At 38.5% G+C, this 136,582-nt stretch overlaps 19 protein-coding genes across 26 annotated transcripts; 11 read left to right on the top strand and 8 right to left on the bottom strand.

The window, feature by feature from the left end:
* The first annotated feature begins 246 nt into the window (after nt 1–246).
* On the top strand, nt 247–4,560 carry LOC137949053 (BEL1-like homeodomain protein 11). Of its 3 annotated transcripts, XM_068795314.1 has the most exons (7): nt 247–867; nt 1,639–1,833; nt 1,926–2,824; nt 3,326–3,702; nt 3,794–3,854; nt 4,057–4,207; nt 4,334–4,560. In XM_068795314.1, exons 3-6 carry the CDS (start codon nt 2,087–2,089, stop codon nt 4,177–4,179), a joined length of 1,299 nt encoding a protein of 432 aa, XP_068651415.1. In that variant the 5' UTR covers nt 247–867; nt 1,639–1,833; nt 1,926–2,086; the 3' UTR covers nt 4,180–4,207; nt 4,334–4,560. The 3 variants fall into 3 exon arrangements, with proteins under 3 accessions (XP_068651415.1, XP_068651414.1, XP_068651416.1); XM_068795313.1 differs by having other exon boundaries at nt 1,639–2,824; XM_068795315.1 differs by lacking the exon at nt 1,639–1,833.
* Nucleotides 4,561–5,077: 517 nt separating this feature from the next.
* LOC137947810 (probable aldo-keto reductase 1) lies at nt 5,078–15,186 on the bottom strand. The gene is made up of 7 exons (XM_068793597.1): nt 14,726–15,186; nt 14,203–14,370; nt 13,561–13,764; nt 13,212–13,384; nt 6,751–6,847; nt 6,415–6,568; nt 5,078–5,405 (listed from the first exon to the last, which is right to left on the bottom strand). The coding sequence occupies exons 1-7, from the start codon at nt 14,777–14,779 to the stop codon at nt 5,227–5,229; spliced, it is 1,029 nt and encodes a 342-aa protein (XP_068649698.1). The 5' UTR covers nt 14,780–15,186; the 3' UTR covers nt 5,078–5,226.
* A 3,359-nt stretch (nt 15,187–18,545) lies between these two features.
* On the bottom strand, nt 18,546–23,753 carry LOC137948255 (tRNase Z TRZ1). 2 transcript variants are annotated; one of them, XM_068794267.1, is made up of 8 exons: nt 23,311–23,753; nt 22,156–22,318; nt 21,983–22,053; nt 21,229–21,324; nt 20,967–21,080; nt 19,338–19,406; nt 19,145–19,219; nt 18,546–19,031 (listed from the first exon to the last, which is right to left on the bottom strand). In XM_068794267.1, exons 1-8 carry the CDS (start codon nt 23,566–23,568, stop codon nt 18,957–18,959), a joined length of 921 nt encoding a protein of 306 aa, XP_068650368.1. In that variant the 5' UTR covers nt 23,569–23,753; the 3' UTR covers nt 18,546–18,956. The 2 variants fall into 2 exon arrangements, with proteins under 2 accessions (XP_068650368.1, XP_068650369.1); XM_068794268.1 differs by lacking the exon at nt 19,145–19,219.
* Nucleotides 23,754–26,398: 2,645 nt separating this feature from the next.
* On the top strand, nt 26,399–32,963 carry LOC137948256 (uncharacterized). Of its 2 annotated transcripts, XM_068794269.1 has the most exons (14): nt 26,418–26,491; nt 26,586–26,653; nt 26,768–26,829; nt 27,549–27,614; nt 28,125–28,206; nt 28,457–28,527; nt 28,625–28,726; nt 29,387–29,476; nt 29,628–29,702; nt 29,806–29,838; nt 31,134–31,214; nt 32,385–32,441; nt 32,588–32,694; nt 32,805–32,963. In XM_068794269.1, exons 2-14 carry the CDS (start codon nt 26,599–26,601, stop codon nt 32,824–32,826), a joined length of 903 nt encoding a protein of 300 aa, XP_068650370.1. In that variant the 5' UTR covers nt 26,418–26,491; nt 26,586–26,598; the 3' UTR covers nt 32,827–32,963. The 2 variants fall into 2 exon arrangements, with proteins under 2 accessions (XP_068650371.1, XP_068650370.1); XM_068794270.1 differs by having other exon boundaries at nt 26,399–26,653; nt 28,460–28,527.
* A 5,050-nt stretch (nt 32,964–38,013) lies between these two features.
* Nucleotides 38,014–40,035, top strand: LOC137948450 (AP2-like ethylene-responsive transcription factor CRL5). The gene is made up of 8 exons (XM_068794534.1): nt 38,014–38,249; nt 38,336–38,418; nt 38,588–38,596; nt 38,711–38,799; nt 38,891–38,964; nt 39,058–39,108; nt 39,219–39,295; nt 39,407–40,035. Exons 1-8 carry the CDS (start codon nt 38,014–38,016, stop codon nt 40,033–40,035), a joined length of 1,248 nt encoding a protein of 415 aa, XP_068650635.1.
* Nucleotides 40,036–41,984: 1,949 nt separating this feature from the next.
* Nucleotides 41,985–59,581, top strand: LOC137948865 (uncharacterized). The gene is made up of 13 exons (XM_068795050.1): nt 41,985–43,257; nt 44,081–44,249; nt 44,373–44,485; nt 44,671–44,775; nt 45,178–45,247; nt 45,694–45,749; nt 46,534–46,584; nt 47,924–48,028; nt 48,159–48,203; nt 52,953–53,064; nt 58,302–58,504; nt 58,872–58,958; nt 59,249–59,581. The coding sequence occupies exons 1-13, from the start codon at nt 42,025–42,027 to the stop codon at nt 59,423–59,425; spliced, it is 2,526 nt and encodes an 841-aa protein (XP_068651151.1). The 5' UTR covers nt 41,985–42,024; the 3' UTR covers nt 59,426–59,581.
* A 998-nt stretch (nt 59,582–60,579) lies between these two features.
* Nucleotides 60,580–63,946, top strand: LOC137948096 (protein QUIRKY). The gene has a single exon (XM_068794042.1). It carries the CDS (start codon nt 60,732–60,734, stop codon nt 63,810–63,812), a length of 3,081 nt encoding a protein of 1,026 aa, XP_068650143.1. The 5' UTR covers nt 60,580–60,731; the 3' UTR covers nt 63,813–63,946.
* Nucleotides 63,947–64,817: 871 nt separating this feature from the next.
* On the top strand, nt 64,818–69,011 carry LOC137948451 (5-methyltetrahydropteroyltriglutamate--homocysteine methyltransferase 1-like). The gene is made up of 10 exons (XM_068794535.1): nt 64,818–64,904; nt 65,015–65,094; nt 65,224–65,393; nt 65,947–66,052; nt 66,805–66,811; nt 66,992–67,300; nt 67,362–67,397; nt 67,509–67,544; nt 67,587–67,640; nt 68,754–69,011. Exons 1-10 carry the CDS (start codon nt 64,818–64,820, stop codon nt 69,009–69,011), a joined length of 1,143 nt encoding a protein of 380 aa, XP_068650636.1.
* A 1,050-nt stretch (nt 69,012–70,061) lies between these two features.
* On the top strand, nt 70,062–70,853 carry LOC137948452 (uncharacterized). The gene has a single exon (XM_068794536.1). It carries the CDS (start codon nt 70,062–70,064, stop codon nt 70,851–70,853), a length of 792 nt encoding a protein of 263 aa, XP_068650637.1.
* A 4,257-nt stretch (nt 70,854–75,110) lies between these two features.
* LOC137948356 (single-stranded DNA-binding protein WHY1, chloroplastic-like) lies at nt 75,111–79,517 on the top strand. The gene is made up of 7 exons (XM_068794424.1): nt 75,111–75,449; nt 75,527–75,621; nt 75,774–75,866; nt 76,142–76,236; nt 78,017–78,090; nt 78,879–78,967; nt 79,065–79,517. The coding sequence occupies exons 1-7, from the start codon at nt 75,233–75,235 to the stop codon at nt 79,182–79,184; spliced, it is 783 nt and encodes a 260-aa protein (XP_068650525.1). The 5' UTR covers nt 75,111–75,232; the 3' UTR covers nt 79,185–79,517.
* Nucleotides 79,518–81,056: 1,539 nt separating this feature from the next.
* Nucleotides 81,057–83,801, bottom strand: LOC137949012 (protein LONGIFOLIA 1-like). Its single transcript, XM_068795268.1, has 4 exons — nt 83,610–83,801; nt 82,215–83,519; nt 81,915–82,107; nt 81,057–81,775 (listed from the first exon to the last, which is right to left on the bottom strand). Exons 1-4 carry the CDS (start codon nt 83,754–83,756, stop codon nt 81,162–81,164), a joined length of 2,259 nt encoding a protein of 752 aa, XP_068651369.1. The 5' UTR covers nt 83,757–83,801; the 3' UTR covers nt 81,057–81,161.
* Nucleotides 83,802–87,920: 4,119 nt separating this feature from the next.
* LOC137948934 (uncharacterized) lies at nt 87,921–92,356 on the bottom strand. The gene is made up of 9 exons (XM_068795157.1): nt 92,032–92,356; nt 91,802–91,833; nt 91,129–91,185; nt 90,976–91,032; nt 90,822–90,878; nt 88,762–88,842; nt 88,485–88,573; nt 88,249–88,299; nt 87,921–88,150 (listed from the first exon to the last, which is right to left on the bottom strand). Exons 1-9 carry the CDS (start codon nt 92,103–92,105, stop codon nt 88,118–88,120), a joined length of 531 nt encoding a protein of 176 aa, XP_068651258.1. The 5' UTR covers nt 92,106–92,356; the 3' UTR covers nt 87,921–88,117.
* A 458-nt stretch (nt 92,357–92,814) lies between these two features.
* On the bottom strand, nt 92,815–99,808 carry LOC137948106 (uncharacterized). Of its 3 annotated transcripts, none has more exons than XM_068794055.1 (14): nt 99,494–99,808; nt 99,264–99,295; nt 98,592–98,648; nt 98,439–98,495; nt 97,372–97,461; nt 97,017–97,213; nt 96,290–96,398; nt 95,647–96,052; nt 95,454–95,523; nt 95,302–95,369; nt 94,235–94,350; nt 94,038–94,144; nt 93,544–93,680; nt 92,815–93,295 (listed from the first exon to the last, which is right to left on the bottom strand). In XM_068794055.1, the coding sequence occupies exons 5-14, from the start codon at nt 97,453–97,455 to the stop codon at nt 93,054–93,056; spliced, it is 1,536 nt and encodes a 511-aa protein (XP_068650156.1). In that variant the 5' UTR covers nt 97,456–97,461; nt 98,439–98,495; nt 98,592–98,648; nt 99,264–99,295; nt 99,494–99,808; the 3' UTR covers nt 92,815–93,053. The 3 variants fall into 3 exon arrangements, with proteins under 3 accessions (XP_068650156.1, XP_068650154.1, XP_068650155.1); XM_068794053.1 differs by having other exon boundaries at nt 92,815–93,298; XM_068794054.1 differs by having other exon boundaries at nt 92,815–93,298; nt 99,490–99,808.
* Nucleotides 99,809–100,404: 596 nt separating this feature from the next.
* LOC137948235 (uncharacterized) lies at nt 100,405–104,533 on the bottom strand. The gene is made up of 9 exons (XM_068794242.1): nt 104,282–104,533; nt 103,928–104,124; nt 103,199–103,307; nt 102,556–102,961; nt 102,352–102,432; nt 101,846–102,030; nt 101,649–101,755; nt 101,165–101,301; nt 100,405–100,948 (listed from the first exon to the last, which is right to left on the bottom strand). The coding sequence occupies exons 1-9, from the start codon at nt 104,363–104,365 to the stop codon at nt 100,704–100,706; spliced, it is 1,551 nt and encodes a 516-aa protein (XP_068650343.1). The 5' UTR covers nt 104,366–104,533; the 3' UTR covers nt 100,405–100,703.
* A 5,118-nt stretch (nt 104,534–109,651) lies between these two features.
* LOC137948924 (7-ethoxycoumarin O-deethylase-like) lies at nt 109,652–111,683 on the bottom strand. The gene is made up of 2 exons (XM_068795139.1): nt 110,757–111,683; nt 109,652–110,460 (listed from the first exon to the last, which is right to left on the bottom strand). The coding sequence occupies exons 1-2, from the start codon at nt 111,663–111,665 to the stop codon at nt 109,822–109,824; spliced, it is 1,548 nt and encodes a 515-aa protein (XP_068651240.1). The 5' UTR covers nt 111,666–111,683; the 3' UTR covers nt 109,652–109,821.
* Nucleotides 111,684–114,610: 2,927 nt separating this feature from the next.
* Nucleotides 114,611–116,455, top strand: LOC137948455 (putative pectinesterase/pectinesterase inhibitor 28). The gene is made up of 2 exons (XM_068794538.1): nt 114,611–115,652; nt 115,755–116,455. Exons 1-2 carry the CDS (start codon nt 114,611–114,613, stop codon nt 116,453–116,455), a joined length of 1,743 nt encoding a protein of 580 aa, XP_068650639.1.
* Nucleotides 116,456–119,016: 2,561 nt separating this feature from the next.
* Nucleotides 119,017–124,026, top strand: LOC137948596 (pyruvate kinase isozyme A, chloroplastic). Its single transcript, XM_068794692.1, has 6 exons — nt 119,017–119,681; nt 120,788–120,878; nt 120,965–121,158; nt 121,880–121,995; nt 122,726–123,204; nt 123,453–124,026. Exons 1-6 carry the CDS (start codon nt 119,160–119,162, stop codon nt 123,752–123,754), a joined length of 1,704 nt encoding a protein of 567 aa, XP_068650793.1. The 5' UTR covers nt 119,017–119,159; the 3' UTR covers nt 123,755–124,026.
* A 380-nt stretch (nt 124,027–124,406) lies between these two features.
* Nucleotides 124,407–128,783, bottom strand: LOC137947803 (probable histone H2A variant 3). 2 transcript variants are annotated; one of them, XM_068793586.1, is made up of 3 exons: nt 128,732–128,783; nt 125,608–125,724; nt 124,407–124,894 (listed from the first exon to the last, which is right to left on the bottom strand). In XM_068793586.1, the coding sequence occupies exons 2-3, from the start codon at nt 125,710–125,712 to the stop codon at nt 124,598–124,600; spliced, it is 402 nt and encodes a 133-aa protein (XP_068649687.1). In that variant the 5' UTR covers nt 125,713–125,724; nt 128,732–128,783; the 3' UTR covers nt 124,407–124,597. The 2 variants fall into 2 exon arrangements, with proteins under 2 accessions (XP_068649687.1, XP_068649686.1); XM_068793585.1 differs by lacking the exon at nt 128,732–128,783 and adding an exon at nt 126,089–126,163.
* A 3,869-nt stretch (nt 128,784–132,652) lies between these two features.
* On the top strand, nt 132,653–135,988 carry LOC137948586 (GDP-mannose 3,5-epimerase 2-like). Its single transcript, XM_068794677.1, has 7 exons — nt 132,653–132,738; nt 133,352–133,774; nt 134,293–134,386; nt 134,491–134,620; nt 134,697–134,829; nt 135,242–135,449; nt 135,549–135,988. Exons 2-7 carry the CDS (start codon nt 133,368–133,370, stop codon nt 135,702–135,704), a joined length of 1,128 nt encoding a protein of 375 aa, XP_068650778.1. The 5' UTR covers nt 132,653–132,738; nt 133,352–133,367; the 3' UTR covers nt 135,705–135,988.
* The last annotated feature ends 594 nt before the right edge of the window (nt 135,989–136,582 follow it).

The raw sequence follows: 136,582 nt of genomic DNA on the forward strand, positions 1-136,582 counted from the left end.
CAGTCGCGATCATGTTCCCTTGCAAGTGGCCAGAGACCCCGTGTCCGGCGAAGTGGACCCCCTCCAGTTCTTCTCACTGTAGTAGAAGGAAGACAGAAAAAGTGAAAAAGAAGACAATGATTAAGAAAGTATCCCACCAATCAGTTTAAAATGAATTTGGAAAGGAGTAGACTCAGAAGCATACTAGGGTCTCTCTTTCTCTCCACATCCTTCTCTCTGCTGTCTGCACCCATGTATCTACTTTTGGATCTCTTTCTCTGTGTCCTTGCTTCACTCGGCCGAGAAAAGATATTCTCATAAGCAATAGACAAACTGAAACCGGAAAAGATAACCTACTTTTTTTTTTTTTTCTGGGATCCAAACCAGCTGATTATTCAACTTCAGGCCAGAGAAGGCCAGAGACCAGAGACCTTTTGTTTACGCGCAAAGCCCGATGAGCAATGAAGCGAGTTAAAGAGACGGGGGAATGGGAATAATAGGCAAAGCTTTGAGAGACTGAGAGTGTCTTCCAAAGATGGCAGGAGCTAAAGCTGGGAGTTTGATTTCTGTGTTGTGCTGGGTCAGGAAAGTGGGGACCGCTTTGGCTGTGCTAACTTTTCTGCTTTCCCTTCGTCTCTCTATTAATTCTTTGCATGCTTATACGAACAACTGTTGGGCTTCTACATGTCGTGTCTCGTGTGGCTCTCTGGTCCTTCAGCTCATACACTCTGTCTAGGCTCGAGAAAGAATGCTCCTTTTATCACCGGAAAGAAGGAGACAGCAGCGAATAGCAGATTCTTTAAATGGCCTGGAGCAGTTTAAAGTTTTAGAGTTTAGACCAACCCACTAGAGAAAGGAAGGGTTGCTGTTCTGTCCGAGGTCAGGAAGGTGAGTGCTAATCTCTGTGCCTGTGTGCCATGTATTCGTTTTAAGTTTTGCTGGGCTTCCTTATTTTCTATTTTCCTTTTCGTTCTTGGTACTGGGTGTCTGGGTTTTCATTTAGCTTCCTGATAGGGTTTTTTTTTTTCTTTTTTTTCATGGGGCGTTTCTTGTTTTTTGGTAGATAGATTCTGCTTCGGTGCTTGTGTGTCATGTAGCCGTTTTAAGTTTTTTCTGGGTTTTCATTTAACTTCCTGATAGGGTTTTTGCAGTGGCATTAGTTAAACTTTGGATTTTGTTTTCTTGTTTTTTTTTATGGTTCGTTTCTCGCTTTTTGGCAGATGGGTTCTGCTACAGCTTTGTTCTGTATCGGCTGCTTTTACTTTTTCTCTTTTAAAAATTGTTACAGAAGGGTGATGTTTCAGTCTTTGCTCTTCTTATCGAATATTTGTTTTAGTTTTGTTTGTATTGGACTGCTTAGGTTTTGGAATTATTCATACCCCTTTAGCGTGACTGTTTTTTCCTTCTCCTCCGTTGCTTTCCCTCCCTCCTACTTTTTTTCTGCGAGTCCTCTATCAATACACTGGTGCAGTCCTCCGAGTTAAATAGCTCCGCAACTCTTTCTGATTTCTTGTCCTCTTGTTTTAAATCTATTGCTTCAGGCATCATATGTTGTCTTTGATATTCTGCATTCATGCCTCACTCCCTCAATTTTTCGTGCGAATTTGGCATCCTGTGAAGGAAGAGAGCTAACTTGTTTCTGTTCTTCAACATTGCCAGTGTGCTTAATCTGCCCTACTAGTGCTTACTCATGTCAAACTGAGATTAAAGTGTCTTCCTGGTAATTTCGGAGCCCTGAAAACTGTTAGTGGAACTGCACAGAGTCCAGTTGCTCTCAACTCTTACCTTCTGTGCAAGCGTTTGTTATGGAAGGCGGCTATCTTTATTCATCAATCCGGACGAACAAAATTTTGAGTAATTAGCCTGTTGTGCTGACGTACTGTATATGTCACCTGCTCTCTCGCTGTATCTAGTAGTGGACATCTTATCCAAATTTCACATTTCAGGTCAGGCGGCTTTTTGCTCCGTCGACCACTATTTCATTCAGAATTTAGGTAAAATGACGGGAAATCTCATGCGATGGTGACCTCGTAACTCCAACTTGGACTGCTATAGTTTTGCAAGTTCCATTCAAGGCAGCAGTGTGATTCTACGCTTTATCTCGGACATGGTCGCTGGTTCTTCTAGTTTTGATGGTCATGGTTATCCCTATCAATGGGATGCAAGAAGCAACAGCAATTTCGTCCAATTAAACAGTGTTCTACCTAGTCTACAGTCACTTCAGGAGCAGATGTGTAGGTCCATTGATCTTGTTCACTCTGAAACACCTGAGGACACTGGCATCTATAGGCAGAGACATTTACTAAATCTTGAAGCCCCAAAAGAAAGGACTCCTCAGCATAACTTTGGTTTCTCACAAGGGCTGTCTCTAACTCTCAGGTGTCATGTCCCATCAGAGGATCTTATCTCTTCATTTCACCACAAAGAAAACCTGCATCTGAATCCTTTTGGCTCTCACTACTCTGTTGACAGAGGAGAGGCGAGAGAAGTTCATCCTTCATTTTGTGGAGGCAGTGCCCTAAACAGTGGTTACTCTGCTATGTCACAAACCCACTATGGATCGACTTCTAATGAATTAGCAACTTTTACTACCATAATTCAAAATTCGAGATATCTAAAGCCAGCTCAGGATTTACTGGAGGAAGTCATTTGTGTCACGAAGGGGGTTGAATTCCATTCAGATCAGCAGCTGGAAAAGGATGGGAGGCTGTCAACAAGTGGCTCCAAAGAGGGGAAATCTATGAATTACCAGAACAGGGATATTCATTCTAGTAGTGAGGCTTCATCTGCTGAGAAACATGACTTATGGATCAAAATGACCAAACTTACTGATCTCTTAAATGAGGTACAAACACTACTTGTCCTGCATTTGTCAGTATGAATATTAGTCCTGCTGAGTAGCTGAGTTTATCCATTTAAGAATGTGTGATTCCTTGCTAATCCACCATGTTTTTCTCTTACTCACGTAAAATGATTTGTTGATTGAATGCTTGCATGTGTGAGTGATCTTTGTAACGCTGTATCCTCCTTAAGGTTAAATGAGGTTCACAATCCCAGTCAACTTACAACTGATCTAGGTGGTGGCAACACAAATATGTCTTTGAGGGTTTCAGTGACTCCCAAGTTTGAAGTTGGGAAAAACAACGATGCAGGGTGTATTGCAGGAACTCAGAAGATATTAATTCACTAATGCTAAAGTGGTTCCTGTTTTTATTCAATAACTACATCTGATGGACATTTGATTCTATACATGGAATAACCTGGCTATTCAAAAGAAAAAAAATTAGAAAAAGCTCTAATAAACCATCACAATGTTGCTCTAATAACTGATTTTCTTGATGTTCAGCTTGACAGCCGATATGAGCAGTATTGTCATCATTTGGAGGAAGTTATATCATCATTTGAAGTGGTGGCAGGCTCGGGCACAGCTGTTTCTTACACTGCTCTTGCACGCCAAGCTATGTCTAGGCATTTCTCAACACTGAGGAACACTATCAAAGCTCAAATACGTCTTGCCAAAAGGAGTCTCTCAGAAGATCTACCAAGAATTCGAGGTGGACTTTCTCAACTTAGCTTGCTTGATCAAAGTACCCGACAAAGGAATTCAACGCTTCAGCAATTGGGTTTGTCTCAAACCCCACAGACATGGAGACCATTAAGAGGTCTGCCTGAAAAGTCTGTCATTACCCTCCGTGCATGGCTTTTTGAACACTTTCTTCATCCGTACGTGCTTTTGTCTTCAATGGTAAATTTTAGCTTTATTTTTCTAACCATTATCTTGGCATCATAAATATTTGTTCTCATGTTATTGCAGTTATCCTAATGACTCTGAGAAGCTTATGCTAGCATCACAGACAGGTCTTACTCGAAACCAGGTAATTTAGGCACATTTAGTTCGGTGTATTATGGTTGTCCGCATATACTGCTCCTTACATTTTTTTCTAGATTGCCAAACACTAAGCTAGCCATCCTGGATATATCTTTGATTCTTCATGTAGAGAGGAAGTAAATACTGCTTCACTTGTGTTTATACTAAGCAAATTTGAGTTGTAGTGGGATTGGTCTTGACTGTTTTAGGTTTCAAATTGGTTCATTAATGCCCGGGTCCGGCTCTGGAAGCCTATGATAGAAGAGATGTATAGAGAGGAGTTTGCCGAGGCCTCCAGTGAACCAGATCTGTCACCTGAAACACAAACATGACATGGAAATGTGAAAGTTGATTGAAAGGGTAATTGTATATTTCCCCTGCTCCTTGTTTCCTGATGAGTAATTAAGAATGTCTTAGCTTCTTGTATGAATCAATTTATTCAGCTTATGGATAATCAGAATATTATTTCTTTCATTTGATATTTAGCTGTAGAGCTGAAGTTCTTAAAGAGAAGGGCATGGTAGCAGTGGCACAGGTGAACAGCCTGATTGTGATTCGTTCATTGTTAAAGGATCAAAAGCCATCACTTTATGAAATTCGGGACCTCTGATTTGCTGATTGTCTTTATGCATTTCAAAAGAACAAACAATTTGCGGTATTTCCGCATCTCGTATCACTTCTGTTCCTCCTGCTTATTGATGAAAATAATAGAATCTCCACTCTTATGCTCTTCCAGAATCAGATAAATTATCTACCTTTTTATACTTTTCTGTGAAAGACCTTAAAGAAAAATGCAATTCAAAGGTCATTAAGGGGAAAACAATCGGATGTTCTGCTCTCCCAAAAACTATCGTCATATTGTTACAAACTGGACGAAAAATATCATCCAGTTTAACTCATTAACAACTCATGGAACTCTTTGGCATTTGGGACTATATGGTAAGCTTGCAGTTTCAACTACCAAAAATCCAAAACCAAATCAGAACAAATGTGCCAAATTATCTCCTCTGTATCTGTATTGATCAAAGGGATCTAGATGAATGAGAAGTAAAAGGATGCCATCATTTTTTTTTTCCGTTACACCAATTGGAGATCGATGATGGTATACGAATGCCCAATTTTCAACTGGTTTCTGAAGTTTTTGCTTTCTAATAATTAACAGATATCCTCGGAATATGCAGAGGTGATGAATGGGCTGGTAGAACAAGATGTTATCTTGATAATGTCACTGTAATTTTCTCTTTATAGAATGACTCTGTGTCACATTGTTATTCAAACTCAGTTCAAGCATAATTTGGTTGCATGACAAACTAGAACTTCATAGTGTTAAAGTATTTATTCTCATCACTATCAGAAAAACCCCACTATATGGAATTTTCTCAATTTTTTGGTGGTGTATTTGCAAATCTCCATGAGTGTGACAATATATAGGAATGGGTTGAAGAACCTGCAACTTCATTGACGGGCACAGCATCAGAAATTTCTTTCATGTCGTCTTCTGTGAATTTCACGTTCAAGGAGCCAATGTTATCATCTAGGTTCTTGACCTTGGTTGTCCCTGTGGGATTCAAACGGTAAAAGCCATCAAGAAAAAGCAAATAGTCTTTAATCTGGACTATGAATAACTGGAAGAACAAAGCACATAATCAGTACTTGTTTGTTTTGTACAAAGTAGTGATCAAATGCTAGATCACAACAGGCCAAAAGGTACGGAGGCGTATCAAGGTTCCCCACACCAGCAGATCCAACTTTCAGGTTATTCTTGCCATGTTACCAAAGTTTGAACCATTGACCAATCCTCGGGTTCAAATCTTACCAGTTTTAGATGTAATTGCATGAATTAAAGCTAGTTATCAGAATGACAGTGTGATCAAAGGATGTTTTTCGAGAAGCAGAGGCTGGTCTAAGATAAAGTTTCTTAAGATTTATTTGAGCTGCCAAGCTCTGTTGTGGAACTACTAGAGTGTAAAGTCAAGTCTATCGACGATCCCTGCCACTCTCTTCAGAACATGACCATGAACTCGCATATACTTTAATCTTCTTTGCTACTTCATGGATATTTTCCCTGTTCCTGAGAGTGCCTAGGAAATTTCAACATTTGGGCTCATTAATGTCTTCATCATTCAAAAAGAATAATAGTAAGATTCAATCAGAAGATCCAAAAAAAAAAATACAAAAACCATAATATTACATAACCACAGATCAGTTTTGCAATAAATTAGTAAAAGCACTTTCACATGATCAGCAAGGAATTTCCCCAAGTTTGAAACAAAATAGTAAGATTCAATCAGAAGATCCAAAAAAAAAAAAAATCATAATATTTCATAACCACAGATCAGTTTTGCAAAAAATTAGTAAAAGTACTTTCACATGATCAGCAAGGAATTTCCCCAAGTTTGAAACTAAAAGCTTTTATTATTATAATCTTTGTTGAAGTGCTTGGAACGTTAGAAATTTGTTTTTGTTGAAGTGAAATTGTTGATGCAACGACATTAAACTGTTTACCAGAATCACTTACATATTAAATAAAGAAAATTTATGACAGCAGAGTGCAGAGTGCAGAGCACCTGGTATAGGAACTACATCATTCCCTTGCTGAAGAACCCATGCTAGAGCTAGTTGAGCAGAAGTGCATTGATACTTTTGGGCCAACTTCTGTATTCTGTCATAGAAGACCTTGTTTTTCTCGAAGTTCTCTCCTGTGAACCTGGGATGTGAAGACTGACAAACAGGATTATGCTAATAGTGAAGGATGTTGAATATAATCAATTCAATAATATTGCTTGTATGGATCCTCATGAAATACAACTGGAGAGATGATTTTTTTTTTTGTTTTGAATAAAGCGACCAAATGTAGAGATGATAAATATTTGAAAAGCTCAAATTTGAATCAAAGTCCATACCAAGAAAGTATTTGCAGGGATACTTTCCACCATTGCCTTTCCAGCAAAAAAACCTTGACCTAGAGGGCCGTATGTAACAACTCCAATACCAAGTTCCCTGAAAAGTAGAGGCAAAAGTATGGAATAAGAGGAATTGAGAGAAAGGAGAGAAGAGAGAAAAGGAGAGGAGAAGATAGCAGAGAGACTTCAATCTCTCGTGATTCGGGTTTTGGTCTACCCCTAATCTCCTTTTATAGCTTAAAACATGAATAAGGATAATAATGCCCCTACTCAATTAAACCCTTAGAACTCTTACATCCTCCTAATTACATGAAACTTAAACTAAATAAACTATCAAACATACTAAATAAGATAAAACTATTCCTAGGATGTACAACTTGTTAGAAATTACTAAACTACTCTTCTCCAGTATTTTTGAACACCCCCTCAAGTTGGAGCATAAATATCCATAAGCTTCAACTTGTTACAAAAAAATTCAAATTCCTTTTCCCTTGTGACTTGGTGAACATATCAACAATCTGATCATTGGACCAAATATAGGGAGTAGCTACTTCTTTCTTCATAATTGCATCTCCGACAAAGTAACAATCTACTTCTATTTGCTCGGTTCTTTCATGAAAAAATAAGTTTCCAGCAATAAAAATAGTTGTTTGATTTTCACAGTACATAGTCATAGGCCCATTACTTTGTAAATTCAATTCCCATACAATTGATCTCATCCACATCAGTTCACTGACTGTATGAGCTATAACTCTATACTCAACTTCGACACTGGAGTGGGCCACCATATTTTGTTTCTTACTTCTCTAACTTATTAGGTTTCCACTAAAAACACACAGTAGCAAGTAGTTGATTTTATGTCCAGTTTAGACCCAACATAGTCAGCATATGAGTATGCCTATATCTTAAGATGATAATTAGGCTTAAAGAATAACTCTTTTCCAGGAGAACCTTTTAGATATCTTAGTATTCTTTGAGCTGCTTCAAGATATATTTTCAGTGGCCGATCCATGAATCGGCTAACCATACTAACTGAGAATGATATGTCAAGACAGGTAACGCTGGCATAGATTAGTTTTCCAACTAACTAGTGACACATAATCTTGTCTTTAAGTTAACCATTGTCCTCACTATGAAGATCATGACCCACTTTCATAAAAGTCTCTAATGGTTTCGCTCCTAATAAACCATACTCTTGTACTATATTAGTGTTATAATTTCTTTGAGTGAGTATAAGTCATGCAGTGCTTCGGGCTATTTCCACTTTAGGGGACTCAAGTCTTTCGTTTGAAAATGTTGTGAGAGGCATAACTTTACGTCTTCAATCCCTTATCGGTCACTTCCAGACAAAATAATATCGTCCACATACACTAGTAGGACAACAATCCCAAATGATCTCTTCATTATAAACAGAGAATGGATACAATGACTGCGAGATAATCCATATGACATAACCACTTGGCTCAATTTCTCAAACCATACCCTCGAACTTTGTTTAAGTCCATAAATCGCTTTTTTGAGTCTGCACAATTTCCAAATCTCCCCCTGAGCAACTACAAAATATAAAATGAGCTGCAAATATAAAATATAAAAATCTAGGTCGAACTACAAATATCTATGTAAAAAAATGAAGGAAAAGAGTTGAGAGAGATAATAGGTAAAGAGAAGAAGAAAGATTGATTTTGGAGAAGAATGTATAGCTTTGGGTCAAGGCAAAAAGTCAAGGCCCATCTCCCTTTATTAACTTGAGTGAAAATATAATAAAAAGTCATAAATACCCTCTATACACTTATAAGCATGTATGTCCTTTCACACACTTCCAAATTACATACAAATTGTATTATAGATACACCTATATATATAGAGTAAGATAGTGTCTTCACTAGAAAATACAGACCATGTCAAATAACAAAATACCCCTCATACTGTTTTCAAACACTGCCCTCAAGCTAGAGCATAGATGTCCATAAGCTACAACTTGCTATAGAAACTCCCAAATTTATGTTTGCCCAAGGTTTTTGTAATCATATCACCAACTTGATCACCTGACTGAACATAGGGGGTCACTGCTTCTTTCTTCATGATTGCATCTCGAATGAAGTGACAGTCAACCTCTATATGTTTTGTTCTCTCGTGAAATACTGGATTTCTTGCAATGAATATATTGACCTAATTATCACAATATATAGTCATAGGTTCACCACTCTATAGATTCAATTTCTGGACAATTGATCTCGCCTACATCAACCCACTAATAGTATAAGACATAGCTCTATACTCAACTTCAACGTTAGATCAAGCCACAACATTTTGTTTCCTCCTATCAAGTTTAGTATTGGATTTCTTAATTAACTCACTAATAGTATATAAGTCATAGCTCTATACTAGATTTCTTACTCTTGAAACTTATCAAGTTTCCTCCTAAGAACATATAATAACCAACAATAAACATTTTGTCAAGTTTAGATCTGACATAATCTTCACCTGAGAAGACTTCTATCTTTAATGATCCATGAGGTTTAAAGAACAACCATTTTCCAGGTAAACCCTTCAAATATCTCAATATTCTCTAAGCAAGTTCAAGATGTACTTTGCATTGACGATCCATGAATTGATTAACCAAACTAACAGAAAAAGATATATCATGATGAGTAACTGTGGCATAAATCAATTTTCTACTAGTCTACGATATATTGTCTTGTCCTTAGTTCTTCACTCTACTCACCATGAAGGTCATGACTTACTTCCATAGGAGTCTCCACTAGTTTCACCCTTAATAACATATTTGTGACATATTCTCTCTATGTTAATACAAGTTCTACCTTGCTTCTAGTCACCTCAATTCCAAGAAAATACTTTAAAGAATCTAGATTTATGGTTTAGAAATGCCATATATCTGAGTGTATCATTTTGCTACCGACTGAGCCTTATAGTTGAACCATTTGCCCTATATTTTATAGTGTATTCCAAGCAACATCCATGAGGCAAATCACACAAGACCCATGTGCCTCTATCACATAAGATCTCTATCTCAACATCCATAACTTGCTTCCACTAAGGGGATAAGAGAGCATCTTGCATAAAAAAAGAACAACATACACCTTTCCGAAGGGCAATAGGAAGGTTCAAATCACTTACCTCAGGATCAACAAGCAAAAAAGATTCTCAAAATGGCGAGAGAGAGGGAATAGTGATTGGTGCTAACTAACACGCCCTCTATGGTATACCTATAATGATTTATATGCAATAACAGCTGGTGAGAAACAAGGAACATACTCCACAGGAGAGAGATCAACAATTTCTAGACCTGTAGAGGGTGGAGTAACATCCATGGTTGTCGAAGAAAAGAAGGATAATGTCTTCCTAGTGGAGGACTTTTACATTTGCACCTCTTTTGTGTAAAAAATACCCCCAAAAAGATACATTTTATTACATGAGGAGACAACTTGTCTATGAAAGAACCAAATATGTGAGCATAGCATACACACCAAAAAACACGAGGAGATAGAGGAAGTAAAGTGTCAGAAGGTATTAACACCTAAATAAGAGTTTTTTTCCCGAAGAACAATAGAAGGCATTATGTTGATAAGGAAGCATGCAATGAGAACTTCATCACCCTAATATGATTTAGTGACAGTCATATGAAGAAGCATTGTACGTGCAATTTCCAACAAGTGATAATTGTTAAGGAGTAAATACACGAGAACTAATGGATAATGCCATGACTTTGACAGAACTTAATAAAAATTTAATTTATAAACTCCAAACCATTATCAGTGCAAAGAACACGAAGTAAAGCATCAAATTGAGGCTTTATTTCATTATAAAAATGTTGAAATACAATGAATACTTCATATTTCTCCCATAGGAGATACACCCAAGTACATTGACTAAAGTCATCAAGAAAAGAAAGAAAATGCATGTATCGAAGGCACTAGACACAGGTCACGATCCCCAAACATATGAGAGAATAATTTAAAAAAAACTACTACTTCTTGTGGGGTTAAAAGAGGAACAAAGTCCAGTTATGTTTACCAAGTTGACACGAATCACTCTGAAAAGATAAACTAAAAAGAAAATCAGGAAAGAGTTGAACCAATTTTGTTGGAGACGGATGTCCTAACCATAGATACCACTGGAAGGGTGATATTACAACATGAAGAACATGAGAAGGAGGTTATGAGTGACCTTCCAGATTCTCTTACATGTGGAATCAATCGTCCTCCTCGTCGTGAAATCTTGAAAAACATAAAGAGATGGATAAAAAGTTACAGAATAATGCATAAATTTAGTAAATTGGTGTATTGATAATAGATTAAGTGAAAAATTGGGAAGAAATAACATTGGCTGAGGTGACATAGACAAAGAAGGGATTAGTGTACCCATTCCCTGAATTGATGACACTGACCCACTGGCTAGGGTAACATGCTTAATGCTAGATGACTCCTTTAAATCAGAAAATTGGGAAGGCATACTTGACATATGAGTAGTTGCAAGGTCTTAACCCAGGTAAAGGTAGAACACACATGTCGGATTGGTGTACCTGAATTAGTCAAAGTGGCAGTGGAAATGGAAGGTTGAGCTACAGATGTTGAGGTAGCGGTTATAGCTACCAATTGTGTCATGCATTGAGCAAGTTGCTACACCTCATCAGGTGCTCTTGGTACAATACTTGCCATGGACCCAATGGATGTCTTATTGTTTTCATGAACAAGAAATTTTGCCCTCACAGGCTCACCAATTTTACTCCAACATTTATCAGAGAAATGGTTGGAACAACCACAATGAATACATTTGCTTTCATGTCTACTATCACCTCGGCCTTTGCCCTTGCCTCTACTGTTTCCACCACAACCTCTGATTGATTTTGTGTTACCCAAAGTGTGAAGGATAGATGCATCAACATGCTTAGCTTCTTTTACTCCCCCTGGATGTATTGACAGTCTTTGCACACATCATTCTGTTAAATGTAGTGATAAGGACAAAATATCATTTGAGGCCAACAGTTGTGTCCTAACTGCATCAAACTCCGGTCCTAAGTTATCCAAAAATATAACTACATGAAGTTGCCCATGTTGTTTTCTCAATTCTCTCTCATCAGTGGTGAGGGGTGAAAAATATCTCCTGACGAACTCATACAACTTACTGTAGTAGTGTATAACTTATCTCTCACCCCACTTGAGGCTAAATAATTTTGTATACAATCATAAACACGAGACAAAATGCTCTCTTGAGCATATAGGGCTTTTAGAGACATCCACATCTTCGTTGCAGTCTCAGAGTTCATAATTTGATTCCTTAACTTGGAATCAATGTGTTGATTAGCCACGTTATAACCTGGCTATATTCTACCTCCCAATCATCATTTGAATGGACTGGTGGATCTTCCTTAATGAATTTAAATTTCCTTTTGCCTTTGAGGTATATACGAATTGATTTTGACTAGTTGAGATAATTTTGCCCATATAACTTCTCAAAAGTAATCAAGATTGAATCTTTTCCCTATGAGCTTCCAAAGTCCCTTGAGGAGGTGATCATTTCACTAGAATCAGCCTTGGACACCAGAAATTACAAAAAGAAAGTAACTATAACTTCTCACAAAGCAACTACCTACACAAACTCTGTGGGCCCCACTTCTAAAAAAAATAGGGTTATGCAATTGCATGTATCATCCAATAATTCAAAATATTCATAAAGAACAATAAATTCCATTTCAATACTTCCAAGAAATCAACCAATCAAGCTAGTCAGCCTATCCAATAAGTGACGAGCAATTAAGCCCAGTAATGGGCTGCACACCAAACAAGTGGAAAAATTCCAAGACAAATGACCCACTTAGGACACTAGACAAGCATTAAAGTGCTTTAAAGGTAGTAGAAGTCATAAAGTTTAGGGTTAACAAAGAGAAAAAACACAAAAAGTGAATTTTTGTCAACCAGTCAAACCAAACCTTGGAATTTCCCTTTTCTATGAAATCGTTGGCTTCAATGGAGGAGGAGGAGAGACTTTACACGCTTGTAACCAAAACCACCTCCTGCTGTGATACCATATAAAATAGTAAAGGAAAGAGAGTTGAGAGAGAGAAGAGGTAAAGAGAAGAAGAAAAAAAGATTTTGAAGAAGAGTGTCTAGCACTGGATCAGGTCAAAAAGTCGACTCCATCTCCCTGTATTAACTAAAGAGAAAATAGGTCAAAAGTCATAAATACCCTCAATACACTTATAAGCATATAACTCATCACACACATCTTCAAATTACATAAAAATAGAACTATAGATTATACATACCAAGTAAGACAACGTTCTCACTAGAAAATACAGACCATGTCAAATGATAAAATTACCCCTCATAACGTTCTGATAATATATGTATATATAGCGGCAAAACCATCTAGCTAGTGCCCCTACTTATATAAACAAAACTTGTATGAATCCAAAAGTTGCAAACTTCACTAAAACGAACCTGCATAATGGGATTATCGCTTCTTCGATATCACGAGACCAGACTGACCACTCCATTTGGACTGCTGTAATGGGGTGCACAGCATGTGCTCGCCTTATTGTCTCTGGACTGGCCTCAGACAGACCGATATACTTCACTTTACCTTCTTCAACTAATTTCTTGAGCTCCCCCATCTATTTTACATGTCATCTCCAAATAAGAGAACCATAAACATTTAAATATCTAAATCACATCATAAAACGAATAACTAGTGGAAGCCTTCTTATTTACATGAAAATTAGCAACAATCAATCTCAGAGCCCTTAACATAAACAAAAGGAAAACTGAGCAGTGAAGAAAATCACTTAACAGTATCCTCAATTGGTATTGATGTGTCTATCCGATGTGGATAGTAGAGATCAATATAGTCGACATCAAGGCGCCGAAGGCTGGCTTTACAACAAGCACGTACATAGTCAGGAGAGCCCTCGACGACCATTTCACCAGGTGCATACTTGAAAAGACCAAACTTGGTCGCCAGTTGGACCTTTTCTCTGGGTAACTGCTTCAATGCCTGTAATTATTAAATTTGATTGTACCAGAAAAAGCTTAGATTGGAATAAGAGCTTCTGAACGAGGCAAACATCCATAATTCCATGTACAAAAATTAAATTGATAGGCGTGGCTCTTTGATTAGGTGCTATCCCACCAATCTTTGAGCGTCACTTGGTACTCAAATTCGCTCAAAATGCCACAAAAAGGCACAAAGTGGTATTTTTCAGAGCCCTCAACAAAACGTAAGAATCTTCCGACCATCTTCAGTAAAAACATCGAAGAAAACATTTGAAAACCAGAAGATCACGAACTGAGACAATCTAATGGAGAAGCAAGGTGCTGCAGGTCCAGGAACTCTTGAAAGTGGATTTATGTTCTTATCAATCTCCGTCAATTCCATACAGCGACAGACAAGCAAACAAATATTTAGAATTAGCGAAATACGTGGAGGTCTTACCTTCCCAATCAAAGTTTCATTAGCACCCGCTCCATAGGAATCTACCGTATCGAAGAAAGTAATCCCTCTCTGAAAGACATCTTTTACAAGCGCTATCGCAGCATCGTCTGAGAGGGGAGCATTATAAGTCCCCGTGAGGCCAACACAACCGAAACCCAACCTGGAGACCTGGAGTGAAAAGAAATAACCGGCGAAAGAATAATTGAGAAACGAAAGCACCGATCTTTGCACTATTAAGAAATTAAATCTCTTTTCGGATAACATCTCGAATACATTCGTTGCGCTTTCTTTAATTAAATCAGCGATTGTCTTGAAGAAAATGTCATATAAAAATTCATGTCGGTACCAACAGAATTATGAATTGCAGTTTTTGTTAGATGAACAAGAAGAGCAACAGATGAGGTAAAGATCTCCACTATGAAATCATATTCTCTGTAAATTATATTCATAATTAACTTCATCCGATTGTTCTCAGATTCTATAAATCTGTATTGCTAATGAGAAAACCGTGAAGAGAGAAGACCTCTAATCCATCGTTTCCGAGTTTCACTCGCGGAATTTGAGAGTGCGCTTCCATTTTGCCGCTACTCGACTGCGACGATCTGAATATAATAGAAGAACAACACAGACGAAACTTGACACTCTGTGACACAAGACTGGATGGGATAAGCGAGCAATGATGAAAGGCGAAGCAGCAGAGAAAGAGAAGAAAGACGGATCGTGCAACAATGACGTAAATGAAAATCCATTTTTTTTGTAGCGTACGCGGAACATGCCAGAGCACGCAATGGAAATCGCCTACCTGTTGCCACAGAGGCCAACAAATCCGACGTGGCTACAATCCCGACGGGAAAGGAGAAGATTCTAGAGAGACGAGGAAGCTCGAGAAAAGATCGGCACGCGGCCGGGTTCTGTCTGATTCTGGAGGCCGTGTTTCGTTATTTGACTCATCGACGTGAAAGGTGACAAGTTACATGTGATATGAATAAGTACCTAATCTAATGAATATTATAAAAATATGTATTTACTTGAATAACCAATAAGAAGATGCCACGTAACTATTATATACTTTTTAAAGTTATATTTTAGTCAGTCTTAAACGGAAAAAAGGATGAAAAAATTAAAATTAGATTTACTTAAATAAACAAATATTTAAATTATAATTTTATTTATTAAATTAGTAAGTGTTCTATGTTTCAAAGGTCTCTTGGTTATAAAGGTAGTTTTTTATCCACTAACCAGCTACTAACAAACTCGAGATCAATGCAATAATATAAAAATGTTTACGAGTGCTAATTAGTTTGGTTGAATCTTAAATCAATTGACTTGAAAGCACTCTTGTTGTTATTTTGAGGTTTAAGGAAAAGGAGTTGAGGCGAAAACCAAATTTCTCTAGCCTCCCCTTTTTCTAGTGGCTAAGAGAGCTCTTCAATATGATATTGAGAGAGTTCGACTGGATACAAAGACTAATAATCAGGTCATATAAGTTTGCTTGCCAGTTTTGAATAGATAAACCGGCCAGATCAATTTGGTTTTGACCCATTCTTTGTTGTAAGAAGTTTTGATTTGGTTAGAGACTGGGTGTAATTAAAACCAATTTCAATTATAAACACACTTTTTTTTGGATGAGAAAACGTCATCCAGTTTAACCCTTTGTACATCAACTCAAGGTCATGCTCCATCTGACCAATATTCAGAGACCCATTTGCCATATGGGTCTAAATTGGAAGCCTTGCACCTCACCCACCATCACATGGTTATTCAAATTCTTTTTTCATACATAATTTGGTCATGAGTACAAAGATTTTGTAATATGGGTCTAAATTGGAAGCCTTGCACCTCACCCACCATCACATGGTTATTCAAATTCTTTTTTCATACATAATTTGGTCATGAGTACAAAGATTTTGTATTTATAAGATAGGAAAGAGGGTTGTTAATTATTTTGAAATGAGCATCGGACCCAACTTCAAACAAGGTACAACATCAGACATTTCCTTCAAGTTATTTTCGGTGAATATTAACATTTAAGGAAAAACTAATTAACAATCCTTAATCTAGAGTTATGAATAATAGGAAAAGAAAACAAAGCAAGAGTGTATTTCTGTTGCTTCTATCAAATACTTGAAGTGCAAACGATGATGGAACAACAATAAAACGTCAACTAATTAAAAACACTTAAAAATTAAAATAAATAAATTTATTGTAACGGGGTACCTGGTATAGGCACTATACATCGTTCCGTTGATGAAGAACCCATGTTGGTGTTTTTGGGCCAACTTCTCTATTCTCCTATAGGACTTATTTTTCCTTGAAGTTCTCTCCAGTGAACCTAGGATGTGATGACTGACAGAGACAAGATTATGGTACTAATGCAGGTTGAATATAACCAGTTCACTAACATTATTGCAGTCATTCATCTTCATGAAATGAAAAATGTTTTAACAAACGGAGAGATGATAAATATTTGAAAATCTCAAATCCAAATCAAAGTCTATAGTACCAAGAATGAATTTGCGGGCAGACTTTCCACCACTGCCTTTCCAACGAGAAAACCTCTACCTAGAGAGCAGTATGTAACCACTCCAATACCAGGTTCTCTGCAAATTAAGAGTTGCTAGTAAGTCATATTGTCCTATACCAGATAGAAAACCCTCAGGTTCCTTGAAGAGCTCAAGAAGAAAGGGAAAACAATGAAAATCCAGTGCCTTGATGTCATTGAAAAAAATATAAATAGCTATAAATGTGGAGCTTGCTTGACAATATTAATGTCTAACAAGAACAGCACCAGCACAGTCGTAAGCACACTTGTATGTTGCTTCATATATAGAAGTCACTCCAAAATGGAGATGACGAAAAGTTAAAACTATAAAAATATATATATATTCAGACAAAAACCATATCGTTAGAGTAATTCAGATTATGAAAAAGCCAGGTTGAACCGCACATTTATCCATATCAATAGTTGGAATATGGCTTTTATACAGTAGCCTGTCATCTACGGTAAAACAAAACGAGCATATATTTAAGAACCCAACTAAGAACAAACAAAATTACCCTGAGAGTATGCTATGTACACAAACTAATCCGTTAAAACAAAATCTATCAGTTATCTTCGAAGGGAAATCTTAGTTATCTTGGACAGAAATGCTAGAATAGAACGAGAAGAGGTTTGGCAAAAGGAAAAATAGAGAAAATAGAAAAGAATAAACATCAGGATAAAGAATCTTTACACACATACAATCCTGAAGTTGCAGACTTCAAATTAGCCAAACCTCCATAATGGAACTATCTGTTCTTCATTATCACGAGACCAGAGTGACCATTCCATTTGAAATGCTGTAATGGGGTGCACAGCATGGGCTTGCCTTATTGTGACTGAATTGGCCTCAGATAGGCCAATATACTTCACCTTCCCCTCTTCAACTAATTTATTCTGCTCTCCATCTATTTTACATGTCCCAACTCCAAATAATAGATCCGTAAGCATTTAACAACCAAATCACATGTTAAGACGAATAACAAGTAGAAGGCTTCTTATTGAAATCTGCAACAATTTATGGCAGAGATCCACTTCCACATAAATGAAAGGAAAATTGCACAATGGAACAAACGAAGGCAGTGATCTTCGCACTACTAACAAAAGCTCTCTTCTCAAATGTCAAAACCTACGCTGCGCTTTCTTTCAGAAAAGTACCACCGAATCGTTGAAGCATATATCATTGTAAAAACTCGTACCACTCTTTCGTATCGACGAATAAGAAGAGCGCTAAGAGATGAGCTAGAGATCTCCGCGAATTAAATGGAATTCTCTGTAAGCTGCTGGTTGACTTCGTTCAATCGTACGTTCTCAGATTTGTAAATTTTTATGGCTCGATTTATTAAGAAAACGAGAAAACCGATAAGAGAGAAAAGACCTGTAATCCCTGGCTTCCGAGTTTCACTGTTGGAATTTGAGACCTTGCCTCCATTTTTGTCGCTGCTCGACTCCGAAGATCCGAAGAAGAAAGACGCCGACGAGTCAGGAGTAGGACTGGATATTCGTCACTACGTTATTTGACTCGTCATCATAAAAAGTGTGCTTAGTTAGGGTTGTCTAAATATTAATACAAAGGTGACAAGTGTCAGTTTTGTCTCTTATGCAGGGATAAGGAGAGCAGAGAAAGTGACCGGATCGGCAATCGATCCCAGTCAGGTACTCGGATGAGTCTGATCGACCATTCCGACGTCTCGGGCAAAGGTAAGAAAGTTACCGGGTGGGTTCAATGAGAATAAACCGGGTTCAACTACTACTATTCAAAATATAGATTATTTTTAGAAAATTTTACAGTATTACCCAATTTTTTTAAAATAATATCATAAATATCCAAATTTGACGGTTAAGCTTTATGGAGTGCTACATGGGTCACCTGGAACAGATATTGGATTCGAAGTATGCCTGTTGCCATTAACGCAACATGGTAAATGTCCAGACATTTTACCAGATTACGATAGCAAGCAACAGAACATTACAAATGATTAATGGTTACAAGCTTTGAACCACTACCAAGAACTACATTCTCAGCAAGTTTCAACATGAGTATAAAGCAAGCTATGTGAAATCAAACGACTACTCGCTTCCCAGAATTTGGCACAGTTTAGAGACCCACATCCACTGACTATGAAATTTTTGGGAAAAAATTCCTATGCAGGCTTTCTGAGTGAACAAGAAATCTTTCTGGAAGTGCCAGTCTTCATTCCAATCTATTTCCTCATCAGAAACCCTCTGTAAGGGCATATGTCCTCCCAGAAAGAGGAGGAAGCAAAGCAGAAATAGCTGTTTGAATCTCCTGGTAGACCAAAGCAAATTACAAGCAAAATTATGACATGAAGATAAGTAAATAGACAATAGCCAACAAGTGATAGGCAGTAAATATTTTCAAAAGAAATGGTAAAAACTAACATCTTCCTGGTAACGTGCTGAAAAATGGATTAGAAGAATTGCTTTGTTTTCAAACCTATCCGCATAGTGAACTATCTGCTCATGTATGTCCACCCATAGCACAAAAAGCAATGATAAGTTTTCCTCGTAAACATTTCACTACAGATAAGAACAAATAAGAGCAAAAGAAATGTGTGCAAGCCGAAAGAACAACCTCAGACAAATGGGTATGACCGTAATCCCTGGCATGTTCTACTGAGACAGAATTGTCGACAAAAGTACTCTGCAAGAGGATGGCAAAACAAGAGATAAGAAAAAGTTTACTTGTAGCTTCCAGGTAGATCACATGCAGCTCCTAAAACCCCTTCTGATGCAGTGGCTCATCAATAATAAGGAAGAAAACAAACGCGAGAGAACTGTATGAAATTTAATGGCATCATCACATAAACCGTTTGTAATCTGCTCATAATTAATCTAGGAAAGACAAACTGGAGAAAAGATCATAAAAGCAAAACTTTTTTAGAAAAATCACTACTTGCTAGCACAAAACTTGTGTGTATCATTAATAAAGAATCATTTTGAAACATGAAGTGTGCGGGCATCTCTAGCAGGATGTGGCATTTCTTTCAAGAATGAGGCTTCCCTAACCCTTGGACACATCCAGATTTGTCTGATGAGTTTTTTTTTTTTATCAACTGATGTCCTCCCATCCAACAGATTTGTCTGACAATGTCTTCTAATGCAACTCTTACAATGTTTAATTGGTAGGGTCAAAACAGTGGAATTTTGTTTACTAAGCTTGCTTACTGGAAGCTCAAAAGAACAGAGACAAAGTATCCACTTGCAGCCGCAAGATATAAGTGAGCCAAGAAATATAATGGCCTTAATAACCAGGAGAGTAAGCATATTAGGCATGATGCATTTAAGATGAGAGTGCTGAGCAGAAGCAAATAATCAACTGCTTAAATAAAGATGGAACACAGATGCCCGGATTCGGCGAACCATATTGCAAGTATTGAAAAATAGAGTTAATGTTCTTTTCCTGCACAAAGTTCATTTCTATCCAAGAACCTCAACAGAAAACATACAAATTTCAGCCCAAGGCAACAGGTATAACACTTCTGCAGTACAAAGTTCTAAAAGAGTTCAGGTAGACAAGCAGTAATTTAGTCAGGTTTTGATAAAGCACCAGTTGCTAGCTCATCAAATCAGATCAGACAAGTGACAGCATCCTAGGAATTTTAATATTTTCCCAAGATTTTAGAGAGACCAAAAATAATAAACTCAAAAAACATCTCACAAGTTTATTACAAATGTCTTGCTACTCATCAACATCAATCACATGAACTTGTCAAATCTACAGATAGCAATGCAGTTTGTGAAATGAACTTGTCAGACGGAATGACAGCATGTTACCATTTTTTAGAAGAACTCGAGCAGTTTGACTGATAAGAGAACAAATAGAAATACAAGAGAATAAAGAACAAACACATCATGCTGGTGATAAGTACTGGACAAAGGAGAGAAACAAATCCTCGGTTACAATCCAATAAGTACACCATTTGCCAACTAAACTGCTATGATCTCATTTCTCAACTTCAATCAAGTTCTCGATAACCAGGTATGAATACAGAAAGGCATAAATACCACCAGCTCATACACGGTATGATCTTTCTGTAGGCAAACCCTGCCCCTAATAACAATCTAATGATATGTCTTCAGAACAAAGAATTAATCAATATTTACGTGAGTGTGTGTGTGAAAGAGAGAGAAAAGGAGAGAGAGAGAGAGAGAGAGAGAGAGAGAGAGAGAGAGAGAGAGGGAGAGGGAGGGAGCCGCCTACCTCCATTACAAGAACCCTTGCTTTTAAAATATCAGCATTTTCTGGGTCTACTATAAAATCAGACATGGTGTCTCCAGTGAAAGCAATCTCAGGTGAAGTAACTGTAGAAGTAATCTGTCATTCACAGATCAAGGAAAACACAGAGGTAGTCATAACAATGAATAACTAAAGAGAAAACAGGAGAGCAACAAAAATTATCAGTGGTACATATAAATTAAATATGCTTCTGATGTGCATAGTTGATGAGTCCAACAAGACAGACCTCTACACCTGATAATCTCAAGCTTTTGATCTCATTCCCAGGAAGACCAACGTACTCTTGCTTAAGTTTGTGTCTCACTGAATAAATAACATAACCCTGGAAAGAATTTGAAGGTAAACACAGAGAATAAGTCTGCAGCAACTGAAAGGGACTACCCGATGCAGTCTTCAATGTAAAGCTAGCTTTTATAGCTCAAAAAACATTCCTTTGAAGCCTATAGGTTTTTAGTCACTAGATATGGAACAGGTGTATTTGTGAAGTGGGACCATGTGCCCTCGTTAACCACCTCTTAGTCCCATATCAGTTGTGTTCATATGCAGGAAAAAAAAAAGGTCATCAGCATAAAAGTAGCTTTCACAAGTAGAAAGTAGTGCCTCAAGAAATATCAATAGAGATACTAGCTCCCTCAAAAAATATGTTCATAAGCAACGAAAGTGAGTGCAAACAACAGCAAAAAGGTCATTTCCAACATAAGCAAGGCTTCAGGTGGTCAGCATCCCTGCTAACTTCAGTTACCATCCACCATGAGGAGAAGTCAGTAAAGCGAGCACAAACATGGGCTGAAACTGAAAGTTAGGAAGAGATAAAACCACAAATAGCTTGGTATGAGTGTGCACGTCCACAAATAGTTTTGTTGTGGTAGCAGCACCTTGCTGATGTCCAAAAGTTGATGGTCTAAATATGGCACACATTCCCAAGTGGATGAACAGGGTTTCAAATGTATCACAGTATCAGAGTCTATTAGCAACAGTACCTGACTTGGTATGACATGATAGGTTCTAAAAGCTTTAACACGAAGATCCTTTCTCAGCTGAAACTCATCTCCTGCAGGAAGAATGCCAAAGAAACTATGGATTTCAAACAGCAGAAGTTCAAACCAAGAGGTTCTTCATATGAAGTGACAGTTTGAAGATGATAGAGCTTTACCCACATTCATTGCCACAAGGTTGTGCTTCAGTTCTGATTGGTCCATTGCTCTATGCACTTCAAACAGCTTCTCCACATTCTCTTTTATGATTGCTGGAACAAATATAGTTGGAGGTTTCATACTGTACAAGCCTCGAGTAGCTACATACATTGGAAGCCCACCCTGGTTTCAGAAAAGAATATTAGACTTTATATAACATGTAAAAATCCAATAACAAAGTCAGAAAGTAAACCTAGTTGGCAGATGCATATAAATGCAAGATTATCGCATCAAGGAAGTCACATAAATTAATGGCCAAAAGAATTAAGCATCAAATAAATCTAACAGTCCATGCTGCAAGAAACCAAAACCAAATAAAATTCTTGAAAAGGAAACAGTATCTTGGTCAGCCATATGGAAAGTCTATCCGAGGGACTAAATCTCTAAAGATTAAAGGTCTAGTCTATCTCATACAAAATTACTGTAATAAGGTCCTTAGGCAGCACTAGGCTAAATGTACAGCCAATTTCTACCATATTATTAAAAGAATTGGTTGCACTTTCTCCAAATCCATGTCGCACTGACATAATAGGAATTGTTTTTTTTAGAAGGACATAATAGGAATTGTTTCAACCCTAAGACTTCCAGAACCTCCTTAAGTTATCTTTATGACTTCTTCAAATATCCAACAAGTATCTTGACCCAAATTTTAGCAAACTCAAATAAATTCCAGATTGTGATTTTAAAAAATCATATATTTAGTAACTTTTTTTGAAGAATTAAATGAGGAGAAAATTTCAAACTAGCAATCAATTTATCAAGCTGGCCTCAATAAACCTCAAATTTCACTTAAAAGAGGTGAAAAAATCACCAAATCAAACTGAAACAAGTTGAACCAATCAACAGGAGCAAATCATACACTCACACTTAATAGAGGGGGGAAATTCACCAAAATCAAACTGAAACAAGTTGAACCAATCAACAGCAGCAAATCATAAACTCACTGATTGGTGTCCCAACCAATGTATTATACTCATTTAACACAATCAACTCAAACCACTGATTTTCCTTTAGTTCTCTACAACATGTAGTATCTGTCCCAGAAGCAATCAGCTAAAGAGACTGTCTAGATAAACGCTTGCATTTAAAGCATAAAAAAAAGTGAAGAAAATTACAATGTGGTCCATGTGGGCATGTGAGATAAATAGGAAATCCTGAGAGATAGCTCTTTGTGGGCAACGTCCAATGTCAAAAGCAATTTTCAAGGTTGGGAAAATAACACAAGTTTCCTGTCCTCCAATAGAAAGGCCCTCCACAGAGTACCCTTCTATCTCCATACCTCTCTTCTTTTTCTTCCGGCTGTCAGAGAGTGCTTGGTTGTTGTGTGAGCTCTCCATTATCTCAGGATTGCCTACCCGAACAACCTGTTCCATGTACACCGAAGCCGTCGTCGCCTCTTCGCCTCTGCCGTTGCCGCTGCGAATCAGACCCGCAGATCTTCCTCAACGCTGCCGGAATCGACGAACTTTTTTGTTTCCGAAAACCAGAGCCGATTTTTTCTCTTCCTGTTTCCGCCCCCGCGCCCCTCGCACTATTTCGTTTTTCTCCCTCCTGTCGTTCCATCTTTTTTGTGTCAGAAATAACCTTTGTCTTAGTTTTTCTCTTATTTACACTTCATTCTCTTTCAGTATCAGTCTCTCGGTATAAAGCGATCATATTTTTTTCTTAACCAGTATTTTTTATTATTATTATTATTATTTTTTTTTTCATGGTCCAAAAAAAAATTTGCAAACCATAGACACTCGTGGAAAAACGAATGCAAAATTCTGCAACGAGGTCAACAAAATCTTGGCATGACACAAGTCTCGATCAGGTGAACGCAACCTTACAAGCGGTGTTAACCGAACTCCAAGTTCTTACGCGTGATGAATCCTCATACCCACATACTTCACGTTCCCATACTATAAATGACCCATCCCATCAAAACCTCAAGTTGTCCTTTCCGAAATTTAACGGAGACGACCCAACTGGATGAATTTACAAGGCAGAACAATACTTTGAGTTCAAAAACATTACACCAGAACTACAAGTTCAGCTTACCTCCTTTCATTTATAAGGCATCGCCATGCAATGGCACATGTGGTTGACGAAATTTCGTGGACCCTTCACATGGGATAAGTTCACCAAGGCTGTACAACTTCGATTTGGTCCAACCGACTACGAGGACCACTCAGAAGCTCTGAATCGCCTTAAATAAACCACAATCGTAGCAGCTCATCAATAAGCTTTTGAAAGGCTTTCCCACCGAGTGGACGGCCTGCCCGAAAGATTCCTAATTGGTTGTTTTATTGCAGTACTCCGAGACGATATTCGCATAGACGTTAAAATTAAACAACTTAGAACCTAAGCAGATACAATAGGAGTAACTCAATTAATCGAGGAACGCAACCAGTTGCAACGGCGACCAAACCACCACTACTTTCCCAACCCACTTTTGCGACACCAAAGGTTTCATCCAACCCAATAACTGGTGTGCTAGGACCTCCACCACCCCAACGCATAAACCAAAGCTCCGATACTCAACCAGCAACCTTCCGCCAAATAACCAACTGAGAGGTATGAGAACGTCGACATAAGGGGTTATGTTATTATTGTGACGAGAAGTTCGTTCCAGGCCATCGTTGCAAACGACCACAATTATTTATTATCGAGGATGTTGAGGACGATCCACCAGAACCAAACCCTCCATGGAGTTCGCCCAACATTTCTTTGTTCCATACCAAGTCATTGAGAAAGTAGCTTATAAACTAGCTTAAGGACAAGGATTATATCCTAATTTCATCCTTGAGGACAAGGATCCTTAAGCGGTGGGGAATGATATGTGCCACATCACATGCACCAGATCACGAAGACCATTAGCAGTTGTTGTTTAGTTATATGTATGTGGGTAATCATGTTTGTTTAGTTGTATTTTCGTCAGTTGTATGGCTATATAAAGCCTGAATGATTTCAATAAAAGCATATGGATTTGATTATCAATTAGTCTCTTTTTATCTCTAATTCTCTTCTCCTCCTAATTCTTCGTCGTCTCTTCTTCCTCTATTCTCTTCTCTTATCCCAAATCCTTCTGATCAAAATCTTGAATAAACAGAACAGCCGCTTCTACTTCATCTAGAGTTAAGATAAAAATTACAGAGGAAAATTCAGCACCCACGTCATACATAATACAGGAAGTACAAGATGACAATCTCTTAATGATTCCCCTTGCATGACAAATGTCAGACTTCACCCATATGATCGACTGTTTGACATTTCTCGTCCATGCATAGTTGCATACAAGCTAGAAGCATGGAAATGCATGCAGACAAGATAAGCGAGTTGCTCTTTCATGTTCCTCCCTTTGTTCGGAACCACTCTAATGCTATATTTTTGCCAAGCGTGAAACATATCGAAGACAACCTACTCATAAATGGCGCAGTATTTCTAAAGAAAGTGCCACACCAGAGGCAGACAGACTGCCCATTAAAATAATTCATACTATGTTTATGGTGGCAAAATACTAACTCCACATTAAAAGGGAAAAACAATAATTAAAAAATAAAAAAAGGCACCCTGAAGTTTCCCCTATCTATCAGAGAACTTATCGATCTTCAGAATGACCACTCGCGTACACAGTAAACAGAGCTAGGAAACACAAACCGCATCACTTGAATGTATAAAATCCAGATCTCTTATGTAATCCGATAAGGGTTCATGTTCCGACTACGAGGTGCATGAAGGAGAGCCCATTCTGGTTTGCATCGGCATCTCATGTCTCAGCTTCTAACTGATTACAGAACTCCTTGAGATCCTGCAAAAGGAGCAGAGTAGCGTTTTGGCAACCTGGAGGAAGAGAGGCGGAGACGGCTTCAGTGAATAGTATGAACACGAGAGCGCAAGCAGCAGTGAATTTTCTTCGCATTCCATCGGCCAATAGTAGGGTGTAAACTGTATATAGTAGATGGAATTACCATCTCGTATATGGTTCCATTTATAATTATACATAAAATAAGTTGTTTTATATATCATTCATTTACCTATTTATCGAATGGAAGAATAAATAACAGTATAAATAAATAGAATAATAAAAATAGTTTTTTTATAATTTTATAAATTATTTAATATTAACATTGTCTTGAAGCCTAATATATAATAAAATACTTTAAAAATATTATAAAATCATTAGAAAAGGCACTTAATTAAGCTGCCTTTGTCTGACGACGAAAGCAGGGTCGCACTTTTACGGTGCGTTTCGAGTCCACTCTCTTCCTTGAGAACCGCCTCTACGCTCTCTCTTCCTCTTTTCGTACTCTTGCTGTAAGCCTGTAACCCTGGAATTGTGGCTTTCTTCTCCTTCATTCGTTAGATCTCGAGAAATTAAACTCTTTAAGTATCGGTGATTCCGTCACAGGCAGAGAGAAGAGATGGCGATGCAAAGCAGTTTGGGACTCTCTAAGATCCTCCTCATTGTTGGAGCAGGTATGCTCTTTTCTTTAGATTATGTAATTTACCTGGCTTGTTTTTAAATTTTGGTGGAACTTCATGTTTTGATCGTCGAGTGATGCGGTTTGTATTTCCTATTTCTGTGCCTAGGGTACACGGGAACGATCTTTATGAAGAACGGTAAATTGTCTGATATATTAGGTGAACTTCAGGTCAGTTTTTTTATTCTGTTATTTTTTTTGTTTTTTGTTTGGTTTTTTGAATATTCGAAAAATGCTGGAGCTTGGATCAATGTTCGCTAGACTATTTTGCAAAATTTTATGAAGATTCTGTGTCTGTTATTTTCTGGTGATAATGGTCTTTATATGCACGACAACTACATCGCTCGATTTGTTGGTCCATAATTTTGGCTTGATTATCTTCCTAGTTGAACTGTCATTTTGGAAGATGTCTTTACTGAAAAAATTCGTATGGGTAATCATAAACATGAAAGGCCACGCATGAAGCTCATGAGTAGAAACTGAAAGAAGAAAAAGTGAAACGCTGAAAACCACCAGGAGCTATGCTTTTCAGTCGATAGTAGAATTTGTTTCCTTATATTTTTTAATTGCTTGAAAGGAATGAGCTAATGGAACAGACGTGCATTATAATTGGGATGATTTTGGCCCTGACGTTTGGACTGATCTTTTTTCTACTTTTTTGTGTTTTGGATGCTGGGAACTGTCTTTTTGTTCCTCTTGTTTTGTGGCCATACTTATTGGCCCAAGCTCTATCGCATTTTTGCAAATGAACCTGAAATGGCTCCCTAAATGAGGGGGTTCATGTGGGTATGTGGGCTGTTGTTGTTGTTGCCAGTAGGATTTTTTAATACCATGTAGCCATATAATCTGCACATAAGTCACCATTTTCATTTTTCTTTAATTTTGTGTAGGCATCAATAAAAGGATTGGAGAAATCAGGAGATGCCCCACGCCTGGACTCCGATATTAGTTCTCAGGTTATTACCCTTCTTTCAATTGTTTTTACTAACCTAACACCAAATGTTTAGGTGTTAATAATTTATCTTTCTCTGTATATTTTCAACATTCAGATTATTCTTGTGAGAAGCTACTTTATGTGTCCATGAGTTTATTTCAGGCAGACTCAAATGCTTCTAAAGTGCCACTGTTTTTCTTCAGTTTTTTTATGTAACTTCTTTTGAATTGTAATCACTCTTCTGAGTAAGTGCTTGTTTGTGAAATTGTAGTTGCAATTTGAAAGACTAAATATTTTCAGCTTTCAAACCTTGTTCTTTTACATGAATCAGCTTTGTAGATTTATAATGTTAATGGGAAACTCGAACATATTTTATACTGATCTTGAATCAACTTTCTTTGGTGTTGTCATTCTAATAAGAGAAAGGAAGGGAATGTTTATATGACTTTTAGTTAGGGAAGGTAATAGTGTAACTTCTTATCATTTTCTGTGTTAGCTAAGATAATTTTCACCTTCTTTGTAATTGCTGCAGGTTCGTCGATTGGCAATGGAGGTTCGTCAGCTAGCTACAGCAAGGCCTATAACTGTTGTCAATGGAGATTCTAGCCAAATAGGTAGTATTATGTTCTAGACTTTAGTGTGAGATTTCTTCTTATCTCTGGTTTTCAGGAAAACTCCAAAATCAATTCAGGATATTCTGCATTGACATGTTGAAGTTTTCTTACCACCTGGTTCTTGCTTGAATTAGTTCTGTTCTAGCCACAACATATACTAATAACTAAGTCATGTGGGTTTTTTCTAAAGATATTAATGTTTTCTTGATCCATTTTTTCCTATTGTTGATTTATTATTTTGTTTTGCAAGGAGATATGACATCTCTTGTAGTTCCTGCTGCTATTTTGGGGGCACTTGGCTACGGATACATGTGGTGGAAGGTACACTATTTTTGTAGTCACACTATCTATTCATATCTCATAAACATGTTTGTTGCTTGCATGGTGTATAATATATGTCCGATTGTTTGATGTATAGGGGCTATCTTTTTCTGACCTAATGTATGTAACAAAGCACAGCATGCAGAATGCTGTTGCAAGCATGTCAAAACATTTGGAGCAAGTTTCAGCTGCCCTTGATGTGAGTTTCAGCTTCACAATCCCTAACTTGCTATCTTATTTCATATTCTGTTTTATTTTTTATTATATACCTGCAAATAAGTTTCTTGATATTTTCTAATGTCTATTTGATTCGCCTTTCAAAACTCCTCTTTTCACTTATTAATGTCATGTAGCTCTAGTTTTACTCTTTTTTATGTATATCTTTTCTGCACCCTTTCATCATCATCATGAAACATTGTCCTTTTATTTTATCAGATCTGTGTTTCTCTGATCTCTTTTTGTTCTTCTCTCTTCGATGCAATTTCTAGATCTGTTATTTCATCTGCCTAAGGGCTCCAATCAGATCTTGTGGAGAGTGATAGTAGCCAGCTCTCAGATGAAAACTTACTACAAAATAAAATCTAAAAACTCAAAAAGTAAATATTCCATTGTGAAAAATTTTGTTTGCTATGATATTCGGACTCTATTACTAGCTTATAAAAGAGGAAAAAAAAAACATTTTTCCCAAAGTGATCAAAAGGATTTTCTTGTATCTGTCCAGCAGAGATTAAAAAGCAAAAATGTTCTGATAAAGAAATTCCTCAGCATTTTTCATGGATTCATTTCTATGAAAATTTTGGTTTACAAACTCACGAGTTTCATAGTTACTCTTGTATGCTCACACTTATGTGTTGGTCAGTCTGCAAAGAGGCACTTGTCGCAGCGAATTGAGAACTTGGATGGGAAACTGGATGATCAAAGGGAGATGTCAAAGCTGATTAAGGATGAGGTGCATGTTCCGATACTTCTTCTTTTGTTCTTCCTTGTTATTGAGGCTGATAGGGAATCTGATGATGAGTTTATCATTTCTAACTATGTTTGCTTATTCAAATTAAGTGCCTTTTCTGAAGATCTTAACATTTTCATTTTGTCAAACTCAGGTAACATCAGTTCGTTCTAATCTTTCTCAAATAGGATGTGACTTGGAGTCTCTGCAGAAATTGGTTTTTGGGCTGGTATGTTTTCTTCCTTATGTTGGTGGAAGTAATGTTACTTGGAATTCACATTTTGGAGTTTGCATAGTTTGATTGACGTTATCTTAAAATTTTCATGTCACAGGATGACAGGATGGCGACCTTGGAAGACAAGCAGGTAGCTTTTGGAGTTAATTTTATGTTTGCGTATGGGATGAACTATTATTTAGATGAATTACTGGAATGATCATTTCACTAGAAACTTCTTGTGCAAGAAAAAGTTAAGGACCAAAATGGTTATGATAATCCAAAATGTTGTAAGCTCCAATAGGGGGTAAACAGTTGCTTTGGATGCTTAAGATGATGGTGTGGGTTTTTTATAAATTGAGTAAATTAACTGGTTGAATCAATTGAAATTCTGTTCTTGGGAGAGTTAGTGAGGCTAAATTCATGTCCGGAGTTCACGATGATGATGTGGCTAAGAAGTAGATAGTACCGTCTCAGACGTGTATTTCATGTGGTTCTATGCTTGTCACACCTTATAATCAAATGTAGGACCTGTTCATGTGAAGAGCAAGAGTTAGCATTTTGTGGTAGGATTGAATGTTGCTCTAAAGTAGATAGTGCCATGTCAGACATGTATTTTATGTGGTTCTATGCTTGCCACACCATGTTATCAAATGTCAGACCTGTTCATGTGAGGTAAGAGCAAGAGTTAGCATTTCTGGATAGGATTGAAGTTTTATGTTTTATATTTTTATCGTCTTCGCTACTTTCACAGAATCATTAAAGATGAAGGTAAAGTGACTGCTCCATGCATGGCAAAAACCAAACAAATAGAGCCTGACAGCTGAAATCAAAAGAGAAGAAGAAAAGAGAAAGAGATCATGGAATCCTTTTGTGATATTATTATTATTATTATTACTATTGTTGTTGTTGTTGTTGCTATTATTACCGTTATTGTTGCTGTTGTTGCTATTATTACTATTGTTATTAGTATTATTGTTATGGTTATCGTTATTATTATTTGTATCACTACTACTACTACTACTACTACTACTACTACTACTACTACTATTAATACTATTAGTTTGTTTTTTGAAGGTGTAAATTTTATTCAAAGCAAAGCTTACAAGAAAAATCTAAGGGGGGTCCCCCTTACAGCGAGAGATTGGAGGGACACCCCCTTTTTAGCTAACGAGTCAGCTACACTATCGGCTGATCTCGGGACATTACTCCATGTACATTGAAATTCAGCTATTATTATTATATGATGACGTTGAAAATTTTGGAAATATGTATATTTCCTTTCTTGCAAATCTCTGTATTTTGCTCCGGTTAGTATTGTATTGTCTTTGCGCTTTGCTCTGATTATTTTACATGAAATGGATGCCTTGCTTTTTATTATTTCACAGTTGCATCTCTATTTCCATCTTACTGAAAGCTGTTATGAACTTATGGTAATTGTTTTAGGATTTTGCAAATGCGGGTGTCTGGTTCCTCTGCCAGTATGTTGGTGGTGAGAAAGATCCAAAAATGGCTCAGTATCTACAGGTTAGAAGTTTCATCCATCACTTGCAATTGTTCAATGGCTGACACTCTGTAAGATGTTGTTATATCTTCCATTTGTCCTTTAATAGTTAAACCTATTTTGACAGGTTCTACTAGAAACTTTTTTATGTTTAGAACCAGTACCCGATGAACTAGCTTGTTATGGCTTTACCTTTTTATACTGCTAGTTAATTTGGGGACCTTTACTTCTTTTTATTTTAATTTTTTTTGAAATAGTACTTTTATTTGGTTTCTTTTGCATTTCACTCTGAAGTTTAGTCTTTTATAATTGAACGTGAAGTTCGTATGATGTGCTTTTTTTCTTTATCTGGATATTAGTTTTATAATGATAGGCTATTAACTATATTAGCAACTTGATTATCATTGTAATTTAAAAGAAAGGGGTTGAATGATTACAATGAATTAGAAATTTATAGAACATCATTCCTAGAGGATTCCTTTTAAAAAGGAACCAGACATTTTTTTTTTTGAGAGGGGCATGGCGCGAGAACCAGACATTATGTAGCATAATAGAAAACAAAAGAAATTGAGGTTTGTCAGTGATGTTCCACCTGAAGGTACAGAATATTTAGATATTACAATAAGAAAAGCTCAGTTAAAGTGTGGAAGAGAATGGGCAAACTTGGAGTACTGTCCTGAAATACTTCTATTATTGGGTACCTGAAATACCATCCAAATCAAATTACCAGTTATGGCCTTGTCCTCTTGTTTCATTCAGCTGTAACCCTCATATCTAGTTATGAACATCAGTCTTTTCTTTTGACTTACTGGATTTTCAGATACCTGAAATAGGCTACCTGAAATGCCATCCAAATCAATTACCACTTATGGCCTTGTCCTCTTGTTTCATTTAGCTGTAACCCTCATATCTAGTTATGAACATCAGTCTTTCTTTTGACTTTCTGGATTATCAGATACAGAAAATGTATTAGCAAGTTTGGATCATTGTTCTTTCACAGTTTATGTTAAAATGTGCTACTCTGTTTGTTATTTTGTTGCTCTTGGACATATTAAGCAACAAAATTTTCGTTCTCTGCCTTGTGGCAGGAATTGATCATGCTTAATATTGATTACAAGATTACTGACAGTAGTTTTACCACTCTCCCTAAGCAGCTGACTGTTTTTCTCCCAATTTGTTGCCATTGAATGCAGAGTGCACCAAAACCCAGGCACAGTTTTCTGGGTGCTTCGGAGGGGGGGAGTTTGCAGGTACATGAAACTTAATTTTGTTTTCATGTTTGTAGGAGTTTCGATTGTTTCCCTCGATACCTGCTAATTTAGTTAAGTCAGCAGGAATAAAAGGAGGTACAGAGCCATAAAGTTAATAATCGGTTTTTCTTTTTCTTCTGAGATAGGGACTGAAGCATATAGAGAAGTTCTTGCAATTGGGAAATGTCAGTGAACTTGCTGAAAACGATTCTGATGGGATGGATAAGACTTTCAAAAGTAGAACGGTGACCAGGTCTAAACGGCAACCTCTATTATTTTCATCTTATTACTTTTTAGGAGGGCTCCTATAAATCCCGACTGTTAATCTTTACGTGTATGTTCTTGTGCCTCGTTGTTTTGCAGGGCGGTTTCTATCAAATGTTGATTTTGGTGTTTTAAATAAAGAATGTTTTGGGACATTTGTGGAGAGAAGGCCCTAGAGTCCTATTCTTGCAAGACTTTTTGCAGTGTCAAAGATAGTTTTGCCGTTGCAATGGGAAAAAGAATTTGCATGGTTGCGTACTTGTGTTGTGCTTTGTCCGCCTAGTAAGTTTTTTAATCCTTGCATGGTTGTAGGTAGTTTGATTCAACTGTATTACGCCTACTCAAAGGGGTGTTAGTCAACAAACTTAAAATTTGAAGCTCATCTTCATCCCTTGCTTTAAATTCATTTCATTCATTTATATGAACTTCATCTTCAAACTTGGTGTTAGTGTGAATGTGAATGAGTTTATGTGCATTGAAAAATAGTATCCAGTGTTAGTGCCCTAAAATGAGAAAAATATAAAAAACAAGAGAATGAATAATTTGTAATAGTATATTTAATTAAAATATAATACTTAAACCCCAAATTAGGTAAAACAAACAATATTATTATATAAATAAGTAATTTAATGTATAATTAGAATATATTAATATATTAATTAATTAAATTATATATTATATTATCTAATGATTGCAGTTCATTATACATTACAATAGTAATTATGTGAGCCAATTAATTGTTCATATGATTAATTATAAAAATAAATAAATAACATTAAAAAATAACATAATCGAATATAATAAGTCTAGTTATTAATTTATTAATAACATAAAATATATTTTAACATAAAAAGAATGATTAAACAGGAAAAAAAGATCAAAGGCTAATTTTAATATGCTATATATTTTTATGTATTATTAATTAATAATATTTTTTCATTAAATTTAAAACCATTGATTTTATTAATTATAAAAATGGGTTAATTAAACTAAAATAATTGATCAAAGACATACTTTAACTATATTTTATTTACCAGACTTAAATATCAAGTTTAATATAGTAATAAATTTTAATGATAATAATAAATAAATAAATAAATAAATAAATAAATATACAACTTTATTAATAACCTAATAAAGATTATTTAAATAATGAGTTCTTGTTTTTAATATTAAAATCATCAAGTTGCAAGTTTAATACATATGAACCATCATTTACATACGACACAAGTTCAAAAGTAATAAGATATAACCATCATTTATTATTCCACATGCAAGTCGCTATGGCATCTCGAAATTGTGCGACTCTTGTGGATTCTAATGCACGCTGCCTCTTGCTCAAAAGCGATAATATACAACCATCATTTATCATTACATACAGTAACTTGCTATGTGGTTGCATCCTAATCGAACCCATTAGTGTTGAGATAGCTCGTTACAGTTTGGTATGTTTTCTTTCATGATCTTGTTCGATTCTTGAGTTGCTCAACAGTTTTTTTATTGACTGGTCTTCATTGAACTTATTGACACAGTCCATATATACCTCATGCTTCCAAACCCCATTGGGCAACTTGTTCCCTATATTGACCTGTTTGACCAAAAGATCAAGCATTTTGCTGTCTTCTTCGAAAGTCTTAAATGTCATATGATCAATCAGTTTGTTGTCTTCTTACAACCATTTATAATCTAAATCTGAGATGGTCCTTATGGAAAAAAATAAACTTTACCCGTCATAGTAACTAGGGACACACGGAAACACAGACAACAAAAAAAATAAAAATTCCATATGGTGGTATTCATAACACCCAAATCTCCTCACCACATGGCAAGATCATTCTATAGTACTTCAAAAATATTCAATAATATTTTAAAATATTTCAAAATTAATAAAACTAATTCCATTGCAGAAGCACTAAACAATGCAAAAACACACTCACCAAGTCCAAATTCACCGAACACCACCAATAGAGCCCCATATGACTTCGAAATCACTACGAACCATACCTCATTAGTGATGGGGGTTGAGTTTCGTTGGCTAATGGATGCCCATGTAGGCGACTCAGCTTTGTTTGAACTCGACTAAACACACCAAACCCTAAACTCTAAACCCTAACAGAGAACACTAAAAAAATAAAAAAGAACAAAAAACCCTAATTGCGATTAGCCCTAAATCCTAATTCCAAAACCTAAACACTAAACCCTCGACCTTAAAACCCCTAAAAGTTTCAAACCCTAAACCATATCACCCCAAAAATCGAGAACCCTAATTTTTTTGAAAAAAACCCTAAACCCTAATCCCAAAAACTAAACCCTATACCTTAAAAACCCTAAAAAGCCCCAAACCCTATACCCTAAACCCTATCACCCAAAAATCGAGAACCCTAATTTTTTTTAAAAAACTCCTAAACCCCAAAAAGACCATAAACCTTAAACCCTAAACCCTTAAATACCTTGAACCATATTCTAAATACACTAAACCTTAACCCTAATCCCAAAATTAAACCCTATAAAGATGAAATTGAGCCCTAAATGCCATAAACCCTAACCCTAAATCCCATAATTATGCAACAATCAATACAAATTACGCACAAAAATTAAAATTAAATCAAATACAACACTAAATTAATCAAAAAAATTAGGGTTTAGGATTACCTTCTGAAATTTGGGGAAAATCAAAGCCGAATCAAAGAAATCGATGCTGAAATGTAAAAAAAAAAATGAAATAGAAATGGGGGAAATTGAAGGAAATCAAGAGGTATTTTGGGGGAAAAGAGAGCAACAAATAGGGAGAAGGGAATGGGAGGCCGAGAGGGAGAAGCGAATGGGAGGCTGAGAGGAAGAGCGAGTGTGTGTGAGAGAGAAGGAGGTCGAGAGCATGTTTGCTACGAGAGGTAGAAGGGAAAGGGAGGTTGAGAGCATGTTTGCAACGAGTGGTAGAAGGGAAAGGGAGGCAGAGATGGAGAAGGGAGAAGTGAGAGGGAGGAAAAAAAAATTTATGAGGAAGAAGAGACTAGAGAAGAAGGAGATCGAGAGATGGAAGAGCGCAGGAGAGACAAATTTTCTTTTTTCGACGATAGGTTTTGATCCATCTTGCTCGCTTTATCCTGTTGATTCACAATATACGACGGAATCTGAAATCCCAAAATTAAACTTGTCTTCAGATTCATTTGATTTATCAACATGAATTGGGCATTAGTGCTCCAGTAACGACGTTAGGAGATGAACTGAGCAATGCGACTGAAGTTCATCTCTTGCGTCAAGTTAACTAACCCCCCCCCCCCCCCCCCCCCCCCCCCCCCCCCCCCCAAATAGTCTGAAGCTTTCTTTTGTATATTCTATTAAAGATACAGTTGTTTTGGGAATTGCTCTTCTGCTATGGACACAATTTTTTCTACGACTTTTTTTTTTTTTTTTTATCCCTATTGACAGATTAACCAGCATAAAACTAAAAAGTGAAAAGCAAGTTTTTTTTGTTTATAAAAGTAAGAAATAGTTTACGGAAATAGAAATTTATTTTTTACGCCAATGCTTTTAATCTTTAATTGAAAATTAAGTTAGTGATTAGAGGTTAAAATATTTGTCATTTCACAAAAAAATATTCTAATAGACAGTTAAAAGTCCAGCTTTTACATCCAACTTCACTCTCTTTTGAGATTAGATTACAACTACTCTTGGTGATTAATGTTCGAAGTTTTGTTTTCAGTTGAGGAATATAGTTCTAAGTTTAAAAGATTAAATGTTTTATTTTATTTTCTCTTTCTCTTCTCTTTCCTTTTTTTTCTCTTCACTTTATGGGCTTGTTTAGAAATTATAGAAAAGAAAAAAAAAAAAGGAAATAAAGTTATTTTTTGTTATGTGGCAGCAAAGAATCGTTGAGACAAAAGAAAATACGGGAGCAAGTCAAGTTAATAAATTTTCTCTCACAAGATGATGGAATTTGGGAAAAATATAAGAGATGGAAACTTGAGAGAAAATCTTAATTATAAATTTTTTAAAATATTACTATTTTTTTTCTTTTTTTAGTTGTATCCAAACAAGATAAACTATATTTGTTTTTTTATTTTCCAAAGGCATCCAAACAAGAAAAAATATATATCTTTTCTTTTTCTGTTCTTTTCTCTCCACTTTATCTGTTCCAAACAGAGTACATGAGTAAAAACTTTTTACTTAATCGTGTATATGTGAGACTCTTATATTTGTCATTTACACTTTAGTAGGGCTTTTGAGTTACACTCATAATTTAATTGGGTTGATTTGGTTTTGAGAGAGCATAGGGTTAGCTCAGGATCAAACTCTGACATATCATTTTTCGCCAAAGTTACCTTAACTTGCCCACGAGTTTGTTCCTGAAGTCAATTTCCTGCACTTATATATATATACGATCTTCCTCATTGATAGTATACCCAACAATGTAGTTTGAAAGTATATCTGTTTATAATTTTAATTTTGCACATCGGATAAGAACCATTACTCCGTATATACCGACGGATCCAGAAACTTCAGAGGAATTCATTGAAGAACGGGAACTTGTTGCTGGTTGCTTCAGTTTTTCCTTCAATATATTGAAAGCATCCGATCCCATATTCTTCCAACTGCAAAAAAAAAAAAATTAATTCTGTAAATGGATTCGATTCCTTTGGATCCTCCGCCCTCCCTCTGTTTGGTGCGTAACCGTAGCAACCTCTTCGATCATTCTCTTCCACAAAAAAAATTATCAAAAGGAAACGCTCATACACACCAAACTCCATTTGGTTCCCTTCCCAGCCGGCGAGAATAACAATGACCTCCGTCGCATGCAGTCATGGCAGCTTCTTGTCTCGTTGCTGCAATCCCAAACAGCTGCATTTCCCATTTGTTTCGTACCCCACGACAACCCTCCCTCAGAGTCTGCGATTTTCTATTCCGTTTTCTCATTCCTTTTACTGCTTCGGACAAGCATATTCTGGATTTTTGCAGGCCTCTGCGTCTTCTTCGGTGCGTCAAAAGAATGTATTTCTTATCGTTCTTCTTCCTTCCTACTCCTTTTTGGAAGACATGTCGGGGAATGGAACAGTGGGGGCTCGAAATGGGCTTGAATTGATTGGCTGGCAAGATGAGATAAAAACGTTTACGTTTTTTGTCTTACGGGATACCGAAATCATCGTCTGCGTTTGTCTCAGCCTTGCTAACAAACGGAAGCCAGTTCATGGAGTATATAAATAACAGGGGGAGGCGAAGACGCAGTCCCCAGTTCGGTTGTCATCACCATTAATCACCTAACACGAAGAAAAGAACAGAAGACAGAGAGAGACACGGAAGGTTGCAAGAAATGGACGTGATTTTGGTGAAGAACGAAGAGAACAGCAGTTGTGTGAGGCGGCGTCTTAGCGTGATGGAAGGCGAGACCAACAAGTGTATCAAGCGAAGGAGACGAGATCCCTTGGCCATGGTTGGCAGAAGTGATCAGGACAAAAATGGAGAAAAACCGGTTGATCAATCGGCAGCCGCTACCACCACCACCGCCACCGCGGCCAAGAGGAGCTCCAGATTTCGCGGAGTTAGCAGGTCTACGTGATTCCTTCTTCTAGCTTTCTCCTCTTTTGCATCCCAATTTTTTTACTGACAATGAAATATGGAAATCAAAATTACAGACACAGATGGACGGGAAGGTACGAGGCGCACTTGTGGGATAAGGGATCATGGAACGCTACACAGAAAAAGAAAGGAAAACAAGGTATGTAAGATGAAAGGAACCTCAAATCTTTCATCTTCCTGTCACTTTTTCTGATTTCTCGTGTTCTGTTCATCTTTCTTTTTCTTCTTTCCTTTTTATGATATAAAGTGTTCTTGTTTCTGCTTCCTCTGCGCTTTGCTTGGGGTCGACATCTTTCAAACTTCAACAGTTTATCTCGGTAAGAATCGGTTTCAACGTTTTTAAACTTGTGTTCTTATTCATTCAAGCAAGTTCGATCACCTTCCCTCATGACTGCAACCAGACTCATCCTTCTATGACTTTTTATCATCAGGGGCTTACGATGAGGAAGAATCGGCAGCCAGAGCTTACGATTTGGCAGCACTAAAATACTGGGGACCTACAACGTTCACAAACTTTCCGGTATGGGCACTTCCCACCTCGAAATCCTTATCAGTAAATCCAGTAACGAAGGAAATTATAACTATTAAGGATCCGAAACTTAATTCTGTAGGTGTCAGATTACGAGAAAGAGATCCAAATAATGCAAAATGTAACAAAAGAGGAGTACCTGGCCTCCTTAAGAAGGTAAAAAATCCTTTGTTCTAAGAAAATCTTTCTTTTCTTTTTCTTTCTCTCTCAACCGTCATCGTGTTGATCACTTCACCTCCTTACATACAGGAAAAGCAGTGGATTCTCCAGAGGTGTATCCAAGTATCGGGGAGTAGCGAGGTATTTACCAGGAACTGCACCGAAACACGCTAAGCATTAAGCATCAAAGATAGTTTTTGAGTCGTTTTTTTCGATGACAGAATCACTTACAGTAGCGGTGGGTGTTGCAGGCATCATCACAATGGCCGATGGGAAGCAAGGATAGGGAGAGTGTTCGGAAACAAGTATCTTTACCTTGGCACTTACAGTAAGTCACACAGAGCTAAGATTATCTTCTTCCTTCTGTTACTGTTACGGAATCATCTGAACAAACCAGAACGCTGTAGGACGTGTGATTAACTCTGAAAGAGAACTTCAGGTACCCAGGAAGAGGCTGCTGCGGCATATGATATCGCTGCCATCGAATACAGAGGCATCAACGCAGTCACCAACTTCGACCTGAGCACCTACATCAGATGGTTACGGCCAGGATCAAACAACCTTCTCGCGCCCCAGGAGTCTCGACCCAGCGCAGAACATCGAGCAGTGGCACTGGTACCCACAACCAGCAACTTCCAGAAGGAAGAGCCAGACACATGTTTCCAGTACAACCCTTTCATCCAAGACGATCACTGCTCTCCCCACAAGCAAGAATTCCAATCTCGCCAACTCTCAAACATCTCCTGCAACAAATCATCGTCCTCACCAACAGCACTCGGCCTCCTCCTCCGCTCGTCCATCTTCAGAGAATTGGTGGAAAAGAACTCCAGCGCGGCTGAGAATGAACTCGAAGGCGATGATGTCAGACAAAGACAGCAGATCACGGTGACTGACGACTATTACCCTGGTGTGTTCTACGATGGGATCGCGGACGTTCCATTGTTGTGCTCCGACAATGGAGTCGCCTTGCCGGAGATTGAATTGCAGGAGGAGAGTGGGGGCTCGTACTATGATCGTTCTGGGCAGGCTTTATGGAACAATGTTCTGAATATATCTTCTATTCACTAGGTGGGTATCTGATCTGAGATTTTGAAGAAGAGAGACTGCACGTAAAATTGTATTAGTCCTTGAGATTCTTGTTGGAAATATTACCGATGCTCTCTCACATAAATTTTAACCCTCTCAGACAACAAACTCTCTAAACTTTTCTCTTATTTCCGGATACTAGATTACATAGTTTACAGACCCTATTTATAGACATTTAGATTTAATCGACACCGCATACACTTTTCATCTTTGTCGAACACGTTTACTAGTTTTGCCGACTTCCTTGCCAGCGCATGGTTCTTGCCGACCTCTCTTGCTGACCTCAATTGTGCCAGCACACTGAAAATCCGAAACTTCTTTTTGCTGGGCTTCATGGATCAATGTTATGTTCCAACATTTGTTTAAAAAATTGGATTACTGTAACACAAAGATGACTTGTATGAAGATTAACAATATTCATGGATTACTTATATTAGATCGGAGGGGAAGCTTAGGAGAACAAGCACATTCATAACCTTTTTGTGACAACCCTCTCTCAAACACCTTTGGTTCCTTATATTGGATAGGAGGGGAAGCTTAGGATTTGGCCTCCCATGCCTTGAAAAATTATATTTACTTGTAAAAAAATATAAAAAAAGGGCAATATGATTAGTTTATGTAACATCTAGGGCATGTTTGAAAACCACATAAAAGAACAACAACATGAGAGAAACTTATTTCCTCTATTAGTTAATGGATTTTTTCTAAAAAAAAACATGAAATTTGCAGAGAAAGTAAAAGGAAAAGAAATAAAAGAGAAAAATTTAATCATTAAAAATTTAAAATATTACTATTTTTTTCTTCTCCATTTTTCTCGTACATCCAAATAAGAGAAATTATATTTCTTTTCTCTTTTCTCTTTCATTTTTCACGGGCATCTAAACAAGAAAAAAAAACCTATTTCATTTTATTTTCTATTCTCTTTCTCTCCCTGTTCTTTTTTTTTTTTTTTTACTTTCCTCCACTTTTTGTTTTGAAACGCGACTTTAATAACTCTATAAAGGCTTGTTTGTAATCCACAAAAAAAAAGGGAGAGAATTATTTTTTATTATTTCGCAGCAGATAATCATCGGAAGAAAATAAAACAAGAGAGAAACTCACTTTCCCTCTTTAGTTAATAATTTTTCTCTCACAAAATAATGAAATTTGAAAATAAAATAAAATAAAATTTATTTGGAAAATTGGAAATAGGAAACTTATTTCCTCTCGTACTTAATGGAATTTAAAAAATAAAACATGAAATTTGCAGAGAAAGTAAAAGGAAGAGAAATAAGAGAGAAATATTCAATCATTAAATTTTTTAAATATTACTATTTTTCTCATACATCTAATTAAGAGAAACTATATTTCTCTTCTATTTTCCACGGACATCCAAGCAGGAGAAAAAAACCTAATTTATTTTATTTTCTATTATCTTTCTCTCCCTATTATTTTTTTGTTTCTTTTTCTTCGCTTTTTGTTTCAAACTTGAATAACTCCATAAGGGCTTCTACGGAACCCACAAAAAAAAAAAAAGGGGAGAAAAAATTATTTTTTAATACTTCGCAGCAGATAATCATTGAAAGAAAATAAAAAAAGAGAGAAACTCACTTTCCTTCTAAGTTAATAATTTTTCTCTCACAAAATGATGGCATTTGGAGAGAAAATAAAATAAATAAAAACTTAGAGATAAAATTTTAATCATCAAAATTTTAAAATATTAATAATTTTATTTTTTACGTGTATCCACATACGAGAAACTATATTTTTCTTCTATTTTCTCTAGGGTTACTAAGTGGGCGGCAAACGGTCTCCGAGACTTACTGAGTTGATCGACTGGAGGAGTACACGGAGTTGACTCGGACCGGCTTCTGGAGTAACACGTATATGGAATGACAACGATGGATCGAATGGACTCGTTCTCTTCCCTGTACTAAATCGCTCTCAGTTTTATTTTCTGTCAAAACCCTACCTCGTTCTGTGTTTCTCAAGATGGAGCAATCATGGCGTCTCCGGCCACCGATCCCAGGCAACGCAATCTGCCCTATTTGCTCTTTCCCCCACTTCCCTTTCTGTCATCCCCAGAACGGCCTTCCCATCATGGATGTCAACCTCCGCCACTACCCTCCACACATTCCCCCTATTCCTCCTGACCACTTTGGTCCTTTTCAAATACCTCAGCCATGGCAGAATGGTCACCCTCAGATGCTCAATTATCCGGCACCCCCGCCACCGCCTCTAGCTTATGCTGTTGGTGGAGGGTATCCACGCGAGGAGTGTGTGGAAAACGACAGGATTCATAAGCGGGCGAGAGTAGATGACTTCGGTATGGGGTCTCTTTCGCAGATTCCACCTCCATTCAGGAATGATCAGTTGAGAACATCGTCGGATGTTGAACGAAGGTTGAATCTGATCAGGGATCACGGGGGCCTTGCTGCTTCTTCACAACCCCGCACAGATTTTCAGTATGATAGCGAAGAGCAGAGAAGGCTTGGAAAAGATTGGCGCAACAATGCAGCTATGAGTAACTATGATCAACCTGGATTTGGTTCCGGGAGTGCCCCGATTTTCCCCCCACTTCCAGCTTTTGGTGTCCCTGGTGCTCATAGCTCCTACGGGAAAGACGAATTTTACAGGGGTAGGGAGGAAATATCTAAAGGTCCATCTCACAGTGATACAATTTATACTCCTCCCCGAGCTGCTTTTCACCCTTCATCCAGTCACATAAGCCTTGCGAGCAATGCTTCTCAAGGTTTTCACGAAAACCACCGGCTTCAACCCAATGAAAGTTCTCTGTTTTTCCCGCATAAGCAGCCTCAGTGCCTAACTGAGAATCATCCACATAGTAATCCAAAGACGCAGCGCGGATACCACCCACACACAGAAATTGCACCACATGAAGGAACATATAAAACTCTTGAGCAATCGTCCATGAGCAAACCTGGTGGTTGCCTTTCTTCTTCGGGTCAGGAAAATGCGACACGGGCTCAACTTTTTGATGCACGGTCTCCATTGCCTCCCTTGCCACCACAACCTTTTCCAGTGGATCCGCATCTGCCCCCTCTACCGCACCTCCAGACTACATCTTCACCCATGACACTCACTTCAGCTGCTGTGCATTTGTCAGATCCCCCCTCGGTTCAAGCTTTTCCTGTCCAGTCATCAGCTCAGAGCTTCACTTATAATAACCCACCTGGACATGCTCTTCCTCAGTTTTCTGCTGAGGTATGTCCCCTGGCTTATTTAATTTTTGACTCACTCTTTGCTGTTGCCATGGTAGTTATGTGCATTATATGTTGTGTATTTTAAAATTTTGTTTTGTTTGAAGTTTTAATTCCGATGAGGCAACCATAGGTCATTGCTTTAAACATCTTTCTGATGACATAATGAAAGTAAGATTGAAACTGATGACCATTCACATTAATGGGTTATTGCCTACCTTGATTTTTTTCCCAGCAGCTTTGATTGCTTTGCTTTTGAGTCATTATTTGTATATGTCAGCACTTCAATAGGTTATAGAACAACGAAATTTTGGCTCCGTTAACTTTCAAAAAGAAACAATCTTGGGCTTCTTGGATTTTTATGAAGATCAGAATTTCCAACATGAGTTAATGCAAGTGTCTTTAGGGTGAGAATAAAACAATGGGCGACCTTTCAGATACTGGCTTGTATGTTCACATGGTGAGTGTTGACAGATCTTCCATAGTACATTATCATAGGGGGTGGAGCATCCTTTTACTTCTTAAAAGATATTGCCAATATCATTCCCTCTATATGTCTGCAACAAAATCATGATTGCAAGTAGGGAAAGCTAGTTTGATGAGCTACTCAAACTGGGTTTTATTAGAAGGTTATTTCTAAGAGTTCACCATTTTTTTTGTTGTTAGGATTTGCTCCCTCTTCCTTTGTAATTTTTCTCTTGTTAATATAAATACATCTTTTTCAAAAAAAACCTCCTAGGCAAGGTTGGTTTTCTGGTTGCTACGGTGGACAGTCACATTGTACTCATTATTGTCATTTGTGTGGCATGTATTTGTTACATGGGCAGTTTGGCCACCAATTATCACCTAAGACATTTCCAGAAAGAAGCCCAACTTTTCCTTCAAAACATCTGGTTCGAGATACGCCTAAGCTCGTTGATGCGGCTCATATATTTAAGCTGCCGCATCGGGCAAGTCGTCCACCTCATGTTGTTGTCATACTTCGAGGACTTCCAGGTTGTCATTCTTCCTTTCTTATTTTTTATTTATTGATTAATTACAGTTGAATTTTGCTTTGGTTTTCTTGATAAATTCTCATTACGTATGCTGAAAAATCAATTTGCATATTCTATTGTATAGGTAGTGGAAAGAGCTACTTGGCTAAATTTTTGCGTGATCTGGAAGTTGAGAATGGGGGCAAGGCACCCCGTATTCATTCCATGGATGATTACTTCATGATTGAAGTTGAGAAGGTTTCTGTCCATCTTTTAGTTGAAAGTTATCAAATGTCCATTTTTTTTGTCACAATTGGCAAAAATTTAGATTTCTGTGTCTAAAAACTTCAAATTTTAATTTTAGTTTCACTTTTTTATATTATTTTTTTCTCATTCTTGGCAGCATTTTTAATTTAATCTTTTTGTAATCATACCTTTTGAAGGTTGAGGAAGTTGACGGCTCTAAATCTTCTTCTAACTCAGTCAAAGGAAAAAAGAGAATCACCAAGAAGGTGATGGAGTATTGTTATGAACCAGAGATGGAGGAGGTGATGTAAAGTGTTTTTGCTTCTTTTTCACATTTTTAACTTAGAAGAAGTAATAGAGGTGAAGCTTCTATCAACATTTCATAAAAAAAGAGGCGAAGCTTGAAAAGTTTCATTGTTCTAAAGTATTATGGTTTCTAGCTACCCTCTTTTTTGTTGTTCTAGAAATGCACAATATTCTGTCTGAAAGTGAGATTTGGTAAATTATTTGCTTCTTGTCTGTAAAAATTTCATCAATGAGATGCTGAAAAACTGTCTAAGTAAAAGTTTACTTGTATTAACCAAGAATTCCATAAGTGGAGATAGAACTGAACATGTGTCTTCGTGATGATGTTTGCTATGCGTGCTTAGTTTTATGAAATGAAGCGTGCAATGATTTTCTGAATCTTAAATGTTTGTTGGCAGGCTTATCGATCTAGCATGTTGAAATCATTTAAGAAGACCCTGGAGGAGGGGATCTTTACTTTTGTAATCGGTATGAATCTTATATTAACATACTTCATAATTTCATTCAAAGTCACAGGGTTTTGGTAAGCCAAATATACCTGGATCTGCGCTTGAGTTACATAGGGACACTTGTCCTTTTAGATGGCATTCGTTGTTTTTTGTTGTTATTCTCTGTTGCTGGGGAATTTGCTTGTTAGCGGTTCGTTTCTTGTTTGATCACAACTCCTTTTCTGCTTCAGAAACTTCTTTGCAATTAATTCTATCCGTTTTCTTTGAGAGCTTGATGGGTCTTTGGCTTTTATTAAGTATTCTTTTAGTGAGTTAGACATTGAAGAAAAATAAATTATTTTATGTTAAGATAAATGGTGCTTGGTCCAGTGCTCTCTGCACTGCGTTCCACTTTAACTAACTACAGATGCAGTGTTGTTCGCTTATTGACCCATTTGTTGGCTGGCATGTGTGCCCTCTTCTTAGTGGATGACCGCAATCTGCGGGTAGCCGATTTTGCTCAATTTTGGGCAACTGCAAAGGTAAACCTTCTTTATCTTGTATGTTACAAACTGTGCGAGTGTATGTTGGTTCTTGGTTTTCTGGTTAGTTGGATGAAGAAAAGCTCCCCCTCCATGGTGGTTTTGTTTTATCTTTGATGACAATAATGTATTACTCTTCTCAAGTTGAGTCGTGGCAGCATCCACTTAGAGCTGTGAAATTATATCTTGGATTTTCTTGCTAAGGAATGTGTCTCCAGGCCTTTGTTACTGGTTGGAGGCTCATTCCCAATTGTAGCTTAAGCTGTTTTTTTCTGTATTCTAAGATTTCTGAGTAATAAAAGCCTTTCACTATTTCAGACAAAAAAAAAGTTCTATATGCCAGAAAATAGTAAAAATGTCTCGAATCACTCCATGCCAGTGTGGTATTCTGTGGTTATGTCCACTTTATGTTAATATGTTGATGTTTGCTGCTTTTTTTAGCTTATTCTTCACTTGTCCTATTGTGCAGTTTTTTGCCATGTTCTTGATTGTCTTTCATTTCTATAGCTGTTGTTGCTTTGTGCAACTCTAATAATTGTTACTGACATCTATTAAATTGTATGTTGTGAATAGAGGAGAAGCATATTTATCATAAAAAATGAATAAAGGGAGGAATTATCTTTCCTTTACTTGCTATGATGACTACCTGGTCTGTGATTGTTATTTTGTATAACTAGAATCTTTTTTTTTTTTAAGGAAAACGGCTTTACTATTTCTACTCAAGAGCATCTTCATTTCTCATGCTGTCTGCTGCTTATTGTTTCTGTTTTTCTTTTTTTTGCAGATGTCTGGATATGAAGTCTACTTGCTAGAAGCGACATACAAGGACCCCATTGTAAGTGCTCTCTTTTTGCTTCAGCTGCTTCCTAATTTTTTACATTTCATTTTTATTTTAAATTTTAATGTTTATCATTATTTTTTTTTGGGGGTTGGGTGTGTGGGTGTGTGTGTGTGTGGGGGGGGGGGGGGGGGGGGGGGGGTGGAGTGAACTTATTGAGCTTTATAACTTCTGGAGAAAATCAAAATACATTGTGGAAAATTTTCAAAGAAGAAAAAGTTACACAGTGGAGGGAGAGGATAGGGATAGAGTCTGCTACTAAGAGAGTGCCTGGACCCCCCTTGTTACCATATATATCCATTATTTCTTGAATAACAGAGGAAAGATAATCTGAGATACTGTTGGCAGATCTCGAAGTATGCTGCCATTATACATTAAGCTGACTACATATTCATTATCTCATCAAAGACTTGTGAGAGACTCTAGAGAATTTGTTTCATCCAAACGGTTACATTTGCTGAGTCCCAGCTGAATTGCTGTGAGAAGAGTTTAACTCCTTGCAAGAGGGCTTGGCTTTTTACTTCTGTGGAATCCACACACCAAAGATCCTGAGTAAACCAATACAGTTGTGGTCTTTATTAACCCCATTCATACCAGCTAGGCCCAGGTTGCTGAAAGAGCTTTCATCAAAATTAAGCTTAAGCTATCCAACTTCAGCAGCGGGCCATGGAGTGATCCACTCACTAATATTACAACTTTGCCTGCCTTTTTATTGGTGAACAAGCAATATGAAATCAAAGGTGAGAGAGAGGTAAACCCAAAGGGTCAAAATATGAGAGGGATTTAACTGGAGGAATTCAAGTATTAACTATTTCTTCAAATTTAAGCTCTATTTATCAATTTTGTAAAGAGATTTTCAAAAGACAAAATCTGCCAAAATTTTGAAAAAAATTCTTATTTCTGACTTTTAGCTTATGACTGTCAGCCTCTTTCCCTTTTAAAGGGCAAACGTTTTGCTTGCTTCTGTTTCTTTTTTTAGTTTTAAGTCTTAACTATTTAATCTTTCTGGTTGTTTTTGATCCTTCCCGCTGCTTTATGATTCTGTGTCAAATTTTCCTTGACAGGATGAGAAGTAGATTTTATTTTTTCGTGTTTCATACATTTTGCTTCCTATGCTCCTCTGGGAATTTCAGAAGTGAAAAATGGCCTTTTCCCTTACATAAGTCATTATCTTGGGCAATTTGGTGCCACAACCCCTGGATTTTAGTTTATTGGCACTTCATGGTGTCAGTATTCCTATATTACAGTGGCTTCATCTAGTCTAAGGTTAATTGGTTCTTGAGAAGATTTTTCATTGGAATTGCTTTTCTCAAGTTAATTTCCCAATGGAATTTAGGGTTGTGCTGCCAGAAATTTGCATGGATTCACATCAGGTGACATACAGAAGATGGCAGACCAATGGGAACAATCTCCTCCTTTGTACTTGCAACTAGATGTCCAGGTTTGTCAACTTACAATCTTGTGTTTCGTTTTCTGAAAGAAGAACAGAGGGCTATCTCCTCCTCAGAGTCAATGCCTCGAACCTGTTTATACACTTGGTCTTAAAATTTCTTATCTCACTGGCGTGACAGTCATTGTTTCGAGGGGATGATCTGAATGAGGGAAGTATCCAAGAGGTAAGTGATTGTGAAGCTTTCTAGGTTTATAGCATATCTGCACTCAACTCTTGGATAATTAATTACGAAAATCTTGAGTTTCATTTTGTTACTTACGAGGGAAAAGATTGTCTTTGGAGTCTTCTCAAACTTTTGCCCTTTCTGATCTTTTTCCTTCTTTTTAAAAAAAATTAAATGTTATATTTGCTGTTATATTGAATGAAATGTTATTGAAAAGTTCAGGTTTCGGAAAATCCTTGAACAGTTGGATTTGTAAAAGCCATTGATTAGTGAAGGTAGATTTCACCTTGACTTAAAAAAAATCTGGATAGAAATACAAAAACAATGTCAGACAATTGGATGTTTGACTTCTCAACTCCCACCCCTTGACTTCATTAGAAAAAAAACTCATCGTTCATTTTCTAGTTTTGAAGAAAATTATTATTAGTTAATTATTTAAGAAAAATGAAAAAGGAAAAAAATTATTCACATGAATAAAATTTAAATTAATTTAGTTCTTTTAATTTCTTTTGAAATGTTGGATGGCTTTTTTTTTTTTTTTTAAAGTGGCAAATGCTTTTATTGATAGCAATTAGAGATGCAACAATAAAGTTAAGTTAGGGAGGACCACTAGGTTACAATGGCAGAGAAGCTCCAAAAGCTAGGTATCTCTGTGAGACTCCTTTTGCCACTGAGTCTGAGGTTGAGTTTGCTTCACGATCCATTCAATTTGTCTATGCCACTGGGTCATTGATTTTGTCAAAATGAGAAGCAAATCTCCAATGCGCTGATGCTCTTTTTGAAGCTCAACTTATCACATTAGTTGAATGACCTTTGCTAACAACTAGGGAGTTGAATTTTGGTGCAAATAACCTTAGACCAAAGCATAGGTCATGGACTTCAGCTTGAGAAGAGTTGACAAATCCTTTTGTCGCAGAATAGAATAGCAAGAAGGCCCCATCTTGATTTATGATGGAACTTCTGAAACCAGATGGCCCTGGGTACCATTGGAAGATCCATAGAAATTCAGTTTCAGCTGGCTGCTGGTGGTGGTTGTTGGGGGGGGGGGGGAGTGAGTGGGTCACCTCTGAAATTGCTCATGGTCCTCCAATGCTTTCTTGTTATTGAGCTAGGGGGTGCAGTATCTTCTTTAGTGCTACTGCCCATGATAGTCTTGAGTGGATTGATTTCTCAGTGGTGAGCAAGTTAGGGTTGGATGGCTTTTAATTGCTAAAGAAAATGAAACAAATATCAAAGGAAGACCAAAGAGGCCTTTAGCACAAAGGGAATGGGCAAGATACTGCCTCCTTTGCCAATACGGCAGGTTCATTATTAGCAGCATGAGGTGACGTGCAGCCAAGATCGGACAGTGACCTTACTAGATCTCAAGTTTCATAGATGTAGCCAAGCTGCCACGGAGGGGAAGAATTTCCATGCATTGAGCTAATAACAATAATTGAATCACCTTAAATTGATTAGAGGGGCTGAGACTTTGCTATGTAGAGCTTAAAGCTTGAAGGAGGGCTTTGAATTTGGCTTAAGCAGAATCACTTACGCCCAAAAGGCATGGAAAATCTAGATGGTTTGTACCTGAGCGGTCACAAACTATGCCTCCAATGCCAGAGGGGCCTGGATTTCCTTTTGATCTGTTGTCAAAATTTAGCTGTTGGGGTGCCATTAGTGGGCCGAGACCACAAAGGGTGTTGAGATTGCACCTAAGGGAGTCATAAATATTTTTTTTTAATTAAAAAGAGAACCCTCCTTCATCTTTCTGTTACAGATAGATGGGGAGGGAAGGGGGGCTCTGCTCTCTTCCCCTTTCTTTTCAGAGACGACAGAGGGGCTGTTGCCAGGCAAAGCAGCGAGGAGAGCAGGAGGGATTTTCTTGGTTGTTGAAAGTGAGAGGGAAGAGGAAAGCCTCCTCCCTACTGTAGTCGCATAGGGGCCTGGTCAATGGGTAACCAGTCAAAACCCTGTTGGTCAGATGGGTTTTGACTGGATGCCCATTTTCTCAAGGATTTGGTCTGCTGGAAGGACTTGGTCCAAGTGAACCTGGTTCAATTCTCTGGTTCGGGTATTCTGATAACATTGACAAATTCATACTACTGTCTACTTCCTTATTTATGGAATAATCCATATCTTTGAAAAGGGCCTAATCAGGGTAATTCACTTCATCTGGACAGCAATCCATGAAAATTGCTTACTTGCAATGAGCTCTTCAAAAGAGTGCAGCAAATAGTCAACTCTCTTTGCAAACTTTGTAACAACACCGAGGAAACAGCCAACCATCTTTTCCTCCACTGCCCGTTCTCCTCTCAAGTCTGGGAGCTAACCTAAGTTCAGGGTTCAAACATGTTTTCTTGCCGCTTTAGCCAGCTTCTTCTTTCAAGCACATTTGCAACCCCTTCTCCAAAATGGGCAGTTTTCTATGGAAGTCCTTTGGCAGCTATAATTTGTTATATTTGGAAAGAGCAGAATGACCACACATTCTATAGAAAAAGCAGCTCAACTGGGGGAGTCATTGAAAAGATTCTTCACTCATTCCTGTCTTTGGCCATGCATTTGGCTCTCTTCATCTCATCTATCTTTAAAAGAAATTGACAGCAACATATGAATTACAAAGAGAGCTTTCCCCTTTCATCTGTCCCTTGGATTCCCCTTCCTCTTGGTTGGATGATGTTGAACTTTGACAACAGCTTCGTCTGGAATCCAGGTCCAGCAGGTTTTGGGGGTGTTGTTTAGGATCATGAAAAGAGCATCAGTTTTCTTTGGCCCAGCCGGCATTTGAGGTGCTGTCCAAGCAGAAACCTCAGCTCTTCTCTCTGGGATCAGTCTCTACTCTCAACGATTTTCTCTCCGGTGATTATAGAGGGAGATTCCTCCCTAGTTATTGGTTGGCTGTCTAAATACCCCTCCTCCTTGGAGGCTTCACCACATCTTTTATGAAATTCTCAGCATTAGTTCCTTGTTAGAAGTCAAGTCTCAATACACTCTCAGATCTGCCGATAGTATTTCTGATAGTCTGCCTAAAGAAGGCGTCTCAGAGAGTCATGTAATTGTTGGGGATTCTTATCCCCTTACCCCTTGAGAGTTGAGGATCTCCGTCTCCCTCCCTTCTGTATTGTTCTCATTCTTTGGCAATAAAATATAATCACTCACTAGTGGGCTTTGGAGAAAATAGATTTTCTCCAGTCAAACGGGAAGAGGTTTGCAAAAGAAAGATGGGGGCCTGGGTATCAAGAAAATGAAGCTAATGCATGAAGCTTTACTTTCTAGATGGTTGTAGAGATTTGCAACAATAAAAAAATACTGAGGGAGCCAAATTGTAAATATTGCATTGGGGCTGACTGCTGGTTTCCTCCCGTGGCACCGACAGAACCTCAAATATATGGAGAGCAATTCTTAAATGCAAACATCTTTTTCTTAGGCATGTCAGATTCCATACTAGATCTGCCTCCAACACTCGATTCTGGTCTGATTTGTGGATAGGGACTACTGCTCTTAAAAGCTAATTCCCACGGCTATTTAACCAACCTTGCCCAGATCAAAGACTTTACAGTTCAAGTTTCCAGAAGCATTTTTAACAGCACCCGATCTTGGCGGGTCTCCACTTTAGGAGAGTACTTAATGATGTTTCAGTGCTGCTTAAATTACTTGAGTCAGCAAAATTCTGGGTGGATGGTGATGAGCAGCCAATATGGACACTAACCTTAGCTCCTTGTTTCTCTCAACAGTCAAATGATGAACAGAATTTCCCAGATATGAGATTTAATTGGCTTTCCTATGGAGTGCTGCCTTTAGGAATATCCTCACTTGTCATGAGAAAAGGGGGATGCCCAATCATTGACTCTTTATGCATGAAACAGTGGATCATTTCTTTGTCCACTGCCCCTTCTCTTCTTTTATTTGGAGCACAACATTGGAGAAATTTGGCTCTCATCAATGGACAGGTCTCTTTGGATGTCAACTGTATCAGCAACCCCTTGGATGATCAATCGGAAGCATTATTGAACACATCTTTTAAACTTCAATCATTTGGGCAAAACTTATAAGAGCCTGCCCCGTCTTCCTCGTTCAATTATCAGAAATCATGGGCAAAACTTCAATCATTCTCATTCACTATTCAATGTCATGTTCAGCACCCTGCTTGATTTCTCTCTCCCCCCTCCCAGCCACCTAAATCTAAACTTCAGTGGGTGATCAATGGGTCTTCTTTGGGGAATCCCGTGGCCATCAGAAATCACGAAGGTTCATTGCTGCTTACTTTCTCAGGCCTGCTGCTCCCATGTTACTCTGCTGAAGCAGAAATGCATGCTCTGCTCCAAGTCGTCAAGCTCTTCAATTAGCACTTCTCAGAGGCCAGTGCTCATTGAGGAGGACTCAACAAGCGTTATAAGCTGGAGATTTCTCTATGTTCTTCAAGGGCCTCTCTGTGCTCTGCCAATTGCATTGCAGCTAAGTTGGCTAAGGAAGGAGTTACTCTTCCTTCCCTTGTGTTGGAGAACTCTTGTCCTACTGTTATTTAAGGGTGATTGCCATTGTTTTTTCAAAAAAAATTTAGCCTTTAGTGATAAAGCCAATAACCATTTAAAAAAACTCACTAGTTAAAAAAAAAAAAAAGTGTATCCATGTCCATGTTAGAATGATAAATTCTTTTGTTCTGAATTACTATAGCCATGGTTAAGATAGTAGTACACTTCTCATTCTACCAATTTCAACATCAAAGCTGCACCAAGAGTATGTTATCCAGTTGATGAATTTTTTTACCAGGTGGACATGGACATGGAAGATGAGACTTGTGATGGACAACATACCTCTGAATCATATGGCAGAAAGGATGCTGAGACAGTTGACCAACCTTCTACAGTTGATGCCACTAATGGTATGTACAAATTCAATTTGCAGGTTCTGCAGTTCTATGCTGTTAATGTGTGTTTTATTTTACGTTGACTAATTTAATTATGTCACTTATCTTCCTTTTGAGACATGGATATATGTTCTTCTTTTGTATATCAAGATGTTTGCAAACATTATCTGTTGCATTTTGTAGCTTTTTCAAGAAATTCATGGTGGCTGGCTTGTATGCTGAATTGTTCTAACAATAATTAATGGGGGGAGGGACAATGGTATCAGACAATAACTTGTGCAAAAGGATGAGAAATGATGGTTTTAACGATTAGCTATTCAGTTTTTGTTTTTGTTGGAAAAAATTGTTTGGCTTTTTTTTTTGTTGAAAAAAAGTGGAATTTCATTAAGCTAAACGGTAAAGAGGAACAGATTGTGGGGGTCCCTAACAATGAGGGATTGACGGGAAACCCCCACTGTAGCAAGAGCTTCAGCTGAATAATTTGATGCTCTGGGAACATAACTCCAATTGCAAACAAAACAATCAGCAATCTCAAGAATTTCATTAAAAACAGGTCCAATGATGCCAATGAGGCTCTTTCTGTGTGGAGCACCAAGAGATGACACAACGAGAGTCACCCGTGAAGAGAACCCTGGAATCTGTCTTTGAAATCAGGAGGCTAAGTCATAAGGCCTGGAGCTCAGCAGAGGAGGAGCCAAGTTGTTTGGCCAAGTTGTTTGGCTTTTATTGCTTGAGAAATCAATAATAAAGAGAAATCAAGTTGCTTATATTTAATGTATAATCTATGACTTCAGCATTAAGTATTTTGAATCAATTGCTATCACCTTTGAGAAATGTTAAACTTATATTTTTTTTGAAAATGATGTTAACAGAGAGAGAACAATACAGAAATCAGGGGAGCAAAACCCTAACAAGAAATGTCAAACTTATATATTTTTTTTTTTGAAGAATTGCGAATAGCTTTATTGCTTATAGAAAAAACAATACAAACTTAAAGCTTAAGGCTTAAAAAAGAATACAGGCCATAGCCCAAAGTTTAAAGCCAGTGATAATTTCCAGTCACTAAATGGAGGCACGAGGCACCCTCTTTCACCAAATAGTCAGCATATGAGTTTGTTGATCTTAATGTTGTGCTGCCAAATAATCTTTCTGCCAGAACAAAGAGAGAAAATTTCTTCATATGTATGCCTCAACTTCCATGGTGGGGGACTTTATTTTTCCAAACCAATATATGATCACCTCTCAATCCCCTTGTATAATTATAGAACATCTTTGAGTGAAGAGGAAAATACCCTCTTACTAGAGGGCTAGAAGCTCTGCTTCTAACAAGTGAGAGAATGCTGGTCCAGAAAGACCTAGTGCTGTCCCTGGTTACACTCCCTCACTTGAGGGACCACGATTCCCAAGGTTGCTTCCATCAAAATTTAATTTCAGATGCCCTATAGGGGGAGAAGGACACCCCCGTATGTTGAACTGTCTTAGACTCACCCCTCTCTCTCTCTCTTTGGGGAAAAAACAAGAAGTGCTCTTTGAATGTGGATCCTCCTCTCTTCAGGCTGACTAAAGTAAACTTAGATGGGAGCTCCAAAGTAATGTGGTAATGGACTTGTCTTACTGGCCTTGTCTGGCCTAGTTAGGCACTTGAACCCACATGAAGCAGAAACTTGGGTACTCCTTTCTGAAATCAAGCTCTATGTGCAAAAGTTTTCTTTAGTAAGTAATGGGTAAGAGTTCCACACAAGATTAAAATTTATTTACAAGCACACAAGTTCTTAACAAAGATTATTTGCAGAGCGAAGTTACAAACACCAGTTTGAGGGGGAGTGTTAAAAGACACCCACGTGTGTAGGGGTGACATGACTTGTAAATAAGGAGAGCTTCTATAAAGATGACATAAAATTATAATTATGCAAGCTGGTGTATGTCTTCTTATGTCTTTTTTTCTTTTAAAACATGTAACCTTAAGGGCATTGTAGTCATTATAAACACCTTCCCACAACTATAAATATAACCTCAAAGCATGGGGTAGAACATTCAAGCCTCTTCTTCTTGGCTCAAATTCGTCCATACACTTCTCTCTTTTTTTCTCTTCTTTCTCTCCCTTGGTTTCTTCTTTCCTCTGTCCCAAGAGTTAGGGTTCCTCTTTTCTCTCCTTCCCTTGAGATCTTTTGTGTTTATATGTTGTTCCGAGAAATCAACAGTTTTCTTTAGTAAGTAATGGGTAAGAGTTCCACATAGCAAGAACGTTGTCAGGAAACTTCCTCTTAGCTAGTTGATCTGAGAAAGAATTTGCTGATCAAAGAGTGTGCTTTCAAATAACATGGACAAGAGGAGGATATTTCATTATACTTGTTGAATTTAGGACCTCATGATTGAAACCTCGAGTAAGATGAGAGAGGGAGAAGAAAAAGAGCACACAGAGAGAGAGAGAGAGAGAGATAGAGAGAGAGCTCGGGTAGAGAGGAGAGAAGAGAAAAGAGAGAAAAAGAGTTTAGGCTAGAGAGAGATTCTTCACAAGTTGAGAAGTGGAGAGCTTGATTGAACCCTTCAACCAAGACCCCTATTTATACTTTTTCAATTACATATTAAGAGATTAGATAGGATCCCTAGTATCCCTAATTACATCAATCATGATTATCCAAATCTACATAAATCAAGGGAAGATAAATCGATTACATTAATCAAGGAAGATTGTCAAATCTTCCAACTCATGTGATAAGGATTCCAGCTCATGTGATTGACTCATCATGCCACCTCACGTGATCATGGTGGGTCCCACCTTGTAACAATACTATGTCTCATCTTCCATGGAGGGTGCTTGCATTGGCAAACCATGAAGTTACTACTTCTGGGTCATCTTCTACGAGTACTTAGGTTGGGCATAAAGATATACTCCTGCAAGATGAGCAGAGGGTTGTGCTTCTAGGGAGCTACAAATACCTGTTGGACCCAAAAATGATTTACTGTTCTTGAGTGTTCTCTAGTCTTGCTACCAATACTGGCCAGCCTTGGGTTTGCTTAAGGAGTCGTCATCAAAATTTAGTTTGACCTTGGCAACTGGTGATCAGGTCTTGCTTTGACGATAGTGAAACAGCACCCGGTTGCAGCAATGCGAGTTCAAAATGAGACAGTGGCTGACAAGGGTAGTGCATCGACCAATAGAGAGTTTGCAACAACTTAAAAAACTGCGATGACCAAGAACTCGACAGGAGGTGAATCCGAATTTGAAATTTAAAGCACCAGATGCGGTTATGAGCTCGATTCAAGGAGCGGTTCTAGAGTGGAGGCAGAGACAGTTTTGATACTGACTGGAATACAAAAGTGAAACCCGAATCTTAATTGCGACCTGAAGATGGAGGCGAAAGTGGATTATCCATCTCATATTGAGAATCCGATGGACCCTCCTAATGTTGAACGCATGAACAGCATAAGGCTACATGGGGCGATCTCATGAGGGCAATGAACTAAGCCCAACTAAGTGCCACTTGATTTAGTCGATCACCACTGCCATGAGATGAGGCAGGAAAGCTCGTCGTCGCCAAGCAAAACCAGAAACGATACTACGATCATCCCATGCCCTCCCCTACACAAAAATAAAGTCAGGTCAGTCGGAAACATCAAAGGGGTACCACTAAGGTACACATACGATTAGAGGAAATTAATCCAACTAGTGAAAGCATAAAAAAATTCTCATAAAAGAAAAATGAAAAACCAATACAGAAAACTCTCAGGGAAATAGATCCTATAAACGAGAAGGGGCACAAAGCTATTGAAGAGGACAAAGACCAGTTAAAGACATTTGAGAAACAGTTAGACCTATTGCTAGAAGTGGAGATGGACGAATTTGGCGCCTCCTTAACAATGTGCAAAGCAGAAATTGACGCATGCTGCAAGAGAACAAAAAAGCTGCAGGACAACACCAGAGCTAGTGAACAATGAACATTATGTCCCAGAACGTACATGGTCTAGTCTACACAGCAAAAGAGCAATAGTCAGGGAGACATTAAAAAAACAAAAGAAGCAACGGTGGCTTTCCTTCAAGAAACAAAATTGTTTGAACTAACCATCCAACATGCGGCAATAGTCAGGGAGACATTAAAAAAAGATAAAGCAACGGTGGCGTTCCTTCAAGAATTCTCTTAAATTCCCTGTTCTTTAAGAAGAACAGAGAATTGCTGATTGTGGATGGGATTCTGATGAAGAGTCAGGAAACCATTGCCTTCATTGCAATGTTTGTTACATGCTTTTCACCATAGCCGATGTGTCTATGTGCCATCTTCTATTATCATCACATGAGAAATAGGAGAGTGAGTCATCCTTCTCTTGGACTATTTTCTGGCAGCACAACTGGCCCTGCAAAGAGCATCTCTGATGATCTTGCAAAGCTGGGAGTTTCTCGACCCTCTCTTGTATTTGCAGAATCTCTCCCCCTTGATGTTGTCCAATGATCATTGATGTTATATGTAACATAAATAATTTTTTAATGAAAATTTCTAAAGTTCAAAAAAGAAAAGAAAAAGGAGAAAGGAGAGGTTGGGGGCAACTCCTTCAGTGGCCAATGGCAAGCTGCCGGTTGGTCCCACAAGTTCTACCCAATGGTCAATATCTGCCTCCATGTTTTCTTCTAGATGTAACAGTATCGTTTTTTCTAGACCAAGCATGCTGCTCAGAAGTTCTCTAGTAATTGTTGGAGGGGAACAGCTCTTGTTAGAAAGTGGATGTCAAAGCAATGCTTCCCCCCTTGGATGTTGAAGCAGATATAGAATAGAGTCCAGGATTGAAGCACACCTTGTGCCTTTAACTGTCTCTGATGAATTAGCTGAGGAGGGTGTCTTTTGGCCAATCCCAGTGGTTGGGGAGTCCCTCCCATTCTCTGTTCCCTGCTTATGTTTGGGCTCTTCTTATGTGCTTTGATCTATTTTTTATTTCTTCAATGAACACATTGCAAGTTAAAAAATGAAAGTCGCATTAGTTTGGTTTGCTGAATTTGAAATCCTTCCTCATTCTTTCATGGTGTTTTTTATGTCTTTCTTCTTTTTTAGTAAATCCCACTTTTATCTTTCAAAAAATAAAAAAAAAGCAATATCTGTTATACTAAGCCAAACTATGTGATTCTAGCTATCCTCATCATATAGTTAAAATAATAAGAAAAAAAGATAAAGATTCGTGACCTGCTGCATCATTCTTAGGAATTACATGATAAATTATATGAAAGATGGCGACTTTTCTTACACCAAGATCTTGTCAATTAGGCTTGTCAAAAGCTGGAGAGAGATGGAAGGACGAAGGAGATGAACCACTGGAAGAAGTAAAGGAATTAGGAAGGAGTAAATGGTCGGAAGACATACATTGCGATATTGAGAAAAATGAGGGTTCTGGGGAGCATTCAAATGCACTTTCAGGGTTGATTCATACCTACAGAAAGGGTGTCAAATCTGTTCATTGGGGTGATGAGGTATGTCACGTATGGTCAAGTGTACTTAATTTATGTTGCTTGTCTGCTAACAAGGAATTTGGATCGTTGGCTGAGGGTGTTTCTCGCACACACACACACACACACACACACACACACACACACACACACACACACACACCTGTTCTTGTTTTATCTTAGTAATAAAAAGTCATCCATTATTTAAAAAAAATGTTATGTTGCTTTTACTGTTTCCAAATATTGTTTTTTTGAAACGGTTTCCAAATATTGTTGTCTTCCTGATTCTTCTGTTGTTCTCATTAATATATGAAGGGTCCTTCAAAGGACCATAAATTTTAATGCCTGAAAGAAATCTCTCATATCGGTTGTCTTTTTTCTTTTAATTTAGGTGGGGAAGAAGAGAGGATTTTCTATTGGTGCAGCCAAAAATTCTAACATCTCACTGATAATTGGGCCTGGTGCTGGCTACAATCTGGTTAGTGGCACACCTACTGTTTCAGTTGGAATGAATGGAAGTTAAAACACTTTTTTCTGAATAATTTACAATGAAAGTTTGATAATTTGCTACTCAGATGCCTGCTATGTTTTCATAATAAATAGAATATTTTTGCATGGGGTCACATATTTTCATACTATGAGTGGTGTTGATTTTGTTAATGATATGCGTTTAATATTTGAATATTATTGGTGCTATTAGTAATAATGGGCAATATGGGTTGTGTGCTTACCAAGGAACATGCCACTCACCTCATTAAATATCGACAGGGTTCAAATCCTTTACCGGATGAGGAGAAAGTGAATTCAATGGAAACCAAGAGAAAGGATGAGCCTAAGAAGCGAACTACGTTCCTAGAGCAACTAAGAGCAGAACGCGAGTCCTTCAAAGCTGTGTTTGATAGAAGACGGCAGCGAATAGGTGGATTTGATGTTGAAGATGAGTAGCAGAGGTTGCCTTTATATCAAGTTCGTTTCATTATTTTAATGCTTCTATTATTCTTTTGTTTCTATATGTATCATATATGCTTGAGCTGGCTCCCCATTTTTCAAACAGGGGTGTTCTTTTTGGGAAAAAAATGAATAGTTCTATTCTGACTTTGAGGCCACCATCCTCTTATATCCATATTATGCAAGATATTTTGTTTTGCCACATCAAAATTTCTCTCAAAAAACCATCAAATGAGTTATTATCTTAAATGACTATACAGAGACAAGAACTCTTTGGAGTGCAGCAGGTTCTGTGCAATCTGTTTCTACCCGCTGGCACTTGCAATTTCACTACTCTTTTTAAGTTTTAAAGTTAATCTACAAACATTTGGTAAGTGTTTGACAGGTCGCAGTGAGACTCCTGCCGCAGTAGTACTGCTTCTGCATGTTGGCTGTCTTATGCCCACCAAAAAGGTTTGGTTTTTTCACTAAAAAGTTATCCGCTCTTATAGTTTAATTGTATGATATAAGGTTCGTACAGATTTAGCAAACGTAAAAATCCCACATTAGCTGTCTATAAAATGATTCACAGCCTAGTATAGTGATTTGGATGATGGAATATATGGATTCTTAAAGGCTAGAAAGTAGACCAGTTGTGAAAAATTAGAAGAAGATTGGTTGCAGGTGGTGTCTCTGTGTCGCTTACTGTATTTTTCTTCAAACGTCTCATCCAACTTGGTCTCTATACCCGAGGACGAAGGTGCACTCAAGGAAGCTGACCCACCGGTGCCCACTTAGTCAATCCTCTCACCCTCTCACGTGTACCATTTACCTGTTTTCTACTTTCTCACTTTCTAGTGAACGCGTAGAATCAAGAAACCAGAAAGTCTGTAGATATAGTGTCACCTCTCTGCAGTCGCCATTCGGCATCTCTTCCCCCGTATAGAGTGAGCAGAGCAGAGCAAGAGAGCATCTGCTACTCAGCCACAAAAGTTGAAAGTGAGCCCCCAACACTGAAGAAAAATTCCCCAAGCAACCAAAGCAGAAAAAGAAGAGATACAAAGTAAGCTTCTCCCAGAGGAATAGAATCTAGTCTCCCCTTCAACATCGCATGTACACACATGTAACAGCATATATACTCTCTCTCTCTCTCTCTCCACCCACCGAAAAGCAAAAGAAATAAAATCTTAATTCAAAAGGCTACCGTTGTGTGTGACAATCTCTCCTATTTACCATCATCTCTGTCGTCCCTTCCGACTTTTCCCCACCCTTCTTTGTCTACGTAACTTTTTATTTTCTTCCTCTCTCTGATCAAGATGAGATTATGACACTCCCGGCAACGGTCACGGTGACACACCCAGCAGCGCCGACTGTAACGGTAACGCACCCGGCGGTGGCTGTCGCGTTGTCGAGTCCTGTACAGACGGTGAGGAGGCTGGTGGTGGAGGTGGTGGAAGCGCGCGACCTGTTGCCCAAGGACGGCCAGGGGAGTTCCAGCCCGTACGTGGTCGCGGATTTTGATGGGCAGAGAAAGCGGACCCGGACAATTGTTAGAGACCTCAATCCTGTATGGAACGAAGCCTTGGAATTCCTTGTTGTGGATCCCAAGACGATGGAGGCCGAGGAGCTCGAAGTCGAGGTTTATAACGATAAGAGGCCCGGGAGTGGGAGCGGGAGGCGAAACCATTTTCTAGGCCGTGTGAAGCTGTACGGGACCCAGTTCGCGAAGAAGGGTGAAGAGGGTCTCATTTATTTTACGTTAGAGAAGAAGAGCGTTTTCAGCTGGATTCGGGGTGTGCTCGGGCTGAGGATTTATTACTACGACGAGCTCTTCATCGAGGAGCAGAAGCCGGAAGTTGTGCCAGAGAAAGAGCCGGAGTCACCTCCGCCGTTACAGCCAGAGCCAGTGGGAAACGAGAGGACTGTTTGCCCTGTCCCGACAGAAGCCGCATTAGAGACGAATGACGCGCCGGCAATGAACGTTATGGAGGAAGACCTGCCGCCCCCGATGGTGGGCCCGCCGGAACCTCCTGCGCCCGTTCCGGTCCCGGAAGAGTTGCACGAGCATTCGCCGGTAGTAAGGAAGATGCAGTCGGGAACAGCCCCAGCGACAACCGAGCGTGTCAAAGGGCTCCGGCGGCCGAACTGTGACTTCGCGCCGCGAGTCATCCCCACCCGATTCATGGACTCGGAACGAATCCCTTCCCACCATCTCGTCGAGCCCATGCAGTACCTCTTCGTGAGGATCGTCAAAGCGCGGGGACTCGTGATAGCCAGCGAAAACACCTACGTGAAAATCCGAGCCGGAACTCACTTCCCGCGGTCCAAGCCGGCGATTTACCACCGCACCGGCGAGCCCTGCCCGGAGTGGCACCAGGTCTTCGCGCTTTCCCAGAATTCTGTCGGATCCACGTTGGAGATCTCGGTCTGGGACGGACCCACGGACTCGTTCTTGGGCGGGGTCTGCTTCGACTTGTCGGACGTTCCTATCCGAGATCCGCCCGACAGCCCGCTGGCGCCCCAGTGGTACCGATTAGAAGGAGCCGACGACCGGAGCCACGTAAATGGATCTCACGTCTCCGGCGACATCATGCTCTCTGTTTGGATCGGGACCCAGGCCGACGACGCCTTCCCGGAGTCCTGGAACTCCGATGCTCAGTACGTGGCCCACACCCGGTCCAAGGTCTACCAGTCGCCCAAGCTCTGGTACCTCCGGGTCTCCGTCATCGAATCCCAGGACCTCCAGGTTCACTCTTCATCTCCCCCGGACGTCCGCGTTAAAGCCCAGATCGGGTTCCAATCCGCCCGCACCCGTCGGTCCAGCTCCGCGAGCCACCATTGCTCCTCCTTCTCCTGGCACGAGGATCTCATCTTCGTCGCGGGGGAGCCTCTCGAAGACCAAATTATCATCTTGGTTGAAGATCGGACGGTCAAGGAAGCGGCTTTACTGGGGCATGTCATCATTCCCATCAGCACAATCGAACAACGGCTTGATGAGCGCCACGTGGCTTCAAAATGGTTCAACCTGGACGGCGGGCCCAACATGTACGGGGGACGGATCCACCTGAGATTGTGCTTAGAGGGCGGGTATCACGTGCTCGACGAGGCCGCACACGTATGCAGTGACTTCCGCCCGACGGCGAAGCAGCTGTGGAAGCCGGCGGTCGGGGTGCTGGAGCTGGGGATCCTGGGCGCACGAGCTTTGCTGCCGATGAAGACGAAAGGAGGGGGCGGAGCCAAAGGGTCCACCGACGCATACTGCGTCGCCAAGTACGGGAAGAAATGGGTCCGGACCAGAACCATAACCGACAGCTTCGACCCGAGGTGGAACGAGCAGTATACCTGGCAGGTCTACGACCCCTGCACCGTCCTCACCGTCGGAGTGTTTGACAATTGGCGGATGTTCGGGGAGGACAAACCCGATTATCGGATCGGCAAGGTCCGGATCCGCGTATCAACCCTCGAGAGCAACCGAGTGTACACGAACTCGTATCCGCTCCTCGTGCTCCTGAGATCCGGCGTCAAGAAGATGGGAGAGATCGAATTGGCCATCCGGTTCGCCTGCCCGTCGCTGCTACCCGACACGTGTGCCATCTATGGGCAGCCCCCGCTCCCACGAATGCATTACCTCCGCCCTCTCGGGGTGGCGCAGCAGGAGGCGCTGCGCGGTGCCGCCACTAGGATGGTGGCGGCCTGGCTCGCCCGGTCCGAACCTCCGCTCGGATACGAGGTGGTCCGGTACATGCTGGACGCCGACTCCCACGCCTGGAGCATGAGAAAGAGCAAAGCGAATTGGTTCAGGATCCTGGCCGTGCTGGCGTGGGTCATCGGGCTGGCGAGATGGATGGACGATATCAAACGGTGGCGGAACCCCGTCACCACCGTGCTGGTCCACTCGCTCTATCTGGTTCTCGTCTGGTACCCGGAACTGATCGTGCCCACGGTTTTCCTCTACGTGTTCCTTGTCGGCGCCTGGTACTACCGGTTCAAGCCTAAAATTCCGGCCGGAATGGATATCCGGCTCTCGCAGGCCGACTCGGTCGACCCGGACGAGCTGGACGAGGAGTTCGACCCGGTCCCGAGTAACAAACCGCCGGACATCGTCCGGGCTCGTTACGACCGGCTGCGAGTGCTGGCAGCGAGGATACAGACCGTCCTGGGAGACGTGGCGACGCAAGGGGAGAGAATGCAAGCGTTAGTGAGCTGGCGTGACCCCCGGGCCACGAAAATGTTTATATTCGTGTGTCTATGGGTGGCCCTGGTGTTGTACGTGGTCCCACCGAAGATGGTGGCCGTAGCCCTGGGGTTCTACTTCCTGCGGCATCCGATGTTTCGGCATCCGATGCCGCCGGCGGGTCTTAACTTTTTCCGGCGTCTGCCGAGCCTGTCCGATCGGTTGATTTAGAAGCATGGATATGATTTGTGTAATCTCTGACTCGAGGGAGGTAATAAAGAAAGTGGTAGCTCACGATTCTTTTTTGACTGAAAGAGAAGATTTAGCTTCATCAGAAGCGTAATAGCCGCGAATGGCTCCATTGTCATAATGTCTCTGTACAAGTGCATAGAAACTTTTTAGTTTTACAGCCTCATGGCTTTCTTCTTTTTCTTTTTTTTCTGACTTTCGTGCCTCTTCCTCGACGTAAACGAAAAAGGAGAGCGCGGAAATTGCGGAAAGAACGGAAGGTCGGCGAGCGGCTCCCTCGGGCTTTGGGGAAATACCCCAAACCTGTTCTATCCATTAATCACTCACTCATGACCTCATTGACTCCCAAAAGGACAAGAGGCCCCAAACTGTGAAGACAGATCTTGAGAAAGCTTTCTATTGAGTAAATTGGAACTTCCTTAAAAATGTTCAAGAGGGACTAGATATCAAAATAGCATCTCCTCTCCCTCTTTGCTCTGTTCTTGTAAATGATACTGCCAAAGGTTTTGTCATAAGCTCAAAGGGGTTTAGGAAAGGTGATCTCTCATCTCCTATACTCTTCAACATGGTGGGGGAAGTCTCACACGACTCCACCACCTTGGACTCCCACTTTTAATGGGTCGCTCTAAAAAGCTGTAGTTCAAAGGTTTGAGAGAAAACTAGCAATTGGGAAAGGAAAACTCCACTCTGTTAGAAAAGCTACACTAATAACGTCTACTCGTTTCCGTCTTCCAAATTAAAATTTCTCCTTGATCCTTGCTTATCTACTGCTATTGCAAAGTCAGAAGCTTTAGAGAGAGAATTCCTCAGGTGGGTGTGCTTGAAAAGTTTTAAATACCCTCTTGTAAGGTGGGAGATATATTGTCAAATAAAAAAGGATGGGAGTCCGGGAATAAGAAGATTAAAACAAATGAAATAGCTATTTCCCTTGATTTTGATCTTTTCATAAATTACTTTAGAAGCTTATATTGGATGTTTTTTGGGGCAATGGAGCTACATTTCTTGGCTTTGGCTTGGATCCTTATGCTTCTTCCAGCTAGGCGAGCTGGCTTGGGTTCGCATGATATATCTCAAGTTTGAGCTCACCTTCTGTATGGTCCGAGTTCAGAATAATCATTAACAAGAGACAAACCCAAGCTGGCTAGTCTCTTATTTTCGGTTGTTAAATGGCCCTGCTTTCCCAGCTAGCCTTATCACATGCTGAAAACCCTATATGTGAATGGGATGGTTTGTGTTCTAATGCCATTGTCACTCTGTATCAGAGGTAAGTGCTCAAATTGAAAAAGATTCAGCTTCTGTATACTTAATGTCATTGCCACTCTGTCTCTAGTTGTTGTTACTTCCAATAGGCTTTTTCTAGGTTCTTGTGACAGTCGCCTTTTTACTGGGTTAGGACTTTGACTGCATTGGAGGGTGTCTCTGCTATTGGCTTTGATCTGATTCATGGAGTGGGGACCCTTGAATTGATACGTAACTTGGGTTTTCCTTGTCGAAATATCAGGGCAAATGATCTTGCCTCCTCTCTAGCGACTCTAAAAGAAATTGCGAGTATTGTTGGCAAAGGTAAACTGCCAAGTTATTCATTCACTACATTCTTGTTCATTTTTTCATAATACATTGCTTTTAAGTTGGATTCAAATGGACAAACAGAAGAGGTTTGGATGGAGCAGTGCATACAGTTCAGGGGAAAGAAATGAAACCTGGTCTGACCGAAGTTGTCCTCTAATTCACTCTTGCCCCTTTTCCATCTTCTTTAACTACAAATTTGTTGGTTACAGAATTATAAAGTCATCATCATCATCATCTCAAACTTTAGCAATTTCATGCCCTCATAAGGAAAGAGTCACCCACAACGGCAATTTTTTTCTCTATTCTGGTTGATTCGTGTAGTATGCTCCATTTTCTACTTTTATTTTCTTGTTTGAGGGTATAGGGACATACTCTAATGATAGCTAAGTATGGAAGTTAGTAAGATCCATTGTTTGCTATTCTATTTGTATGTGTGGTTATTGTGCCCGCCATTTTCTGTCTCGTTGTTACTCAAATATATGAATGTGGCTATTTAATATGTAGAAAACTTTTAATTCCACTTCTTGCTCCCTTCTACACACTGCAGTTGATTTAGAAAATGAAACAAAGCTAGACAATGAAGTCAAGTATTGGTTGGCATTTTCTGTACAAAAAATTATTGGAGGTGAATGCCTTGGCAAAGGCATTGAATGGTGAGAAGGATGAGGTACATCCTACATTCCCTCCTTAGCATCTATCTGTAATTTATTCCACCATTTTATCTATCTATGAGGAGAGAATTTGATCTTGTTGTACTTATCATCTATTTGGGCAATTGTTTTCTGCCAATGCTGTTGCTCAAAGCTTCTAGAAAGTCATCTTCTAGGGTGAACGATGAAAGCAGTTCAAAGAACAGTAAATAGGGGGAAGAGAATTTCTTCTTTGCCTGCTTTCTGGGATTTTAATCAACTTCCTTCTCTTATCTTGTAACACTTTAGGCTTTTGCTTTGAGAGGTTTTGATCACCGCCCTGCAACTCCTGTGACTGCTTAGACTTCATGCTTAACAAGAAAAGCTAAACCTTCCAAATCTTCCAACACCAACCATTGGATCTTTTCCCAAAAGATGGATCTTAGAAGAATCCGAGGTGAATACAAAGCAAACAAGTGAGTTTTCTCAGAAACTAGGGATCAAATTCAAAATTTCTGCACGCCTATGTTGGAATTCCATTATTTGATCATGAAAAATAACCAACTACGTTTTAAAAAAGATAAAAGAACCTGCTATTTTACCTTCACTTAAAAGGATTGACAAAGTGGAACCAACAAAATCAGCTAATGGGTACGTGGGTACCCTTGTGAAATTTCTTGTTTTGTCCCATCTTGTTTCAAATATATTTCTTCTTGGTTCTTTCACCATAAACTAGTTTCCCCCACTATTCGGAACTTAATGTTCATTTCTTGCAGGATCTCAGTAAGATGAATATGTGAAAGCTGTCAAAGAAGAGATTAGCAAAGTAGTTAAATTACAGGAAGAGCTAGACATAGATGTTCGTGTACATGGAGAAGCTGAGGCGTAATCTGAGTAAAATTTAATGACGCTGGGCATCTTATGGTTTTAACTGCATTTTGACATTTGGTGTGATTGCTGCAGAGGAATGACATGGTGGAATACTTTGGTGTACAAATAAAGGGCTTTGCTTTCACTGTTAATAGGTGGGTCCAGTCATATGGTTCATGTTGTGTTAAACCACCTATCGTCTATGCGGATGCCAGCAGGACCAAGACAATGACAGTTTTCTGGTCAGCTGCAGCACAGAGCACGACTAACCGTCCAATGAAGGGAATGCTCATTTGGCCTGTCACCATTCTGAATTGGTCCTTTGTGAGGGATGACCAGCCTAGGTCTTTTGGTAGTCTGTTCATTATATGCATGCTGAGGTTCTTTTTACTGTCTACAAAGGTCTCACCAATATACTTGTCATTAAGTATGAAACATGTTATCAAAATTTCCCTGGCAATAGAAAGCGATTGAATATTTAGAAGCTGCTGGGATCCAGGTGAGACTCTTATTGAGTTCTATTTTTGTACTTCGAGCACAAATTTTTTGGTGAAATATTTATTTTTAGGAGTATTTCTGGAGTTATCTGCAATGCCTCCTTTTCATACAGGTGATCCATATTGATGAAGCTGCACTACAAGAAGGCGTACTACTGTGCAAGTCAGAGCAGAACTTCTACCTTGATTAGGCTGTTCACTTCTTCAGAATTACAAACTGCGGTGTGAAGGATGATACCACTCAGGTTTGCTTTTTGCTGGTGTTATAACTTGCATATGGATACAAGCTTTTGTCTACAATAAGCCAGTTTTTATTGCTTATTCCATATCATGTACTTCTGATATCGATTGTTGGAAGACACAACTTAAGTGACACAAATGTAAATTAAGGGAAAACTCCTCTCCCACGTCAAGAGGTGGCAAATAAGGTAAATAAATGGTTTTTCATAAGGATGGCACAAAGGTGTAATTAAGTAAGATGATGTATGTTTACTTATATCCTTTTCTTTACAAAGCTTGTAGCCCTAAGGGCATTATAGTCATTGTAAATCTCCTTCCACAACTATAAATAAGAAACTCAAGGTATGAGGTAGAACATGAAGTCTCTCCTCTTCTCATAAATCCGTCCCTAGCCTATTCTCTCTTCTCCTCTCTTCTGCTTTCTTCCTCTCTTTTCTTCTCCTCTTCTTCCTCCTCTCTTCCTTCACCACCTTGATTGAGGCTCTTTATCATGGGATCCTAAATTCAACATCAAAGTAAACTGCTAGTTCCTTTGCGCTTGCCTTTGCTCTTGTTTTTTATTATTTAACCTTTTAAACTGTTGTTTCTTGTATGCTGAAGACATGTCATTCTTCATTAGAAGTTTGGTGTACATTTTGTCTTAATATACCCATGTCATTATAAAAGAAAACTATGAGAACATCCTTGCCTTAGAAACTGAACACCATCAAGAATGTCTGAACTCAGCAATCATATGTTTTAGATACTTTGATGCTGCTATGTCCTATTCTAAGTTCCATCCTTCTGTTAACTAGTATTTCATGTTTGTAATCATATTTTTGGTTTTATTTCTTTTCCCTTTCACTGCACAATTTACAGGATGGCACTAGCATAAGAAGTTCCAATAAAGAGGATACATTGATGTACTATCTATATAGGTATAAATACCGAAAACAAAAGATGTTACCCGTATGAGATATGTTGGTTAGCTTTTGACTGAAACTGCTTGTATTGGTCACTTCATAACTCGATATATATGAACCTATGCAATTTTGGGATCGATATGACAAACCATGGAAGTTACATTGCGTCCTTCTCTGGTAATATTTGATTACGATCGCCCTGTCATCTGATTACAGATTCATACCCATGTCTGCTATGATAACTTCAATGACATCATCCACTCTATCATTTACATGGATGCTGATGTGATTACTATTGAAAATTCAAGGTCTGACGAGAAACTTCTCTCTGTTTTCCGGGAAGGTGTCAAATATGGTGCTGGAATCAGGCCTGGAGGATATGATATCCACTCTCCTAGAATTCCCATTGTAGAAGAGATATCTGATCGAATCACAAGATGCTTGCTGTTCTTGAAAGGAATGCTCTATGGGTGAACCCAGACAGTGGTCTCAAGACCAGAAAGTATACGTAAGTTCAGCCGGCCTTGGCAAACATGTTTGCTGCAGCAAAGCTGCTCAGAAAAGAGTTGGCCTCGGCAAAGTGATTTCCCTTTTATTAGAATGTTATTATTTTATTATTTTGTAATATTTATGTTTTTACCATTTTACCCTTCTTCTTTGTATATAACCCGAAGTTGTAATTTGTAAGGTCATGTATGAGAAATCAATTTTATTTGTTTACTGTTCGTCTTCTCGACTTCGTCTCCCCGACGAGCTCAACGGCTCTTTTCCGTTTGATGTTTTAATATGGTATCAGAGCAGTTAATCCTCATTTTCTGATTATCTCCGGACGACGGACCTCTCCTCGTTTCTTTCCCCAAAATTTTCGACAACTGGTTTCGGCCATCGGAGTTCGGCAGCGGTGGTTCTCACTCTGTTGATTCTTTTTCCGTCTGGTTCGGCCATCGGCGTCCTGGCAAAGAGGTTAGTCCTCGTCCCTCTAATTTTATTTCGTCTGGTTCCGTTATCGAGAAGACGAATTTTCGGCGAAGCTTTCCAGCCTTCGGCGACCTATTTTCGGCCATCGGCATTCTGCAGTGACTGGTTTCTCCCTCCGTTGGCTCCGTTGGTTATTTCCCGGTAAAGAGGTTAGCTTTCGTACCTCTTCTAATTTTTTTTCTTTCTCTTCGTCTGGTTCCGCTGCCGATTCGATTTTCTGTTTGGGCGTTTCCGTTCTCGATGAGCTACGAAACTATTGACAGTGGTAGATCGAAATTTTTTTGAAGCGCTACAAAACTATTGGCAGTGGTAAATTTTTTTTCTGGCTGGTCACGACGGTATTTTTTTCGCGCAGCCTTCACTATTGGCATTTGGGAAAATATTTGTGTTGGATCTGTTTTGTTGGAAGATTTGTGTTAAGCTTTGTGTTGGATTGGTTTGGTTGGCGCAACGTTCATTGTTGGCTTTAATTTCTCCGTGATTTTTTTTGGCGTTGCATTGGTGGTCTGCTTCGACCAGTACTCCATGGAGACTTACTCATCGACGATGGCTTCCGATTCTAGTTTTCGTACCAGTTCGTCTCGTTCCATTTTTGAAGAACCATCGAACCCATATTATATTCACCACTCGGACAGCCTCGGGCAAGTTCTTGTCTTGCAGCTGCTCACCGGTGACAATTACATCAGTTGGAGTCGTGCGATGTTGATCGCCTTATCCGTGAAGAACAAAGTGGGTTTTGTCGATAGTTCTATACCTGAACCTCAAAGTGCTGATCCTATTTTGCTTAACTCTTGGACCCAGAATAATAACATGGTCCTCTCTTGGATCCTAAATTTGGTTTCCAAGGAAATCTCTGCGAGTGTTATTTTTGCTGCTTCTGCCCGAGAAATGTGGCTAGACTTTCGGGATCGTTTTCAACAGCGCAACGACCCGCGTATTTTTCAGCTTAAACGAGAATTGATAAACTTGCGTCAAGACAAGGATTCCGTTAACACTTATTTCACCAAACTGAAAACCATTTGGGAAGAACTAAGTAATTACCGCCCTAATTGCTCTTGTGGGACATGCTCGTGTGGTGACGTTAAAAATCTTACTGATTTCCACCATATGGAGTATATCATGTCATTCTTAATGGGCCTTGATGACTCTTTCTCCCAAGTTCGTGGTCAGCTGCTCCTCATGGATCTGATGCCCCCTATTAATCGTGTTTTTTCTCTGGTTGTCCAAGAGGAACAGCAAAGGAAGACTACTCAAGCCTCGGGTTCGCATACTCCCACTGACACGATGGCTTTTACGATTAAATCTGGGAACACAAAAATTCATAAACCTGGCTCATAGTCATCTCAGAGATTTCAATCCACTTACAGTGCCCCCCGAAATCCGAATTACAATGCTCATCGGAATCAGACTTACAGTGCTCCTCGGAATCAAAACAAGGACAAATATTATTGTACTCATTGCAAGCTTGCCGGTCATACTATCGCTCGTTGTTTCAAACTCTATGGCTATCCGCTTGGCCCCGCACCCAAAACCAACCAACATCCTCATGCTGCTGCTCATCAAGTTTTTATTGCTAATGATAACCAAGGTTCTCCTTCTGTTGGAAGTTTTGTTCAGAATCTGGACCCTACTCAATATCAACAACTCATGTCAATGCTTTCTTCACACCTGCATAGTTCAGCAATAGTCACTACTGCTCCGACATCTTCTACATCCAACTACTTGGCAGATACTTGTTTTTCTGTAACTTTAAATCCTCTAATTTCTTCATCTCAATCATGGATTGTAGACTCAGGAGCCACTAGGCATATCTGCTCTCACGCTCATGTTTTTGTTTCCTTGCATGCTATCCCACACACTACTGTTACTTTACCCAATAATTCTCAGTTTTTGGTCCACTTTGCTGGTGATATTAAATTGCATTCTCACCTTATGCTTAAAGACATACTGTTTGTTCCTCGATTCAAATTCAACTTGATCTCTGTTAGTGCTTTAGTTACTAACTCTAGCCTCACAATAAGTTTTCTTCCTGATTGTTTTGTTATCCAGGATCTCTCCACCCAGAGGACGATTGGCAAGGGTGACAAAATCCAAGATCTCTACGTCTTCAGTGCTCAAAATTTGAATTATGTTTTTGTTAACAATATTTCTGCCCATGTTTGGCATAATAGGTTAGGACACATTTCTTTTAAGAGACTTGATTTTTTGAAGGATCAATTAAACTGTGATGTAACTAGATTACATAAATCCGATCCTTGTTATATTTGTCCTCTCGCTAAACAACGTAGATTATCTTTTGAATCTCATAATCATTTGTCAGCATCTCCTTTTGATCTTGTGCATTGTGATATTTAGGGACCATATCAAACCGTTTCTTATACTGGTCATCGTTTTTTCCTAACTCTTGTTGATGATTGTACTAGATTTACTTGGATTTATCTATTGAAGACTAAATCTGATGCTATCTCTGTGATACCGTATTTTTTTAACATGGTTTCTACACAGTTTAATGCCAAAATCAAGGTTTTTCGATTTGATAATGCCCCTGGGTTATCCTTTGTTGACTTTTTTCAAACTCAAGGAGTTTTGCACCAGTTCTCATGTGTTGAAAGGCCTCAGCAAAACTCGGTTGTTGAACGTAAACATCAACACCTTTTGAATGTGGCTCGATCGTTGTTTTTTCAATCCCGCATCTCCGTCCCTTTTTGGACCGAGTGTATTCTTATTACAACTTTCTTATAATCTCACTCCTCTCTTACGCCATATCACCCCCTTCCATTTGCTCTATAACACTTCTCCTGATTATTCCATCTTCCGCGTCTTTGGCTGTTTAGCCTTTGTTTCCACCTTAGCTGCTCATCGCACTAAGTTTCACCCTCGTGCTCAGGTTTGTGTGTTTCTTGGTTATCCAGCTGGTGTGAAAGGTTATAAATTCTATGATGTGGAAACCAAACAGGTTTTCCTTTCCAGAGATGTCGTGTTCCATGAGGAGGTTTTCCCTTTCCATACTATCACACGTTCAGATCAACTTACTGATCCCTTTCCTGATTTAGTTCTGCCTCACTCCTCCCTCCTAGCTCATCTTTTTCCCGACCTCAATTCTTTCCCTATTCCTTCTTCCCCCCGTTATTTCTGATATTCCAATTGATGGTCATCCACCTCATGATCTTCCCACACTTGTTCCTTCCTCATCCGCTAGTGCTCTCCTTCACACATCTACTAGGAAGACTCATCCACCTCATTACTTACAGGATTATCACTGTAATTTACTTGTTGGTTCTCTTCCATCTGTTTCACTCTCTCAGCCTTATCCAATCTCTAACTCCATCTCTTACCATGCCCTTTCTGATTCCCACAAACACTTTGCACTCAGTCTCTCTTCTCAGGTTGAACCTCAATATTATCATCAAGCAGTGAAGTGTCCTGAATGGAGGTTGGCTATGCGTGACGAGTTGGCCGCTCTGGAAGTAAACAACACCTGGACCGTCACTCCTCTGCCCCCTGATAAACATACCATTGGATGCAAATGGATTTATAAAATCAAACTTAACTCTGATGATTCTCTTGAGCGACATAAGGCTCGTTTGGTAGCTAAAGGCTATACCCAACAAGAAGGTTTGGACTTTGTCGACATTTTTTCTCCAGTAGCCAAATTAGTAACTGTGAAGGTTCTTCTTGCTCTTACTGCCTCCCATGGTTGGCATCTCGCTCAACTTGATGTCAATAACGCCTTTTACATGGTGATCTTTTTGAAGAAATCTATATGGATCTCCCTCTTGGCTACCTTCGACAGGGGGAGTCATCTTCCTCTCACAACAAACTAGTTTGCAAACTTCACAAGTCCCTTTATGGTCTCAAACAGGCTTCGCGCCAATGGTACTCAAAATTTTCTCACGTTTTAATCACCTTTGGTTTTCTTCAATCGAAATCCGATTACTCTCTTTTCACAAAAGGACATGGCTCCTCCTTTGTCGCCCTCCTGGTTTATGTGGATGATATCATCCTTACTGGCCCTTCATCTAGTGTTATTGATGAGCTCAAACAATTTCTGCATACTCAGTTCAAGCTCAAGGATCTTGGTTGTCTTAAGCACTTCCTTGGTCTTGAAATTGCTCAGTCCAAGGCTGGTATTGTGCTTTCTCAACGCCATTACACCTTACAATTACTTGTAGACTCAGGTTACCTAGCTTGTAAACCCACTAGTATTCCCATGGATCCCAAGCTTCTTGATATAACCCACTATCGGCGGTTTGTTGGGAAACTTCTTTACCTCACTTTATCTCGCCCCGACATTACTTTTGCCGTTCACAAGCTCACTCAATTTGTTGCCCAACCCCGTCTTCCTCATCTCCAAGCAGTACATCACTTGCTTCGTTATCTCAAGACCAGTCCTGGTCAAGGTTTGTTGTTTTCTTCTACTTCTTCCTTGCAAGTACGCGCTTACTCTGATGCTGATTGGGGATCATGCCTTGATTCTCGTCGATCTACTACAGGCTGTTGCATCTTCATTGGTGATTCTTTGGTCTATTGGAAGGCCAAAAAGCAGACCACCGTCTCCCGCTCCTCCGCCGAAGCTGAATATTGAGCTTTTTTTCCACTGCCAGTTAACTTATTTGGTTACAACAACTTCTTCAAGATTTTCAAGTCAAAGTTGACTCTCCTGCGCTGCTCTACTGCCACAATCAAGCTGCAATACACATTGCTTCTAACCCTACATTTCATGAGCGCACCAAACATATTGAGATTGATTGTCATTTTGTTCGTGAACGTGTTACTTCGGGAGTCCTCAAGTTACTTCCCATTCGTTCTCAGTACCAGCTAGCCAACATGTTTACTAAACCTCTCCCTTCTACCCACCTTTTTTTGTTGTTGTCCAAGATGGCTGTCAAGGACATTTACAAGCCACCTTGAGGGGGAGTATTAGAATGTTATTATTTTATTATTTTGTAATATTTATATTTTTACCATTTTACCCTTCTTCTTTGTATATAACCCTAAGTTATAATTTGTAAAGTCATGTATGAGAAATCAATTTTATTTGTTTACTGTTCGTCTTCTCGACTTCGTCTCCCCGACGAGCTCAACGTCTCTTTTCCGTTTGATGTTTTAATACCTTCCCTCCCGTTTCTTCAGGAATTATACATCGGGCAACAACTTGGTTTCAACTTGAGGATCAAATACACAATCATTAGTTTTAAAAATAAAAATGTAATAGTAAGCTGAATAAATAAAAACCTTTTAACAAACAAGAGAAGTGGACATGAGTTTAGTGATAACGGAAGAAAAACTATATCTAGATAGAATTAAATAAAAGTGTTGAATTTTTGGAAAAAGAGAAATATTTTACTAATTTGTTCAAGGTCAGGTTTGTTCAAGATCTTGTGGCGAAGTTTTAAAAATATATTTTAGAAACATTTATTGAATCAAGAGAAGTTTTACTTTTTAATTGTTAAAGATTGTTCAAAGAAAATAATTTTTGTAACCACGTTAAGAAATTTAACCTTACCATATAGAATGTTTATAATGCTGAGCCACTCTAAATTCTGACTCCTTAGTTGTCCAAAGGAAGTTCAAATTACAGCTCTTCGTCTGAAGATTTGGCCCATTTTGCTGTCCACACCAAAAGTTGGCTGCGCGTCTGTCCAAAAACCTGCGTTTCTTGACCACTGCAACCCAAAAATCTCCGATAAAACCCATCCAAAACCCTTTTTCTCTTTATGTTACAGACACTCTCCAGTATGTACCCTCTACCTTGCTCTCCGCCTCTTCAAAATCCCGCTCTGTCGTTGGTGTTCCCACGAACCTATCTGAAAAATCGTCCATTTTGTAACACTAGGAACAAGTTTTCTGTAACATGCAAGCGCTCCGAGTACTACGAACAACGAAAGTTTTCCTCACCCAACGAAAGCCCCTCCTCTCGGCAACCCCTCGGAGGTCTTTTTTCTGCTTCCGTGCTCTTTTTGTACTTACTTTTGCAAATTAATGTGCTTACATACTCTTTGTCTTCTCAGCTTTCCCTCCAAAGGTATTTGTTGGTTACTCCATTTATAAAGGCAAGGCAGCTCTAACAGTAGACCCCAAAGCGCCGGAATTTGTTCCTTTAGATGTATGTTGACCGCTATCTCAGTACTCAATTGTAAGAACTCGGTCCGTATGCGTTTATCATGATCAGCTGTAAAAGCTTGGGAACTCTGTAAATGAGTAATTCTTGAATATGTCCTTTTTAATTGACGATGCTCCACTTGTTCATTTGTGTAGTCTGGAGCATACAAGGTTTCGAAGGAGGGGTTTATTTTACTACAGTTTGCCCCTGCGGCGGGGTTAAGACAGTACGACTGGAGTAGGAAGCAGGTGAGTCAGGATGCTGCTTGATGTAGTTTTGCTTTTCGAGTAGAAATATTTCTCTGTGGCCATCTATATGCCTTTTTCTGTGACCGAGCTTTGTGGAGGTATTTAGGAAGACAGTTTTGGGTTGCATTTGATTGTTTATAGGCTGATGTCAGCATGAAGAGCAGATTTGAAACCTTATTGGGAACGCGAACTCATTTTTTTGGTTTCTACAGAATAGAAAACTCGTATGCCAAGATCAAACTCATGCTGTGCTAATTCTTGTTGGCTCTCTTTAGGTGTTTTCATTGTCAATTGCTGAAATTGGATCTTTAATGGGTCTTGGTGCTAAAGATTCTTGTGAATTTTTTCATGACCCTAACAAAGGAAAGAGGTAATTTTTTACTCCTACCATTTGCTTCAGTAAGAAATACATGTTATTAAATTTTTCTTTGAGAATTGGTGGTGGATGTTACTCAACACAGGAAATATTACACATGATACAGAAGGGGAAGATTCCCCGGCTTAAAAAGGGAAGGAGGTTCCCATGATTAAATGATTGTGAGAGACTCCCTCTTTAGCAAACTATATAGAAAAACAGGCTACTTAGGTTGCTGTTTTCTTAACCATTCCAGACCCTTATATTGCTCAATTAGAAAAATGTTGGTTTATCAGGTCTGTACATAAACAATTTCAGAATTTGAAAATGATAACTGAAAGAATCATGCAGTATTAAAGAGATTCGCCCACTTGCAGATGTTCAACTAGCATGTTTTACATATGGCACTTGTGGATGGAACTGTGGTCGATTCTTTACTGCCACTGCTCCTTAAGGTTAAATCTGTATTATCAATGTATTATCGATACCTGAAGGGTAAGCTGGAAATTGGATGAAATTAGAACTAGGTGTTATAGTTTATCCATGTCTCACTGTAAGCAGTTGGTAGAGACCTCAAGAAACTACAATGTAAAATAACTCGAATAAAATGTCAAAAACTCTTTTGACTGTCCAAATAATAATGCTTACCAGCTAACTTTTAGTGCTTGTTCAATAGCTTTTCTTATTAAAAGAGACAAAAACTTATGCTCAGCTCATTTGCAAATGCTCTATTGATCTAAATTCTAACTAAGACAATTCCATTTAAGAGAAGGAAAGATTGGGGTGCATATTTTGTTGTGGGTTGAAAGATTAGGGACCAAGGAAGAGAAGGATCAAGAAAGAGACAAGGTGCCAATTAAAGCATCAGAAAAGCAAAAAAAGAAAAAAGAAAAAAAAAGCTGATATGTTAGCATAGAAGAACTTCTAGTTCTGCTATGAAAGAAGGATCAAGAAAGAGACAAGGTGCCAATTAAAGCATCAGGAAAGAAAAAAAAGAAGAAGCTTATATGTAAGAATTGAAGAACTTCTAGTTCTGCTATGAAAGAAGGATCAAGAAAGAGACAAGGTGCCAATTAAAGCATTAGGAAAGAAAAAAAATGAAGCTGATATGTAAGCATTGAAGAACTTCTAGTTCTGCTATGAAAATGTTTTAAATGTCTTGGAACAACTTGAAAAATGTAAAGAAGGCAAGTTAAGTGTTACTAAACCGATTCTTATTGGGCTGATGGACATGCAGACTATTTAATGATGGTAAGTGTTGATGGTGCAAAGCGCTCGTCATGTCACCTTGACAGCATCATCTCTTGGATGGTGGATTACTTGTTCCTTTTGTTTACTTTGCTTCTTAACAAGCATCTTGACTGTACCCTGCCTGTGGGTTTGGACCTCAAGATATATTTGGTGTAGCCAAAAATATTCTCACATTTGGTGTAGCACACATTAAGATCAGCTAACTCATATGTTGACCAATTGGCAAAAGAGGCTTGTCTCTCACCCCCAATTAGTGACTCGCAGCTCTCACCAGCTTTAAGCTTTGGACTTGGGCCTTGTATTATTTTTATCCTTAAGCTTTAAGCTATAAGACTCTAATGTAATTTTTTCTTTCTAGTAATAAAGCTATTTACCTTTCTTTAAAAAAACAAAAATAGTAATAGTTGATACTATAAAGCTAGAATATTTATTCACTTATTTCTTTAAAAAGGAAGTAACATTTATTATTGCTTGTGTCATTGTTTGTTGTATGTCATCGCTGCTGAACATGGTTTATTTATGCGCTGTTTTCCTTTTATATCAGTGAAGAAGGGCAGGTCAGGAAGCTTTTGAGAATTGAACCCCTTCCGGATGGCAGCGGCCACTTCTTTAATCTAAGTGAAGTCTTCTCAAAATTTGCATGCCTTTATGTTATTTTCAATTTTGATTGATCCATATTTGTGTGTGAGAGTTTTTTTTTTCGCTTTTTGGAAAAGGATCTATTTGTGTTTGAAATGAGTAATTTCAATTCTTTAATTATAGATTGCATAAAGGCCTTACTGCTGCATATTCTCAGTCACTATGGGTATGATTGGGAAACTAAAGAAATACCATATTGGTCTCTCATTCTCACTGAAAGTGATCCATGTTATTTTGGTTGTTTAACAAGGCTTGAGGATTTCTTCTCTCTTTCGTCTAGTTGCTTATATTAAGCATGGCATTTGATTTATTCCATTTTTTTATTTTTTTTTATTTTTGCGGGGTGGTGGCTTCACTTGCCCCGGTGAAAACCCAATCCATTGAACAGACTCTGTAGCATGTGAAGACCCACCAAGATAAGTGTTGTCAAAACAAAATGACTTGTACAGACAGATGTTCATTCTGATATCACTTTTTGAATGCTGACTTTTTTGGGTTATACTAAATGGAACTGGTTATTGAACCAGACTGGATTTAACTGCCGTGAGTTCAATGGTCGGGGTGGTTTCCTGCAATTGTCTCGTGTGCCATGTTTAATGGTGCACGCATAGGCAATTACAACCATATGCTTCTAATAGGCCTAAATCTGTAACTTTGTAATATCGTTAACATAGGTGAAAGTAAACCAGGTTGGGGATCGTTTAATTTTGTGTGTAGAGATGGTCATATGTGGCCCTAACTGCTCTCCTACTGTGATTTTATGTCAGGTGTTCAAAATAGGCTTTTGAATGTGGATGAGAGCATTTACATCCCCATTGCTAAAGCAGAATTCACTGTTCTTGTATCCGCGTTCAACGTAAGTAGCCACATTTTTGCTTCTCTTGTACTGCAACTTGAATTTGTCTCTCGCTCAAAACGGGGCTTCCTGACGTGGTCTGGATGGTTGCATGCAGTTTATCGTGCCGTATCTTTTGGGGTGGAATGCTTTCGGAAATACCATCAGGCCAGACGAATCTGTCCGAACAAACAACGCCAGTCCACGTTCTGGTGTGGATTTTGAGTGGGGTAGGTAGGATTTGAAACTGAGAAGGAGAATGCAAAGAAAATGGAGGAGCTTTTGTCTTAGATGCCACCTGTGGCATCGGAGGGTTTCGATCATACGTGCTCTTGATTATTATTTTGCTACCTGGGGAAAGCCTCAGCACAGCTTTTGGCCGTGAAAGAAAAATGGTAGTGTTTTCTGAATTTTCAGAACATATACCTCAGGAACCGTATGGAAGCTGGCCTATGTAATTATGCCTTGTTGATTATGTTGCTCTGTTTGTCCTTCCATTCTTAACTACAGCTTGTTAATTCTAAGATGAGTTCGACTTATAATCTGAACTAAAAAAAGAACTCAACTTTAATTCTTGATTGCTTCAGCTTTTAAAGAAACAAAACACTCGTTGCTTATGTCTTCTTGTTGTGGGATTTGTAATCGATTATTGAGCCAATATTTTCAAGGGCAATGTCTAAAAGGTTGGAGGGACTGGTGCAATGCAAGTACTCCACTCAGGAGGCCAACCTAAGCCAAACTATCGAATGCAGTCACCACCACTTGATGCCCAGAATTAAGTGGAAGAGGGGAAGTGTAAAGATGATGAATATAAGATGCAGAGAAGTAGTTTGAGCCTCTTGCGAAGGAGCTGCCGCTATCATCATTGGTATAGCTACCAAAAAGCAAGACTCTAGGGGTCTGTTTAGAAGAGAGTAGAAATGGCTCTCAAAAGGAAGAAGATGAGAGCAGCTACCGAGGAGGGAAAGAAGATGCCGGAAAACTCTTTAAGTTTTTTTTTTTTTTGTTTTCTATCACCTATCTCTGTCCTGCGAAAGTGAGGGCTGTCCATCCAGATCCCCTGAACCCTGCCGGTTTCCCCCCTTGAACATAAACATTTCACAAAATTTTACAATTTCCATCAATCAAATGAAACCAAACAGGAGAAAGAAAAACAAGCCCAGAAACTGGCCACCTGCACCAGACCTGGCAAAGAGCACGCGAGGTAGGGACCAAGAGGAAAGCAAATTCCACCATGACCAGCACCACTCTCCTCTTTTACTGCGGCAATTATGGCGTACTCTCAGCGCCACAGCCTGCGGAAGGTCGCCCGTAGGCGCGCCTGTGCCCTACGAGGATGACAGAGCCTGCTCTTTGAGACAACTGCATGGCCCAAATGTTACGTCAAGCTTATCAACTTAACAAGGGACATGGAATTGAATGATGCGAGGAAACGGCAATGGAACTGTAGCGGTAGGGTACGTCCCCTCATCGATGTCTCAGAGCCTCTCAGGGAAGACGAGTGATGACTGCGGACTGCCTCCTCACAGACATTGAGGATAGTAGTTGGAAGGCCACATCAATGTGAGAGAGGTGGGCTCGCGTTCTTGCCATGTCCCTTCTGGTTTCCTTCAGTCTGCCTAGGGCCTGTCCAACTGGGTCTTTCCCATTCTGGTCCGGTCCATTTTGGGTTTTCCCAATCGTATTATTTTTTAAATTAAAAAAATAGTTAATATAATCCAAAGTATAATTCACCGTTAATTCAATACGAAAAATCATTTATAATCGTTTGATTGGATAATTGAGATAATTCATCATGATCGACGATTGAGATAACATTTCTTATGTTAGAATCTACCATATCTAAATTAGAATCTAATGGATGATTAAAATTTTAATCTTTAACTTAATAAAATATTAATTTATTTTATCTTAAGAAATTTTTATTTTTTAAAAAATTATAATATATAATAATTTTATAGTAATTGATTATTTTTATGAGGATGTATTTGATATTTTAATGTCATTAATTTTAATATAATAATACTATAAAGATAATAAAATAAATAACATATCTCAAATTGTGGGGCCTACCTTAGGCTAGAATCTTTTTCACGGACACGTAGACTCATACGTAAATAAGGGAGATTTTGTACCTTTTCTTTTGGGGGATATTTATCCAAAATTACAGAAAACATGGGAAAAAGCTTACAAGTGGGAAACCCCCGGCAAGAATTCAAAAAACCAACTTCCTCTTTGGCGCCACCGCCGCTATCCGTTTCGGACCGAACGTGGCCAATTCCGTGATCGTCTCCGCCACCAGATCCTTGAATATCAGCCGCTCGATGTCCAGCACCGCCTCCGACATCTCTACCGACCGGTCGCCCCACCCGTCGCTCCCGCCGGTGGCCATGTCCTTCCCCAGTATTCCGCATATCATCTCGCAGATGTCTTCCGCCCGCAAGTTCTCTCTCGTCCTCCGCAGCTCCGCCCACACTTGCCGCAACGACGGTTTCTGGACCTGACCCGTGTAGGCCTTCCATGAATTGACGCTCTGTTTCCTCTGAAGGATTTCTCTGACGGTGTCGAAGAGAAGCCGTCGGTGGAGGATCGTGAATTGGCTTATTTTACAGTGGACGTGGAACTTTCTTTCCAAGGAGGCGAATATGTCGAAGCTTTCTGTTTTGTGGTTCGTTGTGTGGGAGGAGCTCTGCTGTGGACTGAAAGCTCCAAGGACTTGGGAGACGTAGAGGAAATCTTGGTCCTCGGATTGCTCTTTCGATCTTGTTCTGATTGGTGATATTGCGCTTGCAGGGCTCCATTGTTCGTACTCCATCTCCGGCCATTCATCTGTTGAAAATAGAAGAGAGCGAAATTAAAGAAAGCCATGGTAATCTTTCAAATATCAGAGCAGAAAAACAGATTCTTGATTGAGCACATTAGGTACCCTTTTGTTGATTTGACGAGAATGGGAAAGCCAAGTGCGTACCTATAAAATCAAGACCTCGTTTCATTGAAATGGGAGGCGGGGATCCCTCGTCCTTATAGAAAGACGAATCAAGAACAGAAACAGGGCTTGGCTGATCATTTGCAGCGATCTCCGCTATGCTGTGAAGCAGCTTATCGCATCTCTCCAGGAGGCTCCTTCCCTCCTTGTAATCCTCCGTTTTTGATCTCTGAGACTAATGTAAAGAAAAAATAAATCTATCAAAATCAAAGAACTGGCTGTGGGATTGAATTAACTAAAGAAGACAGAGAACTTGTTCTTTTTCTTCTCATCAACTCTTACCTCAGCGTCGATTTGAGAATAGGTGCTTGCATTGCTCTCGGAAAGAGAAGAAGATTCTTCATCCACTGTAGAAATCCTCTCCTGTTGCGTTTTTCGACTTCTAGGGGATCTGCTAATAGCCACGTCCGGCCCAATTTTCTTAGGAGAAGAAACCCTTCTCTGTTCATCCGAGCTTCTCACTTTCCTCTGGGTCTCGGCATTAACATTTATGCTCAGCCTTCTCGGGCTCTTCACAGGATTCTCATTCCCCGAATTTCTTCCTCTTCCAATGGTCGAATTCTGATTCTCTCGCTTCATTGGCCTCGCCGTTGGGGAGGTAGCCTCTGTCCGCCGGATCCCGCCTCTGGATTTCGAATTCGAAGGCGAAGAAGGCAGAGGAGGCGACACGTATCCTCTTTTACCCATCTGATTTTTTGGCGATCTGGATGGTTTCATCACGACAATGGGAGCTTCTTCGAATTGGCGATCCAAAATGAAATTCCTCCTCTCAAATTGTCCATTGGATCTCTTGGAATGCAAGAGCCCTTTGAGCTGTAAAGCCTCCAAAATCTGCTTCAGAGTCTCCAAATCATTCGCTTGTTCGTCAATTCCTCTCATCTTAAACCTCTTCTCGATCTCTCCGTACAGAGACCCTGTTCTCTTGACCGGCTCCGGGAAAACATCCTGCGTGTCGAAAAAACTTTTCCGATGCTGCGGTGAACTCCAGGCCGAGTTCGTCAACCTTTTCACACTATCATATTTGGGTTTTCTCGTCAACTCTGTCGCTCTCTCTTCCGCGCGCGGGTTCGGGTTCTCGGGAACTACCGACAACGACTTCTTTGCGGGCTGAAAGTCGCTGCTACCGTCGAGCACGAAGCGATACTGGGCCTGCAACAGATCTCTTGACACCCTTGATTCCGATGCGGATCTCCTCAACTCGATTTTTTTCGAAGACTCATGCCCCGAGTCGGGCAAAGCCTCGAGACCCATCAGCCTAGCAATGACGCTCGGCGCCCGTCTCTGTCCCTCCATGTCCTCCGTCGATCTAGCGGCAGAAAACATGGACGAAGCGTTCGCATTCGGAACAACGCCCCCTTTCCCACTCACCCTACTATCCAACGAAAGCCTCGGAGCCTCCCTAAACTTCCACGACGACTTCAACCCTTCCTCGTAAATGGGCAGAGGCAACGGCGAAGATTTAGGCTTCGGCGACTCCAAAGGCCCCGACTTCATAATTTCCACCCCTACAGGCGCCTCCTCCTTCACCGGAGTCACCGGAGGCGACCCAACGGACACTCCCGAGGAAGAGGAACTTGAATCGACAGCCTAATTTTACAATAACACGAATAAAAAATCCACTTCCGCCAACAAAAAACCCAAATAAGGAGAGAGATTGAGCACAAACAAGGAACTCACCTGAGCGAGACGCTTGGTGGTGTAGAGGCGCTTTCCGGCGAGAATCTGATGGCGGTCGAATAGATTAAGAAAGCCAGCCATGCAACCCATCTGCTTCTCCATCTCCTTCCCTGTCATCCTCTGCTCTTCAACGAAACAAGCAGTCATCTTCTCTCCCACCCAGTAACTCTCTAGTGTTTCCTCTCACCTCATCTTCTCTCCACGGTCGACCACTCGAGGCCGTGGACGCCTTATGTAAACAGGCGAGGCTGAAAGTCTCCTCGGGCTGTGCGAATTTGGCAGATGAATCCGGTCCGACCCGGCCCCATTCGGTCCGGCCCAGAGTGGCGTTTTCAGATTCTTAGAGTTGCGCGCGGTTGTGTCAGCCGTCAGGGATCCCACCTTGGGCTGCAAAAGTTTGACCTGACCAAACGTGAAATGTCCGGATTAACCTTTCCTGTTTCATCTGCTTAACTCGCGTTAACGATTACCGCCGCGCCATTAGAGTGGCAATAAAAAATTAATGACGAGCGCTGCCTTCCCACTCGTTTCTCCGTCGCCGCCCGCCGGCCCCTCTCCCTGCTATCACCATCTGGCAAAAGCTTCGTCCCCACCCCTTGTTATTTTCTTCTTCATCTGTATCTCCTCCATTATATCATGCCGGTTGGAAGTAAAAATTGTCTGGAGTTTTTAACTGGACTCGTTAAGCGTTCTTCGTTCTCCAGCTTCTGGGTGGCTCGTGGTTGATGATTGGATTTGTATTTAATTCGGATGCCATTGTTTTGTATAGATGTGAATAGTTTGGTAACTTACGCGGTGGATATCTGCTGCTATTTCCGAAAAAGTTAGGTGTTCCCATACTGGGATTCAACATTTTTTCAGACGGAGCTTAAACTACCTTCTGGGTTGAATTAGCTTTCAGTTCAGTTAATTGACGAAGTTCTGATTAAGTATTGTGCAGCCGGAAGGAGTAAACGAAACTAATTTAAGGTATGCAAAGGTAATTTTCCAGGTAGGCTGGTCAGACTGTCCTTGATTTAATGTAGGGTGTAAGACGAGCAAGAAGGAGGCAAAAGTGCAAGGGAGTTAGAGAAGGAAGGCACCATCCCCATCATCCAGGACCAAATCGCAAAAAAGGGAACTCCATTAACTGCGATTAGGCTACGTGAGTCGCGAGGGGAAGACTGAGGACGACGATGACTCTGCATCATCGGTAAATGCACCCTTCTGTGACTTGTGAGGGACGAGCTTTGGAAAATGACCTCAAGGATCTCCCGATTCTTTACCGATTAGCTGCTCCCACTGGTCAAGGAAGGGAGGGGGGTTCACCGATTCAGATTTCAGAAATGAATTGAATAAAAACAACTTTTTAATGTTCGTTTGATTTCTCGCTGAGTCTCAGGAGGGGAATGATACGCTGCTGTCACCCTTTTTGCCGTAAATGTATGGGTAGCTGAAAATGTGCTAAGGATGTAATAAAAGAAGAGGGACTGTAGTCTGTACTGCTGCGACTCTGTCCTTGGACGCTGTGAGCGATTTGGTCTTTACGAATCCACTCTGTATTGTCTCAATGGAATTCATTCATAAAATGACTGTTCTGACAGGAGAAAATACAGTGTTTAATGAAGTGGGGTCGCTGCTGTACTGGTTTGATCCTTCCTTGAGAATGATCCATCGCAAGGTCTGGGCGATTCAGATTTCGGACTCTGGAGTCTGGGAGCCGAAAGCAGCCAGAGGCATCAGAGGAGAAAGGCAGCAGCACCTCGCCCGGAAGCCTAAAACGGCAAAGAAGAAAGAGAAAAGATCTCTCTCTCTCTCTCTCTCTCGATGTACAGCAAAGAAAGAACTGGCGGAAGGCTTTTAGCTTCGTCTCCACTGTGAAAAAAAATGGAAAAGCTTAGAAACACGTGAAAAAGGGCGATTCCTCGCTGGTAAAAGAAGCAAGTCGATCCAAGAACAAGGAAGAAAAAGGAAACAAAGCTGCAGCAAAAAGAGATCCTTCACCATTCTTGCCATTTAAGAAGCTAGTTAACTAGCCATGAAAACTTAAATCAGATCGCAGCCGTAGTTAACCAGGGGGTCCCAGCCTTTAAACTCTGTGGACCGTACGCTTCTTTCGTTTTTTCTTCCTTCTCTCCTTCTATCCGTCTACTTCACACGTGTACTGTACACTTACAGGATTAGGCACTTGGATCTCCAAATATTACGGAAAGCCCCGTCGCTAGTGATGCAGGAACGTACGCGGCGGTGGCATTGCTGTAACTTATCTGACGATCGAGGGCATTTATAGAATATATTCAGAGTATTAGTGGAATTATACATTCAAGGGCATTTTGGACTTTTAAACTTAATATTTTACGAGAACGCCCGTTCGTTCAGCGACGTCACCAAGCCGTTGCAGCCTCCACGTCTCGTTTTGCTGAACCATGTCTTTTAGCAAAGGTTATTTTGACAGGCATCGGGTAATTTTGATTGGACAACACTAAAGTGGGGCCCATTACAGTAATTTATTTATTTTTAATATATATATATATATATATATATTTGTGAAAAATGGGTTTTTTCTTTACAATAACCGAGGGAGAAGAAAAACATTTGACTCTTGTTGATTTGCTAACCAGGTTCAGGTGACGAACCAGACTGATTTTCTTTTCCAATGAGGCCTCCCGACAAAAGGAACCCAACTTTCAGGTTCAGTTGGATTTAATTCGCCTGATCGGGATTGACCCAGTAAATAATAGCTTTCACCTAAAGCATCTGAAATTGGGTTGAAGAAGACTGGTTTTATAGTTTTTACCTACGGCCGAAAGGGAACCAGCTAAAGGGACTTAGGATTAGGACATTACGATCGTCTTTTTCTGAAGTTTGGGGACTCTAAACAAGGGATGAGTAGGGACTCCGCAGAGTCACCTAGGGAAAGGGATTGAGACTTCGGAGATTCCCAGCTTCCATGATTGCAGTTCAGTTTCCCAATCCCAGATACCCAATGGAGCTTTGTATCAAAGAAACTACTGTAATATTCAACTGGTTCTCGTAGGCATGTGCATGAGTAAAAAATTGCCAAGAATTGCAGCAAGCAAGCTCCTCTCTCAGTAGAGCACCCGGAATATGATTTCTTTCTCATTTTTACTGGTCCCTGGTGCTGGAGAATATGGGATAAAGAAGCAGATGTAAGGAATGTGGCCGGTGAGAGAACATGAGCATGGAGGTTGGAATCTGTGCAAAAATTTTGCAGTTCAATTGAGTGGCGCATAGGAACTTGGGCTGGTCCTGATTAAAATCTTTAATGGGTGAAGTAGATTTTGGCCAGTGAGGCCATTTGTGATGGCAAGAGAGGGTGTCTGCATGCATTTCAATAAATAAATGGATCGAGGTGAAGATTCATGAATTAAGGGTTCAGAGAATGGGGTGATTTAGACTCACATGGAATAGCCAGAGAGTGGCCCCATCCTTCCTTAAGACCGTCTCACATGGGGTTCCCTGCCATTATCCTGACTGCAACTTTCTCTGGCACCAAAAGTTCTTTATAGATAAGGAGTCCCTTTAACAGGGAAAGTGAAAGAGAGGATTAGCACAAAGGATATCTCCCATCTGTGACTGCTTATTGGATTGAACTTGGAATTGGCTAACTTCAATGCATGCTTAGTGTTTGATCAAATGCCTCCGTCATGGAATCTTGAACATGTGCCGCTGGAGAGGGAACCAGCCAAGATTATCTACTCTGAACACTGTATCATTGACATAATTTATACCGATTGATCTTCTTAATTGGCTCCTGATTGAGCAACAAGCGTATTCATCGACTGACAAGTTCATTCATGCTTAGAGCTTCATGTGAGAGCTTCAATGGGCATCCGGGGTTGGTATCATTTAACTGTAGAGTGGCATGTGGAATGCACATGGAGAGTGGCAGAAGGATAAAAGAGTATTTGTTGCGGCATTTTGAAAAACAATTGAAAGGTGCTTCAGTTCGAGCAGACTATGCGTCTCCCAAAGCGAGTGGTTTATCCTGTAAATGCCTGCAAGCAGAGGAATCAGAGGATAAATGCTTTCTGTCAACTGACGGGTTTTTTTGGTATATTCAGAGAGATAGAAGTTTCTATAAAGGAAGAGACTGTTCTCAAATCAAATTCACTGTAAATGGATAGGGTTTTTCTACCCAATCCAATTGAAACCGCTTAGATGTCTCTGGATACTGTTAAATGAATAGTCATCAACGAATGATTTTACACCCAGTTGTTTTAAGCTTTAATAACAATAATTTATGAAACTGTGAAAACACCTTCTAATCTAGATTGAAATATTTCATGTAAAATGGTAAGATTATATGAAATAAAGCAAATAGAATTTTTATACATAATCAGATATCATGTGAAATGAAAAATTCATACAACCTAAATGTGGATATATTCATACAAAATGATCAACATTATCTTTAAAGGAATGCTTATAACAATGGGGCCAGCGTTTCTTTTGAGGTCGTAAGTCAAGGTGCCTCTCACCCCTCCATTGTTTTCTACTGGCATGGCTCACTGGTACTGTGCCTTGACAATGGATAAAATCTGCAGAGGAAAGAAGAGAAATTTCTTAAATCTCAAATGCGTTCATAGCATAATTCCTCATGCAAAGGATTATCTCGTAAGAGAAGTACTGTGTATACCTTGTCGGCGAACAATCGAAACGTCTCCCCTTTTAGGCTTTTTTCTAGCTCCTGGCAAACAAAAACCAGTATGAGTAGAACATAGTACTGGATCTTTTAGAAAGCACATTATAACATAAGATCAGCGAAGGAAACAGTTTCTACAACTTTAGACCAGCATGTTGTAGCACCCAAGTGCTAATTTGGCTGATCTAAAATGATAATTCAGTTGTTTGCCCAAAAAGGTTAGTAGTTACATTTTCAGCATCGGTAGAACTACTGATCGTACAAATAAGCTTTTGGAGTTGTTCATCCTTCAGTGCATCTCGGATTTCAGCTGAAAGTGCTGCACATAAATAATGTACAGAGAGAAGCTCTATTCAAGTAAATAATGATGTTTGGAAGGTTAGGCAATCAAAGAAATATATCGATCTATAGAACCATGACATTGTTTTGATGTAAACCAGTTCAGTTATTGGTGTCCTACGTATTTGAAGACACAAAATAGCACCGGAGATGGAAAGAAGACGGTACCAATGGACTCCAGCTGCTCCTTCTGAAGCACCCAGCTTTGTTCTTCCACTTCACGTATCCTTTTCTCAGGCAATGGAGGAGCTACAACAGCATGTCCAAAACGAAATGAACCACTTCAGAAGAGGTAGGAAAGCGCATATCCATGTCCATATAGTTAGTGCCGTAACTCTTTAACTCTCAAAAGTAATAGTTTCTTTTAGCAGAGAGTATTGATCTCTAATACTGTTCACACTCTTACCAAAAATAAGACAAATAAACAGTTATCAAGAAGAAAAAAGATGATTTTTTATCAGCTAAAACTGAAGCACAAGAATTACTCCATAGGACGATCCAAGGAAATGACTAACAAGCATTAATCTCACAAAAAATCAGAAAAAAATAACAGAAAAAGACTAAACAGACTTTCTGCAGGAACACATCAAATATAGGGTCCTTTAGCCCTATAGACCCAACTACTAAAACTCAGTTTCAGCATCCACAGCAATCCATTCCATAATAAAAAATGTCTACCAAAATGTCTTATTCCTGTTTTCTAGTTTGAGGTCATTCAGTTTGACACTTATAAGACTGACTGAATTTTAATGTGTAGCCAGTCCTACAGGTAGTCAAAAAATGTTTCAATTGATCAGCCGCCAACAAATGGTGACGCAGACTTGATTTGGTCAAATTAAAACTTCTTTTTAATGGTGAGTGACTTTTAGTGCATAAAAAGAGTCTAATTATAGAAGGGGAACGAATCCCCAAGATTACAAAGAAAAGGTGCTCCAACAATTAGGAGTTGGTGGGCAATCCCCTGCTTAACAAGTTAGTAAGGAAAGGTTCTCCTGTTACATTCATTCCAACTTCCCTAGGTACTGCAGTTAAAGCTAATCCTCAAACGGGAAAGGGACTTCTCACAAACTAGATTGATAAAACTGGGGAAGTAACTCCGGTGGTCAATTTAAAATTAAAGTGTAGCAATGGAGAAAAATAATTTGAATAAGCATAACAAGGGTTCCAGTTATTTTACCTAAAAACTTGGAACCATCTCCAAGTCGACTTTAGGATTTTTACTTTCTTATTTCCATTTCTTTATTTTCTTGTTTTAAAAAGTCAGTTCAAACAGGACCTAGTGATCTTGGATACAGTATGGTTTGCCATGTCAAGCTGAAAAATATAACAGCCAAATGCCAGTCCTTTTTCCTTCTAATTCTATTCACTTCAAAATAAAAAAAATCCTATGTCAGACTTTTACCTTTATAAACTTATGATATATAGGCTCTACTAATTTTGTTTTTCTTACCATGATACTGCAATGATATGAGTCACTTGCATCCCTATAGTTGTATTAAACTAACATAATTTCCTTCCATATCTGTGCAAATTTAGTAAGTAAAACTATAATACTTAAATTTTAATTTTAATTACATATGTTATTAACAAGATGCACCAACATAACCAGTTTGTCAGGGAACCCTGGCATTCGATTTGCATGAAAATAAGCTCAAACGAATTATCCAGAGAGAGGGATTTGAAAGTTACCAAGCAAATAAAGAACAGCACTGTTTAGATAACAACTTGTTCAAAATCTTAACCTATGTTTGAGCAATTTCATTGATCAGGTCATCTTTATTCAACAGAACATCAGACAGGGAGGCAACAGACCCAAAATACCTGGAATTTCAGATCCAATAATCGTTGTTGACCTTTCTCCACTAGCTAGTCCCAGTAAGCCATTGGCCCCTACCAAGGAATAATGGCTAACTATTTCATGTTGCTTTAGTTGAGAAATTTTTTGTGTCAATAATCTTTGGCAAGTTCCTCAATGCGGTTTCATACAAAAATTTCAGCATTTGCTGAGCAACATAACATACTGTTCTTCTCTCACTCACATCCTCTTATAACTACCGAACATTATTCCAAATGACATGAAATTATTTTCTTATTATCTTTCTTGCCTACTGAAGAAAATAAAAACAAAGAACTCCTGAAAAGAACAAGATAATTGTTTAGACAATACTTTTCAATAAAAGGTTTGAATTATGTGTACAGTGAAGTGATAGAATAGTAAAACTCTTTACCTACTATAAGCTCAGAAGGACCTTTTGTCTCTGATGGAGTCTGGGCACAGGGAATTTCTGACAACATCAAAGAAACAAGAATTACCTCCATGCATTCACAAACAGAACTAACTTGATGTGTACAGTGAAGTGATAGAATAGTAAAACTCTTTACCTACTATAAGCTCAGAAGGACCTTTTGTCTCTGATGGAGTCTGGGCACAGGGAATTTCTAACAACATCAAAGAAACAAGAATTACCTCCATGCATTCACAAACAGAACTAACTTGATGTGTACAGTGAAGTGATAGAATAGTAAAACTCTTACCTACTATAGGCTCAGAAGGACCTTTTGTCTCTGATGGAATCTGGCCACAGGGAATTTCTGACAACATCAAATAAGCAAGAATTACCTCCACGCATTCACAAACAGAACTAACTTGTTAAGTCTTCCAATATGAATGCCAAAGTTAAAAGTGATACATTTGTCTGTCAAGGATGCAAAGATGAAGAAACAACTACAGAAAATCTCACAGTAATGACAAAAAATGTCTTATGTTAAGTCAACCAGGGATATTTGTAGTCCAAAAATTTTAGTGCACTTATATTTTTCCTTAGGAATGGTCTGCTTAATGGGAGTTGGTTCCCCACCACACTACAAAGACTGTATAATCTCGTTATGTCCCAAAAGAAATCTATTGCTCTCAAATGCTTCCTTTATTAGATCACCTAGGTTTGCATTCATAATCATTATGAGCCCAACAGCCATTTTACTATAGCAAGAAAAGTGAAGGGGGGACTGATCCTAATTTCTCAGTATTTTGTCATTCAATCTTCAGGAGAAAGTTTTACTCTTTTGGGGAATCCAACCTATTACATATCTCAAGTTTAAAACTGGTGGGCAAGAGAAATAATGAAAAATATACTCCGAGATCAAATAAAACGTAAAAATTATTAAAAGCTAAACATGCAAGTGAAATAATTTCAGATAGGAGGCATACCCTTGTGTTTCTTGAAACATGCCAAAGAACAACTGCAGATAAAACAGGTTCAGATGTTAAAAACTATCTCAAATTCAGAAAACAATACATGCAAAGAGATAGGGAAGTCCCACAAATACATTTATCCACCATTAAAAAAAGCTAATATCTCCGTTTAAAGGTTTGCATTGCTATTGAAAATCAATCAGTCGAGTAGCAGAAAAATGAGATAAAGGGTATATCTTACTTACTACGGGACTAAACATGAGGGGCATTTGTACTTGGATTGGGCTTCCTTACAGATTTCACATTGACGAGGACCCATGTTTCCGCTGATAGCTTCTCTGTTTTTTCTTTTTGAAGAGTTCAATCTTCAAACAGATTTCGAGAACTCGATGGTGCATACAAGTCTCTTAAATCGTGGCCGACTTCATGGAATCATGGGGATGATGGTGCGCGTGTACATAATGTGACAGGAAAAGGGCTTCTGATTGAGAATCCCTCGCAGGGTTAGTTTTCAAAAAGGGTGTGGGGATTTTTTAGTTATCTAAGAATCGGTTTGCTTTCTAGCTTCCCACAAACTTATACAGTGCCCTAACAGTGAATTCACTGCCGCGTCTTTTGGTAGTATAACTAAGCCAATGAGCTACTGCACTAAAGCCACCGAGTTTAAAGCATCACTCAGTTCCCGTCTCGAACCCAGATACTGTAGAGGAAAAAAAGGCGAAAAAGACTACGACAATTGTGTTCTTGTATGTTTCTAACCTCTATAATATGTTTTTTATTAAAAAACTACAAGCTTAAACGATTAAACGATTTTAGTGCTAAATGAAAGTGAAAGTGAAATACAATATAATCTATTTTATCTAAAGAAAATATTTTTTTGTGTAACCGGGTAAAGAGGAGAAGAGGAACGAGGAGACAGAAACAAGAACAGGGCGAGCGAATGAGGGAGTGAAAGTGAATTCAATAGCTACGAGAAGGAATGTCACTGTGGAAGCACTTTCACCCACAACTTTTCCTCCAAATATAAATTTTAATTAACTTGTGATATCCATTGCCAGTTTAATTAGTGAATAAACACAGCTAATTCTGGTGGGTGGGTATACATAATCTCAAACAGAGTCAAACGACACATGTCCAACAAAAGAAGACCATGGCTACGAAACATCATCAAAATGTAGTGCCGCAGTTCAGCTCTTTACAGTCCGGGTTTTGCAAACAAAAAAGGAGTCATAAGTCTATCCTTGCAGTCTTCGATCATCATGTACTTTCATGCTCTGTTTTCATCCTCATAGCCCAAGGCCCTGCCAGTCCGGCCAGTGACATAACCATAAGGAAGTGGCTGCTCACTGTGCATGTCAAGGCCATGGTACGATCGCGAAGCAAAATATTCAGCACCTGACTTAGCTGTTCGCTTGACCAAATCAGATGGATGTTTATCATCAACTTTCAGTGCCTTCTTTGTCATCTCTGCCAAAACAAGCCCTCTCTCTTCTTCTTCTACTTTCTCCGCTGCTTCAACAAATTCAGAATTTTGTCAATCCTATTTAAGAATTCTCAATAAAATATGTGACTGGATTACAGTTAGTATTCTCAAACATTAGACTCTTTGGTCTCAATCCATAAACCATAGCGAGTAAACTATTAAAAAGGACCACAAAAGAAACAAAGAGCAATTAGGATACGGGTGAATTTTAAAAGAAAATCAACATTAAGTAACATTAGAATCAGTTGATTCACAACCCATTCAGATATAGTACCTGACAACTCTAAATCTTCAACATATCCACCTTCTAAAAATGAATACCGTGCTTCCTCTCTGTCAACAATCTGCTGCGAAGCAGATGATAATAAATCCTGAAACTCCATCTTGTAAGCTCCCATCCAAAGACTTCCTCTACAAAAGTAAAATATAAAAATAAGAATCAAGAGACGTAAACCACAAACAGAGGATATTATCATGAGGTAAATCAAACATTTCTTTTTCTTTTTTTGCAAACAGGAACACATGAAGTACAAAACCTTATCACTGTTTCTTCTGACAACAGAAAAGCTTATAGCCTTATCACTATTTCTTCTGACAACAGAAAAGCTTAAAACCATAACTACCACAAAAAAAAAAGAGCCTAAAAAACAAAATGCAAACACAGGAAAAAAAAAAAAAAAAAGTAATGCATGGAAACAAAGTAGCAGTGCAAGAGAAAAATTGCAAGCAACAAGCATAATGTTTATGTTGAACTTCAAAAGATCATACCCACTGAAAGCTATCGTAGCTTCAAAAGGTGTGATAACAGGAGCCATAAACTCTTTACTGTCCAAAAGAGCAGTTTGGGCACATGACACATAAACAAAAACATCACACTGTCCAAAGGAGATTCTCAAGTCAGTAACATATATTTTGTAACAACAGATGTAAGAACACTAAAATGCTGCTTCATTATGAAAAATGACCTCAGGGAAGTTTGCTAACTTGGCAGGATTTGGTCTTCCCATAACTAGCATGTACGCCTTTTTTCCAGCTGCCTGAATCAGTTCTTTCATTTGATGAATCATATGAAGATAACCAGCTGAAAAGATAGTCAGAACATGCAGAATGTGTCTTAAACCTTGTATGGGTGTGTCAATTTTTTTTTAGTCTAACAGCATCCAAAAGCATCTAAAAAGCAATGCAAAAGAAGCATTCAGCAATGCAAGAACCATTGTCAGCAAGATTACAAATTTAGCTGAATTTTCCAATGTAAATTAAGCACCACCATTAGAAGAAAAACACATACAATTAAATGCACCATCTTTACTTTCATGAAGGACCAATAAGCTCAAAATTTTGTTTTGTTTTCTTTTTTTTTCAACTTGGAAGGATTGGGTTGAAAATAAGTACCAGGCACATCCTAAAAAGCTCTTTGCTATTAACAAGAAGCTTGGCGACCACTACGAAAGAGTCCAGTATGCTTTCACATCCATATGTTTTGAAAAATAATTTTCACACTTGTTAGCTTTACAACTTATGTCTCCTACTTAGTTTCATCAGTCACCAACTCGCCACTCCAATAACAAATGTAAATATATGTTGTTCATTAACTGAGTAACTAGCATGCTGCATTATGAGAGTGATATTTTCTTCAATTTAAAAGAGATTTAGTAAAAAAAATTATTTTGTCATCATATGCTAAAGAACTAAAATATAAACAAGTTGAATTATATGTGAAGAGTATTGTAGTCCCGTTGCCTTACCCAGTATCCCTCTAAGGTAGAAAAGTGTTTAGCTACATACGGCAGTTGTATGGTTCAATTTTTAGTTTTTTATGTCATGTAATTAGGGAGATAGAAGGAATTGAGTGTAGAGGGGTAGTTCTATCCATGTACCTTATTTTACACATAAGTGATATTTAATACAGGCAAGGTTGATTTCAGACCTCTCAACAAGTGCCAGAATTGTTTCACTCTCTCTCTCTCTCTCCTCTTTCTTTCTTCTTAATTTTACACTTTTACGATACACAAAGGGTCTCAAGAAAAAGTACCTACACCAAGAGTACCCACCAAAATCCCAACAATATTTGCATCCTTTGCTTTCTCAACAAGATAGTATCTACAAAGCAAGTAGAAGATAACTTTAATAAGGATATATTCATGGTATTTATTTGAAGAACAAAATATAGGACAGCCAGTATACCTGCGTTTAACAATCTTACTCTGACGAGACAAGTCCTTCAGCAGGCACTTTTTCTTTGCATCATATCTGACTGAACACATGAGAAACTTGCAATTTGTCAGTTAAATAAACAAATTCCCTAGATATCCAAAATAGATGAAGCTGAATAATTGATGTGGATAACCATAGTAAAAGAGAGAAGTTTCTTTTCAACCTATTTCACAGTTGTTGTATGTAATGAGCACATTGGCAAAAGCTGGGTTATCACAGCCAATCCAGAACAGCAAATAGTCTTCCATTTTGGCACCTTCAAGCAAATTCCATACTAGGCCTCCAAGGGTATGGCTTGTGCTGGCAGTTGAGTAATTAACTTTGCACTTACTATAATTAGGAGTACTGTCAGTGTCAACAGACTTCAAAAGATCCACACAAGCAGCTGAGGTATCATAAGGATCAAGTTGAATATTGGGAGACCCGTTACTCTCTAATGGCTTCATAACTGAACTCCTAACATCTGCAAAATGGACAACTAAGTTCATGTCTCTAAAGCTTGACTTTCTCACTGTCACTGCTTCTTTGATGCTCTGAACGGCATAAGCATATTCCAGTCCATAGAGTACCTGTTTTCCACAATATTAAGTTCCTCAAGTTTCTGAATTCAGAATATACCTAAGATTTTCTGTGCATTACTGGCATGAATATGACATGAAGGAAAATACATGTAAATTTTCTTTTTTAACATAAATCCCGTCAACATCCACTTTTGTAATGCTTGATACAGAAATATATTGCAAGCACAGAAATACACAACATTCCACAAGCAACAGGTATGACCCACTAGGAAAGATTATGCATACCATAACAGGTTTGTCAACTGTTGCTGAGAGGTCAAATAAATGATCAACACACACATTCACATCAATGGAGGATTTGCCAAAAATGAACAATGCTGGTAAAGTTGAGGTTCTGAAAATAACACCACTCAGATGTTAGTAGCTTGAAAAGGTAGGAGAAGATATTTTATGATACAAAAGAGTACAAACACTACATCAAGATGAAGAACCAAATGCAAAAAGATCCGTAACATAATAACTCTGCAAAGTCAAAGTTGAAAAAATGGAAATGAAAAACTTCATGAAAAAATCAAATCGCTAAACTCCAGAAACATAAGTCTGAACCAAAAACCAAACTACTGGGATGCCTCGAGCAAAATCCTCAAACGTCTCAATCTAATCCCCATATTTAAATGGCTGACTCAAAGTATTACCTGCAAACTAACCAGCTAATAGCCGACTCTACAAACGAAACTGACATCCCTTGTTTTCAAACAGAAATTTAGCGAAACGTCTGAAATCATTAGTTCTTGGATTCCTCGAGCTAATTTCTAAAACTTAGGAGACCATAGTAACGTGAATTTTGCAACGCAAGAGATCAAACTATGCAACCTTTAGTTTAAAACCGAGCCTTTAAGAAGCTAAAGACTGAAAAAAAACCATAAACATGCTTGCTAAATCAGCTTAAGAATTAAAATAAAAAATCTTACTCAAACTCAACCTCTCGATATAAATGAAAAGACATACTCACGGGCTTAGACATGTATGGCCGTAGTGCACAACACAGTCGGCATTAACATGTGAAGCCCCAACCTCATCGACACAGCAGCTACCATAAGTCGTGTCCGCCAGCACATAAATCCCAACATTTTCGCGACCAAACGAGAAGAGCTCTCGTCTCAACGTACTCGCTACTCTGGTGGAATCTTTCAAGAGTTCATCAGGGAACTGAAATGACAATTGTCAATGAAACACCCATACAGTAAGGAAATAACAGGATTAGAAACCCTAGCCGGCTCAAAGGTTTTGAAGAGACCAGAAACAGAACACGTAAAAAAGGATACTTCAAGGTAAATCGTTAAAAAAGAATGAAGAAAAATAGAAACCTGCAAGGCGACCCTGGAGAAATTGCCGTCAAGGATGAATTGGGCGGTGCGTGTGATTTCATAATAGTTCAGCAGAAAATCCATTGGCTCCTGTTACGTACCGGGAGTTGGTTAGGAACGGCAATGGTGAGGGTTCGAGGAGGCCAGGTTTGGGCCTCTGTGTGTGTGTGTGAGTGTGTGTGTGTGTGTGTGTGTGTGTGTGTGTGTGTGTGTGAGAGAGAGAGAGAGAGAGTTGTATGTTTCTTGGTACTATCTATTAGGATCTCTTCATTTCAATTTAAATGCTTCAATTTATGTGCAATTGAATTACTTTAGCTCAAGGTACATATCATTTATTTGGTTTTTTATTATTTTGATCATTATTGGAGTGTTATGGTAATGTTATTGTCACACTTAGTGTTATAAAAATCCAGCTCAAGGTTTTTCATAATATTTGTTCTATGTTGATATATGAAGTGGTATCGAATGTTTTTCCATGCATGAAAACAAGTTCAAACGAATTATCAAGGGAGAGGGATTTGAAAGTTACTAAGCAAATAAAGAACGCCACTGTTTAGATAACAACATGTTGAAAATCTTAACTTATGTTTGAGCAATTTCACTGATCAGGTCTTCTTTATTCATGAGAACATCAGGCAGGTTGGCAACAGACCCAAAATACCTGGAGTTTCAGATACAATAATCGTTGCTGACCTTCCTCCACTAGCTAGTCCCGGTAAGCCATTAGTCCCTACCAAGGAATAATGGCTAACTATTTCATGTTGCTTTAGTTGAGAAATTTTTTGTGTCAATAATCTTTGGCAAGTTCCTCAATGCGGTTTCATACAAAAATTTCAGCATTTGCTGAGCAACATAACATACTGTTCTTCTCTCACTCACATCCTCTTATAACTACCGAACATTATTCCAAATGACATGAAATTATTTTCTTATTATATTTCTTGCCTACTGAAGAAAATAAAAACAAAGAACTCCTGAAAAGAAGAAGATAATTGTTTAGACAATACTTTTCAATAAAAGGTTTGAATTATGTGTACAGCGCAGTGATAGAATAGTAAAACTCTTACCTACTATAAGCTCAGAAGGACCTTTTGTCTCTGATGGAGTCTGGGCACAGGGAATTTCTGACAACATCAAAGAAACAAGAATTACCTCCATGCATTCACAAACAGAACTAACTTGATGTGTACAGTGAAGTGAAAGAATAGTAAAACTCTTACCTACTATAGGCTCAGAAGGACCTTTTGTCTCTGATGGAATCAGGGCACAGGGAATTTCTGACAACATCAAATAAGCAAGAATTACCTCCACGCATTCACAAACAGAACTAACTTGTTAAGTCTTCCAATATGAATGCCAAAGTTAAAAGTGATACATTTGTCTGTCAAGGATGCAAAGATGAAGAAACAACTACAGAAAATCTCACAGTAATGACAAAAAATGTCTTATGTTAAGTCAACCAGGGATATTTGTAGTCCAAAAATTTTAGTGCACTTATATTTTTCCTTAGGAATGGTTTGCTTAATGGGAGTTGGTTCCCCACCACACTACAAAGACTGTATAATCTCGTTATGTCCCAAAAGAAATCTATTGCTCTCAAATACTTCCTTTATTAGATCACCCGGGTTTGCATTCATAATCATTATGAGCCCAACAGCCATTTTACTATAGCAAGAAAAGTGAAGGGGGGCTGATCCTAATTTCTCAGTATTTTGTCATTCAATCTTCAGGAGAAAGTTTTACTGTTTTGAGGAATCCAACCTATTACATATCACAAGTTTAAAACTGGTGGGCCGGAGAAATAATGAAAAGTATACTCCGATATCAAAGAAAACGTAAAAATCATTAAAAGCTAAACATGCAAGTGAAATAATTTCAGATAGGAGGCATACCCTTGTGTTTCTTGAAACATGCCAAAGAACAACTGCAGATAAAACAGGTTCAGATGTTAAAAACTATGTCAAACTCAGATAACAATACATGCAAAGAGATAGGGAAGTCCCACAAATACATTTATCCACCATTAAAAAAAGCTAATATCTCCGTTTAAAGGTTTGAATTGATATTGAAAATCAACCAGTTGAGTAGGAGAAAAATGAGATAAAGGGTATATCTTACTTACTACGGAACTAAACATGAGGGGCATTTTTACTTGGATTGGGCTTCCCGGCAGATTTCACATTGACGAGGATAGCTTCTCTGTCTTTTCTCTTTGAAGAGTTCAATCTTCAAACAGCGTTCGAGAACTCGACGGTGCTTACAAGTCTCTTAAATCGTGGCCGACTTCATGGAATCATGGGGATGATGGTGCCCGTGTACATACTGTGACAGGAAGAGGGTTTCTGATTGAGAATCCCTCGCAGGGTTTGTTTTCAAAAAGGGTGTGGGAAATTTTTAGTTACTCCGAGAATCGATTTGCTTTCTACCTTCCCACAAACTTATACAGTGCCCTAACAGTGAATTCACTGCCGCGTCTTTTGGTAGTATAACTAAGCCAATGTGCTACTTCAAAAAACTAAAACCTCCGAGTTTAAAGCATCACCAAGTTCCCGTCTCGAACCCAGATATGTTAGACCAAAAAAACGGCGAAAACAACTATGACCAATTGTGTCCTTGTATGTTTCTAATCTCTATATTTTTTCATTTTTTATTAAAAAAAACTAAAAACTTGAACGATTTTAGTGCTAAGTGAAAGTAAAACTGAAGAACAACATAATTTATTTTATTTTTTTGTGTTACCGGGCAAAGAGGAGAAGAGGAACGAGGAGACAAAAACGAGAACAAGGCAACCAGTAGTGAAAGTGAATTCAATAGCTATGAGAAGGAATTTCACTGTCACTCTTGTTTTTATAAGAACAAGGGAAAGTAAATTGGCTAGGTAATTCACTTTCATCCTCAACTTTAATGGAATTCATTTTCACACTTTTTTTCATAAGAATAAGAAAAAATAAATTTGCTAAAATAATTCACTTTCATCTTCAACTTTCTCCGTACACTACCAGGTTTCAAGTTTACTAGTGGAAGCACTTTCATCCTCAACTTTTCCTGTACACTAACAAAGTCTTTAGTGTTTTCTCCAAACATTAATTTTAATTAACTTGTGATATCCTTTGATACACGGCCGGTTTAATTAGTGAATAAACACAGCTAATTCTGGTGGGTGGGTATACATAATCTCAAACAGTGTCAAACGACACATGTCCAACAAAAGAAGACCATGGCTACGAAACATCATCAAAATGTGGTGCCGCAGTTCAGCTATTTACAGTCTGGGTTTTGCAAACAAAAAACGGAGCCATTAGCCAATCCTTGCAGTCTTCGATCATCATGTACTAGTATGCTCTGCTTTCATCCTCATAGCCCGAGGCCCTGCCAGTCCGGCCAGTGACATAACCATAAGGAAGTGGCTGCTCACTGTGCATGTCAAGGCCATGGTACGATCGCGAAGCAAAAAATTCAGCACCCGACTTAGCCGTTCGCTTGACCAAATCAGATGGATGTTTATCATCAACTTTCAGCGCCTTCTTTGTCATCTCTGCCAAAACAAGCCCTCTCTCTTCTTCTTCTACTTTCTCCGCTGCTTCAACAAATTCAGAATTTTGTCAATCCTATTTTAGAATTCTCAATAAAATATGTGACTCTTTGCTCTCAATCCATAAACCATAGCGAGTAAACTATTAAAAAGGACCATAAAAGAAACAAAGAGCAATTAGGATACGGGTGAATTTTAAAAGAAAATCATCATTAAGTAACATTAGAATTAGTTGATTCACAACCCATTCAGATATAGTACCTGACAACTCTAAATCTTCAACATATCCACCTTCTAAAAATGAATACCGTGCTTCCTCTCTGTCAACAATCTGCTGCGAAGCAGATGATAATAAATCCTGAAACTCCATCTTGTAAGCTCCCATCCAAAGACTTCCTCTACAAAAGTAAAATATAAAAATAAGAATCAAGAGAGGTAAACCACAAACAGAGGATATTATCATGAGGTAAATCAAACATTTCTTTTTCTTTTTTTGCAAACAGGAACACATGAAGTACAAAACCTTATCACTGTTTCTTCTGACAACAGAAAAGCTTATAGCCTTATCACTATTTCTTCTGACAACAGAAAAGCTTAAAACCATAACTACCACAAAAAAAAGAGCCTAAAAAACAAAATGCAAACACAGGAAAAAAGAAGTAATGCATGGAAACAAAGTAGCAGTGCAAGAGAAAAATTGCAAGCAGCAAGCATAATGTTTAGGTTGAACTTCAAAAGATCATACCCACTGAAAGCTATCGTAGCTTCAAAAGGTGTGATAACAGGAGCCATAAACTCTTTACTGTCCAAAAGAGCAGTTTGGGCACATGACACATAAACAAAAACATCACACTGTCCAAAGGAGATTCTCAAGTCAGTAACATATATTTTGTAACAACAGATGTAAGAACACTAAAATGCTGCTTCATTATGAAAAATGACCTCAGGGAAGTTTGCTAACTTGGCAGGATTTGGTCTTCCCATAACTAGCATGTACGCCTTTTTTCCAGCTGCCTGAATCAGATCTTTCATTTGATGAATCATATGAAGATAACCACCTGAAAAGATAGTCAGAACATGCAGAATGTATCTTAAACCTTGTATGGGTGTGTCAATTTTTTTTGAGTCTAACAGCATCCAAAAGCATCTAAAAAGCAATGCAAAAGAAGCATTCAGCAATGCAAGAACCATTGTCAGCAAGATTACAAATTTAGCTGAATTTTCCAATGTAAATTAAGCACCACCATTAGAAGAAAAACACATATAATTAAATGCACCATCTTTACTTTCATGAAGGACCAATAAGCTCAAAATTTTGTTTTGTTTTCTTTTTTTTTTCAACTTGGAAGGATTGGGTTGAAAATAAGTACCAGGCACATCCTAAAAAGCTCTTTGCTATTAACAAGAAGCTTGGTGACCACTACGAAATATATGACAGCCAGTATGACAGCCAGTATACCTGCGTTTAACAATCTTACTCTGACGAGACAAGTCCTTCAGCAGGCACTTTTTCTCTGCATCATATCTGACTGAACACATGAGAAACTTGCAATTTGTCAGTCAAATAAACAAATTCCCTAGATATCCAAAATAGATGAAGCTGAATAATTGACGTGGATAACCATAGTAAAAGAGACAAGTTTCTTTTCAACCTATTTCACAGTTGTTGTATGTAATGAGCACATTGGCAAAAGCTGGGTTATCACAGCCAATCCAGAACAGCAAATAGTCTTCCATTTTGGCACCTTCAAGCAAATTCCATACTAGGCCTCCAAGGGTATGGTTTGTGCCGGCAGTTGAGTAATTAACTTTGCACTTACTAGAATTAGGAGTACTGTCAGTGTCAACGGACTTCAAAAGATCCACACGAGCAGCTGAGGGATCATAAGGATCAAGTTGAATATTGGAAGACCCGTTACTCTCTAATGGCTTCATAACTGAACTCCTAACATCTGCAAAATGGACAACTAAGTTCATGTCTCTAAAGCTTGACTTTCTCACTGTCACTGCTTCTTTGATGCTCTGAACGGCATAAGCATATTCCAGTCCATAAAGTACCTGTTTTCCACAATATTAATTTCCTCAAGTTTCTGAATTCAGAATATACCTAAGATTTTCTGTGCATTACTGGCATGAATATGACATGAAGGAAAACACATGTAAATTTTCATTTTTAACATAAATCCTGTCAACATCCACTTTTGTAATGCTTGATACAGAAATATATTGCAAGCACAGAAATACACAACATTCCACAAGCAACAGGTATGACCCACTAGGAAAGATTATGCATACCATAACAGGTTTGTCAACTGTTGCTGAGAGGTCAAATAAATGATCAACACACACATTCACATCAATGGAGGATTTGCCAAAAATGAACAATGCTGGTAAAGTTGAGGTTCTGAAAATAACACCACTCAGATGTTAGTAGCTTGAAAAGGTAGGAGAAGATATTTTATGATACAAAAGAGTACAAACACTACATCAAGATAAAGAACCAAATGCAAAAAGATCCGTAACATAATAACTCTGCAAAGCCAAAGTTGAAAAAATGGAAATGAAAAACTTCATGAAAAAATCAAATCCCTAAACTCCGGAAACATAAGTATGAACCAAAAACCAAACTACTGGGATGCCTGGAGCAAAATCCTCAAATGTCTCAATCTAATCCCGGTATTTAAATGGCTGACTCAAAGTATTACCTGCAAAGTAACCAGCTAATAGCCGACTACACAAACGAAACCGACATCCCTTGTTTCCAAACAGAAATTTGGCGAAACGTCTGAAATCATTGGTTCTCGTATTCCTCGAACTAATTTCTAAAACTTAGGAGACCATAGTAACGTGAATTTTGCAACGCAAGAAATCAAACTATGCAACCTTTAGTTTAAAACCGAGCCTTTCAGAAGCTAAAAGGCTGAAAAAAACCCATACACATGCTTGCTAAATCAGCATAAGAATCAAAGTAAAAAATCTGACTCAAACTCAACCTTCTCAATATAAATGAAAAAACATACTTACAGGCTTAGACATGTATGGCCGTAATGGACAACACAGTCAGCATTAACATGTGAAGCTCCAACCTCATCGACACAGCAGCTACCATAAGTCGTGTCCGCCAACACATAAATCCCAACATTTTCGCGACCAAACGAGAAGAGCTCTCGTCTCAACGTACTCGCTACTCTGGTGGAATCTTTCAAGAGTTCATCGGGGAACTCAAATGACAATCGTCAATGAAACACCATACAGTAAAGAAATAACAGGATTAGAAACCCTAGCCGGCTCAAAGGTTTTGAAGAGACCAGAAACAGAACACGTAAAAAATGATACTTCAAGGAAAAATCGTTAAAAAAGAATGAAAAAAAAAGAAACCTGCAAGGCGACCCTGGAGAAATTGCCGTCGAGGATGAATTGGGCGGTGCGTGTGATTTCATAATAGTTTGGCAGAAAATCCATTGGCGGGAACGGGAGTTAAATAGAAGAGGAGGAAGAAAGCCCCGCTGAGCAAAGCGTTTGCACTTGACGGCTCAAATATGCATATATTGAACCGAATTGACTGGAACTTGAAAGCCGAATTTCCTGTTACGTACCGGGAGTTAGGAACGGCGGTGGTGAGGAGTTCGGGAAGGCCAGGTTTGGGCCTGCGAATTCTGGTCAGACCTCAGTGTGTGTGTGTGTGTTTTTAAAATAATTACCCCTAAGATTTATGTATTATCTATTAGGATCTCTTCATTTCAGTTTAAATGCTTCAATTTATGTGCAATTGAATTACTAATAGATTGAATTTAAGAGTTATTTTTTATTATTTTGATCATTATTGGAGTGTTATGGTAATGTTATTGTCACACTTGGGTTATAAATATCCAGCTCATGGTTTTTCATAATATTCGTTCTATGTTGATATATGAAGTCGTATCGAATGTTTTCCATGCGGTGAAGAAATAATTTTTCATCGTGAAGAAGGCGAATATGATGAGATTGTCACATGAATTTTTTTGTTCGTGTTTACGTATTGCAAGACAAGTCATAGGGTAGTCGAGGGAAGAGTCATGATGTTTTCAATTATTTTTTGTATTTGTCTTAGTTACTTGGTTAGGTAGTCAAGGGAGGAGTCATAGACCACAAGTTAGAACAAGCATAATTCGAACAATAATACGAACTTTATTAGCACTTAAGACGAGCATAATGCCAACATAAGATGAGTATAATATGTAGAGACAAAAATTAACATAATGCATAAAAAATGTTTGCATAATATAAATTTATTTTTTTGTTATACGAAACTAAGACGTAGTATAATATGAAACTAATCATAGATGTAATTTTTTCCTATACTGTGATGCTACCACGGAAATCCACATGTCTTAAACCCTTAGGGCATGTTTGAAAACCAAGAAAAGGAAAAAAAAGAAAAAAATAGGAGAGAAAGTCATTTTCCGGTGTTAGGTGTAGAGAAAAGAAAATATGAGAGAAACTTACTTTCTCTCTTAGTTAATAGATTTTCTCTAAAAAAATATGAAATTGGAAGAGAAAATAAAAGAAAGAGAAATTAGAGAGAAAATTTTATAGTTAATAAAAATTATTAAAAAGAAAAAAATATATATGGATAATAATTTAATATCTCTAAATAGGCTTGTAGATTATTAATTTTATTTTCTTTTCTATTTTCTTTGTGCATCCAAACAAAAAAAAACATTTCACTTTGATTTTTTTTCTTATTTTTCACGAACATCCAAACAAAACAAACACTTTTTTTTTCTTTTTCTCTTCCCCTGCAGTAATCGAAAGCCACAGTATTAAAAGGATTTCCAAGCCATAGTAAGTCATGGATGACTTGGAAGGGTGATTCTATTTCGTAAAGGGGGGTTAGTGCACAATGTAAGTGCAGAGGGAAAGTGGATTACAATGAAAAGTACTTTCCCTGGGGAAAGTAAGAGGGAATGTAAAGTACTTGTTTGTGTTAGTATGCGCAATGGAAAATACAGTGTAAAGTATTTGTTTGTGTTAGTGTGCGCAATGGAAAATGCAGTGTAAAGTACTTGTTTGTGTTAGTGTAAAGAATGGAAAATTTTGTGTAAAGTGCATATAGATTATTTATTAAATAAAATAATTTGATATATCTGACTATTAGAAAATTAGATTAATATTAGTTCATAAATAAAATATATTAGATATAATAATTAAACAAATGCTTACTTTTATATTATTAAAATTGTAATCAAATTTTAATTTTTTAATATCTAAATATGAAATAATTATATAAATATCGTACTACATAGCGTCCTACACAAATATCGTAATAATAAAAATAAAAATAATACAAATATAACTCAATCACTTTTTTAATATAAAAAATTATATATGTTCATACAAAAATACAACACAAAAAAGATTTAGTGCATTAAAACATAATTTATCAAATATTTATTTTAACAATATTTTAATTATGACTATTAAATCACTAATTTAATATAGTAATTATAAAATAAATATATTAAATAAATAAAATTAATTATTTATAAATAAAAAATATAAATTACTATTTTTGCGACGATGGTTTAATTTTTCATAACTTATGAAAAATTAAACCATTGTCTTCCTCTGCGCGCGTCGTCTTCTTCAACGGCGAGAAACTACGGCGGCGGGCCAGCGGGTAACGACGACGAAGGCAAGGGTGCAGGCAACGACAACTGAGGCGGTGGGCCAACGGGAAACGGAGACGGAGGCGGCAATCTGATGGTACGCTGAGATGGAGAAGAGAGAGAGGCTGAGAGGCTCTGCGACAGAGGCTCGGCCTCCCATGCTCTTCGATGGAGGTTGAGAGGGAGAAGAGAAGCCGAAGGTCGCGAGCTGCGACAGAACATCCTTCCCGACAGCCCGAGCCCTAGCTGTAATTGAACGATGGTAAGTGAATTCAGAGATCGACCCCTCTGAATTCACTTACCATTGCTTTATGCCTAAAATGGGGGGAAACGAAATTCATATGTATTTCACTTTCCCCCGTTACTTACGCTGCACAATAACGGCTTTTGCCTCTGTTAAATTGGGTCGAAGGCTTTATCCCAAAATGACTAGCCACTTAGGAAACCTTTTTCCCAGCTAATAAACTCAAGACTAGAATTGTTCATAAGGTGTTTTACTTTACAAGACTGGGGTAGGTGTCCGATTTATGAGATAAACAACAGTTAAAATGGCATCCCCCCAAAATCATTTAGGAAGACGGGCTTGAAAAATTAAGGCTCGGGCCATGTTTAGAAGGTGTCGATGTTTGCGTTTGGCTACAGCGTTTTATTGTGGAGTGTGAACACAACTGGTTTGGTGGATAATGCCTTTGGACAAGTAGTAAGTGGCAAGAGTGAATCCAGGGCCACTATCACTATGCACAACTTTCACCTTGGAAGCAAATTGGGTTTCTACCATACTAATAAAATTAGTTAGGTGAGTTTGAGTTTCAGATTTGTGACACATCAAATAAATTCATGTGCATCTAATAAAGTCATTAACTATAGTAAAGAAATATCGGGCCCCAAAAATTGATGCAATATGGTAACCCCCCGAGATATCAACATGCAATTTTTCAAAAGATGATGTGCTAGAAATTGTGCTCAAAGGAAATGATAATCTAGTTTGTTTAACCAAGGGGCAAACTAGACAATTGTTTGAACTACAAGAATTGGACGATCATGGTAGTAGAGACCCCGCTGTTCAGTTCCCGTCCCAATCATATTCCCCGAGCGTAGGTCCTGTATGGCACAAAAATGGGTAAGGAACACAGTGATACAAAGAGAATGATGAAGAAGTTTGCTGATAGAAATGAGGTTTAATTGGAAAATTGGGACACATAAAATATTGTGAAGAACCAAACTAGAAGAGAAAATGACTTGACCAACATGTGTGACATTAACATGAGAACCATCTGGTAATTCCACTGTTTTGTTCGTAACAGCTCGCCAAGATGTAAGCAATGTATGACAGCAAACAATATGGTCAATAACTCCACTATCTAGGATCCATGTGATTTTCTTATTGGGAAAGGAGAAGTAAAGTGCTTTACCTGAAAGTTCATCGTCAGCAGAGGAGTTACCCACATGATTTTCCATTGATGGCTTGTTATGACTGAGCATTTGTAATATTTGTTGGCATTATTCCTGAGTAAAAGGAAATGAGTTCGATATGTTCTTCTTCTCTGTGGGCTTAGTGGATTCTGTAAACTTGAGTCTTCGACAGAAATCAACGGTGTGACCCTTCAAACCGCAATAAGTGCATTTCAAATGTGCCCGACAATTTTCAGCATGGTGACCGTCTTTGTGACATTTTGTATAGGTGGAGGAGCCACCTTTCTTGCATGAATTTTTGATAGTAAAAGTTGCTACCTCAAGTTGAATGATGCTCCATTTATCAGATACATTTTTTTGTCGTTCATGTCTGAGTACTAGAGAATAAACCTTGCCAATCTTAGGCAAATAGTCCATTGTCAATATTTGTCCACGTACGGTAGTAAAAGATTCACTTAATCCCATGAGAAACTTGATGATTTTATGTGTTTCTCGATAGAATAGTTCCTCTTTCATAGAGCCACAACGATAGTGTGAGATAGGACAAAGAGAATCTCTCTCATCTCACAATCCTTGGAGTTTTGTGAAATATGAGCTAACGGACATATTAATCTGTACGCAATCATGTATGTCATTCTCAATGTGAAATAATTGGACGTTGTTTACCTGAGAAAAATGGTCACACAACTCATTCCAAACTGCTCGTGCTCTATCACAATAAAATACGCTTGCTATAATATCTCAGGAGATTGAACTCAATAACCAAGTTTTGACAAAGTTATCATAATGAATCCACTGTTGTAATTCATTGTCGGTATTGTTGTCTGGTCGCTGGAGAGATCCATCAACAAAACCAAATTTGTTTTTAACTGTGAGGGCCATAGTCATGGAAGGATGCCATGTGCTATAATTATCCTCAGTGAGAAGTTGTGGTACGTGAACCAACCCAGGCTGATCTGAATGATGAAGATACAGTGGGTGATTTAGATCAGCAAAGTTGGATGTCATACTTGCGATATCCTTGTTAGAAGTTAGTGCGCGTAAACTGTGACTCTAGCTTTGGCTCGGGACTTCGAGCTAGACTCCTTAGGTCCGAGTTGACTCGGCAGAAAACTGGTTCGGCTCGACTTAGTATATTGGCTTAAATGATTTTGGCTCGGCTCAATGTTTCGGCGCGGCTCAATATTTCGGCTCAATTATTTTGGCTCGGCTCTGCTCAATATTTCGGCTGATTTTGGCTTTGTCTCGGACCTTAGGAAAGCGCTAATTTAATTCAGCGCACCAACACCAAAGGTGGTACTGTAAATATTTCTTCTTCTCATCTCTTCAGACAGAGCGCGAGGGAAAATAAGCGGGCCGTCGGAAGGCATAGTCGCGGGACGACGCCAGACGTTGGAGCGCGGTGGCCGGATTTGGGAGAGACCTTTGGTGGAGAATAAAAGAGCTCTTGTTGCGTCTCTTGACGATTGGTGCAAGTTTATCTCCGTCCGTCGAACTAGGGTTTGGACCTCGACGGAAACGTCACCAGAATCGGAAGCAGCAACGAGACAGATGGGAAAAATAAAATAGAAAGAGCGATCTCAAGATCGTCACTCCGATACCATGTAAAATTGGGTAAAAGACCTTATCCCAAAATGATTAGCCACTTAGGAAACCTTTTTCTCAAGATCTTTGTATCTACTAATCCATGTGAGATTATTTCTTAACAGCCTCTATTTCCCGGTCTGAGGGCTAAAATTTACATCTGTTTTCTTTGAATTCAAACTTCTGAAAATCTAATATTTCATACAGTAGATGCAGTAAAGCCAAAATTTACATCTGTTTTCTTGGAATTCAAACTTCTGAAAATCTAATATTTCATACAGTAGATGCAGTAAAGTGCTCGGCACTGTCTTGCCTCAGCGTGGGAACGACAAGCAGAGGCTTGGCTCTCTTCAGAACAGCACCTAACTTGGCTGAGACGTCGAGCTTCTCCCCTGCCGGCAATCGCCACTCGAACGAGTGCAACAGCGTGGCCAGACCATAAGCCATCATTCGATCTGCTAGGTACATTCCAGGGCAGATCCTTCTCCCCGATCCATACGGAAAATAACGTAAATCATTCCCGCTGTAATCCCATTTCACTGGACCCGTCAAGAACCTATCTGGGTCGAACTCCAAGGGCCTGTCCCAAGCTATGGGGTCCCTTTCAATGGCCCAGATGTTCACCAGGACGCAGGAGCCCTTGGGGACGGTGTATCCTCCCACGACTGAGGTCTGGCTTGGGGTCCTCGGGAGCATGAGCGGGGTGGTCGGGTGCAGGCGGAGGACTTCTTTGATCAGTGCGTTCAGGTAGTGTAATTTCGGTAAATGTGTTTCTTCCACCATGCAGTTCATCCCCACCACTTGATCGAGCTCTTTTTGTGCTTTGCTCATCGTTTCTGGGCTCTGCAACATCTCTGTCATCGCCCACTCCATCATCGTTGAGGTTGTGAAGAGGCCTGCTAGTACCAAATCCTGTGTGCATGACGAGGTTGATTTGGTATTAGTTATAACAATTAATCCAAGTAGAAGAATAAGATGATTTGGGTCCTTCATTAGAGGATCTTGATTGATGATCAAAACCTTCCTATTAACAAAAAATGTTAAACAGTGTCAGTCAATCAGCAAGCGGTTCCGTCATGTAAAATTGTTTTTTCCAAGAATGATGGGATGCATGTGAAGTTTTCAACTTTTAAATTTGAGGAAGTTTATGAAATGAATCAGTATAATAGTCAATTCATAGCTGTTCATCTAAAGATTAAATAGCTCACCGTGAACAAGCCTTTAATGTTCTCTCGTTTGAGTGGCATCTTCGGATTCCCTCTCTCGATCGTCTCTAACAAGACTTCAAGGAGATCTTTGGTTCCCTGAGCGTTGCTTCTTCCACCTTGTGTTATCCGGCCATGGATGATGTTCTCCCACGTCTGATCGAGGCTCATCGACACCTTCTTGGCCTTCCGCACTACCCCTTGAATCCCCAACCGTGCAAGCACCGGAAAAACATCGGACACGTCGGCTCTGCCGAACATCTCAGAGACATCACCCACCACATTGAGAATCTCCTCCTTCAAGCTCCCACCCCACAACATCCCCGTCAAGACATTGAAGAGAGGAACGAACACCAGCTCCCCGAAGTTCACCCTCGAGTTGACCGCCTCATACACCCTGACCAACATCAGGCGAACCTCCTCCCGCCGGAGACCATGAAAGCTCTCGATTCCCGACTGGTTGAGCATGTTGCTCATGGTTATTTTACGGAGCATACGCCACTGTAGGCCGTAGGGGGCCCAACCCATGCCATGGAGGCCGTTGGGCAGCGCACGCGCGGCGGCGAGGACGTCCCGGTTGGCGAACGTAGCGTCCTGGTCTTTCAGCACCTCTTTGGCGAGGGACGGCGAGGTGACGATGATGCAGAGCTTGCGACCTAGTTGGAGGGTCATGATGGGGCCGTAGGTTCTGGCGAGGGCGGCAAAGTGGACGTGGAGGTCTGGTTTCAGGAAGGGGAGGCTTCCCAACAGGGGGAAGCCGACGGGGCCTGGAGGTAGAGGCAGCTTTGCCTCGCCGGATTTCGAATTAGCAAGGATGTAGCAGGCAACAGCGAACAGGCCAAGGCTGGCCGTAAGTAATACCGGAAAGAAGGGGAGGTTTGGTGGTCCGCCATTACTCCACCACAAGCGCATAAGTGTAGTTGCAGTGGTCTTCTCCATTTGCCTTGAAGAGAAGGCCTTGCCACTTTGTATATAAATATACAATAGGTCACGAGTTGCTCTAACCAGAGTGTGGATCACCTTGACCAGTTTGGTCCAGGCACTTCCCGGACCAAACCAAGCACTTGGTGAGATCTATTTGCATAGGCACCAACTACTCCTAATAATATACTAAGCAGGTAGACCCACAAATTTAATCCCAGTAGAAACAAGATAAAAAGTATTATTTACATATAGTTATTAATAGAAGAAGAGATGTAGAGGTCTGAGGTGTGACCTGCTTGCACCTACCTTCTTTAATGGTGTCCAAAGAGGTCATGGGTAAGTGTTTGCATTTGGGGATTCTTAATGGTGTGCAACTGCCTCTGAGAAATATAGTTTTTAGGTTCATTAAACAAGCATAAAAGACAAATAGTTCATTAAAGAGGTGTGCCAGGTTATGCCTTAATATGTGAATTTCACTGTCAACCTTATAAATGAAGTGAGTAGTCACACAAGATTTTTTTCCCAATTTCTTGTAAACTTGGAGAACATCTTTGCATGAGGCATTATTCAAGCTTTTCCACAATTTTTTTCAAAGAAAAATCAGAATGGTGTAGTCACCTCAAATATAAAGTTATTATGAGTAAAAAAATGTCTACATAGGTAACCTTGGAATTCTAAAAATTTATATTATTTAGGGTAGGGGACTTTTGCCAGTAAATTGTAAAAAAATTGTCGACAGAATTCACTAGTTGCATTTATGTTGGTGGAACTTCTGCTAATGAATTTGCAAGTTCCTTGGTAGAAATTAAAATCTTTGATAGTGAATTTGAAACTTGCGATGGGAAAACACAAGAAATTATAAATTATTTGTTAAAATTGGTATTTTTCTTGTTTAATATAAATATAAAATTAAAACCCTTCAATAGAATTATAAAATGATGTATGTAAATATATTAAAATAAAATCTCTTTTTTTTTATAAATTATACAAGTTTTTTTTTATAAATTATACAAAAAAATAATAAAAAACTATACGCCATTTGTAGAAGGATTTGCAGAAGGATGACTCTCAGTATGCTTCTATTGAAATAACCAATGCATCTTATGCTACTATAAAAAAATAAAATGAGGAAAAAATATTCTCTTTGATCACATATTTTCTCGTAGAATTTTTTTTATTGAAAAAGTGAGTTTCAATCAATTTTTTACAGTTGAAATTGGGCCTTAATTGAAAGATGATCAGTTTATCTAACTATTTGTATCATGCACTAATATTTGCCTCACTAGTCAATGAAAAACTTTAAAAAAAGCAATTTCCCTGTCTTTGATATTTAGATAAGTTTCATCAAAGTTCGAGATTGCATCTTGGAACTGTCTTCCTTATTAACTACTTTGGTAATCACTAGTCAGCTTATGAAGTTTATATACTCCATTTCCTTCAAATTCCACCACTTGTTTGAACATTAATGTGTCTAGGATTGACGGGCATGTTTATCAGTTTATTTGTTCCCCATGAATGGTATAGAGAGTATTAATAAGACTCATTGTGATTGAGACTCATACATCTGTATCTTATTTACATTGTCAATGTGATTGATGAAGATCAGAATTTATTTCTTCAATTGATACTATAAAAAAAAGTCAATAAATTTGATCATTCTCACTCTTTAATGGTTGAATAGGACTTACTTTCTTTTTCAGTATTTATTTCATCGAAAACTATTCTCTTAGAGATAACACAAACTTTGTAATTTTTTTTTCTTCAGTTTTTCAATTGACAAAGCAATAGAAAATTCATCTTTCTATCCTTTTTTTGGAGGATAAAAAAAATATTTTGCTTGTGGTTTTTTCTATGAAGTTTCCTATTGACACAGACACATCCAAGTGAAGTTTCCTAAGGATAATCATTTTAATTTATAATTTATAAATGGTGATGGTCTTGACTGCCCACGATTTGACCCAACATCGCAAGGATTATTTACTTCCAATATAGTTCTTCAGACAGAAGCATCTTTCATAGGTTGATTTCACAATTCAAGCACAAAAGAATAGATACAGTAATCTTAAGTACCAATTTTTATGTAAATACTTGCTCATTTGGTCCTTAATTGACCAAATTTCAAAATCGAAGCTCGATTGTAAAATTAGATTGGTTTTTGAAGTAGGGGAAAATCATAAATAGTAATAATAATGAAATGTGTTAAATAGATTAGACTATGATTTTTTTAATTATTTAATATATAAATTTTATATTTTATTACAATAAATAGAAGGAATTAAAACATGTGCCAACAAATAAGATTTTTAAAAACTAAAAAATATTTTTAAAATTTGAAATATCTTAAGCTGACATGGATATGGGGATTTGATGACCTTCAAATGGTGATGTGGCATGATGATGATGACAAAGTTGGGGTTTTTTTATATTAAATTTAAAAGTTGGTTATTTGTGTTAATATTTATTTTAAAATGGGTAATATAGTAAAATTGCATTAGAATTTGGAGGACGTTGTGTAAGCTAATTTAACAATAGTCTTCTCCTAATTTAGAATCTCAGTCAACGGTTCCACCAAACGAGAAACTGAAACGACATCTATTTTGGTGGCTCTCCTCCATGCTCGCTCTTCCTCTCAATCTCTTCTTGGGTCAATGGCTATCTTCCATGCTTGCTCTTTCCCTTCATCTCTTCTTGGTTCAATGGCTCTCCTGCGATCTCTACTCCTATTCTGGTCCTGCCTCTTTTGGTATATATGCACGGGCAAATCATTCTTCCCCCAAGCAGAAAAAGAGCTTCTGCTCTTTGGGCTATCTATTTCTTCTACAGCTCTCTTGCCTTTCAATAAACTAATTCTTTCGAGGCCGAGAGAGGTCTGGAAGATATAGAATTATCTGATTTACATCCCAGATTAAAGCAGAAAAAGAAAAGTGAAAAAAATGGCAGGCGGATATGGGCAGGTGAATGGGCAAAATGAAGGGGGAGGGAAGAAGAAGATCGTCATTGCTGGGCTCACCTCGCTCGTGCTCGTCGCCATGGTGGTGGCTGTCACGGTCAGTGTCAACCACCACCAAGGCAGCCAAATCCCCAACGCCGGTACCGGAGGTGGGGAAGGAGAGGTTCACACCTCGATGAAGGCCATCAAGGCCATCTGCCAACCGACTGATTACAAGGAAACCTGCGAAAGCAGTCTCTCCGGTGCTGCTGGTAATACGACCGATCCCAAGGAGCTCATCAAGATGGCCTTCGAAGTGACCCTGGATGAGGTGAAGAAGGTCCTCAATAACTCCACTCTACTCAAGAACGCCCAGAGTGACCCCTTGACCAAGGAAGCCTTGAATAACTGCGAGGAGCTCATGGAGTACGCCATTGATGACCTCAAGACCTCCCTCGGCAAACTCGGTGCCTTCGACATATCCAAGCTCGACGACGCGGTGGAGGACGTGAAGATATGGCTCAGTGCTGTTGTCACCTACCAGGAGACTTGTTTGGACGGTTTTGAGGGCGCAGATAGCGAAACGGGCAAAAAGATGAAGAAGCTCATGGAGGCCGCTTCTGAGCTCACTAGCAACATTCTCGCCATGGTCACCGAACTCTCATCGATCGTCTCCGGCTTGGACCTTCAGTCTCTCCTTCACCGTCGCCTCCTCGAGTCGTCGTTGGACATGCCTGAGTGGATTTCAGAGAGCGGCCGGCATCTCCTTGCAGCCGATGGTGCCACTGCTTTCGCTCCCAATGCGACGGTTGCTCAAGACGGGTCCGGCAAGTTCAAAACCATCAACGAAGCTGTCGCCACTATTCCACTTAAGAGCAACGATACCTTTGTCATCTACGTCAAGGAAGGTGTTTACAAGGAACAGGTGGTGATTGACAAAACCATGTGGAACGTGGTGATGATCGGAGATGGACCAGACAAAACCAAGGTCACCGGAAGCCTCAACTTCATCGATGGAACCCCCACATTTAAGACCGCAACTTTCGGTATGTTATCTTCATTTATGATTCTTCACCCCCGCTACAGATAGCTCTCTCGATCGAGTGCTTATATTGAAACTAACTTTCGATGGCTGGAAATCCCGACAGCGGCCATTGGTGAAGGTTTCATGGCGAAGGACATGGCATTCGAGAACACAGCAGGAGCGGAGAAACACCAAGCCGTGGCCCTCCGTGTCCAATCTGACAGATCTGTCTTCTACAACTGTCGGATGGATGCTTACCAAGACACCCTCTACTTCCACACCAAACGCCAATTCTACCGCGACTGCACCATCTCCGGCACTGTCGATTTCATGTTTGGAAACGCGGCGGTCGTCTTCCAGAACTGCATCCTTGTGGCAAGGAAGCCACTAGACAACCAGCAGAACATCATCACCGCCCAGGGGAGGAAGGACAAGAGGGAACCCACCGGAATGGTCCTCCACAACTGCACCATCGTCGCCGAGCCGGAGTACCTTCCTCTCAAGAACAAGCTCCCCACCTACCTAGGCCGCCCATGGAAGGAATACTCCCGCACTTTCTACATACAGTCCGACTTAGGAGACTTTGTGCATCCCGATGGGTGGCTGCCATGGCTAGGAGACTTTGCTCTCAACACCTGCTTCTACGCCGAGTATGACAACAGAGGGCTGGCTGCTGTTACAACAAACAGAGCCAAGTGGCGGGGCATCAAGACCCTCACCCCAGATCGCGTTCAGCGCTTCACAGTCAGGTCATTCATCCGAGGACAACAATGGATTCCCAAGTATGGGGTGCCCTTCACTCCGGACCTCTACTCCTCCCTTTAAATTTTTTTTTGTTGCCGTTTAAGTATCCGATTCTACTATCCTCCTGTATTTTGGGTTTTGTAATTCATCTCCAATGTCTGATGTGAGTGTTTAGAAAACCTGACCATGCATGTCTGGCAAAGGAACTTGCACTCTTCTTCCCCTCCGGTCAGGATGTTTCTGATGTACCCCGAAAAACTAATATTTACTCTGTGTTTCTTCATGGGAGCCTTTTCATTTTCATTTGTGAAAGGCAAGGTACAGTCATTAGTGTTCAGAATATTAAGTCTCCATTAATTGATCATGCTCCTGGAATATATTCTCCCGTGATAACCTTGAAAGACGAAAAAACAAATATATGAGGGGGACAATGAAGAAGCCATTAATGTTCATAGTTAAGCACAAATCATTCTGTTTTCCATTTCACTTTAGGTTTTGAAACAAGTTAATTTCTACTCTGACCAGGCCATAAGGCTCCAAATTACATAGACTGTTTACTTCTTCCATCTTCATGGAAAATATTACTCATAGACATTTGGTTAAGTGGTCATGGCAACATTTATGAACAAATTAGGCACATTAAGGGTTCCACACAAAAAAAAAAAGGAGAGAAATGTATTTTCTGTTGTTTGGTAGCAAAGAATCATTGGGAGAAAAGAAAATAAGAAAGAAAACCTTAATTATAAATTTTCTCTCACAAAATGATGAAATTTGGGGAGAAAAAAAACTTCGGAAAAAATTTTAAAATATTACTATTTCTTTTTTTCTTTTTTTCACGTGTATTCAAACAAAAGAAACTATATTTTTCTTCTATTTTCTCTCTTATTTTTTATGGTCATCCAAACAAGAGAAAAAAACTTTTTTTCTTTTCTTTTATTTTCTCTTGATTGGGGAGAAAAGTAATGAAATCGATAATGAAAGGTGATAAATAGGTAAGAATATATTTTTTAAATGAATTAATATACTGATTTTATATTTTTTTATTATAAAAAAAAGGTAGTAAAATATGTACCAACAATTAAGAATTGCAAAAAATTATATTAAATTAAATAATATCTTAAAGTGATAATGTTAGGTATTAATTACTTTAGGAAAATATTTTTTACATAATTAATAATAATTTTTTTATTTTTTATTATATTCAAGTGAAGGTAATGAAATGAAATGTTTAAGATTTTTAAAACCATAAATTAATGTTTTTAAAATATTTTTTAATTAAAAAATAACTTAAATCAATGATTAAAAGAAAATGGGAGAAAAAAAGGTAAGCTTACATGAAGTGCTTACGTGACATAATGATTATGTGGTATCCTACCTGGATGATGACATGGTTATTCACTGACATGTCGTTAGACTCTTCGGTTGCTAATGTGGCATAAGGATTTGACACAATGTAAGTGGTCAAAGCTTACACGTCACTTTGGACTATATATATGTGTAATTGACTGGTCAAATTTGGGTATTTTTTATATTAAGGTTAAAAGTTGGGTATTTGTGTTAATATTTGTAAAAAAAATTAGGTAAAAATTCCAATTTTTCAGACACTGTGTATTTCATAATTTTGGTGATATGTTTTATGCTTGGACAACATAATCAAACCCCAATTAAGAAAAGCATAAATAAAATATAGTTGAAAACCTTAAATAGCACTTATTAATTAAGCATGAATTTATACTATTTATTTTAGCCACATTCCTTTATAAATAAAATAAAGTAAATAATAGTAATTTGTTAAAAGAATTTTACATCTAGATATCAATAATTAAAATATTGTATGTATAATAAGTTGAATAAATAAAACCCGAAAACTTCATATATAAAATCGAATACTTCATACTTCATACTCCTTTTCATAAAGAACTCACATTTCCACTTTAATCAATCTTTTTTTTTTGTTTTTTTTTTGGAAATTACACTTTCTTTTTTGAATTTTGGTTCGATACCTGAAGTACTCAGTAGAACAAGTAGATCAAAGTTGATACTGACGGCACCAACTTTGTCCAAGAAGTTCAATAATCACTACCTGTAATACCGACATTCAAGTCGGTACCATAGACAAAACTTTACTAGAGCTCTTGTAACCCTACATATCCTAAAAAGCTTGAATTTTGCATAAATTTTGTCAAAATAACTTGTAAGTTGTTACATATAAAAGTTCTATGGTAACTTCAGAGTCATTAAACATATAACAAAAGATCAAATTTTTAAATCTAATTTACAGTAGAAGAAACTGTACAAGATGCTCATTAAGAGTTGGACCTGCTCACATCAAATTTGGAAAATTGAAAAAAATCCCAGTATGATTTTTATTGCAAAACAAGATGCGGTTGCATCACGTATTCATCTCCATGGTACCAAACCGCCGGAGTTAGAAAGTGAATGAACAACTATGAACCTTCCGAGTCGGGAATGGCGTAGCTCCTGCCTCCTGGTCTGTCACCGAAAATTATCAACATCCAACGTAGTCCTTTTCCACGGCAGAATAGGAACTTTAGAATTCGAAAGGGCGTATTTGAAGTACACAGAAGAAGGCCACTTCCGTCATTTCATTTGTTTGTCTTGTTATCTCACTTTCATGGCGACAACCTCGAAGTTGTTTCCTGAAACTCCCCTTGTAAGGCCCGTCGGCGACCGCTGCTGTGGTTCTCGTTGCCACTTCGCTTTTCTATAAAACCATTCCAGCAATCTCCAACTTCGTTTCAGAATCTTTCTTACTTCTTGGGAAATGGCGCAGTCTCTCCATTTCACAATCCCTTTGTCTCATACATCCGCTCGTTCTAAGCTCTCCTCCTTCAGAACCTCTGTCTCTCCCTCCCTCCGCCGTTACCCGATTTCACTCCGGAAATCTATCTTGGCCGTGCAGTCGGATCTTGAGTCTCCCTCCCCTGGAGTTCTGATCTCCGGAAATGGGTCTCCTCCGACGGAGACCCCGGTCATCGAGGTCGACTCTGTCTCGGAAGCGGAGCTTAAGGAGAACGGATTCCGAAGCACGCGGCGTACCAAGCTTGTCTGCACTATTGGACCCGCTACCTGCGGCTTCGAGCAGCTGGAGGCCCTTGCCGTCGGCGGGATGAACGTCGCTAGGATTAATATGTGCCATGGAACCCGCGAGTGGCACCGGATGGTGATTAATCATGTTAGGAGGTTGAATGAGGAAAAGGGGTTTGCTGTAGCGATTATGATGGATACTGAAGGGAGCGAGATTCACATGGGTGACTTTGGTGGCGCCGCCTCTGCGAAAGCCGAGGTACTTTCGACATTTCTTCGAGATCTTTATGCAATTTCAAGTTATGAATCTAATCTTAATTTTTATTTATTTTTCTCCCTGACGTGCCTATTGAAGAAATTTCCCTGTTAATATGTTCATATGCGTACTAGTTAACAGCATTTCCAGCTTTTCACTTAACCTACGAATCCCATTTTTCCACTAATTTTGGTATGGAGGAGAGTGTTTTCTCTTTCATCATTCCACTTCCTCTAGAATTATTCTACTTCGCTTGCTAGAGAATTTGTTGGTTGCTTTTTGAGATCTTCGGTGGCTTCAATCATTGGAAAAAGTATTGTTTTTATCCTGTGAAGTGATTGAGCCAACCTAAATGACACATAGATCTCTAGTTACTAACTTTTTGAGACCATGCTCATATCATCTATGCTTCAGAAACAATTTTCTGAACTAGCATGGAAGGCTCATTGCATGGTAGCTCAAAAATACTCAGTCTCCCTTGCGATGATTCACATTTTCCTTGTTTGATATGGAAATTAATAATCAGCGCTGTTACCAATATATACTGGTTCTCCTGGAGGAGAGATCGTTCCATCACATCAAGGACAATATGTCACTGGGATCAAGAGAATTTGTTATTATATACTTTCAGTCATAATACTATTCTAATGTTGCAGATGATGGTAGCCAATTGGACCCTGGTACTAGCATTATGAATAAGTTGATAAAACCATATATAAAAAGGCACAATGAATAATCTTAAGTGATTTAGGATTTTCAGTCTTGCACACGATTGATTGGATTTGCAACCGTGTACATAAGTATTGGAACTTGTCGATGGTTATATGGAAGTTAACAGTCTGTCTTGGTAGGGATGGAAATATAGTTAGAATTCCTATGAAAATCATTGTGTAATTTTTTCTTCTTCTGTCCTATACTGTTTCAAGGAAAGTTTCTTCCTCTATTATGAAGGTCTCACACAATGATGAAGTGTTTTTATTTGACCTATTTCTTGTAGTTAATTAGTATTATTTATGTTCTAATGCAATTGGCATTCTGCATGCACTTGCATTGTACATGTATAAAGCTCTTCACCTGGCTTCCAGATGTGATGTTTTGCACATTTGCAGGATGGCGAGACATGGACTTTTAGTGTCAGGGCTTTTGATTCATCACGTCCAGACCACACTATTACTGTGAACTATGATGGTTTTGCTGAAGGTTGTTAACTTATAACCCTAAAATGTTTTGCCTGAAACTTTGTTACGAATTCTCAGATTTCGAGCTTTTTAATTTATGTGATTCAGATGTGAAAGTGGGTGACGAACTCCTGGTGGATGGGGGCATGGTAAGATTTGAGGTGATTGAAAAGATTGGTCCCGATGTCAAGTGCCGCTGTACCGATCCTGGGTTGCTGCTGCCAAGGGCTAACCTGACTTTCTGGAGGAACGGAAGTTTGGTGCGAGAGCGCAATGCCATGCTTCCCACCATATCTTCCAAGGTATGCTCATTTCCTGAATCAATATGGAGAATTTTTTTCAGAAAAGTGCATTCATGGTGATGGTTCTAAAATCTTCTTGTCAATGACCATTAAAAAAGAAAAAAAATAAAAAAAAAGTAAGTTATTGAGTGTTTTACATTATTGAGTATTACTTCCATGACAAGATTTTAGAGGTTCTATTCTTTTTCATCAATAACAAGATATGATTTGAAAAGAGAAAATGAGGGAACCAAAACAGTGTTCAAGCAGACAATGGATTGGATAAGATATTTAATCTTATAATAAGAATTTCTAAATTCTTGTTCTCCAAAAAAAAATTAAAACCTCAACTTTTCAAAAACCATAGCTTTTGATTTTCTTATTTACGTTCTTAGGTATATCTGCGGTCTACCATGTTTTTCAGCTTCTTTTCTATTGTTTCATTGGCGATCTATCTATTTACTTCCATCTCTAGTTTGCTGCTTGTCGCTTCAATCTGCATTGATTACCTCTGGATTAACACTTTTTTGCCCCATTTTAGAGATTTCATAGTATCCCCAGCTCAAATAAGTTACTGCGAAAAAACTCTTAAAAATCAACTACCATTTTTCAAACTGCTGTCATTTTCAACTCCCAGTCAGCAGTTCTTTAGATGGCATGAACTTTTGTTCATATAAAGTTGATATCTCATGCAGTACTCAATATGGTTTTCCTTGTTTCTTATTCTCATGGAATTTTGCAGGACTGGCTGGACATTGACTTTGGTATTGCAGAGGGAGTTGATTTCATTGCAATTTCATTTGTGAAGTCGGCTGAAGTGATTAATCATCTTAAAAGTTATATCGCTGCAAGATCTCAGTATGTCAGAACATTCGTGTCCTATTTTATGGTTTCATTTAGTACAGCCTGCTCCAGTTGCTATAACTTTTTTCTGCCTCAACCAAGCTAGCTGGCCATTACTACTCAAGGATTATTATATTTTTACCTTCTAGTATAAAAATGTCAAATGGAGATTTTTTTTGGAAATATACATGATAGTAAGTCATTCCTGGGAAGGTTGTCTCTGCATCATTATTAGATTTTTTTCTAATGATTGTTTGAGAAATAAGTATAGAAATGAAATGACATAAAAACAAACGCCACAAACGTTGTTACTGCTGTTAATGGAACTGCTCTAGCAAGTCAGTCAGAGGAGGTGTGGTTGAAGGAGCCTTAAAGATCAAGCTTAAGCAACAACATGTCCTGAGACTGGAACGTAAAAGGGCAAATACCAGTTGTCCAACAACTGAAACTGCTAATCACCTGAGAATTGTTTTTATTGTTATTTTTTTTCTTCACTTTTTTCTATCTAAACAACAATGGAGTTACTTGACACACTGTCTGGCAGAGCTGCATCTTCCTTTGGCTTACAGCATTTATAATCACATCAGTAGATGCTAAAACTCTTTTTATTTATTGAAGTTATAGTTTCTATAGGTTCATTTGTTAAGTTCCAGGCTATTAGCTAACTGATGCCAACCTGCTGTGATTTGAGTACTATCGCTGGATTTGTTTAAATATGTTTTGAAACAACTCCTACTTTCTGCAGAGACATTTCATTGATTGCAAAGATTGAGAGTGTTGATTCCTTGAAGAACTTGGAAGAGATTATTCTTGCATCCGATGGAGCCATGGTGGCTAGAGGAGATCTGGGTGCTCAAATCCCATTGGAGCAAGTTCCTTCTGCCCAGCAAAAGATTGTTCAACTGTGTAGGCAGTTGAATAAGCCTGTCATTGTGGCATCTCAGCTACTTGAGTCAATGATCGAGTACCCTACACCCACTAGAGCTGAAGTGGCGGATGTCTCTGAGGCAGTAAGGCAGAGATCAGATGCACTGATGCTATCCGGTGAGTCAGCCATGGGTCAGTATCCAGATAAAGCTTTGACTGTGCTCAGAAGTGTCAGTTTAAGGATTGAAAAATGGTGGAGAGAGGAGAAAAGACACGAAGCAATGGAGCTCCCAGACATTGCATCTTCTTTTGCAGACAGCATCTCAGAAGAGATCTGCAATTCTGCTGCCAAGATGGGTAAGTTTTTCACCGACTCTTTAACTCCTATCTTTCTTAGAACATGTAAATATTTTGGTAGTGAATGTTAATTCACAGTCCTTGTTGAATCTGCATCGGAGCCTTCTAACCGAATGAAAACTCAAAGAGTGTTGAATGTTTTGTTTGTTCTCTCCATGGCAAAATGCATTTCACATATTTTGTTTTGAGTTTCATTGATCTGTTGTTTTTCTCCTGTTTGTTGAGATGGTTGGGATATTCCTGTGCAGCTAACAATTTGGGAGTAGATGCCCTGTTCGTTTACACAAAGACAGGACACATGGCCTCTCTTCTATCACGCTGTCGTCCAGACTGCCCAATCTTTGCATTCACAACCTCGACGTCTGTAAGAAGGTGTTTGAATCTTCAGTGGGGACTCATACCCTTCCGCTTGAGTTTCTCAGACGATATGGAGAGCAACCTCAACCGTACGTTCTCCCTACTCAAGGCGAGGGGCATGATCCAGTCAGGCGACCTTGTAATCGCTGTTTCAGATATGTTGCAATCCATTCAGGTCATGAATGTCCCTTGAATTATTACCTCGTGGCTTATACCCTCTTCGTTCCAGTCTCGCATATATAAAATTCCCACATTAGGGTGTGCTATTGAACTTTTGTTTTTTCCAGTTTCAGTTTTTCTGAAAGGGTATTAGTTTGCTTGTAGTAGAGACGAAGTCTTGAGTTTGCTGTAATTTAGTGTTAGAAATGTTTTGCTGTGTAAGTTAATTTCACTTGGTACCAAACTTTTGAAAATGGCAGGCAAGCTAGATTTATCTATTTATCCCTAGTAAGGAGATTCATTGTAGCCAACTTCTGTTTATGCCTCTTAGCTGCTCGATGTAATCTCTGTTTTACAAGAGCATCGTTGAACCGATTTCTCATAGGGTAAGGGCTGCACCCATTGTCTGCCTTCGAAGAACCAAAACAACCAATGCGTTTACAATCAGATAACACAGAGGGAGTCATCGTATCAAGACTATGTGTTTTGATAATTCTGAATGCTTCGCCCACCTGTTTGAAGTTGGTATTCATACGAAGTCATGACCCTGCCAAAATACGATTTAAGATATGATCTCTCGACGCATAAATGTTCTCACCGTACTCACCTGACACCTAATCGGCACACAATGCCGGGATGGCTAAAGCCTGCCCAAGCCTACCCCTGAAAATAAAAAGAGAGTAAAGAACAAGCAAGAAGACGAATTTCCCTAACAACGACCTGTTCATTTCAGTCAGAATCCAAAAACACAAATTTAACAAGACTCCATCACAACTATTAAATCCTACTTTAGAAACACAGAGATGAATCCTAAGTCAGATTGATCACAACACATATGTAAATCTTTTTTAACAAAAGAGTAAAGAACTTAGGGTCCTCAATCCTTGGAGGATTTGTTGATGAGGGACTTGTGGATGTGGGGAATCACTCCACCCCCAGCAATGGTGCCCTTGATGAGGGTGTCAAGCTCTTCGTCTCCCCTGATGGCAAGCTGAAGATGTCGGGGTGTGATACGCTTCACCTTGAGATCTTTGCTAGCATTACCAGCCAACTCCAGAACCTCGGCAGTAAGGTACTCGAGTATTGCAGCCGAGTACACAGCTGCAGTTGCTCCAACACGCCCATTGGCAGCGATTCTTGACTTCAGATGACGATGGATTCGGCCCACGGGGAACTGATAGACAGAAAACAATAATTAGAACTTTCTTCAGCACCTAATGCTGCTGGATATCAGGAGCAACAATGTCAATGTCGTACAACTTGACAGACAATTCAAAGCATGGAGAAAACAGGGCTAGAACACCAAAAGGAGAAAACTGTTGATAGAACATGTCAAAAGATTCAAATACACCAGACTAACTACTACTATATGAACAAGCGGTTACCCAGCTTTCAATCCAGAAATTAACCCAATGCTTGCATAAGCCATCTAAAGTATCAAACATTTCAACCCACTTTAAAAATACAGCAGTAAAGACAATATTTTTGTAGGCAATGCTTCTGCTGCCAAGTTATCCAACCGAAACCTATCAAGTAAGACTAGCTCAGCAAAAGATTATATAAACCTCTAACCCGTGCTCACGCAATTGCCCAACACTTAGCCTCTTGAACGGGAGGTTCTGCCCCTCAAACTGGGGCCACTTCGAATGAACACACATGTTCACAGTAACTGAAACCATGGTTCTTACCGTCAAAACTTGAACACCGGAATCCTCCATTACCAGACAAGAGTGAACTATATGATTTAACGGGCGTCAAAAAGTTCAAAAACGGTCAAAAGGACATTCAGACAAGGATCTCAGCCAAAAAAAGTGGGACCCGCATTTAAGCTCTTTACTGCAGAAACCAAAGTGGACAACAGGCACATATACAGAGACAAAATGGTACCTGGAGCCCCGCCCGAGAGGACCTGGAAACAGGCTTCTTCTTATCCTTATCCTTGTTCGCGGTGGTCTTTCCCGCCAAAAGTCCCTTGCCGCCTTTACCCGCCATTTTTTTCTCGCTCTACAAGCATCAAGAAATCATCAGTCCGTACAATTCAAACCAATCCACACAAAAGCCTCCCCAGAGATACATAGATGAAAGAACACAAATGCCAAACATACTCAAAACCCAAAACGAACACCAAAAACACAGCACAAATTCAAAAAAATCAAACCCACAAACAGTCCGCCAAAGATCCCACTCCTCCACCCACAGAAAACCCTAAACTCCTCCAAAGAACCTCAACACCAAGCTCAAAAAACCCCCAATTCGCGGCGAGGGAGGGAAAAGCAAGCACCACCCATTCGAAAGACGCCCAGAATTCGCGGAGATCACGCCCCAGAACGAAAAATCAAAATTTCAGAGGAGAGGGAAGGCCCCTTACCTTTCGTTTTTTTCGACCTTGGAAGCCCGCGAGCGGAAGGCCGAAAGACGAGGGCCTGTGGTGATGGAAGGGACGAAATAGTCCCCCCGCATTTATATTAGACAAAAGCGGTCGCCGAATTGGCGGTTTCTTTTAAGAAGAAAGGCTCGGATTTCGAATTTCAGCTGTATTACCTAAATACCCCCACCTTCACCAAATTTACTACTAAAATTTGCAAAGTATATATGTAAAAATATTAATAATAGGGGGTAAAAAAAAAAGAGAGAAGAAATGGTTGATTTTGGTCCGGTCGGGTCCTCGAGACACATTCCACCTTTCGGACCGGCGGACCCCAAAGTGGGAAACTAAGTGTTGTTGCATGGCCCCTACAACTCCTGTCTCAACCTCCTTTTCATGCATTCCTAAGCAACATTAGATGCTAAAAAAATTGTAATATATTTTCTTTCATATATTTGGAAGGAATTATCATAAAATGCCTGTAATTCTTGTGTCAAAGTGGAGCTTGAGTAGATGAGTTACAAAATAGGGAAGACAGAATAAATCGAAGATATATAAATAGAAAAACATAAAAGTAATTTTCAAGTATAACCCTCTTAGATATTGTATTTTTTTTTAAATAATCGTTTAGATTTTGAGTTTTTTTAAACAAAGATAATGAATTAGATTTATTAGCCTATTTTTATACAGTAAAAAACATAGTGAAAGAACTAGCATTCCCATTTTGAGTACACTAAGAGCTAGGAAAAAAAAAGAGAAGGAGATACAGAAAGAAGTCCACAGTTGTGCATGACAATAGAGTTGGAGGCACAGTGTCTCCCCTTACTCCCTTGGTTATTGCTCCAAATTCTTCCCTCGTTTCTTCTTCCTTTCTCATACAAAAACAAAAATGGAGCCCTTCCTCTCCTATTCTCTAGGAGAAATGGGCCCTCTTTGGAAACCCTATGATCCATATTGATAACTAATATTACAAAAAAAAAATTAAATTAAAATAATTGAATTTCAAATACAATATCTAAGAGGGTCATATTAAAAAATTACTTAAATAAATATCGTAAAAACATAAAGTAAAAAGGGCTTTATGAGGCTATTTATTAAAAACTCTAACTAACCCATTTTTTATCACTTATTTCCTATGTAAAAGCTTCTACTGCCTGTGTTACACTAGGGCAAAAAAATTATGAACAAAACAATGGGAAAAAAAGAAGAAGAATAGTTCTATCAATTGCAAAAAGTAATCAAAGTTTAGACAGAAAGATCACTTTAAGCTTGGATAATAATCGTTCATATTTTCGAAGTACACTCGAGACAAATACTAACAAAAACAAAAATACGTCAAAAGCAATTTCCAATATAGGTAACTAACTAAGATGACAACACCCAATGGCACTTAGGTTGAAGATAAGGCATACATAAATGTGTTATATATAAAATCAATTTTATTTTACAATTCCAAAACATCAAATAAGTAACAAAAGGTGTAAAAAGAGCAAACATAAGAACATCAACTTAAAGCAACAAAGAGAAGATAACATCAATCAATTAATACTTATATAAATACCACACCACTTATTATTATACCCTTATTGTCAATTACAAACACTCAAAGAATTCACAAAAAAAAAAATGATCTATATGTTGTCATACAAAAGGAACAATTAATTGAGTTACCAAACCATCCTTCTAATGGATACATACACCTGTAACATCTATAGGATCAAAATGCATACATAGATATGTAGTAGATCAAAATTTAAGATCAAATAAAAATCTGATGTCATGCAAAAGAAAAAAAGTAATATCGAGTTCCAAAGTATGCATGACAATTAAACAAACAATAGTTAATAAAATGTGTAAATAGCCACTCAGCTATAGAATCTTGTTTTCTTTTCTTTTCCTTCATTCATCGAACTGAAACAACATTGTATATCATTCAAAAAAAGTATCTATTTTTTTTGAATTTTCATGCAACTTAAAAAAAAACAGAAAAATAGTTTGAAAGTTAAGAAGATAAGTACATATAGATGATCATCGACTATGAAATAATTTATTTTAAAGAACGGTGAATAAAAGTAGAAGATCTTGAGGGAAGTTTGATCTTTTCTAATTATGAAGGAAAAATAGAAAAAAATAAAAAGTAAAGTGAAAAACTTGCCTGTAGATCTATAGCAAATCTAGAATCGAGATGCATAGGCAAATAGTACATCAAAATTTCAGATCTACCATCTCTAATCAAAACAAAGGAATATTTGATGATATGCAAAAGAAAACATCATAGTGGTATTGATTTTCAAAGTATGCATGCAAATCGAACAAAAATAGCTTAAGATATTTTCAATTTAATAAAGAAATATTTGATATTGTGCAAAAAAAGTTGAAACACAGACATGCAAAGTCAATGAAAATAACAAGATAGTTAAAATTTTAATGAAATAAGTCAATATTCACCCACAATGAAATCATCTTTTCGTTTTGGAGAGAATAGTCATAAAAATGAAGATTTTGGATGTAATTTTAATCGATTGACTTGAAAAGAAGAAACTATAAAGACATTGTGAAAAAAAAAAAAACCTAAAAGATTTTGAGGAAAGATCGATCTTTATATATGTAAATAAGAACAACAAAAAGGAAGAACGAAGAACTCACATGCAAGTTGAGGAAGAAGATGGAATGCTTCAAACACCAACCTTCAAACCACTACCTTGAATGACCAGAGGAATCTGTCGATAATTTTCACGGAGTAGGCATTTTATAACCTAGCAACTTCCACAATTAACCCCCACGTTTTATGTAACAACAATAAAAAGAAAATCACATTAAGAGAATTCTAAAAAAGTAAAAGGGTATATTGGTCAATTCAATTAAAAAGTCGGTGGTAGTTCAAGTTGAATCCATTTCTTGATAAAATTTAGATAAAAATAATTTAAATTTTAAAAATAAATATTTTGTACTTATTTGGGAAATATAAATATAATAAATTATTTTCTTTAAAAATAGGAAATGACTTTGATTAATGTGTTGTCTTCCATAAGTTATATGATTATGCCAACCAAACAATTAAGATTGCTTTTGTATTTTCATGGGTTCACATTAATTACAATTAAATTCTTCTAACTAAATCCAACGCATCTTTACTCGGGGTAATTTCCTTGCCTATTTGAGTCTTTAGGCGCCACTGAACAGATGTTTCAAATTTCAAATTTCAAATTTAAACACGGAAATTTTCTAGTTAGTGTTTCAAACTAGATAATCATCCGTTGGAAGTAACAACCATGTATTATTGTCAACAGGATCAATCTTGCTTTTTAAAAATTCAAAATTTCTATCGTTGTTTTTGCGAGAGTATCTACATTGGCCTCCTCAAATCACATCTTACAGCATTAGTCTTGTAGAAGGTTTTTTTTTTTTTTTTTTTTTTTGCTTGATAACTTTTATAAATCTCATACACTAAGTCACTAACAAGAATAAAGTAGAATGCTAACAATTATGTATATCTCAAGGCTTCAACGAACGTATAAGCCTTGAGTTAGTCATGTTTTATTAAATCTTAAGGCTTTAGCATATCAATGAGCATTTTGTATAAAAACTAATTTTCATGTCTCATTTAAAATTTTGAAATTGACAATTTATGATTTGTAGTTATTGTATGCAAGTATTCATATCAACATCTGTGTAGAAAGGTCAAAATGCATGTTGACACTTATATACGTTAACACGAATAAACAAAAATATTAAAATTAAAAGGTTAATCAATGTTATACCACTATAAATGTGGAATTGTCTAATAGATATTTTTCACTAATTGTTCTTCTACAAGGAAGAAAAGCTTTCATAATTTTGTATTCAGGTAAGTGTGGATATTTTTAGGAATTTGGTCTTTTATACTATCGTACCACTACTCTGTGTCAAATTTGTAGCAAATACTTAATCAATTTTTCATAAATAGTTGAAGTGTTTTCTTGCAAGTAACATATATTCATAAGAATATACACCTTATAACTTGTTTTACCATATAAACTGCATATAAATAATAAATTATTTTATGGTATTTAATTTAAATTTAAAGTCTAAAAATCAAATAGGCCTTAAAAACATCATTTAAAGAAAGTTACTTACTACAAATTAGATCTAAGTCTAGTCTTAGCACATTGTTAACAAGCTTAAATATACCTTTTAATGTTCGAAATATGTTTAAATCTAAATCTCATGAAAAAAATATTTTAAAATATTTTTAAAAATTAATTTAACTACCTAATTCCATCTCTAAAGTGTGCTATTGAATATAAAAAAATAGCAACATTAAATTTTCAAGTTCACATTAGAGAAAAGACAAGGTGGTTTTGTTTTGAAGGATTAACTCATTTCAAATTATTAGGAGAGAAATGTCCAAAGTTATCTTGTGTTTTTGTAAACCTATAGTAGGAAATTATAGGAAAAATGTGACAATCATTGAAATTTTTGAGTTTTTAATTTTTTAATATAAAATGAGGAAAAGAAAAGAAAAATAGAAGATACAAATGGAAGAAAATTAATCAAATATATTATCTATTTTAATAAAAATCAATAAAAACTTATGTCAAAGAAAAAATGGTTTTGCCTCTGATGGCATAAATAGCTCATAAGTATAATTTTACCAAAAAAATCTATAACACGTAGAGTAAACGGTTAGTAAATGTAACATAATAAGCTATTCTATATATCAATATGTGTATATATAGCTTATTCTATAAATCATATATGTTGAAAGATGGGCCCAAGCCCACAGACCATAGAGAAGTCTCAAAGGCCTACACAATGGTGGCATGATGGTAAATAAAGAGTCATCTCATAAAAATGGCATTAATGTAATTAGTTTATGATTTATGTCTCTTATTCACTCTTACTAGTGTGAAGGGTATTTTTGTAATATTAGTACTTTTGATATCTATAAATACAACTTAAGGAGAGGGCTATTCTTCCTTTTTCTTTTTCTCCAAATTCGTCACTCTTCCTCTTCTCCTCAGTAAAACTTTCTCGCCACAACTCTTTTTTTTCTTCTCACCCCTTAATCCTCTTCTATTGTTATTATACATAATGAAATCCTAAGTTTCAACAATATACTAGAATATAAATGTATGACAAACCTTTATAGAACTTAGATTTATACAACCTCAAACAAAAAAACTAAGTTGTTGGAAATGAGGAATCACAATAAAATAATGGAGCCAGGTCACAAGCTATAATCGATCATTTATTTGAAATTGATTAGGAAGACCAAATAGCAGCTTCTTGTGTCCAGTGGCAATTAAGAAATACATAGAGAGAAAATATTAAATTCTAAAAAAATAGGAAAGACGACGAAGAAGAAGAAAAAGAATAAAAACGAGTTAGGTGAGAGCCCCCCACATGGGTATCATTAACAATATCCATTCTACAAGATTCTTCATATGTAGGGATAACATTGAGTTTAGCCAAACTTGACCCCATGAGTTTGGTTTTTTTGCATTTGAATAATCTAATATGAGACAAGTAAGTATTACCTACCCATTATAAAAATATAAAACTTTACGATAACTGATATTATCATAAATAAAAAAATTTATCCAAGATTTGATCAGATGTTGATAACTACTCTTCTATCTTAATTAAGGATAAGCCACCGATCGATTTGAATTTGTTAGAACATTTTTTACTTGATTTATCTGTTCTTCTTCTTTTTTATTTTATTTTATTTTTTTTGTCTTCTTTAATGATATTCCAATCTAGTTGTTGAGACTTAAGATCTCGATGAATTATTTTTAAATAATTTTTCAAGCAAGAATCTCTATTTTACCAACATTAAAGTAAATAATTTATTTTATTATATATATTAATAAACATGATTTAATAATATTTATTTTAAATTATATTTAAAAAAAGTTAAAAAATAATTTTTTAGCTTTTGTATGTCCTTAAATTATTTATCTATTTAACCAAAGAAGAAAAACTGTGCATCTTAGGAGAATTGGGTATTTTAGTAAATTTACCCTTCTTAGGGAATCTTTTTTATTTTTTATTTGTGAGGAATCTTTCTTGCATATATCCCTTGGCCGTCAATGAATTACTAAAACACGCACGAAAAACATGGTGAAGTCTGAGAGTCTCTCACTCTAACGCTACGTGACATTTTCGTTCGTAAATTTTGGAGAAATTTCGCCGGAATGTGGGCCCCGGCACCGCCTAACTTGGCCCCACACTTCGCGGCGTAGTCCAAGTTTTTGGACAACAAAAACCCAGAAATGTTTACAGCAGGCAATCGGATGAAATATGGAAAACTTGCTCCCTAATTTACGAAGGAGATACCTCAGTATGAGAAGCTCATAAGAAGCTTTAATAAACAAAACCTGAATTAAATTTATGGTTGTGAAATTTATTAGTAATTTTAGCCTAAATGAGGAAGCTTAGGAAGCCCTTAGGAAGCTTCTTAGAAGCTTCGCATATTTGTCCAAAATGCTACATAAAGATTCCAAGGAATTTTTATTTATTGAATGGGTCCCATTTTTTCAGGTATATTTAGAAGCCGGGTGAGGCTGCGGATCTGCTCGTAGCTCGGAGAGCATTTCTTCTTCCTCTGTTCGCTGTTTATCTCTTGGGAGATTGTCTGTTCCTGAAACTCTTGATTCAGTGTTTTTCAGGTAATAATGCCCAACTTCTCCACTATATCTTTATTGTTGCCATCTTCATTTCTTTTCCTTTTTTTTTTTCTTTACTCTTTTAAGTTTTCTCTGGTTTATTTCCCTGTTTGAGCATTGGTGCATGGAAAATTTCCCCTTTTCGCCCGAGGGAACGTGAGGCCTTATGTTGTTTTATTCATTGAGTTCGTTGTTCTTTTTCTTCTTTTTTTTAGTTTTATTTTTTTATTGCGTGTCTCTTGCTATTTGGTTTCTTTTTGAGTTGTTCACTTATCTTCTAGTTCTGTCGTGTGTCGCGTACTTGGATTGTGTTGCTATCCCTTTTGCTGCCTGATTTGGATTTCTGTTTGGATAGGGTTTGATGTTGTTCTTAGTTTCTCGATTCTTTTGTTTGGTTTTGTGCTGAGCCCTGCAATTCGTTGTTGTTTGATTTGCGGATGGTTTTTTTTTTCTTTGTTGGCAATTGTGTCAAAAAGTCAAAAAATTCTTACTTTCTCATTGTTTTTCTGGTTAAGCTCCTTACAAAAGCCGGCTAGTTTTCCAACTCGTTCATTCTGCTACAGTATCTTCCAGCATTTTAGTTTTCTGCATGTTAGTAAGCTATTTTTATCTTCAGCTGCAAATTACACTAGATGGGGAGCACTACCGGTACCTACGGTTCCTACACTTACGAGGAGTTGGAGAGAGAACCTTACTGGCCCTCTGAGAAGCTCCGAATTTCCATCACTGGGGCAGGAGGCTTTATTGCTTCTCACATTGCTCGCCGTTTAAAGAGTGAGGGCCACTACATAATTGCTTCTGACTGGAAGAAGAATGAGCACATGACGGAGGACATGTTTTGCCATGAGTTCCACCTGGTGGATCTGAGGGTCATGGACAATTGCCTCAAAGTCACAAAAGATGTCGACCATGTGTTTAATCTGGCCGCTGATATGGGAGGAATGGGTTTCATCCAGTCTAATCATTCTGTTATTATGTATAATAACACTATGATTAGTTTCAACATGCTTGAAGCTTCAAGGATTAGTGGCGTTAAGAGGTAGTAACTCTTTGAACTTTTGCTTTGAATATTGTTTGTTTGCAACCTGTGTATCTATTCAACTCTTATCTCGTTCTGCTTGTAAAACTGGATCAAATGCAAAACAAGTTTGTATTAGATACAACACATTTATTCATGTGTCTCTATAGTGGATTAGTTTTTGGAGTTGCACTTTTAATTGTATTTTGTTTCTCATAACTTATTTTTTATCTGATTCTGTGGATGACATGTGATATGCATGTGTAACGACATAACTTTAATATCGAATCCATGGGATGTCTGTCAAATTTGTCGTATTGTGCTGGATACATGATGATAATTTTTAAACTAGGTTGTTCAGCTTAGATTCTTGGATATATGATTTATTTTGTCATACGCCGTTAGGTGGGTACTTTAGTTGCAAATACTGTATTTAATCTCTTTAGGATTTACTTCTTTTGCCTTTTTTACATCTGGCCTTTGGAATGGCAGCATTTGAGAAGGCTGAGAATCCGAAAACTGTTTAAATGATTTTGCAGATTCTTTTATGCTTCTAGCGCTTGTATCTACCCTGAATTTAAGCAGTTGGAGACCAACGTTAGCTTGAAGGAGTCAGATGCATGGCCTGCTGAGGTCTCTCCCTTTGCAAAATAAAATTAGATCTCTTCTGATGTTACTTGTGTATTTTAGAGTGTTGTCATTTATGCTCGGACTTACCATTTTTTCGTAACATGTAGCCCCAAGATGCCTATGGGCTGGAGAAGCTTGCAACGGAGGAGTTGTGCAAGCATTACACTAAGGACTTTGGGATTGAATGCCGCATTGGCCGGTTCCATAATATTTATGGCCCCTTTGGAACTTGGAAAGGTATGCTCCAATTGTATACATTTATGAAATCCCGCTTTTGGTCATTTAGTTGATATAACACTTTTTTCTTTTGCAGGTGGCAGAGAGAAAGCCCCCGCTGCTTTCTGCAGAAAGGCTATTACTTCGACCGATAAGTTTGAGATGTGGGGGGATGGGCTCCAAACTCGATCATTCACATTCATTGATGAATGCGTGGAAGGTGTACTGAGGTATGAAGTGGACCCACCAAATCTTCTTGTCTTCGGTGTGCACCCACTAGCTTTTTTAGCTTTATCCATTGTCATATGAACTCCTTTATGTACCACTCAATAGTCATGAAAAATATAGGAGCTTTTTGTCTTGCATGCACTACTTGCTTGCAGCATCTTCACCAATCTCCTATATGCACAATTATTTACTGTGTCCACTTTATTAAACCATCATATAAAATTTGAAATAGATGTATCAAGGAGTAAAACATTTATTTAGTGGTGCTATATAATGTAGACATGGCCATCCTCTAGTATTCCCTGTGTTATAAATGTTGCATAAGAATGTCATTGTAAAGCTGGAGTAATAAGTTATGATTCTTAAATTTGATATTTTGACATGAGATCCTACTAGTAACTGATACGTTTACAGACTGACAAAATCAGACTTCTGTGAACCCGTAAATATTGGAAGCGACGAAATGGTTAGCATGAATGAGATGGCTGAGATAGTGCTCAGTTTTGAGAACAAGAATCTCCCTATTCATCACATTCCTGGCCCAGAGGGTGTTAGAGGACGCAACTCAGACAATGCTCTGATAAAAGAGAAGCTGGGATGGGCGCCGACCATGAAACTGAAGGTATCCTGTTTGGTGCATTTACTTGAGCTGCCAGTGCATACTTAAACGTTACGATTCGTAGCTTTACAGCATTGGCCAACATTTTTACCCAATTTGCAGGATGGCCTGAGATTTACCTACTTCTGGATTACGGAACAGATTGAAAAAGAGAAATCCCAGGGTGTAGACTTAACTGTTTATGGGTCATCAAAGGTTGTTGGGACTCAGGCACCTGTTCAACTTGGTTCACTCCGTGCCGCCGATGGAAAGGAGTGAAGTCTGGAGTGTGTCGTGCAGGTTGCAGTCGACTAATGTGGTGGTACTTCCCACCATCGTGCTGGTATATGTGGAGAAATGGGACTGTTTTTCATCCCTGTGGATCAAGAGCGTTAGACTTGTGGCTACCGTTGTGGTATGATGTAACGTCCTAGAAATCCAGGAAATATTGTCTTCTCTGTGTTTAGAAATAAAGCTCTTATAATTAAGTTATGTCCATTGCTGCCTTCAAAACCAAATGTCCATCTCTGTAGCTACTTGAAATAATGCTTTTTTTGTTTTCATTGTTGGCTATTCCCTACCATGAAGTCGTTCTCTCAAAAGCAACTAGCACGATATACCAGTTATGATCAATCACAGCTCATTCTTGTCAGCTTAGTTGGACTTCTGGATAAAAGAGAGGTCATTTTCTGTGATTTAAGACAATCCTCATTTTGGCAAGTTGAGGCCATTGATTATATTTCTGTGGAGATGGTTATCCAGTGTATTGCACGGTAGAAGCATATTCTCCATATCTTTCCTCTCTGGGTAAGACAGTGATGGATGTGGCAATACTGGCAAGTTCAACCCAGCACTAATCAAGCCAGCTCTAAACTCCAAATGATATTCTCAAAAAGTGTGCTTATAAGTCGTATGCTTTTCCCTTTTCCTCTGCAGGACCCAGCAAAGTTTATGATTCCTTGGTTTAAGTGAAGTCGATATCGTGGTTTTGTCTTAAAGATAAATATTCTCATGAATCTACAGTGTCTATTCAAGAAAGGTGAAGGCAGATGTTGCTGTCATGGTGTGCCAGCACCAAAATCCTGCTTGTTGTATCTTAGACATGATTGATTTGCTATTATTTTTCTGCTAATGTTTGGTAGATCAAGCCTGGAATC

This window comes from Aristolochia californica, unplaced genomic scaffold (genome assembly GCF_029961685.1).
Source record: "Aristolochia californica isolate CCGP_79_NKW_82.1479 unplaced genomic scaffold, dmAriCali1.0.hap1 SCAF_13, whole genome shotgun sequence".
Lineage (NCBI taxonomy): Eukaryota > Viridiplantae > Streptophyta > Magnoliopsida > Piperales > Aristolochiaceae > Aristolochia > Aristolochia californica.

Excerpts from the sequence above, each read along its gene's own strand:
- LOC137948865 (XM_068795050.1), top strand. The coding sequence starts at position 42,025 with ATGGAGCAATCATGGCGTCTCCGGCCACCGATCCCAGGCAACGCAATC. Across the intron at positions 45,248-45,693 it reads GATCTTTACTTTTGTAATCG|TGGATGACCGCAATCTGCGG; the intron begins GTATGAATCTTA and ends CCCTCTTCTTAG. Across the intron at positions 58,959-59,248 it reads CTGGTGCTGGCTACAATCTG|GGTTCAAATCCTTTACCGGA; the intron begins GTTAGTGGCACA and ends AAATATCGACAG.
- LOC137948356 (XM_068794424.1), top strand. The coding sequence starts at position 75,233 with ATGTTACAGACACTCTCCAGTATGTACCCTCTACCTTGCTCTCCGCCT. Across the intron at positions 75,622-75,773 it reads CGGAATTTGTTCCTTTAGAT|TCTGGAGCATACAAGGTTTC; the intron begins GTATGTTGACCG and ends TCATTTGTGTAG. Across the intron at positions 78,091-78,878 it reads CGGCCACTTCTTTAATCTAA|GTGTTCAAAATAGGCTTTTG; the intron begins GTGAAGTCTTCT and ends ATTTTATGTCAG.
- LOC137948586 (XM_068794677.1), top strand. The coding sequence starts at position 133,368 with ATGGGGAGCACTACCGGTACCTACGGTTCCTACACTTACGAGGAGTTG. Across the intron at positions 133,775-134,292 it reads AGGATTAGTGGCGTTAAGAG|ATTCTTTTATGCTTCTAGCG; the intron begins GTAGTAACTCTT and ends ATGATTTTGCAG. Across the intron at positions 135,450-135,548 it reads CGCCGACCATGAAACTGAAG|GATGGCCTGAGATTTACCTA; the intron begins GTATCCTGTTTG and ends CCCAATTTGCAG.
- LOC137948452 (XM_068794536.1), top strand. The coding sequence starts at position 70,062 with ATGGCTTCCGATTCTAGTTTTCGTACCAGTTCGTCTCGTTCCATTTTT.
- LOC137947810 (XM_068793597.1), bottom strand. The coding sequence starts at position 14,779 with ATGGAAGCGCACTCTCAAATTCCGCGAGTGAAACTCGGAAACGATGGA. Across the intron at positions 6,848-13,211 it reads GCGATAATCCCATTATGCAG|GGAACTTGGTATTGGAGTTG; the intron begins GTTCGTTTTAGT and ends TCTACTTTTCAG. Across the intron at positions 5,406-6,414 it reads TGATGTAGTTCCTATACCAG|GGACAACCAAGGTCAAGAAC; the intron begins GTGCTCTGCACT and ends TGAATCCCACAG.
- LOC137948596 (XM_068794692.1), top strand. The coding sequence starts at position 119,160 with ATGGCGCAGTCTCTCCATTTCACAATCCCTTTGTCTCATACATCCGCT. Across the intron at positions 119,682-120,787 it reads CCGCCTCTGCGAAAGCCGAG|GATGGCGAGACATGGACTTT; the intron begins GTACTTTCGACA and ends GCACATTTGCAG. Across the intron at positions 121,159-121,879 it reads TTCCCACCATATCTTCCAAG|GACTGGCTGGACATTGACTT; the intron begins GTATGCTCATTT and ends GGAATTTTGCAG.
- LOC137948934 (XM_068795157.1), bottom strand. The coding sequence starts at position 92,105 with ATGGGTCCTCGTCAATGTGAAATCTGTAAGGAAGCCCAATCCAAGTAC. Across the intron at positions 91,186-91,801 it reads ATGTTTCAAGAAACACAAGG|AAATTCCCTGTGGCCAGATT; the intron begins GTATGCCTCCTA and ends TGATGTTGTCAG. Across the intron at positions 88,300-88,484 it reads GTTCTACCGATGCTGAAAAT|GAGCTAGAAAAAAGCCTAAA; the intron begins GTAACTACTAAC and ends TTTGTTTGCCAG.
- LOC137948235 (XM_068794242.1), bottom strand. The coding sequence starts at position 104,365 with ATGGATTTTCTGCCAAACTATTATGAAATCACACGCACCGCCCAATTC. Across the intron at positions 102,433-102,555 it reads ATACAACAACTGTGAAATAG|TCAGATATGATGCAGAGAAA; the intron begins GTTGAAAAGAAA and ends TCATGTGTTCAG. Across the intron at positions 101,756-101,845 it reads AGTTAGCAAACTTCCCTGAG|TGTGATGTTTTTGTTTATGT; the intron begins GTCATTTTTCAT and ends TCCTTTGGACAG.
- LOC137948106 (XM_068794053.1), bottom strand. The coding sequence starts at position 97,455 with ATGGATTTTCTGCTGAACTATTATGAAATCACACGCACCGCCCAATTC. Across the intron at positions 95,370-95,453 it reads AGTAAGATTGTTAAACGCAG|ATACTATCTTGTTGAGAAAG; the intron begins GTATACTGGCTG and ends CTTGCTTTGTAG. Across the intron at positions 93,681-94,037 it reads GCTACGATAGCTTTCAGTGG|AGGAAGTCTTTGGATGGGAG; the intron begins GTATGATCTTTT and ends TTACTTTTGTAG.
- LOC137948455 (XM_068794538.1), top strand. The coding sequence starts at position 114,611 with ATGGCAGGCGGATATGGGCAGGTGAATGGGCAAAATGAAGGGGGAGGG. Across the intron at positions 115,653-115,754 it reads ATTTAAGACCGCAACTTTCG|CGGCCATTGGTGAAGGTTTC; the intron begins GTATGTTATCTT and ends AAATCCCGACAG.
- LOC137948450 (XM_068794534.1), top strand. The coding sequence starts at position 38,014 with ATGGACGTGATTTTGGTGAAGAACGAAGAGAACAGCAGTTGTGTGAGG. Across the intron at positions 38,250-38,335 it reads AGATTTCGCGGAGTTAGCAG|ACACAGATGGACGGGAAGGT; the intron begins GTCTACGTGATT and ends TCAAAATTACAG. Across the intron at positions 38,800-38,890 it reads CAACGTTCACAAACTTTCCG|GTGTCAGATTACGAGAAAGA; the intron begins GTATGGGCACTT and ends TTAATTCTGTAG.
- LOC137949053 (XM_068795313.1), top strand. The coding sequence starts at position 2,087 with ATGGTCGCTGGTTCTTCTAGTTTTGATGGTCATGGTTATCCCTATCAA. Across the intron at positions 2,825-3,325 it reads TTACTGATCTCTTAAATGAG|CTTGACAGCCGATATGAGCA; the intron begins GTACAAACACTA and ends CTTGATGTTCAG. Across the intron at positions 3,703-3,793 it reads TTTGAACACTTTCTTCATCC|TTATCCTAATGACTCTGAGA; the intron begins GTACGTGCTTTT and ends ATGTTATTGCAG.
- LOC137947803 (XM_068793586.1), bottom strand. The coding sequence starts at position 125,712 with ATGGCGGGTAAAGGCGGCAAGGGACTTTTGGCGGGAAAGACCACCGCG. Across the intron at positions 124,895-125,607 it reads CCTCTCGGGCGGGGCTCCAG|TTCCCCGTGGGCCGAATCCA; the intron begins GTACCATTTTGT and ends TCTGTCTATCAG.
- LOC137948451 (XM_068794535.1), top strand. The coding sequence starts at position 64,818 with ATGGAGCTACATTTCTTGGCTTTGGCTTGGATCCTTATGCTTCTTCCA. Across the intron at positions 65,095-65,223 it reads ATTGTCACTCTGTATCAGAG|GACTTTGACTGCATTGGAGG; the intron begins GTAAGTGCTCAA and ends TTACTGGGTTAG. Across the intron at positions 67,545-67,586 it reads AAGCTGCACTACAAGAAGGC|GCTGTTCACTTCTTCAGAAT; the intron begins GTACTACTGTGC and ends TACCTTGATTAG.
- LOC137948256 (XM_068794269.1), top strand. The coding sequence starts at position 26,599 with ATGGCGATGCAAAGCAGTTTGGGACTCTCTAAGATCCTCCTCATTGTT. Across the intron at positions 26,830-27,548 it reads ATATATTAGGTGAACTTCAG|GCATCAATAAAAGGATTGGA; the intron begins GTCAGTTTTTTT and ends AATTTTGTGTAG. Across the intron at positions 28,727-29,386 it reads AAGTTTCAGCTGCCCTTGAT|TCTGCAAAGAGGCACTTGTC; the intron begins GTGAGTTTCAGC and ends TGTGTTGGTCAG.
- LOC137948255 (XM_068794267.1), bottom strand. The coding sequence starts at position 23,568 with ATGGAACAGGTTGTTCGGGTAGGCAATCCTGAGATAATGGAGAGCTCA. Across the intron at positions 22,054-22,155 it reads CCTTGTGGCAATGAATGTGG|GAGATGAGTTTCAGCTGAGA; the intron begins GTAAAGCTCTAT and ends TTCTTCCTGCAG. Across the intron at positions 19,220-19,337 it reads GTCATACCCATTTGTCTGAG|ATAGTTCACTATGCGGATAG; the intron begins GTTGTTCTTTCG and ends ATACATGAGCAG.
- LOC137949012 (XM_068795268.1), bottom strand. The coding sequence starts at position 83,756 with ATGACTGCTTGTTTCGTTGAAGAGCAGAGGATGACAGGGAAGGAGATG. Across the intron at positions 83,520-83,609 it reads CCACCAAGCGTCTCGCTCAG|GCTGTCGATTCAAGTTCCTC; the intron begins GTGAGTTCCTTG and ends TTGTAAAATTAG. Across the intron at positions 81,776-81,914 it reads ACGAGGTCTTGATTTTATAG|ATGAATGGCCGGAGATGGAG; the intron begins GTACGCACTTGG and ends TATTTTCAACAG.
- LOC137948924 (XM_068795139.1), bottom strand. The coding sequence starts at position 111,665 with ATGCGCTTGTGGTGGAGTAATGGCGGACCACCAAACCTCCCCTTCTTT. Across the intron at positions 110,461-110,756 it reads ACATTAAAGGCTTGTTCACG|GATTTGGTACTAGCAGGCCT; the intron begins GTGAGCTATTTA and ends TCATGCACACAG.
- LOC137948096 (XM_068794042.1), top strand. The coding sequence starts at position 60,732 with ATGACACTCCCGGCAACGGTCACGGTGACACACCCAGCAGCGCCGACT.